The following is a 140623-nucleotide window of genomic DNA, read 5'->3' as shown; positions in this document are numbered from 1 at the left end:
TGTGTGTGTGTGTGTGTGTGTGTGTGTGTCTGGGGCTCTGAGCCCCTGTGAAATGTGTGCATGGGCTGAGGTGCAAGCCCAAATATAAAAAGGTTAGACTCTGAGGATGGTCCCCGTGCTCTTTGCTGGGGGGTAGAACGGGACCGTGGCCAGAGCCGGCCTAACGGGACCGTCCAGGCAGCCAGTGCGTCCCCGTTCCGGGAGCCTGGCGGGTGAGCGGGCAGGAGGAAGGGGGAGTCCCCCCTTGTTGCTGAGCTGGTGGGTGGATCCCTGTTGGCAGCAAAGGGACAGACGTGAGCAAATGGGCCGGAAAGACAAGTGACAGTGGATGGAGCTTCCTTTTCTCTCTAATCCTCCCCCCACCCTCCGGGCCACGTGCCCAGCATTGCCTGCCAAGTGGCACCTCTTCTCTCGCCCTGGAGATCTGTGGTGATCTGACGGGTGCTCCGTGGAGGGGCTGCCCACGGACGTGTCCAGCCCGGGTCGCTCAGGCACCACCTTCCCGCTGTGTTCAGGCCGATGCTTGGCTTTCTCGGAGTTTCCTGGCTGTGGCTCGCAGGAGGCGGGCTCTTCATCCAGGCGCGCGCCTCTCCCCCGGGGTCTCACGCTGCATTTGCTCCCGTCAGTCTCGTTCTGGGGCTTCCTCCCTCTGCACTCGGATGCCTGGTCTGCGCAGGAAGCCGGCTCTCAAGGCCTGGCTCCGACCAGCTGATCAACTCGCGCAGCACCGTGTCCTGCAGAGGCAGGAGCAGAGGGGACCGTGGGGAGTACCACTGGGGCCCGAGGAAGCGCCGTGCCAGGTCCGGACCCACCCGGGAGTCCGTGGAGAAGCCGAGCCCAGACCCAGGCGATCGGGGCCACTGTCCGGCTCTGCATTGGACTCTCTTGTCCCACTTCTGAAGTTGCTTCTTGATAAAATGTGATCGATCCACCCCCATGCCCTCGGGGAGAGGAGACCAAAGCATGCTGGCACCTCCGGGTGCTGGGAACCCCGGAGGCCTTCATCAGGCCGCTGGGTCACAGCGACCGTCATGGGAGATGCTGTGGCCCCAGGTGGCTCCTTCCACGGGACAGACGAGGACCTGAGCTGGGAAAGTTGGATGATGTGTGCAGAGCTGTACAGTTACGTGGTGGAGCTGGGGCCATCCTAACACCCGGGCAGCATGGAGGGGTGGCTATCCATGCACCCCCTCCCTCGCCTGTGCCCCCCTCTGGCCCCGTGCCCTAACCTTCCTCTTTCTTCCGCTGCCCAGCTCTCACCTGGATCGCTGACACCGGAGGATGCCCTGGGCCCGGGCGGTTCCGGACACCGCCTTCATGGGTCTTCTTGGTCTTTCAGGAACTTGGCCATTGGAATCGGGATCCAGAACTTCCCAGAGGGCCTGGCGGTCAGCCTCCCCTTGCGCGGGGCTGGCTTCTCCACCTGGAGGGCCTTCTGGTAAGTGCGTCCGAGCGCCCCATCCCAGGCCAGGGTCACAGCCGCTACGGCCAAGGCAGAGCTCAGGGCCGTCCCCTGTGCCGCTTCTTTCTGCCAGGCAACCCCTCTGACCTGGAAGTGAATCGGGCGCTTCTGGTAAAACCCGAATGACCTGGCGGAACCTCTGTGCATAGCCACGCCGTGCCCATGCGCGTGTCTGTTCTCCCTCAGGTACGGGCAGCTGAGCGGCATGGTGGAGCCCCTGGCGGGGCTCTTTGGGGCCTTTGCAGTGGTTCTGGCCGAGCCCCTCCTGCCTTACGCTCTGGCCTTCGCTGCTGGCGCCATGGTCTACGTGGTCATGGACGACATCATCCCCGAGGCGCAGATCAGGTGGGAGAGCTGCCCCCTCCCCCATTGGTCCCTGCTCCTGTCCCTGCTCCTGCTCCTGCTCCTGCCCCTGCTCCTGCTCTTGTCCCTGGCCCTGCCCCTGTCCCTGCCCCTGCCCCTGTCCCTGTCCCTGTCCCTTCCCCTGTCCCTGTCCCTGCCCCTGTCCCTGTCCCTGCTCTTGTCCCTGGCCCTGCCCCTGTCCCTGTCCCTGTCCCTGCTCCTGTCCCTGTCCCTGCCCCTGTCCCTGTCCCTGCTCCTGTCCCTGTCCCTGCTCCTGTCCCTGTCCCTGCCCCTGTCCCTGCTCCTGTCTCTGTCCCTGCTTCTGTCCCTGCCCCTGCTCCTGTCCCTGTCCCTGCTCCTGTCCCTGTCCCTGTCCCTGCTCCTGTCCCTGCTCCTGTCCCTGTCCCTGCTTCTGTCCCTGTCCCTGTCCCTGCTCCTGTCCCTGTCCCTGCCCCTGCCCCTGTCCCTGTCCCTGCTCCTGTCCCTGCCCCTGTCCCTGCTCCTGTCTCTGCTCCTGTCCCTGTCTCTGCTCCTGTCCCTGTCCCTGCTCCTGTCTCTCTGCTCCTGTCCCTGTCCCTATCCCTGCTCCTGTCCCTGCTCCTGTCCCTGTCCCTGTCCCTATCCCTGCTCCTGTCCCTGCTCCTGTCCCTGCTCCTGTCTCTGCTCCTGTCCCTGCTCCTGTCCCTGTCCCTGCCCCTGCCCCTGTTCCTATCCCTGCCCCTGCCCAGAATGGACCCAGCCTCCTTTCTTTATTCCCACCCCTTCCTGTCCCTTCGAAGATCCTCCTCAGCCCCTCGCAACCGCAACCGTGCTGACACTGAAAGAAAGAGGAGTGACGGGCAGGTGGGTGGAGAGAGACTAGGGAGTATGAGTATCAGGCAGTGGCATGCACACCCCCCCCCCCCCCCGCCACCAATGATACAGACTGTTATTTTTGAATTCTCCCTCCCTCTCTCCTTCCCACCCTCTCATTCTCTTCCCTTTTCCTCCTTCTCTTCCTCCCTCCTCCCTCCCTCCCTCCCACCTTCCCTGGATGTTCCCGGGCCTGGAACAAGGAGGGAGGTGGGCTTTGTCAGCTGAAGCAATGCATCCATGGCCTCACTGTCTGGCTGTGGACCAGGCGAGAGGGGGCTTCCTCTTTTTGTTTCATTTTGGTTTTCATGGCGGTGTGGTTCTCAGGCTAGTTTATGGTCGGATTGCGTAAGATCTCCAGGAGCTTCCTGCCACCACGCATTTCTCAAGCATGGATTCCAGGCGTTCTTTAACGTCCCCGTGCCTTGGTTTCCCCGCCAGTGACACGGAATGACGGCCCGTGGCTGTCCTTGTGCGGACAGGAGTTGCTCCGATCGCCTGGCTCGGTGCAAGCCCGGGGCAGTGGCAGCTGTCAGGGTGGTTCCCATCGCTAATGAGGGGAGGTGGGGGCGTTCTCTGCCAGAGCGGGACCCTGCAGCCTGTGCTCCAGGGGGATGGCGTCCTGGGGGCACCGAGGCCTCACGTTTCTCCTTTCCTCCCTCCTAGTGGGAACGGGAAGCTGGCGTCCTGGACCTCCATCCTGGGGTTTGTGGTGATGATGTCACTGGACGTGGGCCTGGGCTAGCGCTGAGCTGCTCCGACCCCAGGAGAGGCTGCGCGGGACCACGGCCCCCTCCTTCCCGCAGAACCTTCCGCTTTCTCTCCCTTTCACCTCCCCGCCCCGATTGATCCTGATCAGACGACGACAATTTGCGCTTTTCTTCCGAGGGCGGCACTGGTGTTATTTTTGGACTTTCAAGGGGTCAGTGGGACCACGGACTTCCGGTTGGCCTCTGAGTGGGACTGCAGCTCAGGGAAGTTGCTGCTCTCCACCTCCAGTCGCTCTCACCAGACTCCGGGCCAGTCCCCAAGGTCACCTGCGGGAGCCAGCTACCCGGAGAGAAGGCCCTAAGCATGCGGCTCGGAGCAGAACGGCCGGGGAATTGCGACAACTGTGGACACAGGGAGCCCCGCGAAGAGAAGAGGCTGTAGCTTTGGTCGGAGACCTGTGTTCCAAGTGCACGGTGGTTGCCGTGGTTTCCAGGCCCCATGACATTCATGTTGATCAGTTTATAGCCTTCGTTTTTCTAAGAGATTTGGGACACCCACCAACCGCTAGAACTCTAGCCCTTTACGTGTGGACAGGGCCACGTAAGCTAATTTGAGTGAAGGGAAGGCATGTGGCCTCTGCGATGAGTCCTTCTCTGCTGGCCATTTGGTCACTGACCCAGAACTCCTGAGCTCGGTAAGCTTTGCTGGAGTGCGGCCGGAGCGCTTAGAACGAGAAAGGAAGGACAGGGGGAAAAGGAGAGATTTTTTTTACATTTCCCTTTTAAAAGGAAGTGTTCAGCTAGTCATCACTCTGACATGACCCTAACCAATGACTTGAACTAGACTAGGAGCAGGTCTGTTCCTCCGTACGCACAGCTTCTCCAACGGGTGAGGACGTGGCTGCCTCAGGTGCAGCGAGGGCCGCCATCCTCATGGGTCACAGGAGCCCACAAGACCCTGGGGGGCCCCGCGGACACGGCAGGCGGCCCCGGAGCCCGGCGTCCAGGTGTCGTGTTGTCCACGCCTGCCCTGCCCTCTGCATTTACATGTCCGATTGCTTCTGAGGGTGAAGGAATGCCCAGAGGCCAGCCTTCCTGGTGGCCAATCAATGTCTGTTCTTCCGAAGCCCCGACGATCAAAACGGAAGGCACGTCCAGAGGTCTGAGGGGTCGCGAGGACGTGCTCTGGTGGTTGGGGTGTGTGTGTTTTGGTGTCTTTGTATGGAGTTTTCTACACGATGCTTCTTTCTGATGGACAAGACCTCATAACTGTGATTCATACCAATAAAGCGGATACTGTTGTGGACAACTGGCTGTGCTCAGTCCTTCTCAAAGCCGCCTCTTTCCAGGGTGGTTAGTGGAAGAGCCAACTAGAAAGTTAGTCCTGCCTGACCGATGTGGCTCAGTGGTTTAGCGTTGACCTATGAACCAGGAAGTCAGGGTTCGATTCCTGCAGGGCACATGCCCTTGTTGAGGGCTCGATCCCCAGTAAGGGGCATGCAGGAGGCAGCCAATCAATGATTCTCTCTCACCACTGATGTTTCTCTCTCTCTCTCTCTCTCTCTCTCTCTCTCTCTCTCTCTCTCTCTCTCTCTCCCTCCTCTCTGAAATCAACAAAAATATATTTTAAAAATAAAATAAAAAGTTAGTCCTGACATCTTCCCTGCCTGACACAAGCAAAAGCGAAGGAAAGCGCTCAGATGACCAAGGCGAGTTGGGTCCTGACTGTGTTACAGTATCCATCAGACGCCTGCAGACTCAGACAAGGGAGTCCGTGGAAGGCTAGGGGAGCTCCCAGGACCCACAGGGGAGCCAGGCTTGAAAATTGATTCATCCAAGAAAGCTAGAGGACTGGGGTCACCATGGCCCCATCACATCTCAAACTCAGCCTGGTTCGGTTGCCATGGCTTCCCCCTGCTACCCCCACCCCCCGCACCCCCCCGTGCTGGTCCCCAGATGCTAAAGACGGGCACCCCTCAAAGAAGGGCAGCCCTGAGCACCCCCTCCACCCCCATGTGAATGAACTCCACACTGACCACCTCTCACACCTCCTTCCACCCTCCTCCACTTCGATGCCATTAACCCCACTTGCCTGGGGAGGAAGGAGGGGGGCGGAAGTCTTACCTACCCAGGTGGCCATAGCCAGCGGCAGGGGCGGCTCTGCTTTGCCCAGGATGTAGGAACTGGCGTCCATCCTCTTCCCCAGAGCTTTCCCGGGCAGCGCCCTGCCACCCTGCCACCCCTCCACCCCCAAGAAATGTGGGTGGAGGTCGGGAGTACAGGGACCAGGGGCTGTCCCTTTCCCCTTTGGCATTGCCACCTGACCACGTGTAACAATCACATTCTAAGCGTGTAGAGTGCCACTCATTTTTGCCCACTCTCCCCTCTCATGTGGGTCTTCCCCCAACCCCCACCCCACCCCGCCCTGGCCACACACCCTGAGCCCAGCCACCTGGCCCGCAGGTGTGATCCACTGCCTGGCTGGAGGGGGGAGGGGGAGGGGGAACCTGGTACCTAGGCCAGGTGAGGTGGGACTGCCTGCGCCTGCTCGCATTCCTGGTGGAGGGAGCCTCTTAGAACCCAGGAGGGTCCTGGGCGGGGCGGGCCGGGCGGGACACGCAGCTGCACCCTGAGCTTTGCCCGCATCCTCCCCCCTCATCCTCCGTGACCCCCTTGGGTAAGGTCAGGCCCGCCCGCCGCCGCCAAAGGACCCTGGCTTTCCGGGGCTCCCAGCTGTCCTTCCGAGGCCGAGGCTGGCTTTGGGGGATGTGAAGTGAAGGATTTCAGGAGCGCTCTTTGGGGGAAAAACCCACAAAATTAGGCTCAGTGCTTTGGAAGGGGTGGGCATTCAGGTAAGTTCCAGAGGCGAGGCGGCTCCTCCACTGCTTCCCGCGTCCTCTGTGGTGAATGCACTTTGGTGAATGCACTTTGCGGTAGGTCATCCTCCTAACGGGCAGCCAGCGCTGCGAGAAGCGGGGAGGCGGGCAGGGTGGCTGGCCCCGCCCCCTCCACTTCCTTCACCCCTCCCCCCACCCCCTCGCCAATGAGAGCTGCGGCCAGCAATGCTAGTAATCTGTCCCACCCTCTTCCCTTCTATTTCCCACCTTTTTTTTTTTTTAATATTTTTTTATTGATTTCAGAGAGGAAGGAAGGAGAGAGAGATAGAAACATCAATGGTGAGAATCACTGATCAGCTGCCTCCTGCACGCCCCACACTGGGGATCGAGCCCGCCACCTGGACGTGTGCCCCGACCGGGAATCGAACCATGTCCTCCTGGTTTACAGGTTGATGCTCAACCACTGAGCCACACCGGCTGGACCCAAGAATTTTTTAAAAATATACCTCTGTATTCAAAAGTTGTATAATCGCCTTGTGTGTGAAAAACAACAGCACAAATCTCGTATGTCAAAGTCAAGGCTCACCTCTCTGGCTCTGGGACGGAACCTTGAATGTTAGGGAGGTGTTTCAGGCCGTGTGTCGGAGATGAGGACAGGTAACGCTCTGGAAAAAAAAGGTTCCTGAGCCATGTCGTCCCCCTTCCTGGGTGCTGGCTCCTCACCCAGTAAGTTTCGTCCATTTGGGAGGAGGGGTAAGGCAGGGGTGTGTGTGTGTTTAGTGTAGAATCCTTAGCAAATGTGAAATCTTGGCAAACCTGTCAGGTTGGCAGGTGCTGAAAGTAAAACCCTCTTTTCCCAAGCTGATGCCAGTTTCCCATCATCGCCCTCACAGCTCCCTCTGGCAGCCGCCTCTCTGAGCCCCCTGTGGGTCCAGGCCCCGGACACAGCGACAGTCTGGCTGGGTGACACAGCCATGGAGGTTACAGGGCAGGTCAGGGTTAGATCTTTGCCTCTGTGGGTTCTCTCCTCCTGAATATTCACCTCCCAGCCGTGAAAGATAAGGTGCCAGTGGGTGGAAGGTTTGGGTTGGGGTCAGAGGGGCAGCTGAGGGAGAAGGGGAGAAGGAAGTGAACGGGGATGCAGGCTGGCACTGTTGGCACCAGATGGCCAGATGGCACGGCTTTGGGAAAAGGCAGGATGAGATTAGGCCCGTCGATGCACGGCCCTGACTCCGTGTCTCTGTAGAGATGACAACGCCGATAGCAGGGAGGATTGCGATCAGCCTTGGCAGGGGAGCGCCGAGCAGGGCTTTGTGGTTTGGTAAAGTGCGGCAGACAAGTAGGGCACAGGCTCCCTGGGAAACACGCCCTTCCCTGCCAGGGCTGCCAACACCACCCATGCCCAGGCTCCTCCCAGCACCAGCTCAGATTCCATTTTCTCCTCCGTTTCCTGGTCTGGGAGGCTGGTCCCACCCGTTCGGCCCCTGTGTTTATCACCCACACACACCTGATGCTTTTTGCTGGGCTGTTGACTTCCTGGGTTGCCCATGTCCCATGCATTGGTCAGCACTGATCTTCACCGAGAGTCTGATCTTCACATAGGTACAGAGAGGGGTCGCGCCGGCCCAGGCCGGTAGGTGCTCACATGATTTGAGAAGGAACTCAGACCTTGCCAAGCAGACGGGAAGATAACACTCATGCACTCAGATGGGACTGTTAGGATTCAGGGATCGAACTGGTTATTGCTGATATCACCTCTCTAATCTCTAAGATCAAAAATAGTAAGAGCAGGCCTGCCTGGCGTGGCTCAGTGGTTGATCATTCGACCTATGAACTAGAGGTCATGGTTCGAGTCCCAGTCAGGGCGCGTTCCCAGGTTGTGGGCTCGATCCCCAGTAGGGGACGTGAAGGAGGCAGCCGATCAATGATTCTCTCCCATCATTGATGTTTCTATCTTTCTCTCCCTCTCTCTTCCACTCTGAAATCAATAAAAACAAATTTTAAAATATATATTTTTGAAATACCAAGAGGAAAAGCCTCAATGGATGGCATTCGCTTGAGCAACGCACCAGTTAATAATATTCTCCTGTGAGGAGAATGGAAGTGTCCTCGTTGGAAATGCTTCACCTGGGAGGACTGGGGATTCAGAGTGATGGATGCCAGCCAGCCTGCTCTGCTTCTGCTCCAGGGGCTTCTGGGACAGTCTTCTCTTGGACCATCCCTACAGCGTTGATCGCGGTGTGCCCCGAGTTTAGGAACTGGCTCCGGTCCCCGATGTCCATCGTGACAAACCCGGTACCACGGCACAAGTTCACGGGGAGTCAGTGTCACGCAAGCCACCCTGGAATCCTACCCAAGATGGTGAGTGGTTTACTCTCTGGCTCCTGCAGGCGCTTACTCACCTTTTTTACTGTCTGGTTTAAAAAAAAAAAAAAAAGCAAAACCACATCTATGTTAAAAGTAAGGCCAGATATGATCGCTGGCGTTATGATGCAGGCATTTTTTTCTGTTCCACTTTTTGTTATGGAGGATTTCGGACCCGCACTCACGTAAACAGAATGGAGGCGTGAACCCCCATGTGCGCATCACCCAGTTCCAACAGTCCCCAACCCCTGCCAACCTGGCCCTCTCACCTCCCTCTTCCTCATTATTTTTTTGGGGGGAAAAACCAACACATCATCTTATTCATAAACAGGCCAGTACGTATCTCAAAAAGGAAAAGACATTTTTACACCAAGAAAAAATAAAAGCGGCATTATGTAATTTACTTTAAATATTGCATGCAACTCATTCCTTCCCTTTAAAGTGAGCCATGGCCTTCGGTGAAAAAAAGATACCATCTTACCTGATATTCTTCAGCTCAAATATCCTGCATTACTAAGGGAATTTGTACTTTTCTCGAAGCTCATTCCTTAGCTCATTTCATTCCCACGAAGAAGCCTGTGGGGTGAGCACAGGGAGGGAGATCCAGGGAGTGAGATGGAATCGGCAGGAATCAGAGCTGTGAATGTGCTTGTACCCATGGCCGAGGCAGAGGGTGCCAGCGACCCCACCCCAGAGGGACAGCAGATCTGAACCTGCTCGTCTCTCCTGTCCCCTCCTCTGTGCTGAGTGCTGGGGCCCCTCTGGGAGTGTGTGGTCTGGAGGAAACGCTCGTCTGCTCCTGTCTGGGTGCCTGGCGGTCCTGTCAGTGGAGGCGGGAAGGGAGGGGGGTGACCGGACAGAACAGGGCAGCCAGGAATGGTTTGCAGGACTTGTTAAGAAATACACGTGATGTCCGGCTGGTGTGGCTCAGTGGTTGAGCATCAACCTATGAACCCAGAGGTCACAGTTCGATTCCCAGTCAGGGCACATGCCCAGGTTGCAGGCTTGATCCCCAGTGTGGGGTGTGCAGGAGGCAGCTGACCCATGATTCTCCCTCATCATTGATGTTTCTCTCTCTCCATCCCCCCACCTCACTTCCTCTCTGAAATCAGTAAAAATATATTTTTAAAAAACGCACATGATAACATGGCAGCATTCACAGAGACCACTTCTGATTCTCCTGGGACACACACTCCCCAAACTCCCGGGGAGCCTGCCGCCTCGCTGGCTGCAGAGGATGGTGTCACACCTCTGTGGTTGGTGCTGCATTTGTAGCAAATCTCCTTTGGGAGTTTCTGCTTCCAGCCCGCCTCTTCCCAGGCGGGGCTCCGGCCTCTGAGTGGCGGGCCCTGAACCGGGGCGCGCCCTGCACACGTGCGCATCGTGTTTGCCCAAGTAGCCGGAAGAGCCCAGTGCCGCCGTGAGAAATGATTTAAAAAAAAAAAAAAAGCAGCTCTCAGGCCGATTTGAAGCAAGTATGTGTCAGAGTTTCAGGGGCACCTTCTCTGGCTCAGGTTGGCTTTTCGGAATGAGAGCCCAGTGCCCCCCACCCCCCTCCCCGGGTCCCCACCCTGGGTTAGAGGAGGTTGACTGACACTTTGCGTGTCAGCGAGCGCTGCCTGCGCGGAGCCTGGGGCTGGGCTGGGGAATGTGGATCATGACTTGCATTGTGTGTATCAAGGGCCCTGACAAGTGCTGATGGATTTGGCTTCCCGGCTGATCCCCAGCTCTGGGCGGGGACAAGGGGAGCATTGTTTGGCGGGGCAGGCCCCTGCCTGTGAAGCCACTCATTTGCCTGATGGTGGAGACAGGTGTATCACACACTCGGCGTGCCGGAGCGGTGCCGGGCGATTAAGATCTTGGCTGTGTTCCCCAGGGCCTGGCGGAGAGAGGCAGATGTGCAGAGAGGGGCGGCCGTGGTCGCTCTTCTTCCCCCTGAGCCTGTGCCCTGACTTTGCTTGCTCTTCTGCAGGCGCTCTGCTCCTGAAAACAGCGTCGTGTTATGGATGGCTGGCTGGGTCCTGTCCTGACTACTTGCCCTTGTAAGCTTGGGGAGGGTGGGGCACTGGGCATCCTCACCAGGGAAGGCCAATTTGGACATTGTTGAGCCAAGGCTGAGAGAGCACCTCCTAGCTGAGCTCCACGCGGGCACCTGGGGGGACCATTTCACGTCTCCCAGCCTGACCCACCCAGCAGGGGGCATTTGGTGTTCCCCCAAAATTCAGGTCCTTTGAATGTGACATTATAGGGTCTTTGCAGATGTCCCTAAGGTAGGATCGAGATGAGGTCAGATTGGATTTGACTGGGCCCTGCTCCAATGAGCATGTCCATATAACAGACAGAATGGAGCACAGAGAGCCACAAGGCCGTGTGGATGAAGACGGAGGCTGAGATTGGGGTGATGTTGCCACAAGGCAAGAAACGTCAGGAGCCACCAGAAGCTGAAAGGGGCAAGGAAGGGTTCTTCCCTAGAGCCTTGGGGAGAAATGCATCCCTCCTGAGACCTTGCTTTTAGATTTCTGGCCTCCAGACTATGAAAGAATCAGTTTCTGTTGTTTTAACTCACCAAGTTTGTGGACATTTGTGGTGGTGGCCCTTGCAAACGAATACACTATCCAAGGAGGAAAGGTGAGGGGGTCAGGAGCATCCCTACCTTTTGTCAGGAAAGAGATTTCCTAGAAGCACCTCAGCCAACTTCCTGTAACATCTCATTGGTCAGGAATCTGTATATGACCAATCCTAGCTGCAAGGGAGTCTGGCAAGACTAGAGTGGAATTTTATTTTTCCAAATGTGGCAGTTCTGAGTTTTGATGACACACTGCATACTCTGGTTGTAAAAATGACCAGGACACACCAAGAATTCAGTTCCGTCTTCTCCTTTTCCTGTGACCTCCTTTCTCCTTGTTCTCCCTGACTCTCTAACTGCCTCCATCCTATGTGTAACTCAAAGGCATGTCATGAATGTTAAATAAGAAAATATGAATCAAACTCACCCAGCATATAGTTTGTGCTCAATACAGGTAAATAGCAAGGAGGCTTAGAAAGGTAAAATTGGATATATATTAAAAAAAAGAAAGTTGGAAAAGACTCACTGAGTCCTGAAAAATATGAGAACTATGCAGCCTTAGAGATGTTTAAGAATTGAATAAACAGTCACGTATCTCAGGTGAGTAAATGTTGCTCTCCCGGAGGCCGGGTCAAGACTTGGACCAATACTTCTCATACGTGAAGTGCATTTTTTAAAAAAAACACACCATAGAATTGACCAAATGCAGATTCCCACGCCCACCCCGGCTCACTGACTGGGCAGGGCCTGGGACTCTGCCCTTTCATAAGTCCCACCAAGGTGGTCCATCCCCTTCCCATTTGTGCCCAGATTCCTGACATTCTCCCTAGTCCCAAGATGTTGAGATCCACCTGGCTGGTGTGGCTCATCAGTTGAGCATCGACCCATGAACCTGGTTCGATTCCCGGTCAGGACACATGCCCAGGTCTCAGGCTCGATCCCCAGTAGGGGGCGTGCAGGAGGCAGCCGATCAATGATTTTCTATCATCATTGATGTTTCTCTCTCTCTCCCTCTCCCTTCCTCTCTCTTTCTAAAAATCAATAGAACATATTTTTTAAAAGAGATTCTGAGATCCTGCAAGAGCTGCCCGAATTGACTTCCAGATGCTTTTTGGAAGAATCAGGATAAAGCTCTCTATTCCCCGATTCTGGTTGGGATTCAGCATCACAGTCTCTGAGGAACTTCCCACACAGGGCGCGAGCTTCCTGTCGTGTTTCCAGGCTGCCGGGGGGCTGGCGGCAGAGTGTTGCTTGCTTATGGCAGGCTGGGCGGAAAGGACCGCGGCATCCCTGGTCCGTTATTACGGTCCCTGTAACCCCCGTGGGCGCGCCCACACACAGGCACAGCCACCTGCTGGAAGAGAAGGACTGGAAACTTCTGCCAGGGCATCCGTACCTGCCTTCCGAGCACACAGCCCCGGGGGGGCCTGGGGGATTGAGCTGGGTGGAGAGAGAGAGGGACGCCATCCCCTCTTCGCGTTCCGACAGTGATCATTTCCCCGCCTCGCCCTGTCCAGAGGTGAAAGTGTTCTCTGGTGACTGGATTCCTCCATCTCTCCACCGCCCTTCTGTTTCATCCAGTCTCTCTGTGTATCACACCACACATCCTCTCAGACGGCTGTCTCCCTCTCTGTGACCGTCTCTTAGATGTTCTCTAATGTAAATAAGACACCAACGATACAGCGCTTAGAACAGCGCCCGCACGGAGGAGGCGCCAGGTAAGTGCCGGCCATCACGCACTGTTTTACACCAGCGGGCACACCTCTCGCTGACCTCGCTCTCACAGGGCTCCGTCCTCCTGGCCTGGTCCGCCCACCGCCCCACCTCCCTCCCTCACTCCCACTCTCCGCCATTCCCAGCGCTGCAGGGTCTGGGCTGTTTTATTGCCAGCCCATTTCCCGGCTGCACAAAGGGGGCCTTTGTAACAGGTCCTTCCAGATGCCGCGTATTTGGAAAAACACTCCGATCAGAAGGTGTTTGTCCTCCCGATGCCCTCGGAAGAGGAAAGAACCCAGGACAGGGATTCGGGAGTGGCAGTCCCAGCCCTCAGAGCTGGGACTCTCCGAGGGCAGCGGGGAGATCATGGGTGCTTCGGAGTATCTTCTCCCCGTCATCACCGATCGGTCCCAGTCAGTTCACTCGCCAGTTAACTGAGGTGCCCGCCGGGGTCCCCATTCCCTGCCCCTCTCCCGTGTGTGTGTGTGTGTGTGTGTGTGTGTGTGTGTGTACCTTCCAGCTGACAGAGCTTGGTCGCAGTCCCCACTAATTTGACTCAGCAATCCTGTGAAAAGCGCCAAGTAACCAGTAATGCTGCGGTTCTCAACCTGTGGGTCGCGACCCCTTTGGCGGTAGAACGACCCTTTCACAGGGGTCGCCTAAGACCATCCTGCATATCAGATATTTACATGACGATTCATCACAGGAGCAACATGACAGTTATGAAGTAGCAACGAAAATAATTTTATGGTTGGGCCACCACATGAGGAGCTGTATTTAAAGGGCCAGAAGGTGGAGAACCACTGCTGTAATGCATCTGCTGGCTCTAGGGGGCTCCCTTGCTCACCTTCGCAGTGATCTCTGGGAAGTCAGGAATATTCCTAAACCGGGCAGTTGAGGCCCCGAGATGTCGGAGAGCTTGGCCCAGGTCATGCAGCGGGTGAGTCTGCGTCTGGCTCTCGGGTCTTCCCTGGAGGCCCAGAGTCACAGGAGGGCGGGCGGCTCGGGCCTGGGTGCAGGCCACCTCGGCTCCGGAAGCAGCGGGTGCCGTGCGTGGGCGTGTGGGTGGGCTCTGTCGGCGTGTGCGTCTCGGTTTGCCTCTCATTTAGGTCTTAACCTCCGTATGCCTTCGTTTCCTTCCTCGTCTATAACACGGAGGTGGATGGCACCCTCTGGGATTCTTAGGGGGAAGCGCTTAAAACAGCGCCTGACACCAGGTGTGATTCGTGGTGGTTACATGAAGGAGTCGCACGTGCCGGTTTGTGTACATCCGCGGTTACGCGGTCAGTTGGACTGAGTCGGAGCGGATGCTGGTCTGTGTTCAGTCCACCGATCAGGCACCTGCTCTGAGCCAGGCGCAGGGCTCACGCGGCTCCGTGGAAAGAAGCCGGTGAGTTATGTGGCCTGACGCCGTTTATTGGTTTACGACGAAGGCGGTGTCATGCAGCAGTGTTGTTATAAAGACACTTTCACTGAGTATCGCTGACGGATGGAAGGGTTGGGAGAGGCTCCCTGGGGGAGGAGTTTCACTCCGTGGCCCCGAGCCCCCCTCCGGGTGCGGGACTCAGTGTGGTCCCTCCGCCGGTCTGCTACAATGGCCATGGATTCTGCCTGGGCCTTGAGTGGGCGTGATCCTAGCGGGGAGGCGCTGGCCGTGGAGTTCAATAATTAATTTGCCACCATTAAGCCCGAGACTTCTGTCTCCAGCAGCAGATAAGCGAGCGGAGAGCCAACAATGGGAGCGGGAGGGCGGCTTTGACAAACCGGTGGTGAAGGGCAGGGAGGCTGATAGTGTTGATAGTGGCCCTCGCACAGTTTATTGGGGCAATAACCTTGTCATCAGGCACCTGGGGCATCGGGGAGGCTGGCGTCAGCTGCCGCAGGGGGAAGCCCCAGCCAGGTTTCTTCACAGTCTGCTGGGCGCCGGAGGGAAGGCCGCGGGTCCCGGAGGGGGCAGCGGGTGATGGCTCGCCTGCTCCTGCCCGGCTGGGCCAGATGGACTGGGGACAGCTGCAGTGTGAGGCCTGACCTCCGGGTGGTCAGCACAGAGGGACTGAGTCCCCTGGGGAGAAGGGGTGGGAGCAGGCAGTGCCAGGCTAGACTCCAGGAAGAACTGCCCCCTGTGCACCCAGCAGGGGTGCTCCCGTTGAGGTCACGCCTTCCTGTCACCACAGGGGGTGCTTTCACTGTCCCTTTGTAGAGAGGGGGACACCAGTCTGCAGAGGTTAAACACGTGCCCAAGGTCAGGGAGCTCCACAGTACAGAGACCGGAATTGAACTCAGCCTCTTCTTGGAGCCTTTACCAGTGGTTCTCAACCTGTGGGTCGCAACCCTTTGGGGGTCGAACGACCCTTTCACAGGGGTCGCCTAAGACCATTGGAAAACACATATATAATTACATATTGTTTTTGTGATGAATCACTATGCTTTCATTATGTTCAATTTGTAACAATGAAAATACATCCTGCATATCAGATATTTACATGACGATTCATAACAGTAGCAACATTACAGTGATGAAGTAGCAACAAAAATAATGTTATGGTTGGGGGTCACCACAACATAAGGAACTGTATTAAAGGGTCGCGGCATTAGGAAGGTTGAGAACCACTGCTCTCGGACCAGGTGTCCTGTCTCCCCAAAGTGCCCACCAATCAGAGATGTTTTAGCACAGTCTTAACTCTGGACTCTTCCTTGATCCTCTTGTTGTGGCATTAATCACTTAGTGTGGCCATATACATGTCACACACATGTACACACCACATGCATACATGTACTAGTATGCACAAACATCACACCTGCCACACACCTGCCACATGTACTCGCCATACACGTGCCACACACCTACACAATTGCACACACACACATACACACATGCATCATATATGCACCTACTACATGCATGCCACATGTACTTGTCATACACATATGTGCACAATCATATCCACACATGTACATGCAGACATCACACATGCACTTATACATCACACCTACTGCACACATGCACACACATCACCCTCTCCCACCCCACAGGCAGGACTGCAACAGAACCATGACCGGATGGTGGGGTCCCCTCCCCGCAGCTGCTGGCCTTCCTGGAACAGCCCCAGGCTGTGCAGAGCCACCAGCCCCGTGGGCCACAGCCGCTCAGGAAAGCGGAAAGCGAGCCTCACACTCACTGCACACATGGCCGCAGCCCCTGGGGCAGGCGCCGTCTCTGCAGGAGGTCCTTCTGGGAGCACAATCTTACACGCCTGAAAGCGCCCATTAAACTTCGCCGTGGTCTCGGGACGGTGACTGGGGACCGTGGCTGCATGCCCCCGGCCTGCCAGGGTTGGCAGAGATTCTAAGCCAGAGGGATAGGTGCCCACACCCCTTGGTACCAGAATTACTCGCTCAGCCTGCGAAGGATCAGGCCGTGACCAAGGAATGCGGGCTCGGTGGGCGCACCCCTCTGCTCCTTGGTGGGTGTCCTCCTGCTCTGGGGCTCTGTCCCAGAGTTAGTCAAAGGGAGGCCAGCGCAGTAGTGCCTGAGTGAGCTGGGATTTTCCTCCCTCCCTCACCATGGAAGGCTGGGGGCAGGGATGGAGCATGGACTGGTGTCATCTGCAGCATCAGCGGGGGCCTGGGTTCCGACACAGATCTTGGCTATGGCGGCGTTTGGGGCTGGATCACTCTGGCCTGGGGGGCCGTCTTGTACATCGTCACATGTTTAGCAGAATCCCGGCTTCTACCCACTACAGGCCAGCTCCACCCCCACCCCATGCGACAGCCCAAAACGTCTCCCGACCTTGCCCATTGCCCCTGGGGAGGGGAGAGCTCACCCCTGGTGGGAACCCCGCGTAGAGATATGTTTAAATTTGCGGATAGGCCTGTCTTCACCCCAGCAGTCGCCTAGCCTCCTAGTCCCTTGGCCTCCACATCCAGCTCTCCCTCTCCACCCGTCGGATGGGACTCGGGATGGCCGTGGGCTGAAGCGTTGGCTTGGAAGGTCAGAAGGGAGGCAACCTCCTGTCCTGTGTCACGGCGCCCCCACCACTGGCTGTGGATCCTTTCAAGGAGCAAGCCCTGCCTAGGAGGCCTGGGGCTGGGGGCTGGAGAAGTGAGACTCTCTCTCCCCATCAATGTCCGCCTTCTCTGCAGGGCCTGTGAGTGGCCGGCGGAGACCCGAGTCCACTCTGCAGGCAGAGGACAAGCCCGCAGCACAAACGCCCCTCTGTCCTCGCTCCAGAGGGAGTTCTCCTTCCTCCGTCCCCCGCCCCCTCCTCCTCCCCTTCTAGAAACTCTGTTTTTTTTCCCATCAGGCCGCTTGCACTGCCTCCCCTCCCCCACCTTCCTCCATCCCTGAGTGGAGTCCCCGTACACCTGACTTGTTTATTTATTTACGGCCGGAGCATTGGAGCTGGGGGTTAGTTCGGGTCTATTAAGTTTGCTCCTTTTCCTGCCTGGGGAGCGGGTAATGAGTAACCATTGCGTGCTGCAGGCAGCTGTCTCGGACAGACCTGGAGACGCTGGGGGAGCCGCATAAGGGAGCGTTTGTTCTGTTCCTTCTCAATAGTTCCTTGTGCAGGAGGCAGGGTGATGGGAGGGAGGGAGCGAGCGAGGGAGGGAGAGAGGAAGAAAGAGACAGACACTCAATCACTGAGCTAATGACAGGCCCTCCTCCCATCCTCTCTCCCCTTCCCCCCATTATCATGAACTTGGGACTTTCAGACTCTTCCCTCTGACTCCACGAACCTGGGGACCGGCTCCTCAGAACCTTGCGGGGTGCTTTTCCCCCGAGTGGTAGGTGCCAAGGAGCCTGAGGGCGGAGGGCTCACATTGGATGGTTTGAGGGCCCTGGGTCCCCCTCCCTGTGTAGAGTCGCACAGTGCTGCTGCTTCTCTGGTTCCTCTACGAATCCAGTAAACCTCAGCGACCCTTCCCAACCCGAGTGCCTGGGTTTACTGAGACGTCTGCCACCAAAACGTAGAGGATTTTAGCTGGAAGATGGTCGCTAAGCAACACTCTCTATTTTTTTTAAATCCTCACCTGAGAGGATTTTTTTTTTTTAATCCTCACCTAAAGGGAGGGAGGGAGGAAGGGTAGAGACTTTGATTGGCTGCCTCTCACACATGCCCAGACCAACGACTGAACCCCAAACCTTGATATGTGCCCTGACTTGGAATTGAACCTTCAGCCTTTCGGTGAACGGGATGATGCTCCAACCAGCTGAGCCACACCGGCCGGGGTGGTATCACTGACGACCTGTGCACACTGATTGCTGTTCTGTCTCAATAAACTTGCCATGGCTCGCTTGCGCTCTCTCTCTCTCTCTCTCTCTCTCTCTCTCTCTCTCTCTCTCTCTCATAAGAAGGTTCTTTTTTAAAAATAAATATTTTTATTGATTTCAGAGAGATCGGGAAAGAGAGAGATGGAAACATCAATGATGAGAGAGAATCATTGATCAGCTGCCTACTGGGGATTGAGCCCCCAACCCAGGCATGTGCCCTTAACTCAGTGGTTCTCAACCTTCCTAATGCCGTGATCCTTTAATACAGTTTCTCATGTTGTGGTGACCCCCAATTTCATTGTTACAAATTGAACATCATTAAAGCATAGTGATTAATCACAAAAACAACATGTAATTATATATGTGTTTTTCAATGGTCTTAGGCGACCCCTGTGAAAGGCTCGTTTGACCCCCCAAAGGGGTCGCGACCCACAGGTTGAGAACCGCTGTCTTAACTGGAATCAAACCGGGACCCTTCAGTCTGCAGGACACTCTATCCACTGAGCCAAACTGGCTAGGGCTGCAGGGTCTCTCTTTATCACGACCTCTACCACGTGGTTTGGGAGTTGAACTTCTAATTGCAAGTGATAGGCACCCAAATGGGCCTAGCATGGACCCAAAGGGGATTTGAGCTGAAGGATTCCAGGGCAACAAGGAAACCCCAAATGAAAGAATGAGACGTGTCCATCTTCCCAGCACCTGTAGAGCCTTTTCTCTGCCTGTTAGCTCTCTCCTCCCGCCTTCGATCTGCTTCCTCATGTGATGGGAAGAGCCGCTATTCTCAAAGGACGGAGGGCACCGGGCAAACTAATGTTCATGACAGGCGTTGTTAAACAGCACTTATTTAAAAAACCCCACAAGCTAATCACCACTGAGAGACTTTACCGGGCTCTCCAAGCACCATTGGGCATATTCACCATGTAATGGACAGAAGCTATCAGTTAAGCAAATACGTAAATTGGGTAATTTGGTATATTACTGTGGTTGATTTTCTTACGTTACATCAACTTTGCATTCCTGGGATAAATCCCAGTTGGTCATGGTGTCTGGTCTTTTCACCTGTTGCTGGATTTGTTTTGCTTGCCTTTTGCTGAGGATTTTTGCATCTGTATTCATAAGGGATATTGGTTTGTAATTTCCTTGTGTTGTGTTTGTCTTGTTTTGGTAGCAAGGTAATACTGGGCATTGCTGGGGACCAGAGTAATACTGGCCTCACAGAATGAGTCTGGAAGTGATCCCTCCTCTTCTATTTTTGGGGAAGAGTTTGAGAAAGATTAGTGTTAATGCTTTTAAATGTTTGGTAGCGTTCATCCGTGAAGCCATCTGGTCCCAGGGTTTTCTCTGTGGGAGGTTTTTATTATTTTTATTACTAATTCGATCTCTTTTCTTGCTATACGTCTAGTTGGATATTGCGGTTCTCCGGTAATTTTTGAAAACAGGTAGGTTAAGGGTCAATTTGTGACATAAAGTGGAGAGTTCTCTCCGGGTGAAGTGACGGCTGTGACCGTGTTGAGTTTCCGGTGGAGTTTCCAGCGGTGACGCGTGGAATGCGGCCCCTCCCTGCTCCTCTGGGGCTGCTCCTTCCTTGCCCCCGGGCTTTCAGCAGAGACCCGTCCCTTCCGTCCCTCCCGTCCCTCCCGTCCCTTCCGCTGGGCTGAGGTCTGGCCTGCCCAGAGCCAGGCGACGTCGAGGGAAAACCCACAGGTTGCGCCATCAGAATGACTGGACCAGATTCAAAGGCCGTTCGGGCTTCTACTCCCCACATGACCCCGTCAAGCCCTTCAGCCTCTCAGCCAGTGTTCTCACCTGTGAGGGAGGGAGGGAGGGAGGGTGAGAATGGCTCCGCCTCATGGGGCTGGGGGACAGGTTTGGATGTGCAGGGCGGCCTCGCTAAGCCTCCTCTCTGCCCCTCTCTGCCCACTCCCCTCCTGCCCTCCCATCTTCAGCGAAGGAGAAGGAGGAGAAGGCACTTCAGTGTCTGATGAGGTAAGCGAGGAGGCTGCACGCCCCGCAGACAAAGCCTCAGTGTTCCAGGGCAGCGCTGTGTGCCTCCTCCTTGCTGGGGGCGGGCGGAGGAGGCCGAGGGTGGGGCCCCGCATTTTCCCAGCCCTGCTCAACCCCACCGTCTTCCACCCTCCGACCTGCTCCCTGGAATGGAGGAAATGACCCAGTCGAGAAGGGAGGGCCTCTCAGGTGAGTGTGGGCCCACCTGGACCTGTGCTTTTGAGAATATTTGCGTTACAAAGCTTCTTGCAAAAGCTTCCGATGAGCCCTGCGCACATCCCAAACTCTGATCTCCCCATGCACCCCGGTGCCCCCCTCCAACGTGATGCCAACTTAAGGCTGGAAAAGACGGGCTGTTTATTCAGCGACTCCCTTCACCGCCTGAGGGCTGTCCTTGGAGGATTACACCCCTGGCCCTTCTGACATGCTCCTGTAAGGGGCTGAACAGGTCCCAGGAGCTTGAGAGACAGAGCAGGAGGCAGAGCTGCCCAAGAAAGGAGGCAGCACTTTCTAGAATGGCCCCCTGGGCCACAGGGGGACTCGGTGGCCAGGGAGTATTGGGCGAGGCAGCACCTGTGCAAGGGGAAGATGCTGGCTCCTAGACGGCCTGAGGTTGAGGTGATGTGGAAACATCCAGCAGGCAGGCAGGCAGGCAGGCAGGCAGGCAGGCAGGGGGCAGGCCTGGCTTCCAGCCAGCCTCACAGTGGGCAGGACTGGGTGTGAGAGCAGACAGGGGTCAAAGAAGGGAGACGAGGGGACAGCTCAGCACCGAGCCTGGGATGTGTCCCATGTCCCGGGGGCAGGGAAGGGGACAGAGTCAGCCCTCAGGGCAGATACGCCAGAAAAAGGACCTGCGGAGAGATGAAACCAGGAAGTCTGCTGCAGCTCCCTAGCCGAGGAGGCCGGTGGACTTGGTAAAGCCGGGGGGATGGGAGTAGGAAGAGGCGGCAGGGCTGTTCGGCCACGGGCACATTGCTCCATTTGTTAGCTCATCGGGAGGCAGCAGTGATCTTACTTCCCATCTCTCAGGATTCCCGTGAGCATCTGCTGCTTCTGTGCTTGGCACCGAGCCCAAGGAGTAGTAGGTGCTCAGTGAAATCTCGTTCTCATCTACCACTGAGAAGTGAGCCTGCTGGGAGAGGAAGCCCATAGTCTTGTGGTGTGAAGGGGAGAGAGACCCGGGCTCTGCTGAGTCCTCACCTGAGGCCGCTCGCTCACACTCAGGACGTGCCAGAAATGTAAAGGCCTGGCTGACCCTTTCTAAACTTTCTGGTGGCGGAGCCCTCACTTTCATTACGTGATAGCATTTAAAATAATATTTTTATTGATTTCAGAGAGGAAGGGAAAGGGAGAGAGAACTAGAAACATCAATGATGAGAGAGAATCATTGATCCATTGCCTCCTGCATGCCCCGTACTGGGGATCAAGCCCGCAACCCAGGCATGTGTCCTGACCAGGAATCGAACCATGACCTCCCAAGCCTAGGAAAACCAGCAACCTGGGTTTTATCACTAGTGAGAAGGTGTCCCCTTCTCACTTCTGGAACTGCCCTTCCTTGGGCAGACCTGTCTCTGAGACTCTTGGGCATCAGCAAGTTCGCCTGCGTGTTCCACCGGCCAGTACGCGCGTCCTGGGGCCTGAGAGAGTCTCCCCGCATGTGGCACTGCGTCAGTCTTGGACTAGTCTGCGTTTCCTCTGTGTCAGGCTGTGTCTGCACGCCATCCAGTGGTCCCCTCTCATTCCCTAGTTCTCTTCCCCTGGTTTCAGTTACCTGCGGTCAACCGTGGTCTGAAAATATTAAGTGGAAAATTCCAGAAATAAACAACTCATCAGTTTTCAGTTGCTGACCATTCTGAGTCCTGTGATAAAATCTCGCTCCGTGCCTCCCGGGATGTGAATCATCCCTTTTGTCCAGCGTCTCCGCGCTGTAGCCGCTCCCTGCCTGGCTAGGTGTTCAGATGGACTGTCCCGGTATCACAGTACCTATGTTTAAGGCACCCCTGTGTTACTCAATCACGGCTCAAAGCCATTCCCACTAATTCTATTGCCGTATGTTGTAATTGTTCTATTTTTAAAATATAGATTTTATTGATTTCAGAGAGGAAGGGAGAGGGAGAGAGAGAGAAACGTCACTTTGATGAGAGAGAATCATTGATTGGCTGCCTCCTGCACACCGCACACTGGGGATCAAGCCTGCAACCGGGGCATGTGCCCTGACTGAGAATCGAACCCTGACCTTCTGATTAATAGGTCGACGCTCAACCCTGAGCCACGCCTGCCAGGCCCCCTTCCTTCTTTTATACCCTCAGTGTTCCCTCCACACAGACGGCTCTCTGCCTTCCTTTGTTGGTGGTGGTGGTTTGGGTTTGTGTGTCTTTTAGGCTGTTATTCCCTGCCCACTCCAGACTCAGCGCAGACGCACCCTCAGGACGCCCTGACGGATGTCCCAGGCAGGGTTAGGTGTCCCAGGTCCCTACAGTCTCACACCCACACAGTGACCAGGTGCCCCTGCCCCCCTCACTGGACTCGGAGCTCCTTGAGGGAGGACTTCGGCCTTTCTGCTCCCATTGTGTGCCGGTGCTCAGGGGCTGAATGAAAGAGGAGGCGGCTGCAGAACCTGAAGCCTGCAATAGGGCAGTGGCAGCCCCAGAATGTTCCTGATTTTTTTTTTTTTTTTTGAGAGACAGGAAGGGAGAGGGAGAGAGAGAGAAACATCGATGATGGGGGATGGAGCTGGCAGCACCGGCATATGTCCTGACCGGGAATCGTACCTGCGACCTCCTGGTCCATGGAACAGTGCTCAATCCAAATTGCCACACAGGCCGGGCTTGCTTTTTATTTTTATTTCTTTTTATTGTTCAATATGTTTTTATTGATTTGTTTTTGAGGGAGAGGAAAAGAGAGGGAGAGAGTTAGCAACATCGATGATAGAGAAACATCGATCCAGAATTTTAATCCAGGAGGGCCTCTCGGTGGCGATTGGTTGGTGGAGCCTTGAAGCCAAGGGTGTTTAGCAAACGAGCGTAGGGGACACGTGTAAGGGAACCACAGTTGTTCATATTAGAGATGGGAGAGCAGGCCACCCCGTGCAGGCCAACAGTATCCTGACCCTCTGAAAGTCTACGGAGGCAGACACGACTGTCCTCTGTCTGTGTCCGAGGAAGAACGCGAGGCATCCCTGGTAGCTCCTCCATGGTCACACAGCAGGTAGTGGCAAGCTGGCTTCTCTGACTCGGGGCTAGAAGGTTTGTCATCCGGGGAGGCGTTTAGGGGCTTGGTGCTGCCCACCTTACGCACAAAGACCAGCCTAGACCCAACGGAGTTGGCGATCGCGCGGAGAAAGGGTTGCAAGGAAGGGTTGCAAGAGAGGACAGCTGTCACGAGTGGACCCGAACCATTCCTACAGCGGCTCTGTGTTCTGCCTAGGAAAACAGAACTACAACTCCCAGAAAGCAGTTCGGCCTCTCGCCGCCCCACCCCACGCTCCCCCCTCGCCCCGCCCCTCCTCGGGCGGCTATATAAGGGCGGAATGGCCAGGCCCGGCACAGAGCGCGGAGGCGGCGCTGCGCGCCTTGCGCCCTCGGAGCCGGCTGGATGCGGCCGCCGCAGCTGGCACCCGCCGCTCCGCACTCCTCCACCCCGAGGCCTCCTTTGCCCCGCGGGCGTCCACCCTAAGCTCCCTGGGCCCCGCAGACCTGCAGACCCGAGGCGGAGAGCGCATTTGCCTTTGGCTCTCTCCCGGACTTGGCAGAGGGGTTCCGGCGGGAATCTGGGCTGGCGCTGGCGATGCGCAGCCAAGGAGGGCGAGGCGCTGCGTCCATGCGGGGTGCTCCCCTAGAGCGAGGAGGCGGGATGCCCTCGCCGGGGCCCGCGGGGCCCTCTGCACCTGCCTGAACCGTGCGCCCACCCCCAGACCCGGGAACGCGGCCCTTGGGAACCCCAGCCAGTGACCTCCGCGCGACCTCCGCGGGTCCGAGCGCAGAGGCCGGCCGGCAGCTCTTCGACCTTGGATGGCAAGTGGGCAGTGGGGTGGGTGCTCCGGGCGCCTAATGTGGATTACTTGGTGTGTACCAGCCGGGCTCAGAAGACTCGCGACCCCGTCTCCGGACGTGGACTGATTCATTCTACCTAGCGGTCGGGTCGCTTCCCTGGAGGTAAGTTTTCTGGCACTTCCTGGGGGGAGGTTTGATTGGACTCCCCATCCGCACCACCGCGCGTCGCTCTCTGAAGGTCTGCAGTTCTGGGTTGAAATTTTTCCTCTGGTAATTGACATCTCGGAGGACATTTGAGCCATCCCGCTGTCTCCAGACAGAGCTGATGGCTCGGGTCACGGTGGTCAGCGCCCATCCCTGGCCTCTGACTGCCCCCTGGGACCGCGCTCAGCCTGGGGAAAGGCTCGGAGTCCTGGGCGCACTGCGGCTCTTGCATTTACCTTTTTGCCTTGTTGCCCTGGGGGTGGGGGGAGGGGGCGCCGTTATTTAGGGAGCGGAGCCACCTGGGGAAGCTCCTGGCGTCTGGCCACCAGCGACTCAGAATGCACAGCGCTTGGGGAAGGCGGCGGGGCCAGCCCCTCTCACCCTTGGGCATGGGTGGGCGGATGTGTTTCTGGATGTCCCTGTGGGCTGGCTTGACTGCAAGGACTGGGTCCCCCGTCAGGCCGATGCTGGAATGATGGGGGCAGGTCTTTGAATGGGTGGAAGGCGGCTGGAATTCGGTCCCCTGCGTCCCCCCCCCCCCCACAGTTCCCTGCACCCTTCACCCAACTTGTTCATGGAAGAGCTTTCCTCGCCAACGTGGGCAGGGGCTTGTCTTGAGTCCTGAACTGAAAGCAAACCGCTGGGTATCTCCCCCCCCTCCCCCCCTTCCCCCCTCCTTTTGTGTCCCCCTGTTTGGGGCAGCACGGTGCCTGTCCTTGGGGAGGGGAGGAAGAGGTGTTCACTGCATGGATGACCGAGCCAGTCCCCCGTGATGTACAGATAAACCAGGGTCCTCCTTGTCCTTCTCCCTCCTTGGCGCTTGTCCTCAGCCATCCCCTCCCCTTCTCCCAGCCCTCCTGGCAGCCTGTCTGTGACGATCCATTTCCTGCCCCAGAGTCCCTCCTGCAGAGGAAACTTCTGGAAGCTGCCAGGGGTCTCCTCGCTAGGTGCCCGGGGTGCTGTTGCCTCCAGTGAGCACCTGCTGGGGGGAGAAGGAGGGCCAGGCCCCCCAGAAGAGGAAACGGGAGGTGTGTGTACCGCCACTTCCCCCAGAGCCCTGCCTCTGGCCACCCCAGGTCCCTGGCGCTGCCCAGTTGCTGCAGCAATGGTCCCGGTGGCCGCCCCCACCCCGCGGCCTGACGACAGTTCCTGGGATGAACCGTGGAAACTGTCCCACTGATGGATGACCCCCTGCACCACCCGCGCACCCCGGCTGATCGTAACCTCTGTTATAGAAAACAACAAAAAAGTGCAAAAAGCAGGAAAACCCACCCAATTCCCACAGCAGTGCCGGCAATCGGACGCATTTCCTCCCCGCTGAACCCCTGCAGTATACACAACATCATTCCCGTTTCCCCTGCCCCCCTCGATTTCACTGGCACGGTCCCCCATGCCATGACTGTCTTCCGCCCCAGGTACTGAAGGTACCGAGTCGTAATTTGCTTGGCAATTCCCATGGCTGGACTCAGGTGCTTCCAGGTTTTTACCCTTAGAAGCAATGCATTGGGGAGCACTTTTGTACGTAAGGATCTGTCCACTTTTGGGAAATTCCCAGAAACCTCTGTCTTTGCTGTAAGTCGGAGTCATGTCTAAAGTCCGAGGCAGGTCACCCTGGGCAGGCGGTCCGAGGTGGGCTTTCTAGGGGAGAGCACCCCTGTCCATCAGGGAACCCACGTCCGGAGCCAGAACACTGGGGCTTTTTTGTCTTGTTTTTCCCACAGCAAAGCGTTGATCAGCATCGGCCTGAGGTGGGTAGAAATGTGCCAGTTATGTTCGTGAGGCCACAGATTAAAGTGTACGAGGCAGCTGCATTCCAAAGACGGTCGTTTAGAAAAGATGTTGATTTGGATAGAAACCTAGATTTGCAGGAATGTTGCACTAACAGTGCCTGGGTTTCCCCTGCACCCTGTACCCCGCTTCCCTAACTGCAAACATATGCACAGCCCCGTGCTCACGCCCAGGTGAACTCGGTTACTGATCGATTCCCAGGCCTTGCTCAGGGGCTCCCCATTGTCCCGCTACCTTGGTTTGTGAGTCAGGATCCTGCACCGAGGAAAGGCTGTCTTGTAAAAAAAGGGGGAGTTGAGAGGGGCTCAGCAGACCCCCTTTTTAAAAAGAAACCTCTTCGTTGAGGTCCGACCGACACCAAAAGCTGTCCGTACTGGAGGCAGGAACTGGATGAGTTTGTAAGACGCGCCAGCACCGCGAAGCCCTGCCGAATACGCCGTGAGCGTGTTCATCGCCCCCACAGGTTTCCGCCCGCCCACTGTGTTATTATTTTCATGTGTGTGCGATAAGAACGCTGCACAAGAGATCTACCCTCTTAGCAAACGGGTGCGTGTACAATGCAGTATTGTTAACTCCAGGCGCTACGCCATGGGGGAGGCTAGGGTTTACCCCAGAGAAGGGTCACAGTTGAGAAACCCCCTCACCTTCTTCTCCAGGTAAACTCCCCCCTCCTCCCTCTGCAGAGCCAGCAGGGCAGACGAGACCCCCCACCGCCCAGCGGGGAGGCGAGCAGAGCATCCCCGGGTACCCGCCTCCCTCCTCTCAACGCCGCCCTGGGAAGGAGTCGTGTAGTGAAAATCGGGTCAGAGCCGGATCTGTCCCGGCATGTCTCCCGTGGGGCAGACGGACGGATGACACCTGGTGTGCGTGAGAGCAGCGAGCCGCCGAGCCCGCCGCTGCCGAGCCCTGCGTGCCAGGCCTGTGCCGTGACTCACGCCGAGTGGCAGGTGTGTCCGGTGCTCGGCGTGCAAACCCAGCCAAGAGCATTTCCTGGTTACCTGGGCAGATTTAAAGCAACACGGGGTTCTGCTCTCACCTCGGAATGGAGGCGGGGGATTGTCAAGCCATCAGGGGCCAGGAGGTGGTCCCCTTTCTTTTGGGGGGGACTTCCTTCACCAAAGAGGGGTGAGGAGAGCCAGCCTGATGGGTTTGGGGAAGCAGCCGATGGGGATGGAGGCTGGCCTGGCCGAGTATCTTTGCAGGAGCGGCTTGTGAGAACTCGGGGGAGCCAGGAATGAGGCTCCTGTCCTGCCCGCCCCGCCGCCCCACCAGGACCCCATGAATCCCAACCTTCCCCCACATACACCTGTGAGCTCCGGCATCCCCGGCTGTGCCAGCTCGGAGTGGCCGCCACCGACTGCAGGCGATGTTTGCTGGGGAGGAGGAAGTTTTGAGGTTACTTAACTCTCAACAAAACAGACTTCTGTTGTCCAGATAGAGTTTCTCTGTTGCTGCGAGGGTCTGGTCACCGAGGCTGGGTTTTCCCTTTCCTCTGTAAAACGCTCTTAGTCTTCCTCTTCTGGCTTGTAACTTGAAAGGTATCCCTGCGTCCCCTCTGCCCTCCCAGCTCCCCAGCTCCCAGGCAGTTTCTGTAGTCAGCCGGCTCCAGCGAGGATCATGACAGGAAGTCTTGTTGGGAGAGGGGCTGGGGATGTTGTGACCGAGCGGCTCTGGAACAGCCTTCTGTCTCCACCTGCCTTGTCCCTCCGGGGGCCCTGCCTTCTGGGAGTGGCCATTCTTCCCAGATCAACGTGGGTGCAGACTGTATGCCCAGCGCTGCTCCCCAGGCCCCCTGGCCTGCAGACTGTTGTTTGTGTAAGAATAGATTGCTTGGAGAACTTGGTAAAAATGAGTATTCTCAGCAGCCATCCCTGCCCTCACCCCAATTTTAGGGGTTCTGTTTTGGTTTATGTGGGGGCAGGGAATGCTCAGAGATCTGCATGTTAAACAAGCTGCCCAGGGCATTTGAAGACACAGGGGGTTGACGGGCTTCTTGGCCAGCTAAAGCCCAAATGGAACCTTTTCCTGCTGAAGCTTCCCTTTTCTCCTCCTTCAGGAAGCCTTCCTGGCTTGCCTCCCCCTGGTCTCGCGCCCCCCCCCTCCCCCCACGTATGTGATTTGCTGGTGAAGGTTTTGACATAGAAGTCTTGAAAGCAGGTGCCCTTTGTACTTGGTTAAGACAGAAATGGCTGCATTGGGGCGAAAGATAAAGGACCTGCATTTCTGGGCTTGAGGAATAAATTTTATCTGCAGTCTCTCACCTGGGCGGTGCGGTCGTGAGTTCCCCGGGAGCCTGGAAAATGCCCTCTCATAGATACCTTCCTGGTGCATATGCCCATGTGCCCATGGAGACCATGGCTGCTTCTGGCCGACGTCACCCTAGGCCAGTGATGGCGAGCCTATGACACGCGTGTCAGAGGTGACGCGCGAACTCATTTTTTGGTTGATTTTTCTTTGTTAAATGGCATTTAAATACATAAAATAAGTATCAAAAATATAAGTCTTTGTTTTACTATGGTTGCAAATATCAAAAAATTTCTATATGTGACACGGCACCAGAGTTAAGTTAGGGTTTTTCAAAATGCTGACACGCCGAGCTCAAAAGGTTCGCCATCACTGCCCTAGGCGATGCCCACTGGCACCACGGGGCTGGTTCGGGTCCTCCCCACCAAGTTAGCACCCTCTCTTTCCCAGGATAGATGCACCCAGCTCTCTGCACACGAGGACGAGAACTTTCCTGCATGGATCCCTCCCTTTGAACCGTGCCATTGGCTCAAGACGCCCTGTGCAAAATCGCTTGGGTGCCCATGCTTCACAGACTCGGTTTGTGCCCAGAAAAATGTCCGTGTCAAACCGATCTTGGTCGATCAGAGGACTCGCGAAAGGCCCGGAGGAAGCGTGCCACCCAGAGGAGTGCTGGAGCGGCAGGTTTCTGTCACAGGCCTCTTTTCGGGCTGTGAGTCATCACCTCCTCCCGTGTTGGGTCTGTCGGTGCAGGTTCTTCCGTAGAAACCAGGTGCCTCTGTAGTTGGGTAAGGCCGACGTGGCCACATCTGGGCGCAGGACGAAGGAGCAGCAGTTCTGCAGGAATAAGTCAGACCGCAGTCTCTCCCCTGGGCTCGGGGAGCCCTCCCCCCGCCCCCCGGTGGTTTGGAAATGCCCGATTTTAATGGTTCTCAGACCCGCTTCCTTTGCCTGAAACGTGGGCCTTGGCCTCATGCTGCTGTAGCGATGTCCTCCCCTTCCCGTTCGCTTCCTTGGACTGAGAAGCCTGCGTGGGGCTGGGCGGGGAGCAGCTTCCCCGCCTGCCCAGCGACCCGTCAGATAATCCACTAGGGGTTTGGGCTGGACCGTGCTTTCAGGCCATCGTTGGCATATTCCCTCTCTCTCATTAGGGACGCCTTTCCAATCATTCGCCAATTCTGCAATTATCGAGCGCCTGCTGGCTGCTTCTCCAGACGTCGGTGACATCACTTCTGTTCTTTGTCACGTGGGCTCCTGTGGTCCCGGGGCCCGTGGGAAGCTGGCCGGACACAGCGGTCTTTGTGGGGAGGGTCCCGCTGTGTTCAGGCCTGAAAGGACGTGTCTGAGATGCTGGCCGCCTGGGACACATTCCTCAGGACGTGAGTGAAGCCCTGCGGAGCTCGGAGTAACGATGATCATTTCTGCCTTTGTGCCTCCTTCACTTTATTCTTCTTCTTAATTTTAACCTTTTTTTGGTGGCAAAAATGTACCTAACGTGGAGTTTACCACCTTAGCCATTTTTCAGTGTGCAGCCCGTGGCATGATGTCCATTCACATTGTTGTGTGACCATCACCACCATCTTCCTCGAGAACTTTTCATCATCGCACGCGGAACTCTGTCCCCACTGCTCCTCCCCGGCCCCTGGCCGCCTCTGTTCTGTGTCCCATCCGGTCTCCATGACTTTACTGCAGGGATTTCGTTGAAGGGGAGGCAGATGACATTCGTCCTCTGTATCTGTATCTGACCGATGTCACTTAGCATCATGGCCTCAAGGCTCACCCACGTTGGAACAGGTGTCAGAATATACGCCCCCCCATGTGAAGCCTGAATCATATTCCACCGCATGGACAGGCACATTTGTGTATCTGTGATCCAGGGATGGACACCTTTTGCCTCTTGTGAACGATGCTGCTGTGAACTTGGCTGTAGAGATACCCGTCCGAGTCCCTGCTTTTGGTTGTTCTGTGTGCGAACCAGACGTGGAATTGCTGGGTCAGATGGTCATTCTGTGTGTAACTTTCCGAGGAACCGCCATGCTGTTTCCATAGCTGCTGCACCGTTTTCCATTCTCACCCTCAGTGCACAGGGTTCCCGTTTCTCCATATCCTCGCTGACATTTTATTTTATTTTATTTTTTATTATTTTTTTTATACATAATAGCCATCCCAGTGGGTGAGAAGTGGCCCCTGACTAACTGTAAAGGCAGGTTGACCGGGACGGTTAGATTTTTTTCCAGGGACATTCCAGGAGCCCGTGGGAAGGATCTCCCCTCAGCGCCGAGAGCCCAGGGCCACGGGCAGCAGAGGGCACGGGGGCACCCGCTCCCAGTCTGCCGCCTCTGTACTTTCTGAGCGACAAGGCCTGGTGTTCCGGCGTGTCCTGTAGGTCCTCGCTGTTTGCTGGAGTTGTCCATGTGCTTTTGTGCCCCCATCCCACCTCTCACCCTCAACCGGGGGACATGGTCAGGTGTCACTCCCGTGCTCCGAAGGGGCGTTCCGGCCGGGGTGTGAAGTGGCGCAGGAAGATACTGACTCCTCACCCCGGCCTGGTGCGCTCTGGGAAGAGACTAACTATTTGGGGAGCGTGGGTGAAGCGAGGGCTGGGAGGAGGGCGATCGGAGCCGAGATCTGCGAGAACTCCGGGGGACGTCCTCTCAGCCCACTTGTCCTGCGTGGTCACATTTCATCCACGACATTTGCTGAGTGTGGGTTGTTTATAAAAAAAAAAAAAAAGGGAACATTATCTTTCTATAGAACTCATTTCTGCACTGTCGAGTGGCTTCAGAAATGCCCTGGGGCTCAGTGGTGACAGCCGTGGCCGTGGCCGCCGTGAGAGGGTCACCTCCTTTCTCACACTTTCTTCCCTGAGTTGTGTGTGAGCCCTGAGAGCTCAGCCTGCTCCCCTTTGACATCAGACGTCCCAAGTGTGTCTGGCCTCAAGGTGGGGGGTAGGCGTCGGCAGGAAGTGGTTTTATCAGCCTGGGGGTTGGGGGATCCAAGCTTTGCACCTCTTTGCCTCTCAGGGCCCCTGCGCCCTTCCCCACGGGGCGGGAGAATGACTGCGGGCCCCCGGAGCCACCACGAATGAGCCTCTTTTATTTTTATTTTGTCGTGATATCGGGCCTGTGGCTGGGGTGCCAGGACGGACGCCCCGAGCCCAGCGGCCTTCTCTCGGGGACGGGAGGGGAAGAGAGAGGGTGCCCCCGCGACCTTGCCCGTGACTTCACACCAGACTTGTCTCTGGCCCCAGGGTCACGTGGCCACTGGCAGGCCGGCTGGGAAACTGGGATGTTTGGGTTTTTAATTAAGTTTCTTAAGTGGAAAGCAGGACTGCGGTTAACCAGGATGGTCCCGTTCTCGCTCCACCCTGACCGCTGGGTGCTCCCGCCGTTCCTGGAATTGCCCTCCTCGCCCCTTCCCGCTGCCTGCTTTTTTTTTTTTTAAATCCTCACTCCAGGATATTTTTTCTATTGATTTCTAGAGAGTGGAAGGGAGGAAGGAGGGGGAGATAGAAACATCCACGTGAGAGAGACACATCGACTGTTTGCCTCCCGCACGTGCCCCGACTGAGGCTGGGGAACCTGCAACCGCCGTACGTGCCCTTGACCGGGAATCAAAGCTGGACCCTTCCACCCTGACCGGTTTGGCTCAGTGGATAGAGCATCAGCCTGCGTGTGGACTGAAGGGTCCCAGGTTTGATTCCGGGCAAGGGCATGTACCTTGGTTGCGGGCACATCCCCAGTAGGAGGTGTGCAGGAGGCAGCTGATTGATGTTTCTCTCTCATCGATGGTGCTCTCTATCCCTCTCCCTTCCTCTCTGTAAAAAATCAATAAAATATATTAAAAAAAAAAAAAAAGCTGGACCCTTCCGTCCACAGACCGGCGCTCTAACCACTGAGCAACCGGTGAGGGCTCTGCTGCCGTCTTATCCCGTTTCTCTCCCCTCACCTCCTGGGCTATAGTTGAACCTGGCTCCTCCTCCCTCTTCCAAACCCCTTCTCTCCACCCTGTCCCTGGGCGTGTGTCGGCAGGGCACCCACTTGGTGCTGATGGCTGTCTGCAGCGGCATTTAACATAACCTGCCCCTTACACTATACACCGGCCCTATTCCTTCCACATCCCGGGTCGGGGTTCAAGAAATAAGACGTGCCGAGCAGCGCCGGCTGCCTGAGCAGTGGAGTTATATTAGGAAGGAGCGGGGAGCCAGCCTCTCACTGGCCTGGGCAGGCTGTTCCAGAATTTTCCTCCATCCCTGCAGGGCCTGCATGCAGGCACGATCATTTCTGACGTCGGAGGCTGAGAGACTGTATACTCTTGGAGCCCCAAAGCTCTGAAGGATGGAGCCCTGGCCCACGTAAGCTCAGGTCTTGGCCCGTGCCCGTGTGTCTTTGTGCAAGTTGCTCAGCCTCTCTGGGCTCAATTCCTCATCCGCGAAAGGCGGGTATTTGTAGGTTGGTGGCGTTTAGTGGCAAGTGACAGAAAAGCCAATTCTAATCTTAAACGATTGAAGTTTTGGTTGTTCCTGTAACTGAAGTCGAGGGGTTGTGCTTTTGGAGGGCCTGTTGGCTCTCTGGTTTCCTCCAGTTCTTTTCACCGTCCGTTTGCTTTCCTGGTCGGAGCGGAGGGAGCAGGAGCCTTCGCAGGCCTCCTGCTTCTGCAGACCCAGGCGAGAGGCCGGCTTTGTGTTGGCGTTCCTGAGGGCGGACCCCGGGGCCTGCCCCGTGCCCAGCAGGTGGACACGTGGACGGCTCTCCTGCGGCCATAAGCCTCACACCTGGGCCTGTGGGGCCAGCTTCCCTCCCCGGAGCCCCTGGGGTTTCTGCCAAGGGAAACTGAGGCCCTTAGGAAGCCGGGATGGATGGAGGGAGATGGCACCACACGTTGACTCTGAGTGGATGGGGCTGCGTGCGGGACGAACACCACAGTGCGTGGTGGGGCAGGGAGGGCATTCTGTCCACCTTTGTGTACCCGGTACCTGGGAGAGTCGGTGCAGGGGCGCGTCAGTGCCCAGCGAACGTTGGTAAATGAATGAACCGCGATGGCGCTTTCCTGCTCTGCCCCTCTGAGCCCGAGAGGCCGTGCTGCACGGAGTAGGTAATTTGGCTCTTGCATCTCTCAGTCCAGCCTTGCAGTCGCTGGCCCATGACCGGCTTCTCGTTGACCTGCGCCAAACAGTTGTTACTGGAATAGCAATTTACGTTTTTTTTAAAAAAATTGTCTTTTCACTGATTTCAGCGAGAGGAAGGGAGAAGGGGCGGGGGGAGAAACATCAATGATGAGAGAGAATCATTGATCAGCTGCCGCCCTTTCAGGATGGAGCCCGAAATCCGGGCATGTGCCCCGACTGGGAATCCAACCGTGACCTCCTGGTTCATGGATTGATGCTCAACCACTGAGCCCCACTGGCCGGGCAGGAATAGCGATTTGATGCTTAGGATGGCACCTCTCACCTGAGATTTCTTCACAGCGAAGAAACGCCTTCCCTAATCCTGAGCTTCTCTCCACCAGTGGTGTTGCCCCTGGTCCGGCTGCAGAGGCAAATTGTGGTCCATTCCTGGCGTGACAAGTCCAGTCGGTGATGGGAGGGGCCGGTGGGTTTGTGCAGACTCCTCGCCTGGCTCCTGTGTTTGGCAGCCCAGGGAGAAGACGGAGCACAAGTGGGCTTGTTCAGATGGTTCCACCGTGTTCCTACATTCACGTGCCAACCAGCGCCCCTGCTTTTGGGGGCTCCCTGTCAGACAGGCGGCCGTGACCTCCAGGCCGTGGAAGTCACGTTACACAGGTGGGCTTTGTTTGAGGAGCGGTGAGCCATGCTGGTGGGTTGTGCGAGCTCTTGGAGGAAGCCAGCTGCCCTGGCAGGTGCCACCCGCTGTCCTCGATTGGCACGTGAGGAAAGGCTCGTGGTCATGGCGATAGATTATTTCTGTTTAGAAGCAGGAGTCTGAATGGGGGGTGGGGTGACGTGGGAGGAGAGGGGCGATCGTCACGTAGCAGAGACGATGTCCTGGGAAGCGCTGGCTGTGTAGCTGGTATTGCCCCATTTAACAGGCCAGGAAGCCGAGGCTCCCAGGGCTTAGTTACTGTGCTGGTCAGCGGCGGAGCCAGAACTTGACCTGCCTCCCGGTTGGCGCCTGACCCCGTCCATCTAGGGTCCAGCTGCAGGCTTGGATCCCTGTGCCTTGGAAAGCGCTAGAAACCACAAGTCAGAGGATCCGATCGAGTGTCTGTAGCTCTGTTCACCCTTCACTTCCTCCCCGGCAATGACCCGCCGGCAAGTTTAGGACAGTCTCCCGCTCCTGCCCCAACGGAGGCGGCCCCCTCCCTTCGGGAGCGGAGGTAGGAGAGAGCGACATGGCTGTCGGTCAGGGAGACACAGCGAAGTCCCGGTCACAGTCACCAACGCCAGCGCTCCTGGGGGGCTCATGGACAGGCGTTGTCCCCAGCAGGGCTCTCCTCACCGCTCCCCAGGTTCCACGCCACCCCCGCCTTCCTCTCCGCAGGTGGGAGGCTGGTTCCCAGCGCGGTGAGCCATGCCCACCCTCTCCACGGCCAGCGGGGAGTCCGGGTCCAGATGGGGGTGAGCCTGGCTCTCAGAGGAGCCATGCCCCGCAGTGTGTCCTGCCCCTGCTCCCCCAGGGGGTGCTCATGTCCAAACAGCACCAGCAGCGCCGCCCTCCTGTGGGAATTCCAGGGCCGATGCTGAGCGCAGGCACCTGGGCTGTATCTCATTTGCTTCCCGTCTCCTGCGATCGATCGCTGGCGTGTCGAGTGGGTCCCGGGAGTCCTAGCCTCCTCGCTGAAGGGGGCTGGGGCGGTCGGGGTGCACACGTATCAGGGGACGGGAGAGTGGACGGTCCGTTATCGCAGCATTTAATGCGAGTGCTGTGATGAGGGCTCGGACCGCCCACCAGGATGGGTCCCTGTGCTCTTTGCTCCATGAGCACCAAGCTTAGTGAGCCTCCAGGCCGACGGCCCCGCTCACCCCTCCCAGGTCACACTTGGAAATTGGAGAGCGCTGTCCGACGCCGAACCAGCGTCACCCCCAGTCGGGAGGAGGGCCGGGCGAGACCTCCTCGCCCACCTGAGCGGCACTCCCATCGGCCACCGTGCACCCCGTCCTGTGCACAAAGAACCTGTAAAGGGACGTGATTGGAGGGTGGGCACGGGAGCCTGGGTGGCCTTGAGGTTGGGGGAGGGGGACTGTGTCTCATTGATGGGACTGAACCCAGATTCTCCTCCCTCTGACTTCCTCTCCCCGTCAGCGCCGTGTCCCTCGTAGAGAAGTGGACTGTCCGCTTGCGCTGCGCTGCGTCTCGGCCCTGATGCGGCTGGACTTGCTGGGGACGAACATGTCCACGTCCCGCCCAGGAGGTCCAGCCCACGTCTGCTTTCTCCTCCGCAGTGACATCCGCCGGCTGGGTGACGCGACTTATTTCGAGGTGGCGTGTGCACTCCGTGTGCGGGGAAATGTGAGGGCAGCCCCAGGAGCCTCCGTGGACTTGAGTGGAAAGACGGGGTCGGGGTGGGGGGAGGCGGGCAGAGGAGGCAGCGGGGTCAGCTCTTCCTCTGGGGTCTGCACTGGGCTTGTCTCAGCGCGTTCTTCCCTGCGGCCTGCTCGCTGCTCCTTCCTCCCGGCCGTGTCCTTCTCCTCCCCTCCTCCTCCCAGAGCACACTCAGCGGCACTCCCACGGCACTCCCACGCGGAGGGGACGTAGGACGTAGCATCCAGCATCGCCCAGGTTGGACCTGAATAAACTAACCAATGGAGGGCCTCTGTTTCTGCAACATTTTCATTGTCAGCCAATTGCTTTCTTCCCTGAGCTTCTATAGGGGTAACAACCTATAGGGTTACATTTCGTTATTAAGAAAGACACCCAGCCGGGTGTGGCTCAGTGGTTGAGCATCGACCTATGAACCAGGAGGTCACGGTTCAATTCCCGGTCAGGGCACATGCCCGGGTTGCGGGCTCGATCCCCCGTGAGGGGTGTGCAGGGGGCAGCTGATCAATGATTCTCTCTCATCATTGATGTTTCTCTCCCTCTCTCTCTCTCCCTCTCTCTCTCTCTCTCTCTCTCTCTCTCTCCACCCCCCCCACCCCAAATCCCTCTCCCTGTCTTCCGCTCCCTCTCCCTCTCCTTCTCCCTCTCCCTCCCGTCCTCTCTGAAATCAATAAAAAATATATGTTAAAAAAGATTAGGTAACCACCATGACTATTTCCCATGCACACGCACGGATCTCTGTTCTTCAGTAAGAGCAGCGGGTGCATTTCTGGCGTCAGAGCACCTGGCCTGGTGCTGACCGGTAATGCCAACATACATATCGGGGGCCTGGCAGGGTGAGCCCGCGCCTTCCTGCTGCTTCCGGGCTGTGTGGCCGTGGACGCTGGCCCGCGGACCCTGCCGCACTGTCCCGGCGCGGTCCATCGGAAAAACAACTCCACATCCCGCTTCCGAAGGTGTCACTGGTCTTGGCTCCGAGGGGTCCCGAGCATCGCACGTTCCTCTCCCTTGTGCCCCCAAATGGGGGCTCAGCCCGAGCCCTGGTTTTCGTCCCGTTTCAGTCGCCTCATTTGCCTCGAGGCGCTGGGCACGTTCACCCCACATCTCGGGGCCTCCGTGTCGGCCTGCGCACCTTAGGCGCACATCGCTGACCCCTGGGTTCATTTCCGCGAGGAGGGACGTCTCCGGGTGCGTCCCCGCCGTCTGCGGGTGACCGACCGCGAGCAAGGCTGTTCCCGGGGCCGCGCCGCTCCCCGCTTTTCCTGCCGCGCCCTCCGTGCCGGAGAAGGACCAATTAGACACCAAGGGAGTCAAAACCCAGGCCAGTTCCTGGGGGCGTCATCTGGGATCGTCCGGGACGTCTTCAGAAATCTGCTCAGGCGACCTGGTACCAACATCCACAGCCACGGAGTCCATTACCCGCCCTGCCCGGTGCCTGGAGGGAACTTATTTATTTAAGGGCCCTGGGGTGCTCTGCCTCCCCCTTTTCCAGAATGAGATTTGGACTCAAACCGCCTTCAAAGGCTCGCTCTCCCCGGGCAGCGGAGGAGGGCCCTTCCTTGAGGTAAAAGTGAGATGGTTCTTTGCTGCTGCGGGTTCAGGGCCCGGGTTCAGGGTCCGGATCCGACGGCAGCTGCAGAGGGAGCAGCCGGGGAGTAGAGCTCTGCTCCGCGGGGCGCCCATCGCTGGCCTTTCGCTTGCTCTTGGGGCCCAGGTCCTCGTTTCCATCTAAATTCTGGGGAGCGAGAAGTCCTCCCTGCACCCCCTCCTCCTTCCTGCCCCCACGGCCCTCCCCCGCTCTTAGGGGAAAAAAAACCCCTGCCCCTGTCAGCCTCCGTGTCTTTAAGAATTCCCTCCATTGTCGCCCCAGGACAGAGACCCTTCTGTGCTGCCCGCTGGAGGCCTGTCCTCTGCGGCCCCCGCCCCACCCCCCTGCCCCCCGCCCCCTGCATTAAAAGACCATCGAACAAGCTGCCCATTCTCCTCAGCGGAGGGTCCCTCTGTCCCTGGCCAAGCCACTCTTAAGGGCGCGCCTGTCCCGGGACACTCAGTTTACAAAGAGGGCTGGAGTGTCAGATAAACTGCTCAGACCCGGGAGGAGGACAAAACCCCCTTTATCCTGCCCCTTCGGGGACACCAGCAGGGCTTGTGGGCTGAGCGGGGGTCTGAGCGGACGGGGAGGGGCTGGGGCCGGGCTGGTGCGGAGAGCGGTCAGGTCTTTATCTTATCATTTCGTTTCTCAGGGAGATCTCAGCGTGGGGGTGGACTGTGCCTCTTTCAGGACCCCCCTCACCCCTCCGCCACCGCTCTAGGCCTGAAGCCCCCAGGAACACTTATACCACAATGGCAGCACCTACCAGGCGGGGCCCCATGGCAGATGCGGGCGGAGTGGGTGCTCATCCACCCCATCCTTCCCCCGGACAGGTGTGCCCTGGTCATTCCTGGTCACTTTTTACACAAAAATTTTATTGATTTTTTACAGAGAGGAAGGGAGAGGGATAGAGAGTTAGAAACATCGATGAGAGAGAAACATCGATCAGCTGCCTCCTGCACATCTCCTACTGGGGATGTGCCCGCAACCAACGTACACGCCCTTGACTGGAATCGAACCTGGGACCTTTCAGTCCGCAGGCCGATGCTCTATCCACTGAGCCAAACCAGTTAGGGCTCTTTTTTTTTTTTTTTTTTTAAATATTGTTATTGATTTCAGAGAGGAAGGGAAAGGGAGAGGGGGAGAGAAACACCAATGATGAGAGAGAATCATTGATGGGCTGCCTCCTGCACGCCCCCTACTGGGGATCGCGGCTTTACCCCTGTGTCTGGGTGTGTGCAGGGCCGGGCTGGGCAGGCAGGTGGGGCTGAGATGGCGAACTCGCATTGCTGAGCGTGAGGTCAGGGCTTGGCGCAGCTGGGGGCAGAGGTAGGGTGGCTGTCGTCCCCTCGTGCCTCCTCCACACCGGAGGCAAGCGGGAGGCCCTGGGAACTGTGTCGTAGATTCTAGAGCAATCCACGTGTGAGTCTGTTCGGGCAGCACGCAGATGTGTCTCTTATTTCGGCTCCTTGCTCCTGCACACACGTGCTGCCCCCATTCAAGAGCCCGGGACCAGCCCTTGGTGGCCATCGCGGTCCCTTGGGCCCAACAGTCCCCGAGCGCCTGATCCAGCTCATTGATTAGACTGAGGCGTGGGGGAAAGGGCCGGTCTGGGCTTGACTAATCCCTTTCCTAGGAGGAGCCTTGTCGACGGAGGCTGTGTTTGGGAAAACTTACTGAACACCCCTCTCTCTCACCACCCGCAGGGTTAATGACCACCCTCCCGTGTCCCCACACTTCCCGGCCCTGCGGGGGGGGGGGGGCTGGGTCCCCACACTTCCAGGCCCTGCGGGGGGGGGGGGGGAGGGGGCTGGGTCCCCACACTTCCCGGCCCTGCTGGGGGGGGGGGAGGGGGTTGGGATGGAGCGTCCCACGATGTTGCCCATCTCTGGCCCGAATCTCCACCTGAGAACAGCGGGGGGCGGGGGGGGCGCGGCAGGTTCCCTCTCCCTGGACTTGAGCGGCCTGTTCTGTGGTTGGGGGAGGGCGACCCTCAGCGCAGGGAGGCTTTAGCGGGAGGGGGAGCGGCCGGCGGTGGGGTGAGCGGCGGGAGGTGGGGCGGCGCTGTCATTTATTAGGTCTATGGAAACAATACGGGGTTTGTCTCCAGGGTCCGGTGCCGCCGGGGGAGGCAAGCCAAGATGGGCCCGAGCAGTAGGCAAACAAGCGCAGGTCTGACGAACATGCGGCGGCTCCGGAGCCGGAGCCGAGCCGGAGAAAAGCACCTTTGTTTGGGGAGGTCAGAGCCGGCGAGGGCTGGGGGCAGGGAGGAGGCCGGGAGGACTCGGTGCCACGGAATGGCCGTCCCGTCCCGGGAGGGAACCTGGGCCCTGAAAGGGGCTGAAGAAGCCAGGCGACCGCGTTCTGCTCGGTTTGGGGGAACCACTTTCTGTCCTTATGGGCTCTGCTCCTTGGGGGGGGGGGGGTGAGAAGACGCCACCCTAGTGTCCCTGGTGTGGGAGGGAGGATGGGTTGAGGCTCTGCCTTGATTCGGGGGCTCCTGGTGGGCCACAGTTTGCTTCCCGCTCACATGGCTGGACGGTCTGGCTGGCCAGGGAAGGCCCCAGAGCCGGGGACAGGCAGCTGTGGGATCCGGGGAGAGGACACTCAGGGGCGCCCCTCAGCTGGCCATACTGTATCCGGAGGCTGCAGGAGGCGGCGGAGAGCCTCCCTGCCTGAGTGCTTCCCCCTTGAAGCCCTCCAGGACTACCCCTGAGCACCTCCCCACCATTTCACCTTTTCTGCAGACACCCAGCTGCCCCCAAACCCAGTGACTCACTTTAGCTTCTGAATAATGTTTGTTTGTTTGAAGCCAAAGGGTCTTGATTGGTTCCAGTCGTCCTTCCCTTGTCGGCACCAGCATCGCCCTCTCCTCTGTGACCCGTGGCCCTCGGTGAGCTGGGCCTTGCTCGCGCCGTGTGTGCGGGCGTGAGGACTCTGCCAGCCCAGAGCCCCAGGAGAGCCGGCATGGTGGCCGTCCCTCCGGCGAGGGGCCTCGTCCCCGGGGCCGCAGCCCCGACCGCCGTGAGAAGCTGCGCTGGGTGGACTTGCACGGCCGGCCACGGGGCCAGGGGAGCGGGGTGGGGACCCTGGTGCTGGCCCTGCACCCTCAGCTCGGACAGACTCACTCCGGGCGGCAGGTCCCATGGGGGCAGCCTCCCCCCGGGGGAACGCGCTCTGAGGACGCCGTCTGTCCGCCCTGTCGGGGTTGTGGCCTCCGCTGCGGTTAGGAGCTGACAGTATTAGCTCACATGGCCTGTGCTCACAGTGCAATTCTGTGTTCCACGTATCGATTGTTTTAAGACACCCCCCGCCCCCCAGCGCACATACACACAGTGGCCCTCCCCTTATCCATTTTACCTTTTGGCCAAACAGGTGTTTGGGTGAAAGGATGAGAGCGGCTGGCATTTTCCTGGCCTCTGGTTCCATCTCCTTCTGCCATCAAATTCTACATCCCGGAACCGGGGCGATCCCACAGTTTTGTCCTCAGACCTGCCAGGCACTCCTCTTTGTGGGTTCCAGGCGCAGGGTGGGGGGCGGCGTTCTCCATGGCGTCTCCGGCAGGCTGGTGTCCTGTGGGCTCTGCCCCCGTCCTTCCCCCCTCTCCCTCCTTCCCTCCCTGCCTGCCACCCTGGAGGACCGCGGGGCACAGACAGGAGTTGGGAGGGAGGGAACGGCCCATGTGGGGACCCCTTCCACGCGCTGAAAACTCTTCCTCTTTCGTCAGCCCTGCCTGGTGCCGGGGGCCTGGCCTCAGGGCCACCACAGGCCCTGGCTTGACAATCGCTAGGTGCCCCTGCAGAGTGTGCGTGTGCAGGTGTGTGCACAAGGGTGATACACACGGATGCATGCATGTTGGGGGCGGGGGCAGGCTTTTACTCCGGGAGAGTCTTCTCAGCGGTTACTTTCACACCAGGAGGGAGGCGGGGAGAACGGCAGGGAGGCGAGTGATGCCGAGTGGTTACGGTTCAGCCTCATGCCGGCGTGATGGTAAGACAGGGTCGGAAGCTCAGATTGCCACGTCCAGGACGGAGCATGTCTCCTTGAAGCCTCAACCAGACAGAACTCCGTGCCGGCCTGATGCTCCGTCCATTTTCCTACAGGACAGCGAACCTTGGTCACGCCGTCCTTGGCGTGAGGCCAGGCAATCAATGGACCATTGTTTCCCTAAGTCCCCACGGCTGGGCCCTTGGGTTTCGGTTTGTCACCACAGGCTGCTTTAAAGGCTTTGTTCTGTTGCATCTTGTTTTTTGTAATAATAGGAACATCTGAACTGACTGGAGTCTCTGATCGGCGCTTGTAACCCTTATCCACGTCCCTGAATCTCCGGGGAGGGTGGGGGAGAGGAGCAGAAATGTGCCCCCTTCCTGGTCGCCTGCCCCAGGGTGTGCAGGTGGGGCAGCACTGGCAGCCGTGGACTTGGCTTTGACTGTGGCCAGGGCCCTCTCAGGTCGTTCATCTTCACCTGGCTGCACACTCTTCCTCTGCTACCCTCCTTCCCTGCAAAGAAAAACTCTCGTTTTGGGCCCTCGCTAGTTTGGCTCAGTGTAGAGGGCGTCGGCCTGCGGGTCAAAGGGCCCGGGTTTGATTCCAGTCAAGGGTATGTACCTGGTTGCAGGCTCAATCCCCAGCTGGGAGGCAGCCAGTCGATGTGTCTGTCTCACATCGATGTTTCTCTCTCTCTGTCCCTCCCCCTCCCATTCACTCTATAAAAATCAATGGAAAAATGTCCTCGGGTGAGGATTAACCAAAATAATAATAACAATAATAAAAATAAAAGCTCTCCTTTGGGAGAAGGGCACCTCACTGCTGACTGCTTCCTGGGCCCCAGGTGGGCGTGTCCTCTGCCTTTTCCCATCCTTGCCATCTCCCACCTGTTGGTCCTTCCTCCACTCGGGTGAAACCCTCCCTCTTCTTCCCCCTCCTCCCCCTCCCTCTCCCCTTCCTGAGCTTGTTTTTCCTGGGACACTTGGCTCCTTCCTCCCCCCTCTTCATGGCTGAGGGCGGTCAGAGTCCGGCAGCCAGCGTTTGCCAGTCAGGTAGAGTGGGTTCGTGGCCAAGACGGGGCACCCAGCTTGTCTCTCTGCTTTTAGGACCCCTAATCCGAGTGCGGAATCAGGGACCTGCTCCCTCCGCCCAGGCTGCTCAGGGCTGCGTCCGGACTTTCATGGGCCCCAGGCATTTGTGCCTTCCCGGGCCCCTCCTCCTTAAAATAAAATAATAAAAAAATGCACACACATATACGTCTATATTTATGTTTACGGTTTCAGTCTGTCACAAGGCTGCTGTAACACCTGTGTACTGCTGCAAACATATATATTACAACGATGTCGGTATAAACATGCATGTATTAATTTCACATATTAAGACATTTCCTTCACTCTAAGGTTGGTGTTCATTTCCCTCGGATTTCAAACTAAAGCCCGTCATGGGCCCACGCGAGCCTCTCGCTCTGCGATGCAGGGCCCTGGGCTGCAGCCTCAGCCTGGGGCCCACCCCCAGCTCGGCCGGCAGCATCGCCCAGGCCCAGGTCCATTCCGCTCCGGTCCGGTCCAAGGTCAGGGCTCCTGACAGCGGGTCCCTGTTTGCCTTTGGGGAGTTTCTGCATGAAATGAAAACCTCCCCGGCAAGTTGGACTTACCACCCGGTCCCCACCGGGCCCACACTTCCGGGGTGGAAGTCCCTTTGCACTTTTGAGGCTCGCATTCCTCATCTGCAAGGTGGGGCGACCGAGGGCGCAGGTGGCCGTGTGCACGCCTGGGTCCGGTGTGGGAGAAAACGCCCTGCAGAGCCCCGTGCCCTGCGCATGTCCGGTGGCCCCATCCCTGGTACCCCGCGGGCTCTTGGCTTGAATTTCATACAGTTGCAGACCGAAGGGCCGGGTTGGCAGCTTCGTGTGCCCAGGTGCCTACCTACTGACTCCTCCCCCTCCCCCTCCCCGTGGGCGCACATGGGAACGCGGGGGCTCGAAGGTGCGGGGCTAAGAGGGTCTGGATCTCACAGCCTCTTGCAGCTCGGGGGGCCTTTGCTCTTTGGGGCGTTTCTGCGGGGGGGGGGGGGCAGGGGGAGCCTGCCCAGGTCCGGACCGGCCGGACTCGTGGGCTGCGGCGCCCTCTAGTGCTGAAGTCCGACGTTGCAGGCGCTAGTACAAATTCTCCCCCTTCAGGTCGGACTCAAACCCTGAAAATCGGGCGCCTTTCCCTCACCCCAGCGGGACAGACGCTGCTTTAAAGAAGTCACATGTCTTTGCAAACCATTAAGCATATTCATAGCGGGCCTTGCCGCCAAGAGGATTTAAGGCAGTTTAGTTAGAATTTCATTTTTATAAGAAAATAAAGGTAGGAAAACTATGCTGAAAGCATGGACAAAGTTAAAGTAAAATCGTCTTCTGTAATCCCTATGTAATGGCTAAGGATGACATTGATAGATGGTCTAGAGTCTTCTATGCTTTCTAGATCAGTTCTGTTCATCCTCGTTAGATCACATGGCCCGTGCGCTGTCATGGGTAGAGATATCTGGGGACTCGGGGCTCCCCGAGAATGCCAGGTGGCCGAGGGAGGCATCTTTTTCTCAAGAAATTCTAGGTTCGGCCCTGCTTTTTGCGCGGGCGGGAGCGCCTCTCCTTGCCATCGGTGGGGTCTGGCGCCACCTAGAGGTTCTTCTGCGTATCAGCTCCCAAAAGCACACACCTCACTCCAGTGGCTGAGGGTGGGAATGAGCCACCCACCTGATGGAGGACCCCTCCCGGGTCTCCCACAGGCACGGAGGGGCCTGGCAGGAAGAGCGGGGTGTGGGGGCGGGGGGCTTCAGGGCTCCAGGCGCGGAAGGGGCACTGGGGCTCGCGGAAGAGAACCTGTGCTTGGGGCCAGCCCTGGCCCAGATGCACCCCCGAATGCTGAGTGCCCTTGTCAAGGTTATGTCACATTCCGCACCCGCAGTTTTCCTGGGGGTGGAGGCTGGTTTGAGCCAGTTATACAAACACCTGCTATATCAAGTGCATTTTTAAAATCCTCACCTGAGGATTTTTTTCCATTGATCATTAGAGAGAGAGAGGAAGGGAGAGGGGGAGAGAAAGAGGGGGGGAGGGGGGAGATGGAAGGGGGAGAGAGAGAGAGAGAGAGAGAGAGAGAGAGAGAGAGAGAGACATTGATGTGAGAAACATGTGCCCCGACCGGGTAGGAAATTGAACCTGCAACGGAGTGGCATGTCCTTGACTGGGAATCAGACCTGCGCCCCTCAGTCTGTGGGCCGATGCTCTCCCCACTGAACAAAATTGGCCAGAGCTGTCAATTACACTTTTAAAAATAACCTTTTTGTTTTGGAATAATTCCAGATTTACCCCACCGTCGCAAAGTGGGTACAGAGTTCCTGCGTCCGCGTCTGCAGAGCTAGTTTCTCCAGTTGTTAGCAGCTTCCATAACCCCGGCGCCGTCACAGCTCACAAGCTAACGCTGGTGCAGTGCTTGGACCTGGAAGGCAGGCTTCGTGTTTCGCTCGTTTGCCACTAAGGGCACTTTTCCGTTCGAGGATCTCACCCCGAATCCCGTGCTGCGTTTAGTCCGGTCTGTGCGGCGTCCCTGAGTCTTCCTTGTTTTTAATGACCTTGACGACCTTGGAGGGTGCTGGTCATGTGTTTTGAAGAACGCCTTTTGGGTTCTCTGATGTTTTTTCTCATAATAGACTGGGGTTCGGGGAAGAGCACCGCAGGTGCGGTGTGTGCTCACTGCATCGAGTCAGGGGCATGTGGTACCAACACGGTTTATCCCTGGCGATGCTGACCTTGATCACCGGGTACTGGGGTGTCTGCCAGGGTCTCCACTGGACACCGGCTATGATTTCCTTCCCATAGTCTGTGCATTGGAGAGAGGCACGTGGTGCATCCTGGGGGAGAGGCGCTTTGGGAAGACACACCTGCCCCCTGTCTGTGAGGGTAGATGTGGGGGTGGGGGGTGGGGGGTAGTTCAGAGAGGTCGGTGTTTCTACAATTAGTCTGTGCCCTGCCTGAATCTGAGGGAGATTTGGAGTAGTCGGTCCTCCCCTGAGAATTTAACTTCCTTTTCCTTGACTTGCTTAGCAACTACTCGAGTGCCTAGCACGTGGCAGGCGCTGTTCTTGGTGCCCCTTGTTGTGCTGGGTGCCTGACGCGGCCTAACAGGCTGCCCCGGAAGGAGCAGCTCAAAGCAGCAACCCCTGTGAGCTCCTGTGTCTGTGGAGTGGGAGTGTGGGTGCGGTTCAGCAGTCAGGGTGGTGCCTGGGTGGGTGGGGTGGTCATTTGAAGATTTAAGAGGGGCGGGATCTACTTCCAACCTCACTCAATGGTGGTTGAGGGGCGGGACCCACTTCCAGCCTCGCCCAATGGTGGTTGAGGGGCGGGACCCACTTCCAGCCTCGCCCAATGGTTGCCGAGGGGTGGGATCCACTTCCAACCTCACCCAATGACTGTTGAGGGGCGGGACCCACTTCCAGCCTCACCCAATGGATGTTGGCGGGCGGGACCCTCTTTCAACCTCACCCAAAGGTGGTTGGTCAGACTGAGTTCGTTGCAGGCAGCTGGATTGAGGGCCCTGGGTCCTTGTCCGGGGCGCTTTAGGGCAGGTGGCAGTGGGGCGGCCGGATAACAGGGCGAGGGCGAGAGAGCGGCCAGCACGGTGCGGCCGCAGCCATCGTTGACGCGGCCTCGCCCAGATGCTGCTGATCTCGGTGCCCGCGCTCATGGAATGCTGCACAGCCAAGCTGGGCACCACACCTCACCTTTCGTTTGTTTACAAATCAGAGTCATGAGTGTTTGCCGTGGACTCACCGTGTTTGGGGCAGGATGTCCTGAGTGACCGTGGCAAATCATGAGTCATCGGTGACATGGAGCGAAAGGCAGCTGTGCCTTAGGGAGGGATTGATAAAACATTACCTTCTAAGGTCACCCCTCTTCATTGCTCGCCATGTCCTCGCAGGTGGCGGCCCTTCGGCTGGAGAGCGCACGCGTTCTTAACCCCCTCCCTGACGGCCGGCCGGCCTGGGAGGCCGAGATGAGCGCGACGGGCTCCTGTCTGACTCAGCCCAGATGTCTCAGGGGCTTGTGGGTCCAGGGGTGCGGGTGGAGGTCGGGCTCTGCCTGCGGACTGGGCAGTGCCCGGAGCCGGGAGGGGCCGGCCCGCTCTGCAGACCCTGCGGTCACGCTGTCCTCCTGGAAACCGCGGATGCAGGGAGGCCACCGGCCCCCTGGGGCCTCAGGAGGGGCTCGGGGACTCCCCATGTCGTCGTCTGATCGCGGCTGGGACTGAGTCCCGAGGAAGGAGGACAAGCGGAATGGCCAGGGGAAAGGGTGTGTGCGTGGCCTGGAGGCAGGACCCTCTCCCCCGGCAGCAGCCAGCAGCCACCCCGCCCGAGAGCAAGGCCCGCAGAGCTGGAGCCACCTGAGACTCCCGTAAAACACACAACGGGTTCCAAGGACTTCGTATGAAAAAACAGCATGAAATGGCTGCAGCATGATGCTCCAGAGACATGTCCTGTGGCAACGATAGGACTGGAGGTATGGTGGGTTAAGGCAGCAGTTCTCAACCTGTGGGTCGCGACCCCTTTGGGGGTCGAACAACCCTTTCTCAGGGGTCCCCTAAGACCATCGGAAAACACATATTGAATATATAATTACATATTGTTTTTGTGATTAATCGCTGTGCTTTAATTAGGTTCAATTTGTAACATAATGAAAATACATCCTGCATATCAGATATTTAAATGACGATTCATAACAGTAGCAAAATTACAGTTACGAAGTAGCAACGAAAATAATTTTATGGTTGGGGGTCACCACAACATGAGGAACTGTATTAAAGGGTCGCGGCATTAGGAAGGTTGAGAACCACTGGGTTAAGGCAACATTACTACAATTAATTTCAGCTGTTTTCTTTCACGCTCTCCAGCGTGGCTCCTAGTGCAGTGATGGCGAACCTTTTGAGCTCGGCGTGTCAGCATTTTGAAAAACCCTAACTTAACTCTGGTGCCGTGTCACATATAGAAATTTTTTGATATTTGCAACCATAGTAAAACAAAGACTTATATTTTTGATATTTATTTTATATATTTACATGCCATTTAACAAAGAAAAATCAACCAAAAAAATGAGTTCGCGTGTCACCTCTGACACGCGTGTCATAGGTTCGCCATCATTGCCCTAGAGCATTTCAGATTACTTACGGGGCTGGCGTCATCTCTTGGTTTGCGCTGGCCGAGGTGGTCGCGGTTCTGAGCTATTTCACCCACCCTACCCCTCTCAGGGTGATCCGATCCTTATCCCGTGATACAGATGAGAAGGTGGAGGGCCAGAGGGGATGGAAGTTCACCCAGCTGTGGGTGAAGAGATCCCTAGAACTGGGGTTGGTCCCCAGGGTGTTTGGTTCCAGAACCCGCCCTCCGGACCACTGCATTCTCTCGCCTTTCAAGTTGTTGCTCTCAAGGAACTCCTCACGCAGCCTGAGAAATAGGAAATAAAATGCTAATGTCTTAGGGTTGGAATAACGCCATGATCCGGGTATGCACAGAAAACTGGTCCTGAACTGCGAGAGGGCATCTTGGAGGACCTCCAAGAGGAAGTGACATTCGAACTGGGCGTTATAATCCTAATTGTACAGAAGAGAAACCGGGCTCAGAGAGGGTGACCTGTTTGCTGAGGGTCACGCAGCTCTTCGCCAGGGGTCGGGGGTGGAACCTCAGGTCTGAGTGTCTCTGACCACACTCACCTGGGCAGTTAAGGAGCAGGTGACAGACATTCCACTGATGAGGATCACAGAGAAAGAGAGGGCCAGGCAAGAAGAGGAAACCCCGGGAAATGAAGTATCCTGGAGGCTAGGAGAGTTTCCAGGAGGGAGATGCCAGGGGTGCAGGTTCCCCAGAGCACCCCTTGTACTGGGCAGTGGGGTGTCATCAGGTGACCTGGAGTCCAGGCAGTGTCAGGGACAAGCAGGGGCATGGCTGTCCATGGCAGAGGCCAGAGCTGGGAGGGGTAGTGACTGCAGCGCGCTTCAGGGAAGCCACCACAAGGGGGCGCCAGAGAGCACAGGTGATCTACCCTGGAGGTAATGCAGCAACAGCCCCCCCCCCCCCCCCACCTCGCCTGGGGTCTCCATGCTTTGTACCTAGCTGCATATTTATAACCTCATTATTTTTCTTAAAGAAGCTGCCGGTCCTCCAGAAAAAAAGTATGAGCTGTAGGTCCCACAAAGCCCAGATCCGCCTCTGGGGAAGGGGTTTAGCTGGAAGTGGGGATGGAGGAGGAGTCAGCAGGAAGCCACTGGCCAGCACCGACCTGGAGCAAGTCCTTTAACCTCTGGTGCACCCTCCCTTTCCTTTCTGTTAAAACAAAGTTTATATAAGCGCCCATCTCGTAAGGTGGCGGCTAAGATTCTGTGAGAGGATGTGCATGAAGGAGTCAGCACCAGGGTTCACACGTCGCAACATGCTGTCCTGGTGTGGAATATTCTTAGTAACAGGGATACTCCTGGTTGGCATCCTGAGGGTTTTCCCCCATCGGTTGAAATCACATTCAGTTACTTTGTTTCTGAGGTTCCCATTCTGTCCCGGGAAGCACATGGAGTCACGTGCCGTATCCCAGGAGAGAAGAGAGATGGTCCCAGGCATGTGGACCGGGCAGGGCTGTGGGTGGTGAGCCAAGCCCACGTACCCAACAGCCCATCCCACAGGCCTGGGGCCCTGTCTGTGACCCATGGCTGTGTGTGTGTGTGTGTGTGTGCACGCGCACGTGAGCCCCTGAGCACCCCCAGAGGGTGTGACCCCAGTCCTGCTGCCCATCAGACCTCCCTTCGCTGGCCCCACTCTGGTTGGGAAACAAGCCTTCTCCCTTGGAGCCGGTTGCCGGAGGAGGGTGGGTCCCGGGTTGCAGCAGCGGCCCCTGCACATCTTCTGGGGCAGCGGTTCCAGGCCGGCCTGGCTGTGTGCGCGCCCGGACAGCTGGTTTTCGTCTGCGCGCTTCTGCCCCGGGGCCTGGAGTGACAGCTTGGCGGGCCAGGCCCCGCTCCAGACCCTCCCTCAGGGCCATAGTGGCTTCCAGCCCTGGACCTCTTCCCTGCTCCCCGCGCCGCCCTTCCCTGAGCGGCCGCGTGATGGCGCTGTGGCTCCACCGCACGCGGGCGGCACCTTTGCCGGCAGCCGCTGGCCGGTCCTGCCAGGGGACTCCAGGCTCCTGGCTCTGTGGCTTGCGGGGTGCAGGCCCCCAGGAGCCCAGAGCTCCAGCCCAGCGCCTCCTCACGGACGACCCCGGGCGGATGGAAGAGGCCGGGGTCTTTGGCGTGTCTTCCCCTCCTTGGCCCAGAGTTCAGAGGATCCTGGCCACTGATTTTATTCTGAAAACACGTCTCTCTTCTCTCACTCATTTTGATTTATTTGTCTGAACCACGTTTCTGCAGTTCTGCCACCAAGAGCTATTTACCAGGTCAGTCACCCCGGGCCCCGGGGCCTGCCAAAGACCCACCGTTTAATTTAATTTCCACTCTGATTTCGGGGAGAAATGGCCGGGCTGGCCTGCTTCCTCTCCTCGGGCCTCCCCGCCACGGAGACTAACTTTGCTCCCGGCTTGTGCTGGGCGGGGTTGGGGGGTTTGGAGAGGTTGCGGGGGGCGGGGGTGGGGGTGTTAGGACACAGCGTTCAAGCAGGCTGGCTAGGTGGCATGCAAAACTAGAAAATAAACAGGACAAAAGGAGGCTTTCAAAAAGGAGCTTTTGCACTTTTCTAAACGCTGAGAACAGAGCAGGAAACAACCCAGAGATGACTTTGCGAGGTCCCTGTCTCAGTCCGAGAGGCGTCGTCATGGCCCAGACCTACCCGCCCGGTCCCCGCACCCCCAGTTGGCTCTGTTCATCCACCGGTGTGGTGGCCTGACTTTTAGGGTAACACACCGGCTCCGCTTTTCCGTGGCTTCTGAACGTGGGACTCAGGTGGGTCCACGTGAAGTGTAAGTGCCGATGGCTCTCAGCTGGGCTGCGTGGGGAAGGTCTCGCCGGAGCCGCGATTCAGACGTTGGGGAAAGGCCGATGGGGCCGAAGCAGCCGGAGGTCAGGACGGGGTGGCCAGGGCGCCTCCCAAAGCCCAGCGATGCCCGGTTTCCCTCGCAGAGTGAGTGGCCTCCTTTTAATTCAGCAGAACCCAGAGCCCCCAGAGCCCCTGGGGCGGGCCTCCAGCGCCTGCAGGCATCTGGGGCCTGGGCCCGGGGAGGCAGGGCTCAGGGTCACAGAACCAGGCCCTTTCCCTCTGGAGGCCCTGGGACAGATGCAGAGGCCCAGGTGTGTGTGTAGGTGGGGGGAGGGGGCGCGGGACGGGGGGCTGAGAGGGGTGAGAGTTCAGGCTTTGGCTTCTCCCTGGGCAGGCGCATTGGGCCAGCCTCACTGACCTCCCTGCGGCTCCCAGGTCCGGAGGCCTCATTCCAATGCAGGTCTGGAGCTGGTCCCACCTGGAGCTGCACGGGGCAGGGGCCCAGAGAAGGCCGGGCCTGCGTGGGGCACCCCCCCTCCCCCGGCCACCGCGGGGCGCCTCTCCTGGGAGGAGGAAAACGCTCTTCCCTTTCCCTTCTCCTTTCCCCTGCCGCTGCTGGTCTCCTGACACACGGCCTGGTGGCCTCCCTGGGGTCCTGTGGTCGCTCAGGACTCTGGGAAGAAACCTCAGGGAACAGGGACCAAGGAACCGGCACCGCGGTCGCCAGAGCCCCGGCGTCCCAGGCCGGGCGGCATGCAGGCCCCCAGGTCCGTGGCGGCCCTGGCATGGCGCTGGCAGCCACACCGACGGGTGTGCAGACCCGTCTCTCGGCTTCAGCTTCTTGCCCATCGAAGGGGGCGCAGGCCAGCCCTCCGTGGGGCGGAGCAGGGGAAGCTGAGATAAGGGAGGGCCAGTTCCTGAGGGCTGGTGGTCATTAAACCCTCCCCAGGAGCCAAGCGCTGTGCTGAGGGCTTTGCTCGGTTATCCCAGTCGGTCCTCACAGGACTCCGGCACGGGCTCTGCCCAGAGTCACCCAGATGTCAACCGCTGGACGGGGGGGGAGCTGGACGCTGACCCATTTTACTGACTGGCTGTCGTGCCCTCCCCTCCCCCTGAGTCTCCTGGGAGCATCCGGTCAGATGGCAGCCCACACCGCCCCCTGCCAAGGTCGTCCGGTCTAGAGCTGCGTGCATTTCTGCCTCCAGAAGTCGTGGGGTCCATGCCCCGTTTCAGACGCTGAACAGCCATCAACCCTGGGGCTTTGTCAATAACAGATGTGCACCGCTGTGGTCATTAGATGTGGAAAAAAATGTCTGCGCCATGGCCCGTTTCCGCTAACGCAGCACATGCCTTCCAGGGCTGCGTGTGTGTGGTGTACATGTGTTGTGTGCACACGTGTGTTGTGGGTGCACATATGTTGTGTGTCTGGAGAACCCCCTTGGAGCTGGAGAGCACATGGTGCTAGAAGATGTGACCTGGGCACCAGCTGGGCGATTTGGGGAGACGGGGAGGGGGGGCAGGGGTGCGTGGGGAGGGAGGGAGAGGGAGCCAGGGCAGGATGAGTCGGCTGGCTTCTGCCCCCTCCCCCCCCCAGGCTAAGGGTCTGCCTCTGAGCTGCTGTGGTTCTCAGGTTCCTTTAAGGAAGTGAAAGTCCTCTCTGCCCTGCACCTCCCACCCGTCCTGAGATCCTCCCAGACTCACTTTCTGAAAATTGTCAGCGGGAAGGAGCAGAAAGAAAAGCGGCGATGTGTTGGGTAAAGAGGACAGTGGAGGCATATTCTTAAGCAAACTGCAGGCTGGACACCCCCCCGCAGACGGCCCTGGGGTTGGGGTGTGGGTCTTACGCTCGTCAAGGTCGGCACCCCGAGTGCGTGTGGATGTGTTTTGTCTTTAAAAAATAAAAGCGTTGCCCTAGCTGGTTTGGCCCAGTAGGTTGAGCTTCGGCCCGTGGACTGAAGGATTCCGGGTTCGATTCCGGTCAAGGACATGTACCTTGGTTGCAGGCCCCTGGCCTTGGTCGGGGTGTGCGAAAGGAAGGCAACCAATCCATGTGTCTCTCTCACATTGATGTGTCTCTCTCTCCGTCTCCAGTCTCTCCCCCTCCCCTCCCCTCCCCTCCCCTCCCCTCCCCTCCCCTCCCCTCCCCTCCCCTCTTTCTAAAAATCAATGGAAAAATCTCCTATGATGAGGCTTATCAACAACAACAACAGCTTTTATCTGTAGATCCTCCTGGGAGAATTGCATTCATTTGTTCATTTTCCCCACAAGCACCTGTTAGGCAGGTAGTGTCGGCCTGGCTCTCTTCTGCCTGCTGGGGCTTAAAGGTTCGCATTGATGAATGCTCCCCGACAGCTCTTACGGAGGGGTACACACAGGATGGCGTGTGATAGGGGCTGAAGAGCAGGCTGGACTTCTAGGGGTGCACTCAGGATGTGGGACTCTGTGGCCACAAGGAAGACTTCATAAGGTTCATTCACTGTAGGGGTAGGAGGTGTTCAAAGAATGTTTCAGGGAGGAGGTGTGCGAGGAAGGGCGTCTCCAGCACAGGGAACAGCATGTACAGGAGCTCAGAGCCGTACAAGGGCGTGTTTAAGGAATGGTGGGACTAGAAGGTAGGTGTACGCCGGGGCTCAGGATTTGGGGAAGAGAACATGAGAGAGTTCATGTAAAACGCAGTGTAGGAAGTAGCGCTAAACACAAAACAAAACAGCCCGGCCTGCGTGGCTCAGTGGTTGAGCGTCGACCTATGAACCACAATGTCGTGGTTCGATTCCCAGTCAGGGCACCTGCCCGGGTTGTGGGCTCCATCCCCAGAGTGCGGCGTGCAGGAGGCAGCCGATCAATGATTCTGTCTCATCATTGATGATTCTCTCTCTCTCTCCCCCTCTCCCTTGCTCTCTGAAATTAATAAAATATATATTTAAAAAACAAAAACGAAAGAAACCCCACAAAACCCAGCTCTTACTATCTTTCTGATGATAAGGTAATGGCATCATTTCCTTCAGCCCCCTCATCCTTCCCCCCTTCATTTGTATCCTCAGTGTATTTCTTTGTGATAAGATGAGAAACTTTGTGACGACAGTCATGAAGGGAGACTTGACATAAATGTTATCTCTGTGAAATGCTGGCATTCCTCGGAGCGTATTCATTTACTCTGTTGCTTTGAACGGGTGAGTTATGCTTCCTTTGAGGAGCGAGTGCCATTGAATGTGGGTCGAGTGGATGGCTGGGATGTGGGTTTGGGACACAAAAATTATGGAAAACCGATGTGGCTGGATGGTAGAAGGGAAGGTGGCTTTTAAATCGCTTTTCACGCCTCCTGTGTTCTTAGGCCCACCGAGAGTTTGGGCCAACGACCCTGGCGATGGCACAGGACGGCATTCCTTGGAGTCCGTAGGGGATTTTATCGGGAGGATGCAGACTGGGGGGAAGGTCAGAGCGGATGAGTGCGAAGGAGGGCTGAAGGTGAGATACGGGGGTGAGCCAAAGTAGGTGTACAGTTGAAATACAAATAAATAATGCAATCATCCTATATAATAAAGAGCTAATATGCTAATTAGACCAAACAGCAGAACAACTGTCCGGATGACCTTCCGGATGAAGCCGGGGCTGCGAGGGCCAAGCCCCTTGTACGAATTTTCGCGCATCGGGCCTCTAGTTCATAAGAATACAAGGGTAAAATCTGGGTTTTTCGTACGCACAACTGTAAGCCTACTTTTGCCCACCCCTGTATATATAACCAAGGTGCCCAAGACAGTCTATTCCGTTCACTGCTTTTCAAGTTTTACCACGGAAAGCCGCCTGGGAGAGACACACAGAAGTGGGCGGATGCTCTCAGGAGGCCCAGGGGTGTGGCCTAGACATTTCTTCAAGGCCTGGCCTGGCAATTTCTTGCAAGTCACCTTTACAGATTCTCCGAAAATCCTGGGGGTTTTGCATCTTATTCCACCGTGATTATAGCAGGTCACAGACTACACGCGTGGGTTCCCACCCCCCTTGTCCCAGGCATTCCAGAGGTTACCAAGGGGACCCCCTTCCTGGCCTCCCGATGCAGTAAACCGTGCGTCCAGCCCCAGACCCTGGGAGCCTGAGAACTTTCCACTTGGCGATACAAATGTTCCCATGATTTGGGTCGCTCCGGGCTGCAACGTTGTTGCAGGTTCTGTTCTTACACCGTGTGCTCTAGCCGGGCTGTTTCTGGTAATGGGCCGAGGGGTGCGGGCAGGGGGGACTTCTGAGACCTCTGCAGGGAGCGATGGGGGCGAGAGGATGGACGGCCAGGGAGCCCATGTCCGGGGAGATAATAAAAGAGAAACGAACGTGCGGAGAGGCGGTTCCTTGAAGCATCCCGTAGCTGCAGGGTTTCTTTTTCCTGGGGAACCTTGCTAGTGGGGAGGCCCTCTTGTAAAGCACAGAGAATAACCTAACCGGCCATCTTGTGTTCTGCCACCTCTCGGTCCGCAGCAACCAGTGGGTCACCCCATTCGGATGGTTTCTCCCTGCCCCATCCCCACCCCTCCGGCGAGCCCAGCACGCTTCGGGACCTCGTGAGTAGCGACATGGTCTGGTGGCCGACTGTGTGGAGGAACCGATCCCTAAATAGCAAAGGGAGACAGTCTCCCACGGTCAGAGATGGGGGGCTTCGGGGGTCAGTTTTGGAGGCCAGGTGTTCTCTTTGGCTCCCCCTCTGTTTTCCAAATTCTTGGGTAGTTAAGAGCAAAGGGAGGAAGCCTGCCAGAATTCGGACTACCTGGACTGATGGGCGTAGCTTTGAAAGTTGATTAAATCGCCTTAGATGGCACCCGGCCAGTGTGGCTCAGTGGTTGAGCATAGACCTGTGAACCAGGAAGTCCCGGTTCGATTCCCGGTCAGGGCACAGGCCCAGGTTGCGGGCTCAATCCCCAGTGTGGGGCGTGCAGGAGGCAGCTGACCAGTGATTCTCTCTCATCATTGATGTTTCTCTCTCTCTCCCTCTCCCTTCCTCTCTGAAATCAATACAAATACATTTTAAAAAATTGCCTCAATGGTTATGTTTTAGGGTTGTCTCTGGGTGGAACTGAAAATGTGAAGAATAATAGGTTCTCATTTTCCAGAAACAGCGAATGGACTTACCTTGGATTGGGCCATGCGGATGTACAAATCCATCCTGTTGTTCCTGGAGTGTGTGTGTGTACGTGTGTGTGTGTGTACGTGTGTGTGTGTGTGTGTGTGTGGGGGGGGGACCTGGGCCCAAGCTTCCCGGCCGGCCTGTCTGTGCACAGATATATACAGGGCTATAAATGAAAACCACGCGTGGACGCCTTCGACCAACCACAAGGGCTGCTCTTCCTATTTTGTGTCATCAATGAGGCAGGCAGATCCCCTCAGGAGACCAGGTTGGGGGGCGGCAGCTGTGGGAGGGGGTCGTGGGGGAGGGGGTGGGCTCCGGGGGGTCTCTGGCCACCCACCGGGGCTGTTTTCCGCCTGCTGACTTTGAGGCTGCAGGTGATGCAGTGTCAGCCTCAAAGACAGACCGGGAACCCCCCCCCCATCTTCCGAAGGAGGACAGTGGCAGGGCTCCAAGGCCCCAGAGGCTTGTCAGAGAGGGTGGAGGGCCAGTGGCTGGGGAGCAGGTGTCCTAGGCCAGTGGTCGGCAAGCTCATTAGTCAGCAGAGCCAAATGTCAACAGTACAACGATTGAAATTTCTTTTGAGAGCCAAATTTTTTAAACTTAAACTATATAGGTAGGTACATTGTTATTAACCTAATGAGGGTACTCCTAAGCTGGCCTTTGCTAAAAACGTCCTCAATCTGATTGAGGTACGTTCCCTGAGGTCGACCCCTTCCAACTCTCCCATCCACACTCGTCTTGTGTACTTGTTTCGTCTGTCTCCTTTCCGAAAACCGACTTCTGCGCATGGGCCACGAAGTTTCAATCGCACTGTACGTGCGCGCCCGCACGAGGTATTTTGTGGAAGAGCCACACTCAAGGGGCCAAAGAGCCGCATGTGGCTTGCGAGTCGTGGTTTACCGACCATTGGACTAAGGGATGCTGGGCCTGGGCCAGGAACCTGTGAGGCAGGGTCCCAGCTTCCAACTAGGAGCTGCTTGTGGGAGGGCCAGCCAGTCACCGGTGCCATCCAGAGCGAAGCAGGCCCGGGGTGATCACTCGGGGGCCCCTCTGCAAGCCTGCATTCCCCCGGGGCTGTCTTCCTCCCGTGAAAGGGGTCACCTACGCAGAGGGACGTTGGGGCACCAGCCCACGGATGGACACACAGCACGCCAGGGTAGCTGGTTATCTCGGGTCCTGTGAGTTGGAGTGCTCTGTGTGGGAAAGACGGTGTAAAACCAGAAGCTTTTAAAACACGTTTCCCGTCAGTGTGCATGGAACTCCAGCCCGTCTCCATCTCTTGCTGTGGGAACAAAGTGTGTGCTTAACTGGTACGTTAGCTGCATCGATCCATCGCTTGGGTTTCTCTAAAAGGCGTCCCTCCCGGCGTCCTCCGTCGGGTCATCGCGTGGGCATGGGCTGCCTCCCTGTGCTAGGCGCCCCGTCAGGGTTCTGATGAGAAAGGGCAGAACAGCATTCAGACATTCAGTGCATGCTGGTCAAACTTTTGGGGGGACGAGGAGGGTTCTGTGAAATCGTACCACGGTTACCATCCTGACCAGAGGCCGGCTCCAACTTCGTTTCTAACCCGACTCCTCCCTCCCTCCATCTCCACCTCCACTAAAAACACAGTTGACTGTCGACAGCTATGCGTCCCTTTGGGGCGGGTGTTGCCTCAAGGTCTTAGGCACAAACGACGGTCTTTCTATGTCTCCATCGCTCCTCTGTCGAAGGGGAATGTCAGGAAGTGAGGGCACCCAGGGCTTGGTGACTCCAGGGGGCAGGAGGTGTGTGTGGGGGGCTTCCTGCTCTCTGAGGAACCCAGACATTCGCGCTTTATTTGGCAAATGGCGCCTTCGCCCAGCGCTGAACGGGGGACAGCCACAGGCATTCCCCTAACCCCCAGCCCGTCCCGTGCTAGGAAGACCCCCGTGACGAGTAACCAAGAGGCAGTCCTCAAAGACGCACATTTGCCCTGGCTGGCGAGCTCAGTGGTTAGAGCGTCGGCCTGTGCACCGGAGGGTCTTGTCTTGGGTTCGATTCCTGGTCAAGGGCATGTAACTGGGTTGCAGGTTCGATCTGCATCCCCAGTCGGTTGGGTGAATGTGGGCAACCAATGGATGTGTCTCTCTCACATCGATGTTTCTCTCTCTCTCTCTCTCATCTCCTTCTTTCTCTCTCTCCCATCTCCTTCTTTCTCTCTCTCCCATCTCCTTCTTTCTCTCTCTCCCCTTCTACTCTCTAAAAATCAATGGGAAAAATATCCTCAATCCTTGGGTGACGATTAAAAAAAAAGATGCACTTTTCTGAGCAGGGAAGGTGGCTGCATCCTGAGGATAAAGAGGCAGGGCCGTGCACTAGCTGGTTTGGCTCAGTGGATAGAGCGTCAGCCTGCGGACGGAAGGGTCCCAGGTTCGATTCCAGCCAAGGGCACATGCCTGGGTTGCGGGCTTTATCCCCAGTGGGGGATGTGCAGGAGACAGCCAATCAATGATCCTCTCTCATCATTGATGTTTCTATCTCTCTTTCCCTCTCCCTTCCTCTCTGAAATCAATAAAGAAATATTAAAAAAAAAAAAAAGAGGCAAGGTTGAGGTTCACGTGAAGGGACCCTTTCGCGGGAGATTGCTTGGCTGGAAGCAGCAGGGCCTGCTGCTCCTGGGAGGGCGGCTGTAGCCCCGGGTGAGGAGAGACGAAGGGCTCTCCTCGGTGACGCAGGTGTGGGATGGGGCCCGGGGAGACCTGCCTCCACCTCCCGGGGCCCCTGCCTCGCCACCGGTGACATGAGGGAGGTGGCCCAGATAGATGTCCCCGGGGCCCTTCGCAGGAGTTCCTGGCTCTGGCCCTGTGCGTCTGCCCGTGTTTGCCAGCTCAGCTCTTGGGCGTACCACCTCGGCCCTGGAGCCGGGTCTCAGGTACCCACCCCTGGGGCCCGTTCCGAGAGAGTGTTTAATACATAACCCTGCGCGCTCTCGCAAACCGTCCTCGGTAACACTTACTTCATTGCACCGTTAAAAACGAGAGCGAGCGAGCAGGCCGCTTAGCGCACTCACGGTAATCGGGGCTGACAGATGTCACTCAGGCTTTTATTATCTAAAGCCACAATGATTTTCCAAGTCACCTAAAAATATAGATGTAATCCAGCTTCGAAATCGTGTCCCGTAACAGAGGCCAGGGAAGCCGGGAGGAAATGAAGTCAGAACCTTGGCCCCATCTGCGCCGGTTCAAGGGCTTTGAACACGTTTACGTTCTGCGAGAAACCCAGGCGCGGGGCGCCGTCTCAGGTTGCTGCCCGCGGCTGCCAAGGTCTCAGGGAGCGGGCGGTGTCTTGGCGTCTCCCCCGTGGTGCCTGAGTCAGCGGGACACCCCCTTGGTCCCTGTAAGGAGCTTCATCCTGATTCCAGGGGAGCCTGGGTGGACGTGGGATGACCTTCACCCCTTGGAAAATGTAGCGCCTTCTGGTCTCCAAGTTCTGCTCTGTTCAGAAGATGGCGTTGTGAATCTGGGCGGGCCAGGGCAGAGGCGGGTATGAAAGGCAACTGGGAGGTATTAGGTGCCTGCTCTGATGGAGGCAGTGGGCTTCAGCGAACCCTCACATTACCGCTGCCCCCCCTTATTCATGGGGGATACACCCAAGGCCCCCAGCGGATGTCTGAAACCGCGGGTAGTACTGAAACTTGTGTGTACCATGTTTGTTCTTACACACACATACCTGTGCTGACGTTTAATTTATAGCTCAGACACAGTAAGAGATTAGCAACAGTAACTAATACTAAAACGGAACAGTTACAACCACATACTGCAATAAAAGTTAGGCGGGGGGCTTTGGGGCCGTGATCGAGTGAAACGGGGGTGACTTGGACACAAGCGCTGTGACCCCGAGACCATCTGTCTGAGCACCGAGGCGGCGGCTACAGCGCGGAGACGCCGGGCAGAGGGGTGGTTCGGGTCCCAGGCGGGACGCGGTGGGATAGCATGAAACGCCATCACGCTGCTCGGGTGGGCGCGCAGTGGGAAACGCACGAGTGGTTTATTTCTGTAATTTCCCGTGTCATATTTTGGGGCCGCGGTTGACCATGGGTAATGGAAACCACGGAAAGTGAAACCGTTGAATGGGGGGTGGGGAGACGACGACACTAGTGTATTTATTTATTTTATTTTTTTAAAAATATATTTTATTGATTTTTTACAGAGAGGAAGGGAGAGAGATAGAGAGTTAGAAACATCGATGAGAGAGAAACATGGATCAGCTGCCTCCTGCACATCTCCCACTGGGGAAGTGCCTGCAACCAAGGTACATGCCCTTGACCGGAATCGAACCCGGGACCTTTCAGTCCACAGGCCAACGCTCTATCCACTGAGCCAAACCGGTTTCGGCGTATTTATTTATTCCTCATCATTATTTGTTTGATATGAAGATTCATGTCAACTATATAAGACGTAAGTAAGGAGTGACGCAGGCGTTACACAGCCTGGGAGAAGCAGCGCCCCTTTACACACGAGGCAGTGAAGGCCCTGAGAGGTTGGTAGGAGACGGCGCGACGGGGGTCTGAGTGCGGGTGGGTCTGTGGGGTTTGGGTGCTGGCGTGGACGTCATTGCTGGCCAGCTCTCCTGAGGCCGCAGCCGTCGGAGGGGGGGGGGGCGTAGGGGACCAACTCGCTGTCTCTCTAGGACCAGGAACCGGGAACTGTCTGCCCCGAAGTACAGGGGCGAGGGGCCTGTTGCCCTGGTCACCTGCACCCCACCCTTTCCAAGGAGCTGTGTCCCCAGGAGGCAGCCCTTGCCACACGCCCCTCTGGACGCTCCCTCTACCGTGGGACTCTCGGTGGCTTCTGAGCGGGTGGCGGGGAAGGGGGTGGGGGAAATGGGGGGGGGGGCGGCAGGCTGGGCTGCCGGCATCTGCCCGGCTGGTATTTGGTTTTCTCTGACTGGATCTTTGTTCCTGTGTAACCCTTCGCGGCCGAGGCTCCTGCGCCTGATCGGTGCCGCATGGGGTGCTAGCCTGGTTAAGTCAACACCGTTGGAATATTACCTGTCTGTTAACCTGTCAAAATTGCTTTACGGCCCCCTTTTATCTTCCCCCCCACGGAATTTCCCCCGCAGTTCTCTGCCGGCTCTCCGGTTCCTTTCCTGGCCGGCCGCCTCCATCCTGCAGGGCTGCCCCGCCCCCAGTCATTAAATATTGTCAGAGTTCCGCCACTTACGGCTCCCTGTTTGCCCAGCGCAGATAAATTGTTGTTGACTCTGTGATGCAGACCAAGGACACTGGGCTCCCGGCCCCAAGAAGTAACCGCGGTGCCTGCCAGGTGGGCGGAGGGGGGAGGGGGGCCACGGGGGAGGGGGTGCTGGGGAGGTGGCCTCCCTCCCTTCCAGTCCCTCAGGTTGCTTCCTAACAAGCCAGCCCCCTGGCTGCCTGGGTTGCCTTGCACGCCTCCTTCCTCCCTCTCTGCCCAGCCATTCATTCTCTCTTTAAATATGTATTTTTCTTGATTTCAGAGAGGAAGGGAGAGGGAGAGAGAGAGAGAGAGAAACATCAACGAGGAGAGAAAACCATGGATCGGCTGCCTCCTGCAAGCCCCACACTGGGGATGGAGTCAGCAACCCAGGCATGTGCCCTCACCGGGAATCCAACCTCAACCTCCTGGTTCATAGGTCGATGCTCAACCACTGAGTCACCCTGGCCGGCCGGGCCATGCCACCCCCTCTTTAAGTTCCGAGTTTATAAATGCGATGGGTCTTAGGGGAGCATCCAGCTCTCAGCCTCATAGAGGGTAAGGCCTGGCTCTGTGGTTTGGTCCCATGTTTGATCGCATGAGGTCAAGGATTCTTTGGAGATTGGTTCCCCCCACCTCCACTTATGGTAAAACACGTGTAACATAAAACGTACCATCGAAACCACGTTAAAGTGGCGTGAAGTGCGTTCACAGTACGTGCAGCCTCCACTGCTCTTGGTTCCAGAGCTCTTTGGCCAGCCCCAAAGGAAGCCCCAGGCCAGGAGGTGGTTCTGCAGTCCTCCCTCCCCCGCTGCCCCCGGCGACCAGGAGTCTACTGTCTGTCTCTGCGGATTTGCCCGTTCTGGACCTTGCATGGGACCTGTTGCAGGCTCTAGCTGCTTCCCCTCACATCCTGCAGGTTCATGTCTGCCTTCTGCTCTGGGTGGGAACCGCTCCAGGGGACGGTGGGACGGTTGTGGGGACCTCTGGCGTGGCCGGCCCTCGTGCTGGCAGGGTTGAGCCCCTGCCCTCTCCATCCGGTGACCCACCACCTGGAGACGTTGCAGTGCTACTTGGGGAGGTCACTTTGACCTTCATGGAAGCCAGGAGGCCCTCCTTGTCCGCCAGGCTGGGCAGAGAGAAGTGGACGCCGGGGTCTGGTGTGGCTGAGGCCTGGGGAAGGCTGTGCGTGTTTGTGGGGAGGGACCCCACCTGAGCGCCCTCTGGTCTGTCCTTCCATCCTCTGGATCAGAGACCTGGCAAGTCAAGGGACCGGTTCCCCTCTGGGCAGTCGGCTCGGCACATTGTACAGAAGAGCACTCACTCTTCATCCCTCAGTGTTAGCAGCGTCCGGGGTGTGCGCGTGGGAGCCGGCAGGCATTTGCGTCTTCTCTCTGCCATCACTTAGCTGCCTGGCCTCCATTGTTCATCTGTAAAATGGGGATGGCAAGGCCCATCCCGCAGGGCTGTGATGCTTATGTGAGGATTGCATGCCGTGGTCGCCGTAAGTCACTGTTGGTGGTGCCTGGCATCTAGGATGTGTTCAGCAATTGGTTATTGTTTATACCATCTCAGATTTTAAAAAAATCAGTGCAGTACCCCCTCTCCCCCCAACCTTTGCCATCCTGGCGTCTGACAGCTTCTAGAAAGGGCACCAGGATGGAGTGGGTGTTTTACTTCAATGTGTTTGCTGATTATCAGGATTCTGGAAAGCTCCACCCACACCTTTGGTTTGGTCTGTGAGGAGGAGGAAACCTCTGCTTCTACCCAGTCAGCAGCCAAACAAAATGTCCCCTTTTCTTCTTCCTTCCTTTTGTCACTGCCCCACCATGTTTGGAGTGTCTCCCATTCGAAGGTTATTCTGACTCATTCATGTTTTCCTTCCCGGGGGCCGACCCCTGGGACAATGGTGGCAGGGCCCTCGTTGATCTCGTGACACAGACGGGCTCCAGGAACCGTGAAGGAGTCAGTATGCGCCCCAGTCCCCCCGCCGGGCTCCCCCCACCATGCCCAGTCCCTCACAGGGCCGGGGACAAGTGGCCTCATTTCATCTGTGGCCTGACACGGGTTCGGCGTAGCTCCACGGAGTTTATTGAACACCTACTGTGTGAGTGCACGGAGCAGGCCGTGGGGGTGCCGGTGGGCACCTGATTGGGGCTGATGTGCAGCCTCTTTGTTCCGTCCTGTCTGTGACTCACTAGCCCCGGCCTGTGTGAGTCCTGGGGGAACACAGGGGATGGAACGCTCCCCGCACAGCACTTGGGTCCCGCTCCGGCTGGCACTCCGTGGGCCTTTCGGGAGAGCGGGGCAGAACCGGTCCGGCGCCTTCCAGGGGCCGGCTCCACACCTTCCTGGGCGTTGGCACCGAACCCACTTTTGTTTTCTGGAGGGAGCTTTTAATGAAAAAAGTCAAAAATCAGTACCACGCTCCGGTCGAACAAAAAGATGCGAATTTCCTTCTTCTTTGCTCCCGGATATTGTGAGTGCGTATCTTTTCCTTTAGGAAGGACGGGCCTATGAATTTCCCCCTGAAGTCAGGTCTACTGTGATCTAATTGACGCGCAGTAAAACTACCCTTTTTTAGAGTTCGGTGGGTTTTGATTTTTTTTTTTTTAATCTTCATCTGAGGATATTTTTTCCCATTGATTTTTAGACTGAAAGTGAGGGCGGAGGGGGAGAGAGAGAGAGAAACGTCGATGTGAGAGAGACACATCAATTGGTTGCCTCCTGTACGTGCCCCGAGTGTGGCTGGGGATCGAACCTGCAAGTGAGGTACATGCCCTTGACCGGGAATCGAGACCCTTCAGTCTGAGGGCCGACACTCTAACCGCTGAGCCAAACCGGCCAGGGCTGGCTTTTAAAAAATCTTTTTAAAATACATTTTTATTGACTTCAGAGAAGAAGGGAGAGAGAAAGATAGAAACATCAATGATGAGAGAGAATCATTGATGGGCTGCCTCCTGCACGTCCCCTACTGGGGATCGAGCCTGCAACCCGGGCATGTGCCCTTAATCGGAATCGAACCTGGGACCCTCCGCCTGCAGGCCGACGCTCTATCCACTGAGCCACACCAGCCAGGGCGAGGGCTGGCTTTTGATTTGCAATGCAAGGCTTCCTTCCAGAAATACCCCAAGAATCTGGTTGGAGGATGGTAGACTCGGAGAGTACATGCAGACTTGAGCACCCGCGAGCACAGGCCTCCGTGTGCAGCCTGGGGATCAAGTGGTTTCAGACACAATTAGAAAGTGGGCCCGGGGAGACGATGGAAACAAGCGAAGGGCTCTGTTTGTTTGTCTTCTGTTGGGGGCGTGGAGTAACCGTTGCCCGGGCGTTTGGAGGAAGATACCAAGCAGGAGACAGCTGAGCTGGTAAATTCTGTGCCGGCCAAGAGGGTCCGGGCAGACTTGTCCTGACTTCCTGAGACCGACCCTGGCTGTGAGCGCCTACGTGGGAGGCCCCTACACTGTCCCCACCAGGTGGCCCCGGAAAGGGAGGGTGGACATGTGACTCTCCCTTGGGTGCACTGCCTGGCCTCAGCCCCTCGCGGGGTGACCTCGTCTTGCCTTCAAGAGACTGCGCCTCATTTTCTCCTTCGGCCGCTGAAGGCGATTCTTGGGGCCTTGGGCTCTGGGCCGAGACGAGACGGTGCCTCCTTCCCCGGGCGCCCGAGCCCCTCCACACTGTGGCGCAGGCTGCCGGGCAGAGAAATCCCCGGGGACTTCCAGGTCACTGGCTCGGCGATAACGTTCCGATGGATCCCGTGTCCCATTGCTTGGAAACGGGTGGAAAATAGGCCGGTGGCGGCCCGCGGGCGGCTCCTGAACTTGCTGGGGCCCCTGGACTTGGGCTGCACTTCCTACCCTCACTGTGGGGTTCCCTCCTCGGTCCCGGGTCCCCCCTACATGAGGAGACCACAGCAGCTCTGTCTGTGCTCAGATCAGCTGCCTTCAGCGAGAAGGGAAAAGAGGGGTGGAAACCCCTGCGTTTCCATCAGCCCCTTGACTTCCTCTGGGGTCAGGCGGGCTGTTGTCTTGCCTTCAGGCCCCCAAGGCTGCAGCCGGCCCTGAATGTCCACCTGGGGATGGGATGGCCTGTGCCTGCCCGGCAGAAGGGAGGGGGCTGGAGGAGGCTGGAGAGGAGAGGACCGCTTTGTCTCCGGCTCCCGGGCGCCCGGCCACATCCTGGCTGAGCGATAGTGCGTCCAGCTCCTTCGGGGCCAGGGCTGAGTCACCACGAATCCCCCGCAGTGTTGGCAGCGGCTGCTTAAAGGGACCCAGGACCGAAATAACACCAGTGGTGAGCGGTTCTCGCTGGAATCAGCCTGATGAGGACAGGCAGAGGGTCAGAATCCCCCGGGGTCTTCTGAGACTCGGGGGAAGCCCAGGCGTGTCTGCTGGGGCCGCGATGGGGGTGGGTCGCTGCGGCTTGGCTGAGCGAGCCTCGAGGGCTGGTTCTGGGGGCTCCCGCGTGATCCCCTTTATTCTGAGGGGCCCTCCGAAGGAAACCAAGGAGCATTTATTGGTCAAACAGAAAGATGCGAATTTCCTATCCTTTGCTCCCTAATATTATGCGTGTGTGTGTGTATATTGTTTCTTTCGGAAGAATGGCCCTGAGAATTTCATGTAGCAGAGTCCTTAACTGCATTCTCACTTCTAAGCCGGCTGGAGGTTGGCCCATTGGACAGATGGGGAAAGTGAGGCCTAGAAGTAGGAAGTAACTGGCTCAAAGTCAAGGGCAGATCAACAGTTTCTTCTTCAGGCCCCGTCTCTGCCCTGCTAGGCCAAGTTCATTTGTTAGCCATGGGGTTCCCAACCTTCTGACCCGAGGGCTCATCTCTGTTTGCAGCCATCGATTCATCGCTGTGTCTGTCCATCGAATGTCGGTCCCCTCCCCGGGCCTGGGGAGGTGGTTGGTCTTGGTCCACATTGTGTCTCCAGTACCTGGCACAGAACGGGCTCTGTAATTGTTGAACACGAATGAATGAATGACCCCAAAACTCCTGCAATCAACCTTCCTGCCATCTGGTAGACCCCAGCTTCGGTCCAGGCTGGGCACATGGTGGCATAAGGCCCTTTGAACGCGGGTGGCCAAATCCAGCTCTCTCTCTCGAGAAATTGGCACGGGCGCTGAGCAGTGCACTTCATAGCTCCCCACCAGCCCTGCCATCTGTCCTGGAGGCTTGGGTGGCCAGGCCAGGAATGCCACGGCTTCCCCTTGCCCGCCTCTCACTGTCCACCTCCTGGTAGGCACAGTAGGAGGGCTGGCGAGAGGGACCCAGGAGTTAAGTCACTCCTCTGGTCCTCTGGGGGGCGGGGGTGGGGGGCGTGGGGGGGCAGGGAGGAACTGTGACCCAGCCTTTGGGTTGGTTAGTGCCCACCCACTTCCGCTGGTCTCCCTGCTCCTCTCTGCCTGGCTGTTCAGGGGGTGCTGGGCACGTATGCCACTTTATGGGCCCTGACTGCCCTATATTTCTCTCCTCGGTACCCCACATTCCAAACCTGCCCTCTGCTCTCTCTTCTCTAGGGCGTGGGGAATGCGGTGGCCGCCCCAGGTCCCTGCAGCAGGGACACCTCAGAGTGGGGGAAGGGGGAAGGGGGAAGGGGTGGGATTTCTGGAAGCCGGTGTTCATGTGTGTGAGCCCCATGGACTTTTGTGAGCCCCGCTAGGAAGGTACAGTGGCCGGAACAACCACGCCAAGTTCCGAGGGGCTGAACGAACGCACACGAGGGTTCTTAGGGGCCTTCGCTTGAAAGGAAAGCACGTGACCATTGGAGGGGTTGCAGGAGGCAGCAGGCGCTGATGGTGTTTAAAGGCGCAGGCTCACGTCGCCCTTGGGTGACACCTGGGGGCTCTCTGACCGGGAGACGGGAGAGGAAGGGGACCCCTGAGGTCCTCCCAGCAGGTGCGCCAAGCCACCTCTGGGGCCTTCCGCCTCCCACCTGCCTTGGTTGGAAGCGAAACCCCTCCGAGAGGGAGTCACGCAGCTCTGTTTACCCTGTGACACAGCACTGGGCGGTGGGGTGGGGTGGTGGCTTCCGGACCCAGCTGCCCCAGTGAGAGGCCTGGCTGGAGCCTGTGTCACTGGCCTGGAGGGAATAGAGGGGGACCTCGGCTTCCCCGGCCCCCGAGGTGTCCTGTGAGTCACCCCTGAGAGCTTGTCTTGATGCTGGAGTTCTGTGTGGCGCAGCAACACCGGCCTTCCTAAACGCCAGGCTTCCTTCGCTGCGAGCTTTATTATAATCCCAGCAGCATGTCTTATTGACAGTGCAAAGGTCTGTCCGTGGGCCCTCCCACGTGCGCCCTCTGTGCTCCCAGAGCATGTGTATCCATTCACCGTAAAAGCAAATGGCACAACCCCACCGACGGGGATGGTGTGCAGCCCGGGGCTCGGGGAGTGTGGGCAGTCTTGGCGAATTCTGCATCACCATCCAGTACACGCCCCACACCCCACACCCTTCCCCCCGACACACACCACACATACATACACACCCACACCCCACACATACACCACACACACATACATATACACACACACCCCACACACACATACACACACCACACACCACACACACCACACACACACACAGAGTCCTGAGGTCTGGTCTTGTCATGATTTGGGTTTTATTTATTTATTTTTTTAAAATACATTTTTGTGGATTTCAGAGAGGAAGGGAGAAGGAGAGAGAGCGAGAGCAACATCAATGATGAGAGAAGCATTGATCAGCTGCCTTCTGCATGCCCCCCCCCGCCCCCCCAGGCATGGGCCCTGCTGGGAATGGAACCGGGGCCTCCTGGTTTAGGTCCGCACCGGGGTTTTCATGTGAGGGTGACAGGTGGAATCTCCTGCACATCACAGGCTCCCAAGAGGCCTCACCAGGCCCCATGAGCAGCAATGCGCTTGCCTCCCCCCGGGACACACCAGCTTCCCGAGGACGCGGCCCCTTTGCTCCAAAGCCTGTGTTCTCCTCCCTCCCCGTGAGCCTCAATGTCCTCCGTCCGCGGCACCCCCTCCCGCTGGCCAGCGCACCGGGGAGGGGAGGGGACGGGACTGTCCGCTGGGCAGACCCTGCGTCTCTGCAACCGCGTGGATTTTCCTCTTCGCTGGGTTTCTGGGACCCTCTGTGGTTTCGGGCAGAATTCAGAAATGTAGTGGGTTCTACCAGCCACCCAAGCCGACCCCAGCGGCCCCAGGAGGCAGCAGCCTGGGGTCCTGGCACCGCTGTTGGCCTCTGAGTGGTCCCTCCTGACCCGAAGGCGTGGCCTCGCCCAGCGCGACAGGATGGCAAACACTGGGGTGAAGGGAGCCCCTGGGGTGCAGCCCTTCTCCTCCAGAAGAGTCTCCGCCTCCCGCTGCTTCTCAGCTGTGGGAGGAGGGAGAGCAGAGACTCTTAGTTTAAAGCTGCGCCCCCTCCCAGAGGTGGTGTTGTGTAGGGACTCAAGCTGAGTTTGGCATGGGAGAGCGTTCCCTCCGACCAGTAGCTTGTTTTTCCTTTTCCTTTCTTTCCAGCCAGGATGGCCCGTAAGAATTCCCCAGCCTGGGGTTAAGTCTCGGCTTCTCTAAACGGGCCCGCGGCCTCTCTCCCCTCGGTCATCTCCAGTCGATGGCGTTTTACAGGGCTGAGCGTGGGGGCCAAAGGTTTGGTTGTTGAAGGACAGACCGTGGGCACCGTTAGCACCTGGGCAGGTGCCCGGGTCAAGGGCGATGTGAGGCATTTCTGGATGGGCCGGCAGCCTTGTCATCCCTACCCCCACCCCCACTACTTTCACCATAAAAATAAAAGGCATCTCGCTTTGCTGACTATCAAATCCTTTTCTGCCTCCTGCTACACAGTCTTCTCAGAGCCTCTCCTTCGGGGAGTTTCATAGACACTACAGAGACATGAGGGGGAAAGGAAACTCGGCGGGGGTTGCCCTGTACCCCGAAAGTAATTCCATGGTCAAAATGCCAAAGACCTGAGCTGTTGTTAATTGTTCTGAGACTCTTGTCTATCTGCCCATTAGACTTTGTGGATCTTCCAAGGGCTTAAGGCCGCCCTCCTGGGTACGCCAGGCAGGCAAGGTGGACTGTGACTAAGAGCATGACCTTGGACTTGGAGAGTCCTGGGTCTGAATCCATCGCTGACCCGCCCGCCGTGCGGCCTTGGCAGTCACTTACTAGAATCTGTACAATGGGTTTAACGACCCTGAGCTGCCCGGGCCCTTTGCAGAAGCGAATTAAAGCAGTCCAGCCGTATAACCGGCCTACTCCCCCTGGAGCACATCTTTCCTGAAAACGTTTACGCTCATCGTTACCACGTCCGCGATGGAGAGTGCGACTTCTGTTTATTTGTTAATTCACTTAATAAGGTTTTATGGGCTGTTACTCAAACATGAAGCATTTGAGAAACCATGATTATACGATTCCCATTCCCACTCGACCGTCCCGTGCCCTGTGGCCAAATACTCTTTGCGGCTGGTGTTTGTATATGCTGTGTCTAAATTAGGCCATTTGAGGGGAAAACGTCCTTCGTGGGTGCGACTTCTGTTCCTCCCGGCTCAGATTCTCTCAAAGGGGCATTGACTTGGTCTGTCCTCGCCCTACCTGACCTCCAGGTGCCGGAGAGGTCTCCATGGGTCCCACGGTCACCCTCCCTGGTGGCGACGGATAAAAGATGGTCCCATACGTTCCCGTGACCAAGAAGGGCGGCCCCGGGTGGTCAACTGTGAGCCAGACGCTGGTGCCGTCCTGGGGCCAGGGGGCCGTGGGCCTGGCCCTGGAGTCACACTGCCGGCACTCTGACCCCTGCTGGGCCCCGGCTTCCCTCTCGGGAAAGGTCCCTAGAGCCTGTCCGAGCCTCCATCCTCACATGCCATCCAGTGGACGTCCCGGGGCTCCTGCCCCGTGGTTTCCGAACATTTGGCAAGAAGAGGGCACTGTCCTCCCTCACCCTCCAGAACCCCCAGCGGAAAACATCCCGAACCGACATCAGAGGCTCCGGGGCTTTGAACATACCGTTAGGAAATGTTTATTTCATGTTGGATAAAAATATACCGCCTTACCTTTGGAAAAAAAAAAGAATGAAATAACTCGAAGGGCTTCAAAGCATTTCCTCCCCCCCCCCCCCGCCCCCCTGCTTTCCAGGAGGAGAAATATTTTTTAAAGTCATTTGCATAGTAAAGAGCTGGGCCCACCAGCCCTTGGTGCGGCTCAGCAAGTCCGTTGAACATTTTCAGAGCCCTGGTCTTGTGCACAGTTTGAAACTGAGACCCTTCCTCCACCCCATGGTGTCTCTCTCCCCTCCCCCCCCCCCTCCCTCTCCCTCCTCTCTCTCTCTCTCTCTCTCTCTCCCTCTCCCTCCTCTCTCTCTCTCTCTCTCTTCCCCCCATTCAGTCCTATGTGCTGAGAAACTTAATCCATTTGTTGCTGATTCATTTACACTTAACTCATCCAAATGCTATTCTGCGGGAGGCAGAGAGGTGCTCAATCCCCAGGAACAGGAAATTGCATCGTGTGCAGAGTCGCCGAAGGCAGACCCAGGCCTCTGGGACCCTGGTCTTCACCCAGACCCCAGGGTGGGTCTCCGCATCGGGTGGCGTGAAATCGCCTCCGAGTGTCTCCGAAGCCTGGCCCCGCTCCCCTCTTCCCAGCCCCCCGAGCCTGCGCTCCCCGGGTTTGTGTGAGCAGCTCTGAAAACTCCCCACATCAGTGTTCTTCTCACAGATGTTAGTGTGAACATTTGATAAATAGACGTACATGTGGAAGAATTTTACGGCGATCACCCGTGTACCCAGGCGTCTGGATCCGTTCAGAGTAGGTTGCAGACACGAGTATCCGTCCCTCCAAATCCCACAGCTTGCGTATCATTAGGGATAATACAGTTGCAGGGTTTTCTCATTGTGTTTTAAGGTAAAATGTGCATGGACTGTTCTGTGCATATCGTAAGGGTCCCGTGGGTGCAGATGCCCCCAGCCCCCAGCACTCTCCCGTGTGGCCTTTGCCTGTCCGCCCTCCCCGCCCCCCACTCCCCCGTCTTGCGTGGCAACCACTCTACTGCTCCTCTCTCTCCCTGGGTCGGTTTTGCCGATTCGAGGGGGAACTTCAGAAATGGAGCCGTGCAGCGTGCGTTTCATCGTTTAACCCCTTTCCCGCTCAGCACGATGTTTGCGCCGCCGCCCGTTCTTGCGTGTGTCAGAGGCCTGTGCCTTTCTCACCGCCGAACGCTGCTGCTTGGAGTGACGCCCCCGCAGTTTGCTCATCTGGTTCTCCCGTGGATGGGTGCCTGCCCTGTGCCCCGTGTTTGGCTATTTTGAATAAAGGTGCCCTGAACATTCTTGACCAAAACTTCTGGTGGACGCTCGTTTTCATTCTCTTGGGTAAATGACTAGGGGCGGGATGGCTGGGTTGCAGGGTGGGTATCTGTTTAGTTCTACAAGAAATCGTTAGAGCCCCGGCCAGTGTGGCTCAGTTGGTTGAGCATCGTCCAATGCCCAGGAAAGTTTCTGGTTCAATTCCCGGTCAGGGCACATGCGGGGTTGTGGGCATGGTCCTTGGTCGGGGGTGTGCAGGAGGCAGCCTATCGATGTTTCACTCTCATATCGATGTTTTTCTCTCTCTCTCCCTCTCCCTTTCTCTCTCTAAAAACCAACAAACTATTAAAAAAGTAGCTGACTTCCAAGCACAAAGTGGTAGGTGCTGTGAGAGCCGCGAGAAGGGGGGAGGATGTGCACCATCAACCTGACCTTGCCTGACCTTGCCTGTGGCTTATGCTGGAAGCCTCCATGTGCCCATCTGTGCAATGGGGAGATGGGGGAGGTGGTTGTGGGGATGAGAGCCCTGCTGAGAGGGTCCCTAGCATGATGCTTGATCCGATTTTTTGGACTCTCCTCTGTGACCACATACCAAATGGACACGCCATGTTAAAAGGGCGTTAATATGTAAGGGATTTTTTTATTTTTAATTTTGAAAAGGAAGCATAAACCCGACAGTGGGTGTGGCGTTGGCTCTGCCCCCAGCCCTGGATAACCTTGGACAGGCTCTGTTCAGACCAGCGTTTTTAAATCACGTTGCAGCAGATGCTTCATAAGGGTTTGGTGATATTCTTGGACCTGGGACCCAGACCTCTTCCTGCCCAGCCTCGGGCGATGGGGGCTCACCCGGCTGAGTCTGGTCTCTTCTTAGTAACGAGGACTGTAAGTAATCACCGAGAAATGCCTGCAGGGAGCGGGCCCGTCCAAAGGATCCAGTCACAGTCCTATTTCTTCTCTCTCTCTCTCTCTCTTTTTTTTTTTTTTTTTTAAAAAAAATAGGTTTTCATTGATTTCAGAAAAAGGAAGGGAGAGGGAGAGAGAGAGTTAGAAACTTCAGTGATGAGAGAGAATCATCGATTGGCTGCCTCCTGCCTGCCTCCCACTGGGGAGGGATCGAGCCCGCAACCCGGGCATGTGCCCTGACCAGGAATTGAACCGTGACCTCTTGGTTCATGGATTGATGCTCAACCCCTGAGCCACACCGTCTGGGCCCCCATCCTATTTCAAAGAACGCCAGGGAGGAGGGGGAGGGTGAGGGGATGTGCACCGGCAAGGTCACCCGCAGCTGGCCCGTCCTCCCTCCCAGGTCGCCTCCCAGGGCTCCATAGGTCAAGTCGAGGCTCACTGTTTCTTCACTCACCTCGCGCCCCACCCACCAGGCCCCGCTTCCCTCCGCAGCGCAGTTCTCACAGCTGGGCCTGATGTCACCGGCCGAGCACTGTCTGGAGTCCCCTCCCGCCTCCCTCCCCACCGCCCTTTTGGTCCAAGATTGAGTAAGAGACATTGGCAAGAACCGGGAAAGGCAACTCCATTGTTTCAACTTGCAGGGAGGGTGGGGGAGAGATGGGTCCTGCTCTGCAAATGATTCGTGCACCTCCCGTCCTCCCCCCCGCCCCCCGCCCCCTGCCCTTAGGAAGTGCAAAGCTGGATCCCAAACCAGCAACAAACCACAAGCAAGTTGCCCCCTTGTCTGTACACACACGGGGTTCAGAGACACCTGGCGAAGGGGGGCCCGGGGTGCGCTCCCGCCCCCGTGCTCTGTTCCGTGGAGCCTGTGTCCCGTTGAAGGGCGTGCTGTTCGGAAGCAGGGTGTGACGTTTGCAGGGCTTGGGGACGGGGCCACCTGGGAACAGCCAGGTTCATTGGACAAGCCTCCCTGCAGCTGGCTCCCCCACCCATCTTCCCCCCTCTGTCCCCCTCGATCCCTTCTCAGCGTTGCTCTAAGACCAGCTTTGACTGTTTCCTGGATTCTGGATGTGGAGCTGCCGTCCAGGCCTGCGGAGAGGATATCATGTAACCCCTCCCGGCTTCGTTCCTATGCAGGACAGGTAGGCTGCGGGCTCTAGCAGGCCGCCAACTGGGCTCCGCCGAGGCCTGGGCACCAGTGGAAATTAAAAAAAAAAGAAAAAGGAGAGAGAGCGGGAGGGAGAGAGAGGGATTATTTTGTTTCGACGTGTTTGAAAGCGGGATCTGTGGCCAGTGGGTTTTTTTTCCTCCCCCCTTATTTACACAGTCTGTTCGGAGACACACCGGGGCCTGTTTAGATTGGGTGTTTGCTCCGGAGGCCGGCCAAGTATTTCAGCACTGCGCCTTGGCACAGCCACCGCGGCGGCACCAGGAGGCCCCGTCCGTCACAAGACCTCACGGGGCCTCCTCGCTCTCCGCGTAGCCTCCTTTCACCTCGGCTCCTGTCCTTGCCCTGCGAGCGAGGATCCCGGGCACCCTTGGCAGCCTTGGCAGCTGGGGCGCGAGGCTGCTGGCGCGGTGGACTTCACCTTCGGGATGAGGGCTTTCTGGGGCCCCGGGCGGGATGAGGGCTGGGCTGCAGGCCCGGGGCCCATGCTGCTCTGGAAGCGTCTGGGCTCCCCGAGGGCCTGGGATGAAACTTGCAGCGTGCAGACCAGATCCAGGCCTGGGGAGGTCAGCCGTGGCCGGGGCCCCTGGAAATCTGCATACGGGCCGTCCCCTTGGGGACGATGAGCTGGACGATGGCTTGTCTGGGGAGGCGGAACCGAGCCGCGCCGGCCAGCGCTGTGCTCCAGGTCCCCGCCAGGCCACGGCCGAGGCAGCCCCAGCGTCGCGCGGAGCTGGCTAGCCATGCAGAGTCCCGGGCCCGCCCAGACGTAGCCAGTCAGGTCCTGCATTGGAACTAGTGCCCAGGGGTGGGGGCGGGGGGTGGTCTGTGGGTACATTCCAGTTTAGGAAACACTGCTCTGGGCCCATGGTTCCCAAAGGGCATCCCCTGACAGACAGCCTTGTGCCTTGAGTTGCTCTTGGGCTCAGGATTCTGTGCTCAGTGTGGAGAACGTTGCAGAAGGCACTCCTCCTGGGGGGGTCAACAGGCTTGTGTTTGCTGCGGGATGGGGGGGGGGGCATCCTCCCAGGAGCTCTGCAGGGGGAAGTGTGCGATTCGCTCTAACCCAGTGTTTCCCAAATTCCACTCAGGTCATCTCCTCCCTCTTCTTCCCCTGGGAACACGGGGTCACAGGTCATCCCCCGTGGCGCTCAGGTCCTCGAACTGGTCTGATCCTGGGTAATGCTTTAGTGCGCCTCCTGGCCCGCTCTCGTCTGTTCATTGCCCCTCTGTTCTGTGAAATCGCAGCCTTTGAGGTGATGCCGCCAACTTTAATAAAATAAAATAAAAATAAAATAAGGCATCCTCATAGCAAGAAATGCAGAGCTTTCCCATAGGGGATGCTTCGTAAATAGCTTCTCTCTGTTGGAGAGATGCCCTTCTTGTTCTAGACGGAGATCGGCTCGCTCCACGCTGAAGTGACTATAAGACATTGCCCACATGGCAGCAGCCGTCCCCCCAAGAAGCGGTCCGCGTGGCGTGGCGTGCGTGGCGTGCCTGGGCGGAACTGCAGGACGGAGCAGGAGCAGAGGCAGAGCTCGGAGACTCACTGGAGCATTTCCTGGGCCGAGCTGTGAGTCCTGCCGGCACCCTTCGTTCGAGCCCTCTAGGGCTGTTGGGAGAATCACACTAGCTCGGGACCTCGGTGTCGGGTCCGTGGCTCACGTTTATTGAGCACTTACTTAGGTTATTCATGCCTGAAATGACGGTCATGGCCGCCAGTTGCCACGCCGCCGCCCGGGAAGCAGGCCCGTGGAGGTTTCGGGGGCTTGCGATCGGAACAGGCTGTTTTTCCTCCCGTATCTCCGATGCCCGTCGCCCAGGTGGCTCCAGCACCTCTTTGTGCCTCCGTTTCCTTGTCTGGGGACACCTGTCTCCACCTGCCTGTGGGGTGTGGCCGGGTGGCACAGCCGTGGTCAGCGCACGTGGCTCCTTTTCCAGAGGCTCACGTGGGACTCGGGCAAATTTGTCTTGGGGATCACGGGACAGCTGACAGGCACTGACAGAGTGTCCACCAGGTGCCCGGCCGAGCTAGGAACTAGAAAGGGGGTGGTGAGGCCGGGACCAAATTGTGCAAACAGGGTCCCTTTCCTGCTTGCTGCTAGATTCACTCTTGGAATTGGTGAGTGTGTGTGTGTGTGTGTGTGTGTGTGTGTGTGTGTGTGTGAGAGAGAGAGAGAGAGAGAGAGAGAGAGAGAGAGAGAGAGAGAGGTGTGTGTTTTGGGTGGGGCAGTTGGATAGAGAGAATGAGGGCAGAGGCAGGGAGATGGCAGCAATGCCTACTGTTTGTGGGAGAAATAGAAAGGAAGATGGAAGTGACCTGCTTTCATAGCTGCAGTGGTCGGTTAGACATCGAAAATGGGGGCTTGGAGACGGGCCAATAGGAGCGCACGCCCGATTGGCCGGAGCGGGACTGACTGCTTTCCTGGATAAACCGTTTTTCAGGGAGTCGCGCCTCCCTTCCCCAGGTGTAGCCAGGTGGGAAGGAGAAGACAGAGGGGCTGTGATCCTCCAGGTGTGAGTCCCCTGGGCGAGGTGTGCGCAATGGGAGGGCTTCAGGCTCAGCGTTGACTTGGGGCAGCCAGAAGGGCCGTGAGGAGGAGGGAGCCCTCAGAGGAGGCATTTGGCGCCTGCCCACGCTCCCCGGAGTGGTCTCATCCAGGTCCGCCCTGTGCCGCCGCTGAAAGCTCCTACTGTGCGTGTGACGTGCTGGGTCCATGGAAACCGGAGACGGCCAGTCACCCAGTGGTCCCTGGGCGGGCTCTGACCCTTCACTGTTTCTCTTCAAGTTACTTGCCAACATTACAAATTGCAATCTCTCCTAAAAATCTCGTTTTCCAGCTTTCCTTGAAAAGTTAGAAAATCTGGCAGCCGTGGGCTCCTCATTCCCATATGGCGAAAATCAACACGCCGAGTAACAATGTCCTGAGGCTGGACATTCGCTCTCAATTTAGTGGAATCCCCACCGCTCCTGGCCCGCTGGGCCTGATTTTAGTTACTGTTGGCCCCGCGGGCGTTCAGGCTCGGGATCCCAACCCAAATGCAGGACGACTCCCCTCAGATGATCCCGCGTCAGGGACGGAGACGCGGCCCTGGTTTCCAGGAATCCGAGTCTCTGCAGCAAGGTCAGGAGGCCGAGAGTTCAAAAGGCTGGTTCCAGCTGTGCCCTTGACCTTCCCGATGGCCTGTCAGCAATCGTTTAGCCCGGGTCGCGCAGGGAGGCAAATACTAGGGCTTCTTACTCCAGCTGCTGTGGAACCATTTCAGAAGCGGGAAAACGCCCCCACCGTCCTCCGTACTCTTCTCAGACTTCTCCAGCACCGTATATCTTTTGGGCAACCATTGCCTGGGAGTTCAATTCCCAGTCATTCTCATGGATATGACCGCTTTGGAAAACTGGCGGAAACTACTAAAATTGAACGTCTATGTGTTTCATGAACATCACTGTATACCCAACAAAAATGTGTTCCCATCTTACCAAAAGGTCTGTCCGAGAACGTGTATAGGTAGCAACCCTTCTGGAAATAGCCCCAGATGAGGAAGCACCCAGATGCCTGCCCGCAGTAGAATGGATAAATAAACTGTGGCATATTCAGTGGAGTACTATGCAGCGGTGAAAAAGGAATGCGCTCCAGCTCTATACAGCAGTGTAGCTGAATCTCGCCAGCAAAACATTGAATGAAATGTAAATAGATAAAGATAATACCGAGACCAGGTATTAATACACACAAAGCTCAAAAGCCGGCAACGCTCATCTCTGGTGTCACAGGTTAGGATAGTGGCTGCCCTTGGTGGAAGGTGATGACAGCAAAGGCTTCTGGGAGTACTGGTAATGGTCCCGTTTCTTGATGAGAATCCTGACTACAGAGATGTGTTTACCTTGAGAAAGCGCATGAGCTGTACTCTCGGGAAAGGTACATTTTTCTGTTCTATATCGGATTGCAAAAAAAAGTTAAAATTAATAAAGGCACCCCCCCATCCCCCCCCCCCCCACGCGCAAACCCAACCCAGGAGGCACAGCATATCACTTCCGAGAACCAGAGCTAGGGCTTTTGTACGGAATCCTAGATCCCTCAGAGTTCTTTCTGCAAGCAACAGAAATCCGCCCTGGATCCCTTAAAGCCGAAAAGGGGCTGATTGAAAGCAGATTGCATTAGGTCAGCATCTGCGTGAGGGTGGGGGAGGCAGGTCTGGAGACGCTGCGGCCAGGAACACGTCCCGGGTTCTGCAGAGCTGGTCTGAGTTCGGCACCAGACGCCGGGCACGTCCATCCCCACTACGCCACTGGCGCTGGACGCGGGAGGTGGCGCGCGAACCCGCCTCTCGGAGCAGAGCGTCCGGCCTCCCTCCACCCCACGCCCCCCAGAGCGGATCTCTTAGGACCTTTGCGACTTCGTGTTACTGCTTCAGGCTCGCAGTCAGGCACAGGTGTGACAGATGAGGGGGACCCCCGGCCCGTTGCTCTTGTTCTAAATACAAGGGAGGCCGTGGCTTTTACAGGCGTCGGGCGTTGCTTCACGGAGTGGCGTGTACCCCGCACTCAGGAGAGTGACGGATGTTTGCGTGCCAGATGGATGGACTGCCTGGGAGCAGCCAGCGGGCTCCTTGGCTGTTGGTGGGAGAAGCTGAGAGTGTGTGGACCCGAATTCGCTGGACCTTCCCAGACCAGAGGGCAAGAGTGCTGACCAAGCAAAATCCAATGGTCCGTGTTTATTTGCTCACGTCTCATTGTGCCCACATTTTCTTGTTGATTTAAAAATAGGTTTGTCTCCCGACCTTATGCATTGAGGGGGGAAAAAAAGAATATTTATTCAGTGGTCATAATTGATCCCCCCTGTATTTGAAATATATGCGCTCCGTTTCGTTAAAGGTTGACGGGGTTGCTTCTTGTACTGGTGCGCAGTACCCCTGGCCGGGCTGTCCCCGGACAGAGCCAGCTTATGTTATAGATTCCTTGGGCCAAATAACCTGCTCTCTCTAAGCATCAGTGTCCTCGGTTGTAAACGGAGGAGCACACAGTGGACGGCAGGAACAGGATAAAGCATGGCTGGCTGTTCACATTTGTGGTAGTGATCAATGGGTTAGGAGTCTGGCGGTAGCCCTGGCCGGGTAGCTCAGTTGATGAAAGCATCCTCCCAATTTACCAAGGTTGCACGTTCGACCTCCGGTCAGGGCACATGCAAGAATCAACCAACAGATGCATAAATAAGTGGAATAACAAATCGATATATATTTTTCTCTCTCTCTTTTTCTCTCTCCTCCCCCCCCCTTTGTAAAAATCAATTTAAAAAAAGAGTCTGGAGATAAAATGAGATCATACATTAAAGCACTTAAACTATAGTTTGTAGCAAGCAGCCAGTACCTTATACTCACAATAGCTGCGTTGTTACACATGGAGAAGATACCTTCTGCTCTCAGCCTCTGGGTAATAGGGTAAGAGGTAGAATGACCACCCCTTTGGGTTTGTGGGAGAACACCCCTCCATTATAGGACGGTCCTTCCCCCGCCTAGCCCACCCCAGGCGAAGGTAGATTATACAGAAGAAAAAAAACTTTGGTCTTAAGAAGTCTGGTCGTAGCCACGCAACTTAAAGAGGGGATACGGGGTAAATGAGCCCTGAGCCTCCTGCATGGGCCAGGCCAGGGCAGCCCAAACCTCTGGTTTTGGAGTGTCACTTTGCACTTATTAAAAGGGACCAGAGCCACAGGAGACAAGCAGTTCCAACAGATGCCTTCACCACATGCTGGTTTGCATGCTCATCCTTTAAGGTCCCAAGTGTGACCCCCACCCCACCCCCTTGAGCTCTCTAGGAGCTGTCCTGCCTCTTGGACTTCAGGCAAAGCGGGAGGAACACCTGGCCGGGCTGTCCATGGGCTGAGCCAGCTCCTCCGGCTGGAAGACCCGTGGAGCGCCCTGGCCGGCTTCTGAGGCGCCCGCTGTGCCGGAGCCTGCGGTTCTTAGGGCCGCAGGATAAACAGGATGGAAGGGAGGCAGGGTGCGTGGGGAGCACCACATGGGGCTGGGCTCCCTCTCCGTCCTGTCCCCTCCCTCGGTTGTCTCCTGCCCCCTTTGCTGAGGCCACACTCCAGATGGCCTGATGGGAGGAGGCAGCCTGTTTCCAGGGACGGGCGGCTCCAGGGCGAGGAGATGCGCGCAGAAGGAGAGCGTTCCTTGCCAGCAGCCCGGGCACCTGAGCGGGCCCCGCGGGGAACGCTCGCTCGCTCGCTCGCTCGCTCGGGACTGCAAGAGGTTAAAACTTGCCCCTGTGTTTACTTTCGTTGGCGGCCACGCTGCATAATCATCTGTCAGCACGTCAGGTGCGGATTTATTTGTGCATTAAAAACCGCCCGGAGCGGACGGATGCAGACGCTCCGCAGCGCGCTGGAAAATGTGCCTGCAGCACCAAACGCCGCCTCTCCAAGTATTGCGCCCTTTTAATAAGTGCATTTAATTAAAGTCATATAACTTCTTTTATTATATTTAAAAAAATCCGCCTGCTCGCTCGCCGAAGCTGCGCGTCAGCTCTGGGACACAAAGAAAGGGTGCGCCTCCCCGTCCCTGCTCTTGAAGATGGAAATCCACTCGTCCGCTGGCTTGAAGGGGGCATCACCCTGGCTGGGGTGGGGGACAGGGTGTCCGTGTGGCCCAGGGGGGTGTCCCTCGTTGGCATGGAGACAGTTCCAGGTAGCGTTTGGGTGTGTGTTTCATGTGACCTGTCCATTGCACGGGTGTGAGCTGGACCGCCCGCCCAGGATGCGCGTGTTAAAGACGGTGGTCTCAGCCCTTTCCCACGGCGGTTTTTTCACTTTTATTTTGAGGGCAGCCCCGCTCCAAGGCAGGGGGATAGACGGAATGACCCCTTAAGAGCTCACCTTCCTTCCACTGGTAGACTTGCTGATCGGTGGGGAGAAGGACGGAGCAGGTGGAGAGGATGGGATTAGGACTTAGGACGAGAGACCCTCTCGCTCTGCAAGTCTCTAAACGGGCCGGGACGAAGCCGGGCTCGAGGTGGTGACAGCAGGGCTTTGTGGACCCGCTCTGCCTTTCCAGCGGATTAGGGAACGTGTCAGTGTGAGGGCAGCGGCCCCGGCGCTGCTGTGTGGGGACCCACAGTTGGTGGAGCGGGGCCGGGAAGGAAGGGTGGGGACATGTGTGGCGTGGCGGCAGCAGAGCAGTGGCGCCTGCGAGGAGGGGGCCGCGGGCGGTGTGGGAGCTGGAACCGCGGCAGCCCAGGCACGCGGCCTGCAGCCCCTCGTTATGCAGCCCAGGGGAGCCACGGGCCCTGCCAGGCCACCCACGAGGTGGCACGGGAAACCTCCGGGGGGTCTGTGTGCCTTGGGTCTGACCGGCCTGCGGGAAGCAGGGCTGGAGGCTCCGGCCGCCCGCCTGCCAACAGGAATGGCTTTCAACCCCGGTCCCCTGGGAGCTGCCCTGGCAGGAGGGAATGCAGCTGGGAGTCCCTCCTCCTCCGTGCCAGTCCTCGGAGGATGCCCGTTCCAGAAATTCTCCCGAACCCACCGCCCGGCCTTGGGCTCTGGTTCTCGCTGCTCCTCTGTGGATGGATGCTCATCCGCTTCTTTTCGTGGCTGCGGGCGCCAAGGGCTCAGACTCGGTGACGCAGGCCACCCAGAAGGAGCCAGGTGACCCAGGGCCGGGCGTGCTGGTTCCTTCGTAAGTGACTCTTTTCTTAGCCTCTTCGAGTGGGACGGGCCATTGGTCGTCATGGTCATTTATTTTCCGTTTTCCGAAGGTCCGCACATCCAGGCGTCAGTTCTCACCCATCTTTCTGAGGTTGCCATCCTCACCCCCTGCCTGGGTTTGATTTTATGGCTTTCCCACTTTCTCCCACGGCTTTTTTTTTTTTTTTTAAGTTTTCATAGAAATGATCATGTGTTTTTGTTGTTGATGTTTTGAGAAATTAATCACTCTGCTGCTGTCCAGAAAAAATAAAATAGATTTCATTTTATCCTAGCAATTGTTATTTTGGACTTTAGCCAAAGGTATACTTGAAAGAGGATTCCTTGCATTAAAAAATATACGTATATATGTCTGCAGGGGAGGGCAGACGTAGGTTTACAGAGTTTACTCTTGTATTACTATGAATTATCGTATCATTTAGATTACCGCAGTGAGCCTACTTTTGCCCACCTCCGTGTCTGTTTTAAGGAGCAGGTTCCTAGTTAAGCAGACAACCTCCCTACACTTCCTGTAGAGCAGCGTTTGGGATGCCACTTCCTGTGCTTGGTCGAGTTTTCCATGGAGACGCCGTGAGATGGCGGATCTGGTGTATGAAGGACTGTTCCAGCGTGAAGCAGAGGCGTGACCCCGACCTCCACTGAAGGTGGCCCTCCCCCGAGGAGAGAGGCTCATTGTGTCCCTCTCTGTCCTTCGAGGGCTGAGTTCCTTTCTGAGCACGGCTCTTGGACCAGAGTAACACCAAGGCGGGCAGGCGATCCCGATGCAACGCGTAGTAGGACCAGAGCACCATCATGTATATATCCTTTATTGATTTCAGAGACGAAGGGAGAGGGAGATAGACACATCAGTGATGAGAGAGAATCGGTGATCGGCTGCCTCCTGCTCGCCCCACCCTGGGGATCGAACCCACAACCCCGGGCATGTGCCCTGATTGGGAATCGAGCCGTGACCTCCTGGTTCATAGGTCAACGCTCCACCACTGAGCCACACCGGCTGGGCAACAGCCACTCTCTTAATTGGTTTTCGAAGCATTCCAAGTGAATGCAGACTGAAGTGCAAATACTGTTTTTGGCTTTCTTTGAAAGGACAGAGTTTCTTTAAATTTTTCAAGTTCTCCTGTTACTCCAAGTTTTCCTCCCATGAATGTCCCCTGCATCCAAACCCTCAGGACCCCGGCTTACATATTACCCCGCTCTGAAAACCTCAGATCTGACGTCTGGACCAAGAGCGAAGAGGGAGGGTCCCCTGATGCCTGCCAGAGCCCAGAGTCTGCCCCGTGGCCAGGTGGCGGGGTCCCGGGGCACTCACCTGGGCTGTGCTAGACCTGAGGCGGCCTGTTGACCAAAGGCCGTCACTCCTTTGCTGGGAGTAAAGTTCCTGAAGGAAAGGTCAGCTGGACCTTCCCTTTGTGAAGTCCGAGTCCTGAGTGCTCGCAGGCGTGCGGGGACCTTGCCAGCCTGGGTGTCAGCCACTGATCGGCGGCCCAGGGGGCGCTGGTCTGCTACTCACCCTGACCTCTCCTTGCTGAGGCTCCAGCTGCCACCCACCCCCACTCCCGCCCCAGTCCTCGCGCACTGTGCGTCTCAACTTGTGTTTCTTAAAGAAAGTGCTGGATGTGGGAGATGTGAGAAAGGGGCCACTTGTTAAAAATTTAGGGGCATTTTAGGCAATGCGTTTCAGCCACCAGGAACGCAGGAATTTCCCTCAGAGAAAATTCCCAGTTTTTCCAAAGGCGAATTATGATGTCCTTCTAACCCACGGAGCCAGTGTGTTATGTATAAAAGTCCTTGGTGCCTGAAGGTAGGGGGCAGGAAGACGCTTGCAAAAATGCTGTAGAATGAACATAGAGCGCAGTATAGACATTTTTTTTTTTTTTTTTTTTTTTTGCTTTTGAAGAGAAGGACTATGACTTTATTCAGCCAACCGATTATTTTTCAGAACCTACTTAATGTGCTAGGCCAGTGATGGCGAACCTTTTGAGCTCGGCGTGCCAGCATTTTGAAAAACCCTAACTTAACTCTGGTGCCGTGTCACATATAGAAATTTTTTGATATTTGCAACCATAGTAAAACAAAGACTTATAGTTTTGATATTTATTTTATACATTTAAATGCCATTTAACAAAGAAAAATCAACCAAAAAAATGACTTCGCATGTCACCTCTGACACGCGTGTCATAGGTTCGCCATCACTGTGCTAGGCATTCTGCTTGCTGCAGCTTTAGCCATAAATGAGCAGAGCGAGGCCCTGACCTTAGGCAACATATGTTCAAAGGCGGGAGACAGATAATATCCGAGTGTGCAAACAAGTCCTCAACGCTGGGAGTGGCAAGGGATACGGAGAGAAAAGAAACAGGGCAAGAGGCTACAGGGGACTGTGTGGGGGTTTAGGACCATCTTTTTAACTTCTTTTTTTAAAATTTTATTTTTCAATGACAGCTTACATTCAAAATTATTTTGTACTAGAGGCCAGGTACACGAATTCGTGCATGAGTGGTGTCCCTCTCCTGGTTGTGGGGGGCAGGGGAGGGACCGCGGGAGGTTGGCTGTGGGAGCACACTGACCCCCAGGGGGGAGCTCCTGTGTTGAGCGTCTGCCCCCTGGTGATCAGTGCGCATCATAGCAACTGGTCATTCGGTCATTTGGTCGTTCAGTTGCTTAGGCTTTTATACATATAAGAGTCTCATGCTCTACCGACTGAGCTAGCCGGGCACTTCCAGGCTTTTATACATATAGATTGGTTTCAGGTGTACAGCACAGTGGCTAGATAATCATACTTTACGAAGTGTCCCCCCGTCCCCCCGATAATTTTCAGTATCCAGCTGGCACCGTTCGTCGTTATTACACTATTGTTGACTATTTATTTCAATGCTGCAATGTACATCCCTGCGACTGTTTTGTAACTACCAATCGGTACTTCTCACTCCCTTCACCTTTTGCATCCAGTCTTCCAACCTCCCCCTCTTCTGTGTCTTGCAAGGACACCTGCCATGAGATTTGGCACCTTCCTGGGTAATCCAGGGTGAATTTCATCTCCAGATCTTTCACTTCATTTCATCTACAAAGACCCTTTCGCCCAAATAAGGGCACACTCATGGTTCTGAAGATGAGGATGTGGACGTCTCTCTCGGGTCACCATTCCAGCCAGTGAGTGTAGTGTGCCATCTGGTAAAATCGCTGTCACAGCAACTTTTGAAGAAAGGTGAGATGTGGCTCCCAGCAGAGCCCTGGGCTCCTTCCGTGCAGCCCCGTGGCTGTGATGCGGTTGTACGGCCGTGGGGATGGGGCGGGAGCAGCCAGGGGCGCCGGGAGATGAATGACACAGTAGTGTCCGGCCGCCGCATGGCTGAGACACGGAGCCACTGGGGGGCCTGGTGAGTCCACCAGCTCAGCGGGCTGCTAGCGAGCCTTTACTCCCCTGGGGGGAGCCACAGCCGTGGACACAGGGCTTTGGGTCTTGGTGGGAGAGCCTCAGAGGACTAGTAGCCGGCTTCCAGATCAAGAAACAGAAAGAATACTCTTAGGCCCTGAGGAACTGAGTAGGGAGGCAGTTAGCACAGAGGCCTGGACAGGGGCGTCGGCACCCTGACCGGACATTTCCCAACCATAGGTGAGTGCTGCTCTCAGACGCAGGAGCCTGAGTAAGTTGCAAAAGTCAGCAGGTGGGGAAGCTGGAACCTCAGCCTAAGAGGTTTTGCTGCCTGCAGCAACCATCTCTTCTGGGAATATATGCCCTTGAGGGTGTGTGTGTGTGTGTATATGTGTGTGTGCGCTCGCGCAGGTGCGCCAGGGGTGGCCGGGGCATTGGGGCCACCTCCAGGGGGCGGCTCCTCGGCTCCATGATTTACGGCTCCGTGTTTTCTCCGTCGGGTCCTTGCCAGAGGAAGGCGGGAGGAGCAGGTCCGTCTGCCCAGAGCCCGCCCGAGTTGGGATGATGTTTGTTCGGTTTTGTGCAACCCCAGCTGTTGCTCCAGGTGCTGCGTTAGACGCTCGGTAATTAGCGGGGCTAATTTATGTAATCGTGTTTGTCCTGTGTTTCTTCTCCCAGTGGTTCGTCTTGCCCGGATCCCTCAGCTTTTCCTGGACCCACTCCCGGGAAGGTGTTGGAAGGTGTTTGTTGGAAGATGTTGAGGAATGATGGGTGCTCCTTGATGCCAGAGATTAGCGCGAGCTCTGGCTCAGTGGTGGTGGTGGTGGGAGGCGGGGGCGGGGGGGGGGGTGCTGGTCTCCTCCGTGTCCTAAAGTTTCGCAGCCCCGGGACGATGGGCATTGTGGCTGGAGGGTTCTCTTTGGAGGGGGGCTGTCCCGTGGGTTGAAGGATGTTTAGCAGCACCCTTTGGCCTCTCCATGCACTTCATGCCGTAGCGTCGCCTCCCCAGTTCTGAAGACGAAAAACGTCTCCAGATGTCGCCAAATCGCCCCCGAAAGGGTCGGAATGGCTCCCAGGTGGGAACCCTGACCTAGTCACGGTGCTGACCGCGATGTCCTTAACTCGGAGGAAAACGACGGTTCCGAGTCCACGCGGAAGTTGGGGCGATGCATGCCCTTCCTCAGGCGTCTCCCACGCCCCCTCTCTGCGGACCTGCCCCGACTGGACAGACCGGAGCCCTGGGCCCGGGAAGGGCGGGCGTGGCGGCAGGAGCTGCAGCCGCTTCTCCCCTACGCAGGGTCTTCTCTTGCAGACGTGCCAGCCTCCTCTTATCCAGGGAGGGAAGAAGGAGGCTGGATATAGAGGGACAACGGGGCGGGGTTAGCGTCACCAGGAAGAGAAGCCGGAGCCGGAAAGCCGCTTCTGTTCGGAAGGGGAAAGCAGGCGTCGGGAAAGCAGGCATCGGGACTGCTTGAAGGACCCGGGAAGCATGGTGGCCGAGCCCGGGAGGGCAGGGCACGGCGCTCACAGCCGCCCTGTGGGTGGGTCTCCAGGGGCCAGCTCTCTTGACCTCACTTCTTTTTCCCTTGAGTTTTATTTTCCTTTTTTTTATTGATTTCAGAGAGGAAGGGAGAGGAAGAGAGTGATAGAAATATCAATGATGAGAGAGAGTCATCGATCGGCTGCCTCCTGCACGCCCCCTACTGGGGATCGTCGAGTCTGCAACCCAGGCATGTGCCCTGACCTGGAATTGAACCAGTGGCCTCACTTCTTAAGGAGCCGTTCTGGTCCTTCAGCGCCTTAGCCTCTTACCCATGAGTCTGGTTCATTTTGGGGTCCCCGCAGATGCCAGCCTCGTGCTGAATGTGCAGAAGGTACCTTGAATGCCTTTGGCAAACGGACAAAGATTGACTTGCTCTTTAAAAGGGTCAGATAATCGGAGGTATATCTGTCAGGAAGGGGGAGGAGGCAGGGGAGGAGGGAGAGAGAAGCCACGGAGAACAATTAGCCTAGGGCAGTACTGTCCCGTGGAAATAAAACACAAGCCACAGAGGCAATTTAAAACTTCCTAGGAGCCACATTTCAGAGGGGACAAAGGGAACGGGTGAAATCAATTTTAGGATAGATTTTACACAGCCCGGCACGCCCCCAATCTTCTCATTTCCACATGCCATCACTATAAGAAAGTGTAGCGAGATGTCTGCCTGGTTTTACACCACGTCCAGGGAATCCGGTGCGTGTTTAAACTCACAGGACACCTACCCTCAGACGGGTCCCATCCCAGTGCTCACGGACCGGCCGCTTCTGTGCCGGACGGTGCGGGGATAGAGAGGGCGTTTAAGTGATTAAATTTGGGGGATAAACTCTTCATCGTAAACAGGAATTAAACAATGATCTTGAGGACTCCTGTGAGCAGATCTCATCCACAAATGCCCGTGACAGCCTTGCTAAGCGTCCCCAACCCCTGTCCGTTCCCAGGAGCCCATTGGCTGCCGCCCTCCCCTCCCCCGGCCCCTTTGTGGTCCACTCCACTCGCTTTTGTTTCAAACGAATGAGCACACAAAACAGGGCCCTGCATTCCGCAGTGCAGCCTTATTCAGACGGGGCTGCGTCTTCTCAGTTAATCAGGAGTCCGCCCCCGCCCCTGCCGCTCCTCTCCTGTGTTCTCAGAATCTTAATCGGGGTCCTAGCCCCGCTCCAGCTCCCAGGAGAACCTCAGGGGCCAAACTCACACCTGCCCAGGTGAATAAAAACCACCTTAGCCCGAACTGGTTTGGCTCCGTGGATAGAGCGTCAGCCTGCGGACTGAAGGGTCCCTGGTTCAATTCCTGGTCAAAGACACATGCCCGGGTTGCAGGCTCGATCCCCAGCAGGGGGTGTGCAGGAGGCAGCCGATCCATGATTCTCTCTCATCATTGATGTTTCTCTCTCTCCCCCCCTCTCCCTTCCTCTCTGAAATCAATAAAAAACAAAAAGCAGAAAACCACCTTTTATCCAACCGAGAATGTCAGTCATGCCAGGTTGAGAATCCCTGTCGGAGCACTCTTCCTTTGAATTTTAAAGACTTTTTTCCCTTAAAAAGAGCCTTCTTTGAACCTGCAGAGCCCCTGGGAGGAGTTGGCTGCACTCAGACGTAGAATGATTCCATTACTACCTTGCTCATCCGCTAACACCTTCCAGGGCTTTGCAGGCAGCCAGCTGGTGCCTGGGAGAGTGGGTGGCAGCCCCCAGGGAGGGAGGGAGGGAGGAAGGGAGGGAGGGAGAGAGGGAATGGGAGCCAAGTCGCCACCTAAATGTCCCAACTTTCTAATTTTTAAGGGAAGTCCTGTGCTTTGCTGGTAAGGGCCCCATTTCCTTCTCTGGCCCCTGATTGGCAGAACCCTGGCAAAATCACTTTAGGACCCGTTACTTGACTCTGTAGAGCTAGAAGAACGGACCAGCCTTTCCTGAGGTCGCATGGGTTAGGCGGAGGGGAACACTCACACTCCCCCTTGCTCTTACTGGGGTCCAAGTCAGTGAGCAACACATATATGGAACCTTCTGTAGGCAAAGAGAAAAGATCAGCCTGCTGGTCTACCAGGCCGAAGGCGTGGGCTGGCTCGCAGTCCTTTCCTCAGGGTGGGTGGAGCCTCGGCCTGGATTCTGTCTTTCTGCAGACCTACCCTGCTTCTGTGGGATTCTCACAGCTCGCCCAGACCTGGGCTCTGCCGAAATCCCAGTGTCGCTTCCAGGTGACGCGCAGTCCAGTGGCCCCCGGGGTGTCTGTCCACCGGGGTGGGTCCAGGTGCGGAAGCACGAGGATTGTGTCCACGGACACCCTTCTTTCTGAGCATCTGGGGGGGGCGTTGGAACCTGAGACCGCAACACACCCTGACTTTCTTGGGCCCCACCCAGAGAAAGCTCCCCGCAGAGGAGCCGTGTGGGTTGCTTGGCCGAGAGGGAGTCTGTGCAGAGGTTTCTGACGAAGTTCTGGGGGATCTGGACTCCGTCACGCCTGACAGTCCTCCGCCCCACGCCTCTCCTCGCAGAGCCCGGGTGCAGATTAAAAGGCACGTGGGACCTGCAGGGAGGAGAGCACCTCCTTCTGTGATGAGGAGGGAAGCCCCCTCTGCTGCACAGAGGGAAGAATGTGGCGGAGCCGGATGCCACGGCTGCTGCCGCCCTGAGCTCTCGGACATGGCTCTCCAGACTTGGAGCTGACCCCCAGGTCTTCTGTCTTAACCATGAGTATCTGCATTTCTCTCTCTCTCTTTTTTTTTCTGCCTGCCCCGAACAACTCCATTTGGTATACTTAATTGGGCTCATTCTAGGCTCGGGCCAGGAGAAGGAGGTCTGTCACCAGCGAGCTGTGCTACCCGGGGAAAGTCACTCAACCTTTCTGGGCCTCACAGTTCCTTGTTCGTGGACCAGAGTCACACTGACCTGACGGGGTGCCGACGAAGGAGCGTTATAAAGCATGACGACCAAGTGACTTTTATTACAAGTACCGAGGAATTTTTTAAAGTTGTTTTTTTACTTTCCCCCAGAGGGGCCCTCTCTGTAGTCTAAAGGAGGACCCTTCATCGGCAGGTGCGGCTTCTCAGACATTCCCTCACTGGCTGACCTCCGGCCTCCCTGGTTCAGAGCCGTCCCTTATTGGAAAAGACAAGAGCTCGGCGGGAGCAAGAAAGGGTAGGAATGGGGAGTAGTGGCCGTGGTTGTCTCACCCTAGAATCTATGCTGCTCCCCATCAGTCCCCGAGCTGTGTGCACACATCATCGGGGTCCCCCGTTCAGCGGGTCGGTGCTCCCTGCCACCACTGTGGGCTCCATTCCGGTTTTTCGCTGAAAGGGGGATTATGAACTTTAACAAGCTTCTCTCCCCAATAAAATCCAGGTGGGAGCCCAGGAACCCACATCTGCCAGCCCGGCCCCCTCCGTCTGAGCCCGCTCCCTCCCCCTCTGCCAGCTGAGCGCGTGCCTTTAGTCCTTTAACCAGTTTTCCAGGCGGTAGCATTTGGCCACCTTGCCACACGGACGGACGGACGGACGCGGACCATCCCTTGGAGAAGGGGAGGGTGAGCCAACAGGAGAGGAAGCGATTAGAAGGAAGTGGGGAGGCATGGCAGCCCATTAAAGAGGAATAAATTCTGGAGAGGGGAAGCGAGAGGTCCCTCCCGGTGTCTCCGTAAATCAAATTGTTTTATGGGCGGGATGCGGACGGACGTGGGAGATGGGCCGGCCCCGATAGCCAGGGTCACGTCTCCCCCTGACGTCTTGTCTGCCTTCCGGGACCTTCCGCGAGCGAGCAACCTCGAGCTGGGAGCCGCTGGGGCGTCTCTCTTTAATTTATTGTCGTCATTATTCCTCTCAAATCAGGACCAGTTACTTAAGGAGAGCATTGGAGGAGTTTTATTACAGAGACGCGGCTGGTACCGTTCTCCTGTCCGATTTCCCCAGCGTGGGCGGGAGGGCTGCGAGAAGGGGGGACGTTTTGACGTTTGAAATCGCCCCGTTGTTAGAAGTTGTGTTTTATACTGGAAAACTTTTCAGACCCAAGTTCTTGATGGGCCCAGGATCTCGGGACCTGGCTTCTCTTTGTCCTGTGAGCGGATCTTTCACCCAGAAAGTCATTCCCAAGAGGCGAATTCACCAACGGAGGGCCCCTGGGCCTGGGTATGGGTGGGTGTTGGTTTTGCACTAGTACCTTGTGCTAACGTTAGTTGCCCATATTTATTTAAATTTTTAAAACATATTTTTATTGATTTCAGAGAGGAAGGGAGAGGGAGAGAGAGAGAGAAACATCAATGATGAGAGAGAATCATTGATCGGCTGCCTCCTGCACGCCCCCCATCACTGGGGATCGAGCCCACAACCTGGGCATGTGCACTGACCGGGAATCGAACTGTGACCTCCTGGTTCATGGGTCGACCCTCCACCACTAATCCATGCCGGTTGGGCTAGTTGCCCATATTTAAATGGTGGGTATTTCATGTGAAATTCTGGGTCCCCAGCTTTCCTTGAAGGTGTGGGATGACTGAGGATGGAGCCGAGGGTCTTCCGCCACCACCCGGGGTCTGTCTGTGCCTCTCACCTCCCGATTCCTTCTTCGCTCCAGCCAGCTCCACTCACTCTGTTCTCTGCCTGGTCCCTGAAGGCGACTGGGTTGGAGACCCCCTCCGCCTTAGAGGAGGCCTTGAATGACCCGCTGAAGGTCACGAGCTGAATGAGGGAACCAGGCGCGGAGTTGGGGTGACCACGGGGTGTGTGCGTGTTCTTTCCTTCAGGGGGCTGCGAACCCCTCTCTGGAAGGTGGAGGTGCAGGTGCGGTGGCCAGTTTTGAGGTAGATTCTACTACCTCGCTCCCCGCCCCCAAAAGAGCTGTGTGACTTTGGACAAAACACCTGCCCTCTCTGGGCCTCACTCTTCTCATGTGGAAGGTGAATTGGCTTGAAAGAGATTGTAGTTGCCCTGGCCGGGTAGCTCAGTTGGTTAAAGCGTCGTCCCCGTACGCTAAGGTTGCAGGTTCGATCCTGGTCAGGGCACATACAGGAATCAACCAATGAATGCATACCTAAGTAGAACAACAAATCCATGTCTCTCTTTCCCCCTTCCTCTCTCTCTAAAAATCAGACTCCCTGTGCCATTGACCATGGAACCCCGGGGGTGCGCATCTACTCCCAGGAAAGAAGTGGCCTGGGGGTGGGCCCATAGGGGGAGAGCTGGGAGATGGAGGAGAGGAGAGGGTGAGACCAGACCCTGAGGGCACAGCCGTGACAAGGGGGGTGGAGGCTGATGAGCCATGGGGGACACAGGTGAATTTAGGGGTACACAGGCTGGTGGAAGAAGGACAGGGTTTTATAACAGGGATGGGGATGGAGAATAAATCTATTCATAAGCACAGGTCCAGTTTGGAGAGCAAGCCACACGGTCTTCTAAATGTATCCCATGCATCGCTTAAGTCAGTTCATCGAACAACAATATGGGAGGCTCCGTTTTGACCCCATTTTACAGATTGAGGCTCAGAGAGTGGAGAGAAGGTGGCTGGCTCCTAGGATGACTATCTGGCATTTTGAGCGCTTGGATCCCAAAGAGTCATTTTCTGATCTGAACGCCCCCCCCCCCCCCCGTCACCCCCCGGCCCGGGTTGTCACGAATGGAACCAAGTGAGCTAGAGCCTCTTCCAGGAACCTGGACCTCAGTTGCACCTCGCTTTTTTCCTCCCGGCCTCCCTTGACCTCGCCACAGAAAAGCCAGCATGAAAGGGGAGGCCGGGAGGGGGCCGTCCGTGTGGTGAGAGGACTCGGCTGCCCCAACAAGCCCCGGGAGCCGCAGGTTCTCACCGCAGGAACGCTGCCTGGTCTTTGTGCCTCTGGTCCCAGTGGGACGGGGCAGGGCGGTGGCACCTGGCAGGCGGGGTCGCAGGCCCAGGTTTTATACGTTTCGCCGCCCAGTTCAGGGCTAATGACAGGGCGCCGGCAGGTAGGGGCACGGCCGAGCCCTGGGGCCTGCACATGTGTGGCTGGGCCAAAGGTAGTCGCAGATGTTCCTGGAATCCCCACACCGGATGCGAAATTGCTAGCAGGCTGCAGAGCCGGAGGAAGCCGCGTGTTTTACGTAATGAGAGCTTGCCTCCTGCCCCATGGCCTCTTGGAGCCCCTGGTGGTTCGGGCCTCCTTTTCCCGGGGGGTTAGGAACCCCGCGTACGTGTCTGCAGGGCAGAGCCCTGCTCCAGCAGCCAGCTCGCTCTCGCTCTGCTCAGTTTAGATCCAGGATCCGTGGCTTCCCGCCGGGTGTGGTGGGCCCAGTGGCGGCCAAGGAGTGCTCTTCCACCAGATGTGCCCTGGTGCCTGGGATGGAAAAGAAATCGGGCAGCGGGCCTGAACGGCACTGAGAGCAGCCACCCAGCTCTCTTCCCTGGGCACCCTCTCCCCCTCCCCTGTGTGGAATGGAATTCTGTCTGGGTGGCGGCAGAAGGGAGTTCAGTGCTGAGGGCCTTTGCAGGCGGTCTGGATGGTGGAGGCTGGCAGTGGGGAGGGCTGAGCTGGAGAAAGACAGAGACGGTGGTTTCAGGAGATCAGAGAGGCTGGAGGCAGAGGCCTGGGAGTTGTGAGTGAGGCAGGGCCCTAGTTCTGGGTGTCCTGGGGGAGGACGTTAGGGCTGGGGGGCAGTGAACTGGCTCCTGCCCCTGCAACCTGCCCGTCCCTTCTGCTGTGACCCACACACAAGGGGCCGCTTTGTAAAATGCACCGTCCTCCTCCTTCGCCTGGTGCCCGATGGTTCTTGGAGTCTCACTTCGGGGAACATTTGGGAAGGAGTTGTCCCTCCTCCAGGCTGGCCCCGATGTGTGGTTTTTCTGAAGGAATCAGACCAACCCCGAGGCTTGTCAAACCTTCCTCCCATCACCTCCTTCTTAATGCACAGTCTGTGGTTGAAGGGTGCTGAGCTCAGGTCTCTGTCCGGGTTCAGAGCCTCGCTCCATGAGCTCATGGTACGCTCACCAGCCTCAGTTTCCCCATCTGCAAACACAGGTGGTCTCTCCCTACCTCCTGTGTGCCTACAGGCGCAAACAAAAAGAAGTCTTCCACGTCCAGCCCTGTCACGTCATGAATACTCCGTAAATGTTCGCTGTTATTATCACTATTAATATATTTCTTTCAAAACACAGTGACCTCACGGAGGGTTTCCTTTTAAATATTTGATTATAGACCGGGGTTGGCAAAGGGTGGCCCTCGGCACCGTCCACGGGCTGAGAATCGGTTTCACACTAAACGTTGCTTTTTAAAAAAATGTTTTTATTGATTTTTTTTTAGAGAGAGAGAGAGAGAGAAACATTGATGAGAGAGGAACATCATTGATCGCCTGCCTCCTGCATGCCCCCTACTGGGGATGGAGCCCACAACCCTGGCATGTGCCCTGACCAGGGATCAAACTGGTGACCTCTTGGTTCCTGGGCCGGGCCTAAACGTTGATTTTAAAGGTATTATTTTGTGACATGTGCAAGATGATGTGACATTGACATTTCGGTGGCGTCCACCAATAAAGTTTTTTTGGAGCCTAGCCAAGCCCATCTGCCCGCAGATCGCCCGTGGCTGCTCCCCCGTGGCCCGGGTGTGGCAGACCGGTGGCGATGGGGACCCTACGGCCCACAGGGTTGAAAATAGGCACCATCTGGTCCTTTGCAGGGAAAGTGTGCCATCCGGGTTCTAGATGACTGAGTATTAGCCAGGGAGGGTGGGTGTCGGGACCTAGACAAGAACCACAGGGCGGAGTGCTGCCTGGAATAAAGCCCGCCAACAGTCAGAAAAGACGATAGAGCTTTCTGCTTTAACATAAGAGAAGGGGAAGCCAGGTCTGCGTTCTGGAAACCCTACAGGGATGTCCGTGCCATTTTTTCAGAAACAAACTGAGTTTCAGGACAGCCAGCTGCAGGCGTGAGCAGGGGTCGCCTGTTCCTTTAAAGAACAACCCCCCCCCTTATCAAATGGGGTCCCAAGGGGTGGGGGTGGGAGGGGCAGGGGGCCCACAGCACCCTGCCACCTCCCACCCCCTCCTCCTTACAAGCGGGGTCCCTGTAGAAGCAGCATTGCTCGGGGAGCCTGTTTGACTTTGCCTGTCGGGTGCGTCTCTCTCTGTGCTCTGCCTCCTCCCACCTGGTTCTGGAAAAGATGAGGCAGCCAGGACCCTTGAATGTGCAAAGTCGCCAAGCGCTGAGGGCACAGCGCCTGGGGCTGAGGTTGAGCAGGGGAAGCTGACGGCAGCGTTGCTGGTGGGTGACCTGGAGCTCAGCTTTGACCTTGTCAACGGAGGGAACTCTTTTCCTGCCTTTGTCCCTTGCCCACCTTGCCCCCCTCCATCTCTGCGCCCACTCCCTGCGTGTGCCCGGGAGGGCGAAGGAGAGACGGCCAACGCCCACCTGGCACGGTGGCAGCAGCCAGCAGGCCTGCATCAGCCGTGGGGACGGGCCCGGGGAGGAGACTGAGTCATGGACAGAAACCGCTAATCCACGGGTGACCTGGCTGAGCACGCCGGTGAATCACCCCTCAGTGGCTCCCTGCTCCGCAGACCGCTCACATTCCCAGGGGACCCAGAGTCTGGGAGACGGGACGCGGTCCCATGGGTAACACCCAGCCCCGTGAGAAACGTCCCCGGCAAAGGAGACGGGCTCCGAACCTCCCTGTGAATGTCTGTGCCTGTGTGAGCGTGCACACGTGTGCATGCATGTACATGTGTGTATGTTACGTGTGTGCATGCATGGGTGCGTGTGTTTTAGAGGATGTGTCTCATCCATTCCGGGACCTCGTCTTAGCTCCTGCCTCCATGTCCATTGAGGGTGGTGGGCGCTCGTCTGCAGGAGGAGAGGGAGGAGGGCGCGCTGATGGACGGCCCGCCTGTCTGTAGCCGTCCTGGCATTTTCCTCAAAGACTCTCTCCCCACAAAGTCCTGCTCCAAACCCACGGTTTGCACGAAACAGTCCCTCTTCAACCGCGACGTCTCCTCACTTGGCGCGCAGGCCCCCACCGTGTGGGTAGAGGGCGGCCCCTGTCAGTGATCTCAGAGAGGCAGGGCCAGCCCTGTGCCGTCGCCTCACTCTCCCTGGCCTCAGCCTTTGGGTCCTGGCAACGTTTTCCAGATGAATTGGCCCATCAGGCCTCCCTACCGCGTGGATGGCTCCTCAGAGGAGGAACAGGCCTCGCGGCAGCCTCTCGCCACTGCCTGTCACTTGCAGACCCGATGCGCACACAGAGCACATCGAGCTGCCTGCCACCAGTGGGGCTTTCCCCTTCGTACTGTCACCAGCCACAATCAAACCTTTCTTGTATCATTTACTTATCTATTATCTATCTATCTATCTATCTATCTATCTATCTATCTATCTATCTATCTATCCCTTACCCAGTGATGTGTTTTTATTCCTTTTTAGAGAGAGAGAGAGAGAGAAAGAGAGAGAGAGAGAGAGAGAGAAAGGGAAATATTGACCGGTTGCTTCTCATACTCGCTCTAACCAGGGCTCGAACCCGCAACCTCGGTATGTGCCCTGACCGGAACTCGAACTCGCAACCTTTCAGTGTACGGGATGACGCTCCTACTAACTGAGCCACACTGGCCAGGGCAATCCGTTCCTTCATATTTTTATAAAATCCTTTTCTCTTACCGGTGATGCTCTCCCACTGAACGGCCCTTGGCTTGTCCCTGCCTTTCTGGGCCGTAAGAACAAGAGAGCCTTTGAAACAGAATCTCCTCTGGAGAATCCAGCCGAGATGGGGGATCGGTGCAGGCCTCCTCAGCAACGAAGTGAGAGCACAGGGCGCTGAGGGAGGCTCCAGGGCGGCTGGTGGCACGCGGGCGGGGATGTGATGTGGGTGGGGGTGCCCACGGGCCCCTCAGGTTTGCCGTGTAGCTGGGCCCAGTGCTTGCTAGTCCACAAAGCAAAACAAAGTTCCTCGAAACAGTGAAGCACAGTTACAGGTTCATAGCTAGGAACTCGATTCACTGCGGCCGACCGTGCCTCGTGGAGGCGTGGACAGTCCCTGTGGGCACCTCCGGGGAGGCTCACGGTAGCCTGGGCGCTGGGCGTTTCTAACGAACCCCTCCCTTCCCCGTGTTCTTGGTGGATGCGTGCAGCTTTGGGGGCCTTCGAGTTCTGCAGAGGCAGAGAGGAGGCTGGTGGACGGGGTGCCAAGCTCCTGCCCAGACCCTGGGTTTTGTGTCCTCCACCCCCCCCACCCACCCACTCCGGGTAGGGCGCAGATAGAATGGCCACATCGCTGCCCGGGTGGGAGGCGCTCTGGCGTGGTGATCCTGGGATCATGGGGGGTTATCAGAATCACATTTGCAAACCACTTTTCTTTTCCCCCCAATCACAGACGTGGCTTCCTGCTTCCTTCCTGCCATACTCTTTCTGTAAACGTAACCATGTTGCACTGGCTGCTTGTGTGGGGCGGTTTGCGGGGTCGCTGCCCGGGACCGCTGGACCCGAGGCCTTTCCTTCCAGGAGAGCCGCCTGCTGGCCCCGGCTCGGCTGTTTCCCAGTGTTTTCTGTATTGCGATTGGTTCGAAGCACTAGGTACGGAGTGCTAGGTACGGAGCGCTAGGTACGGAGTGCTAGGTACGGAGTGCTAGGTACGGAGCCCGGGGCAGGCTCTCATCTCCGGAGGCTTTCCCACAAGCTCTGAGGGATTAAGGGCTGAATGCAGGTGGGTTTCTTCCCCCTCCTGTCCTGGTCACCTGGCCATCACCATGGCGATAATCCTCCCAGAAACAAAAATAAAGGGCAGAACCGGTTGGACGGAAAGTGTGGCCGCAGACTCTTACATGGAGCCCGAGCGCTGGCTGGGGGCCGGGCTGCCTGGATCCTGGGGCCGCGTCCAGGGGAGCGGGAGGCGGAAAAGGAGAGGGCGGCCTCGGGGAGCACCGGGACCGGAGTCCCCCCGCCCCCCCCCCCCAGGCCCCGCAGGCAGAGCCGCCGTGCGTGCGGGTCCTGCGTGGGTGAGGCGGGAGTCTCTTCCTTCGTGGCCGGCAGTGGTGTCTGGTCTCCCTGTGGCCTGGGAGGAGGGAACAGCAGGCCCGTGGACTGTCAGTGGAGAGAGCCTGGCTGTGAGTCACGGGGAGGGGGCGGCCGGGGGGTTACTATCCGCTTTGGCTGCGATGGCGCAGGCTTCTGGCTTCGTGAACAGCCCGGGGGTCAGGAAGGCTGGTTTCACTGTGTCAGCGCCGAGAAACCGGTTTGGAGCGTAGGAAGCAGACTCCGCCCACCACGGCGGGACGGAGAGGGGTGAGAGGGGTGGATGTTCCTCGCCGTTGAAAGGTGCATTGGCTGCTGCTATTTTTTTTTCTTCCCCTCTCCAAGTCCTCCGGAATGTTCTGAAGGGGCTGGCATATCCCAGGAGAAAGGGCTGTTGGCTCAGGGGACCTGCTCTGCCGCAGCACAGAGCGCTGACCTGGGGCTGGTACTGGGGAGCGTGTCACTGTCCAGACGCCCTGGACATTCTAGAAAGAAAGGGGAAAAAAAAAAAACACCAAACACAAAACCAACCCCGAGTGCGAGGTGGTTTTGCACGCAGGCTCCCTGGCCGGGCGGTGGCCTGGTAACCTGGCGGACCCTCTGCCATCTCCCTGGCCCTGAAGTTGAGAGGCCTGCATTGCTGGGTGACAGGCCCAGACAGATGAGGCAGCTGCTCGCCCCTCCACCCCAGGCATTCACTGAGCGCCTACTACGTGCCGGAGGCCAGTCGTGGACAGCCCAGGAGAAAAGGACCTTTGCCCTCCGTCGCCGGAGAGAAGGCAGGCTATCACCAGATAAGAAATATCCAGAAGGGACAAGTGCTAGGAAAAACACAGAGAGGGATGGACGTGCGGTGAAGCGCGTGGCCAGCACAGACTTTCTCAGGAGCTAACGTTCAGACGGAGACCAGGCAGGTGCACCCGGGGGAAGAATGTTCCAGGCCAGCGATCACCAGGCGATGGTCCTGGTCGAGCGGCCCCTCGTTTTTGTAAATAGACTTTGATTGGCGCTCGGACACGCCCCTGCGTTTCCGTGTTGTCATTGGCTGCTCCCTCACCCGTGCGGCCGGAGGAAATAGCTGGGACAGTGATCGCAGGGCCCACAAACCTAAGAGGTATCTGGCCTTTGTCAGGGAAAGTTTGCCTGCTCCTGCTCTAGGCAGGGGCAAAGGGCAAAGAGCATGCAGTGGCCTCCATGTGTCCACTCTCCTGGTGACGGACACCCGAGCTGTCCCCACGCATCTGGCACGAGAGACAAACTCTTCCATAAGCATCCTTCCGTGTCATCGGGTTTACCTACCTGAGCGCCCAGGAGCAGAGCTATTTTTTATATTAGGGTGAGCAAGGGAGCATAAAACTGCCAACCAGCAATTTTTATCAGATGATAAAACCCGCCTCATCCTCCCGCCACCAGGGCTGCTGCTCCTCTCAGGGACAGATGTGGTTTTTGGGGGCTTCGTGTGGGGCCTGCATCACCTTGGTCCATTCTTGGGAATTTGTGTCCATCATCAAAGGAGACCATGTCCATGTAGGTCCTTAGAAACCCGTAAAGGCCTCGTAAACACGGGGAGTGGGTCAGGGGGATGTTCTTACCCACATCTTTGCTGTGAGTACAGCCATCCTTGCTTCCCAGGCCTGCACCCTCTGCAGCCCAGGGAGCCAGGTTCTGGTTCTGTCGGTTCTCTCGGATCCTGTCTGCCAATGGCCCAAAGAGGCTCCTTTGGTGGGTTGTGACTTCGTTAGCAATGCCCGGTGCTGGTCTCTGGGACAGAGGAGTGTTTCCGGCAGAGCGGACACCAAGCCTCCAAATCAGACGATTCCCCCCCCCCCCCCCCCCCGTGTCTCTGTAATTGACAGCATTAACTTTGCATGAACCAGGAAGTTTGGCCGTGTAACTTCCTTGTGATCTCAGGACAAGGAGGTGAGGAATGAAATGCCAGGAGGGGGGGGGGGGGGAGGACATCCCGGGAAAGCCAGGTCTGGTGGGGGGAGCCGTGCCAAGGAGCCTTGATGGCACCTGGTGGGTGCTGGGCTGGCCTTGGCGATGGGACCGGCTTTCCTCCTGCCTGCTGGGTGGCTGCCAGGGCAGGTATTCATTATTTTGTTTAAATAGTTTTGCTGCTGCTGATTTTTGAATGTTCAAAGCAGCCCCTTTATAAGCCTTCACCTCCTGTGTTGGGTCTCGGTCACATTTTCTGTCGGCGTGTTGCCAGGCACAGTGCAGTGCGTGCTGGAGACGTTCATCGTGAAGGAGGCCGCGCTGGGCCTGCCTGCTGCAGACCGAGTCTGTCCCGCACTCACCGCCGCTCCGTGCGTCCTGGGCCCCGCGTCTCCACTGGAAGAGAGAACTGGGAGGTCTGGGAAGCACTTCCCAAAGCACTTCTGAACGGGCCCCACCCACACTCCCCGATGCCTGTCCCAACCTCATTCTTTTCCTGGCTCCCAGGCAGGCACGCCGATCTTGACAAGCAGGTATCCCCTGAGTTCTGGAGATCTGATACGCGGGGCATGACCCCCGGGGAAAGGCCTGAAATAGAAATGGTTTTTGACATTCTTGTTGGTGACTCAGACATGGTGAAATTCTTGTCCATCCGTCAGCGCCAGGCAGAGCCTTCTGGAATGATGGTATTTGGGTGCGAGGGGCCCAGGACCAAGGCCTGCCTACCCTGGGGACCTTACATGGGAGCTGGAGCAGACGTGGGCAAGAATGCTTCTCTTCTCTGTTCCAGCTTTTCCCAAGCTAGAGCCATTTCAGTACAACGTTTACTATTTAAATCTATTTAAGCTTTTTAAAATATATATTGTTATTGATATCAGAGAGGAAGGGAGAGGGAGAGAGAGAGAGAAACATCAATGATGAGAGAGAATCATTGACCAGCTGCCTCCTGCACGCCCCACACTGGGGATCGAGCCTACAACCTGGGCATGTGCCCTGACCTGGAATCGAACCGTGACCTCCTGGTTCATAGGCCGAGGCTCAACCACTGAGCCTTGCTGTCCGGGCTTAAGGGTTTTTTTTTTTGGTCTTTTTTTTTTTTTTTAAATGTATTGATTTAAAAGCAATCGTTCTCAACAAAAGAGGGGGGTTGCCCTCTGGAGACCTTGGATAATTTCTGGGGACATTTTTGGTTGTCACCACTGGGGTGAGAGGAGTGTCACCTGCATCTCGTGGGTGGGTGGGGCCAGGGATGCGGCCGAACATCCTACGACACAGGCCAGCCCCTGCCGCGGTGAATCGCCCAGCCCCCAAATGCCACTGGGGCCGAGGTGGACAGACTCTTGCTTAAAGAATCCCTATTTTAAAATGAAATGGAGTGAACCGGGGCCACTGCCCGTGCAAAGTGAATATAAAAATACTAAGCACACGGACTCAAAACCATGTTTATAAATTCTGGGTCGATGCTTCTGTCCTCTGGGCTTGAGGTTCTCTTCCTCTTTACACCGAAGGGCGGTCAGCACCTGGAGAGATGTCGGGGCCACGGCTCCGCCCCGCTCCCCACGGAGCCTCCCCCCTCCCGTGTCATCGGCAGGATGAAAGGGAGCTGCTCCCGCCCTCTGGGATTTGACGCTAGTTTGCGCCGCTCCCTGAGATAAAGCCGGGCACCCCTGTGCCTCAGCCCAAACTCGGGAACCGCTGCCTCGCTGCTGCCATGGGCGTGAGTCCGAGCCTCGGAGAGGAAGTGCCCGCGAGGACCGGCGGCCTGCCTCTGGCTCCGGCTGCTCCCAGTGCTCATTAGGCGGAGATGGGAATCTCTGTCTCTCCTTTTCACAGGCAGTTATACTAATGACAGCCCCTGCGAGGCATGGGCTTTTTCATCTTCAAAGCACAGCATAAGCATGAGCTAACCTCCCTGCGCCCCTGGGAGGGAGGTCAGGAGCCCCACATTGGACTGGTCGGTGCCACCAAGCAAGAGGGGTGAAGTGAGTCACCGGCTGTCCCGTCCGGGTGGGGAGCGAGGCGAGGTTAGGGTGGAGACTCAGGTTCACGGTTGCTGGACTCAGCTGGCCAGGTCCTCCGTCGGGGCGCACCTTTCTCCCGGCCACCCCGGTCTTGGTGTCCGGAGCCAAACCTCAAGTTCAGGCGCGTCTGGGAGAGAGGGAAGGTGACGGTTCTTTTCTCTTACTCTCCATAGGCAGCGCTTCCAGGGCAACGAATGCTTTTCTTTGAATAATAATGATCATCCCCCCCCCCCCCCCCCCCGGCCAATCCAGGGAGTCCCCTTCAGCAAATATTTCCCTTGTGGACCCGCTTCCCCTGCCGGGGGGTGTGGAGCTGCACCAATGCTTCTTCTCACGGGCCCTGCTTGCAGACGCCTGTGGTTGGCAGGGCCAGAGCCACACGGAGCAGGGGTGTCTGGCCGCGGGCCGTGACCGCCTCGGCGGGGACCACCATGGTGCGAGCAGCCTGGGGTGCCTGTGGCCGCTGGGGTATTTCCTTTGCGCTCACCCCAGACACTCCTGGCCCTGGCCCGGAGCCAGCCGAGGTGTCAGGAAGAAGAATGAGGAGGGCGGGCTTGGGAGGCAGAAGCTGCAGGGCGCCAGCACCCGTTTTTAATCATTTTCCAAGGGTTAAACCAAAAAAGTAAAATCTTCAGGTCAAGAGACCTTTCAACCTGCCGTGGATCACGGTGGGTGGGACTTTGGGGTCCTGCCTCCTGGGGACGTGATCCAATCGGAGATGTGGTGGGGAGGGCAGTGCCCTGTGTTGCTGGCCCTTAAATGCTGTCTACCACCATGCCCGGCCGGCGTGGCTCAGTGCTTGAACATTGACCTATGAACCAGGAGGTCACGGTTCAATTCCCGGTCAGGGCACAAGCCCAGGTTGTGGGTTTGATCCCCAGTAGGGGGCGTGCAGAAGGCAGCCAATCAATGATTCTCTCTCCTCATTGATGTTTCTATGTCTCTCCCTCTTTCTTCCTCTCTAAAATCAGTACAAATATATTTTTTAAAAAATACTCTCTACCACAGATCAAGTAAATCATGTCAGAAAACATACCTCGGGACTGGAGGGGCGGGAGTGAGTGTGTGTTTTCATGCTGACAGTGCACCAGGTTTGGGTTGAATGGACTTTGGGTGGCGCGAGACCCTTGTGTGGCACTCCTGAGGCATGGGACTTTGTGGGTTGCCTTGAGTTTTGTTTGCGTGCCTGTCTAAAGCCTTTACCTTCTGTGTTTGTTTGCTCGGGCTCCTATAGGAAAAATACCATAGACGGGGAGAGGGCTTAAACAGCCAACATTTAGGTCTTGAGTTCCACAGGCTGGGAAGTTTAAAGTCAGGGTGCTGGCATGGTCATGCTCTTGGCGAAGACTCTTAGAGGTTTGTAGATGGCTCTCTTCTCGTTGTATTCTCGAGTGGTTGGCGGGCTGGAGGGTGGGGAAGCAAGCTCTCCCCTGTTTCTTGTTATAAGGGCACTAATCTCATGATGAGGGCCCCACCCTCATGACCTCGTTCCTGCCCAAGACCCCATCTCCAATACCAACATACAAATTTTTTTGGAGGAGGGACACGCAACATTCACTGCATACCACCTCTCTACGTGATCTTGAAGCACCAAGTGTGGATGGGAGAGCAAACAGCCACTCAAACAACATCTAGACCAGGTTTCTCCTGGATCCTTTGAGGAAGTTGATCACTTGTTGCTTATGGGATGTGAAGAAGGAGCATGAGGACAGGGCTGGGGTGGGCGTGAGCTGGCCGGAGGGAGAGGGTGCTCCCAGCATCCACAGAGCTGTTGTGACTTTGGGAACCTGGCCATGGCTGCAGCCAGCTCGTTTGTCCCATAAAGGTCAAATCCGGCTGTCAGAACAGCCAGCCCAGGCCTGCTTGTCATCTCACCCTTTGTTGCTAAAGGATCCGGTTCCCCAGAAAACAGAAATGTGGCCCCATGTGGCATGGTGTCCTCCTAGCTTTTCAATCATTTCTCCAGGCTTCCTGCGACCACGGTTTCTAACTAAACCAGGTAAACGATATGCGCATAGAATGGGATGCAGACAAGGGCGGGGGCTCCCCCTGGGATCAGACTATCGCTGTCCCATGTCGCCTCCCCGTCCTTCACTTTTCTATGCGGCCTCTCTGCCCAGCCACGTCCCACAGCCCACTTAACTCCTTCCATCCCCAAGGCGCACATGTGGATGAGAGAGCCCAGACGCATAACCGCTCTGCCTTGTTCATACCTCATCCTCACCTGGACCCTTTTCAGTCCATTTAAAAATATATATTTTTATTAATTTCAGAGAGGAAGGGAGAGGGAGAGATGGAAACATCAATGATGAGAGAGAATCATTGATCGGCTGCCTCCTGCACGCCCCACACTGGGGATCAAGCCCACAACCCGGGCATGTGCCCTGACCCAGAATCGAGCCGAGTGCCCTCCTGGTTCATAGGTTGACACTCAACCACTGAGCCACGCCGGCCAGGCTGTGGTTTGGTTTGTTTTTTTCTAAGGCACTTGAGGGTAACTTACATGGGCCTTTACCTCTAAACACATCAGTGTGTGTTTCCTAAGAAGAAGTGTATATTCTTCCATAATTAGCTGTCAGTGTCCAATACAAATTGTGTGGACGTCCAAGGAGAGTTCACCGAGCACCTTCGTGAACTGACATTGATAGGATGTCATCTCCATCCACGCCTGGGTTTGTCTGTTGATCCGGTAACGTCCTCAGTGCCACCTTCCCTCCAGGGAAGAATCCCGTTGAGAGTCAGCTGGTGCATGGAGCTGTCGTGTCTCTTTAGCCTCCTTTCACCAGGAACATGTCCGTGGCCTTCCTGCTTCTTACGACGTGGACACTTAGAGAATCCATTCTCTCGCCTCCTCCGTTTGGTCCATGGAGAATTTCTCATCCTGTGTTGGAGGTTTCCCGGTGACGAGATTGAGGTTATGTGTCCGGACAGTAGGACAGGTGAGGGGGTGTCTGTCATAGCGGGTCGCATCTGGAGACAGCCAGTGTCTGCCTGTCTGCCATCGGTCATGTTCACGTTGGCCGCCTGTACAAGGTGCGGTCTGGCTTCTCTGATGTAGGATTAGTTCGTGTTTTTTCTCCATTGGAACTCATGAGCAGTCTCTCGGGAACACTTTAAGGTCAGGCACAGATCCTCACCAACATTTCCTCCTGGAATCGGCACCGAGTGATGATTTTTGCCTGATCCAATCTGTACTCTGATGGTTGTAAGTGATTTTCCAACTGTGATGCTCTCTCAGCATATATCACTTGGTTCTTGGCATTCTGCTGTTAGCAAGAGACCCCCCTCTTCCCGGTTCATGTATAAATCTGTTCATTCACTGTTGGCACGGGCCCTTGAATGCCTAGTTACTCATTGGTCTGTAACTCACGAATTACTTAATTATGCTGATGCTCGTCACATCCCAGATTTGGCCAATGGGAGCTCCTTCAAACGGACTCCTGTGCCCGACACAAACACGCGTGGACTGTGTTGTGAGCCTCTGGAAAGCTTGGAAGCCACTTGAGAATGCGTGAATGTTGTGATCCACGCGTGACAGTGACTCAGCGGCAGAGGAGAGAGATGGCTTGGTGTATGGGATGCTGTCCTGGGTCCCTTCACGCCACCTGCTAGGCCACACCTGTAATGCAAAGATCTAAGGAACACGGGAGTGTTGCCAGGTCACCTGAAGCTCTACAGGTTCGCACTGGGAAAATCTTCACGCACCAGGCATATTGATGTTAAGCCCTCTCTTATCTTTGAGCCTCTTTTTACCAAACCACGTGTAAAGGTTGGAGGGGCTTAGTAGATCGACACCTACCCATAACATTCACAGGAGAGGGATCAGATAGCAACCAGGTGGTGGAGACGAGTTTTTACCAGGATAATAAGTCTAGTGCTTTGGCTACTTGTTCCTGTGTAGGAATACAGGTGTGGGGTTACTCGATCTTCTCATTTTTTTTTCAGGACCATCCAGAAATCCAGATTGTTATGTAAAACCTTAACATCTCCCGTCATTAATCTTATCATCTGATTCCAAAAAAAAATATGTGGAAGAATACACTTGAGGCTCCTGACGCACACACTAGGTCTACAAGATGAGCCAGCCAGCTGTATGCCTTGTGGCAACTGTGACATAAAGGGCAGAGGCGGGGAACCGATCACGGCCTTTCATGATGTACTTGGATGAGTCTGTGACTTCTTCTACAGGAGGAAATCTTTAGGGTTTGTCTTAAAGTTTCATTAAAAAACAGAACAAAACAAGAGCCGGCCCAGTGTGGCTCAGTGGTTGAGCATCCACCTCTGAACCAGAAGGTCATGGTTCAGTTCCCGGTCAGGGCAGATGCCCGGGTTGCGGGCTCAAGCCCCAGTCGGGGGCATGCAGGAGGCGGCCGAATGATGATTCTCTCTCATCATTGATGTTACTATCTCCCTCTCCCTTCCTCTCTGAAATCAATAAAAACATATTTAAAAAAAAATACACAAAAAAACAAGATATAAAATCCAAGTCGTTTTCTTCCCATGGACGTCCCGAGAGTGTGCGAGTGCCCTTCCCCGAGCAGCCCTTCCCCAGGGCTCACCCGGCCCAGTTTCCAGGCAGATGTGGATCTGGGACGCGGTGTGGGGCGGTGATTTATGGTGTCTCTCCGGGACCGAACAGAGCCGGATTGTAGTGACCACTGCCCCCTCGTTAACACACATGCCCAGCCCGGCGGCCTACCCCCCCCCCCGCACCCCCAAGCCATTTCCAGGGGAAACATCTTCAGTTTGTGCACTTGGTCACGACTTCACAAATATTTCCACTGCGTTGCTCCCAAGAAAGCCGCTGCCTTATGAATTTTTGTTTTATGGCTTTGCTAAAGCAAATACACTCTCCCAACAGACAGGCGGTATTCCACTTGGGGCAGATCTGCCTAGCGCTGTCTCCTCTGCGCCCCCCCCCCAGCCCCCTCTTTTTCCTGCTAAAGGAAAAGCCCAAGAAATGCCAACTTCTAACACGTCGCATTTTTCCGACGTGCGTGGGTCGTTTTCTGTGCTGCTTCTCACTACGGGCAGGTGAGCGGGACTTCGGGTTTGAAAGGCGCCCAAGCCCCACCCGTCTGTTGGCCTACGAAACCCAGGAAAACCGATCGGGTTGAGTTTGGAAGAGACAGACCTATCCGTCCACACTGGATTCTTTGCCTCCATTCGGATCATCTCCCTGCCTAACTTCTTTCTGGATAAATGAGGCCAAAGAAGTCGATCTCATGATGGGCACGTTTTCAGTTCTTCTGACCCAGAGACGTTCTTCCCTCCCATAGGGCTGTCGTCAGAGGGCTCCTGTGACCCCGTAGGTCAGAGGGGTTTCCACAGCGAAGCTCTCTGAACAGGGGTCCTCGTCTCTGCCTTCTAATCCTCACCCTGAATTTCCCAGGGGTCCTTGGTGTCTCTTTCCAGGTCTGAACAGCACCCCTGCCTTTAGGAAAGCCATCTCCTGGGGTCCCAACGAGTCTCCGTCGGCCCCGGTGTCTGCAGATTCAGCCTCAGGGGGCACAGGCCTGAAGTGCAGTCACTCAGGCCCCGTGTTTACTTTTATTCCCAGCCGCATCTGGAGGCCAGAAAGCATAAGTGCGTCGCCAAGCCTGACAACGGTGTCCCGAGTTCGTACCTTAAGGAAAGGGGGCGGGGGGTGGGCGGGGAAGGAAGCCAGTGATCTCGCCTGGTCGGGTGGATGGTGGATGGAGAAATGGATGGGCAGCCCGTAAGCCCTGCTGTGGTTCTTACCATCTGCGCGGCCCGCCTGCCGACGGCGGAGGCGTGAGCGGCCCTGTTTGTCTTGGAGGGCTCGCCCGCCCAGCGCGGTGGACTGTCCGTGGACGGACAGCCAGGCATCTTGTTAACCCGGCCGAGCCCGGGGGAGGGAACAAGGGCCGTTCAGAGGGGAGGACCACCGCCCGGGGTGGGGAGGGCGGAGCGGGCGCCCGGCCGTGTTTACCATGGGGGCCGTGCCGTGGGTGGGCCCGTCCTCATGACGTCCTTGAGGCTTTAAAACGCGGTCATAAATCTGCCGCCGGTGGAACAGGGCTGGCATTTTCTTTCCCTTCCACAGCCAGGTTCTGTGTGACCCCCCCCCCCAAAAGGTTTTTTTTTTCAACACCAGAAACCCCCTGCACTTGTTTGAAGAGTGTCCCTCTGTCCCCCTTGGGGTGCAGCCCCTGGAAGGTGTTGGAGGATTTGGTAGAGGCTGTTGTCTCCCCACGCACTGGGGAGGGACGTTGCTACTACTTCTTTGTGTTGTTAAAGAGATCTGCAGCGGTATGGCAGCCCCCAGGGGCCAACACCTGGAGCTCTGTGTTCCACAGCTGGGCGGTCACCACAGATGTGCCGGCCCAGCCCGGGGCGCCCCGAGTGAGCACCAGCTCTGGCTGCCTACTTCTCTGCCCTAGACCCAGCAGGAGCCAGGGGGGCCCTTCTGGAGCCCGGGGGGCGGGCGGGGACGTGCCGCCCGTGGCCACCTGCCAGGGCCCCTCTGACGGCAGAGAAATGTGCTGGGATGTCCTTTTCGCAGGCGGTTTGGCTCCCGGGCCCCTCACGTCTGAGGTGAGCCCGCCAAAGAAAAGGGCACTTTTTGTGGTCAGAGCCTGGGGCTTGGCCGGAGCCCTTGGACGGAGGGAATCTGCGTCTGGGGCAGGCGTGGCCCCCACGGAGGAGAAAAACCCCCTGTCTGTGAGCAGCCGGCTGCCAGGCCTCCCGGCTCGGGGAACAGTGGACAACTGTTGGAGCGCTTGGCCTGCCCCGCGCCCAGGTGTGCCCCGGCCAGGCAGGTGTGTCCTCTTATGGAAAGAGGCACGAGGGTCCCTGTGTGCCCCCTCTGCGCCCTCCTCTCCCGTCCCACGGAGAGCGTTCTGCACACTTGGGAGACACCCGCTTTGGGATCACGGTGTGTCCCGTGGACCTGACCCTCCGCCGTCACGCAGGCGGCGGGTGTGGGGGCTCCTCCCTCCCCTCCCCCTCCTCCCTCCACCTTCACACTCGTTTTGCACACTGGGCAGTGACCCAGCCGGGCCGCCAGCCATCGCATCTGAAGGGCTCCCTGCTTTTCAGGGCAAATTTCCTGGCCCCTGGCCACCCTCGGCTTCTTGGTTATTTGGGCGGCGGCGTTCAAGGGTGTGAAACCAACCGGGCCAGAGAGGGAGGTTGGGGCTCAACCCAGGGAGGTGGGAGTCCCCCATGGGGTGTGGGTGGGGAACACAGACAGGTCCCCAGCAGGGACCCCGAGAAGCAACCCCGCCACGGAGATGCCAGTACTTTTCCATTGGCGGGCGGGGCCGGCAAGGGGAGAACTTGGAGCTCCAGTGACCTAGCAGCCCAGGGATTTTCCAGGTTTGCCCAAGGAAGGACCAGGAATCAGGAAGCTCCCATTTAATTTTTTCTTTTTTTTAACATTGTAACCAGGCTCCACTCGGGGTGAGACAGTGTTGAGTGGTCATGCTTGAGGCCCTCATCAGTGCCTGCCCAGAGCCTAGTGGGCCAGGAGGGTAAAGTCTCCTGATGCGGCTGCCTGCCTTCTCCTGTAGCCTTGCTGGTTCTGGTTTATCCTTGGCTGCTTTCAGAGAAGGGAAACTAAGGGTTGCCCTTTAGCATTCAGGCCTCATCATGGGTCTCTCAGGCGTAAAGCTCTGACCAGAGGTGCAGGATTCTGGTGCATTTATGTTAGACTGGAGGCCTGGTGCACGAATTTGTGCACAGGTAGAGTCCAGCCGGCCCACCCCAATCGGGCTGATCGGGGCCGGGAGGAGGGGCCGCGGGCGGTTGGCTGGCTGGCCCTGCCCCCTGGTCGAACTCCTGGTTGAACTCCCAGTCAAGGGGACAATTTGCATATTAGCCTTTTATTATATAGGGTGGGAAAGAAGACGTCAGCGGGGTCATGGGTTCTGTTGATTGGCTACTGTTCCTGCGGAGATGGGTGATTACGGGGGCATTTCTTTTAACCAGACACATGGAGTTGCAGTCCCCTGGCCCCTTGGCAGGACCCTCCGAGTCCTGGGCTGTGACTTGGTGCTTCACAAGGTACATCTCTAGTTCCACCCCCCGTGGGCTACGCGAGAGGTGCCCCTGGTCGCCTCCAAGGCTGCTCGGCGTTGGCTGGTAGGGGCCTCTTTCCTCAGGAGGCTCCCAGGGCTTCTGTGTTTTGTCACTCACCAAGGCATGCCTTGAACTTGAGAGTTTGCTTTTGGTCATGAGTTCTGAGATGGCCACACGGTGGGAACTTTGGGGTTCCCTCCAGAGCCTTCTGGCTGAAAAGCCCAGTGGGTGTGAATGTCTGCACAGGAGGCCCAGGACCATTTTGGGGGAGGTCGGTGTTTCCCCAAATAGGTGCAGTGTGTATCCCCTAGAGCAGTGGTTCTCCACCTTCCTAATGCCGCGGCCCTTTCATACGGTTCCTCATGTTGTGGTGACCCCCAACCATAAAATTATTTTCGTTGCTACTTCATCACTGTAATGTTGCTACTGTTATGAATTGTCATGTAAATATCTGGTATGCAGGATGTATTTAGGCGACCCCTGTGAAAGGGTCGTTTGACCCCCAAAGGAGTCGCGACCCACAGGTTGAGAACCGCTGACCTAGAGGGACCTGAGACAGTAGCCGGCCGCACCCAGACATGGCAGTAGGTAACACTGAGTCACCCGGAAATGTGTTTCCCTTTTTATAGCTCTTTCCCTTCTGATCAAAGCAGGAAGAATATCTCCGCTCGGCGCTTTAAGAGAGAAAACAAGCCATTTGCAGGCTCAGAGCCTTGGGAAAGCCACAAAGACAAATCTTTGATGATCTTTTTTTCTCCTTGTATCTTCTATTCATGTCTAGTGACCCTGGATTCCATTTAAGATAAGGACACAGAGTTTCCTTTTAAAGTATGTTTACTTAAATAAAACATGGAACCATGTCGAAAAATACTAAAAAAGCACACAATAGTCCAGGTAGCAGTGTGTCAGACTTCACCAAAGCCTCAGGAAGCACTGGAAAGGCGAACTCTGCCCCGGAGCCTGAGGTCTGAGCTGACTGTAGCCCAGGGGGGATTTTGCAACCCCCTCCCTCCTGGGGACACTTAACAGTGACCTTTTGTTGTTGTTGTTAATCCGCATCCGAAGATATTTTGCCATTGATTTTTAGAGACCTGTGGAAGAGAGAGGGAAAGAGAGAGAGAAACATCCATGTGAGAGAAACACATCCATTGGTTGCCTCCTGCACGAGCCCCGGACCAGGTCCCGGGCTGGGAAGGAGCCTGCAACCAAGGCACGTGCCCTTGACCGGCATCGAACCCGGGACCCTTTGGTCTGCACGCTGATGCTCTATCCACTGAGCCAAACCGGCTGGGGCGACAGTGACGTTTTTGACTGCCACGGCTGGGGGATGCTGCTGGCATCTCGTCAGTAGAGAGAGATCAGGGGAGCTGCTCAGTGCACCCCCAGCCCCCTCCACGAAGACTAGTCCAGCCCCAGAGGCCTGTAGTGCTGAAGCTGGGGACCTGCTCTGGACAGGGGCTCCGGGGCTCCTGTCTCCCACTCGTCCCCGCGCCTCTGACTTCAGCTCACACCAGGCGAGGGTGGGAAGGTGCTCACTGAGGAGGCTTCTAAGCCCTTTCGCGGTAGAAGTTACAGCCTCTCGTTCTCTCACTAAGCTCTGGACCATGTTGAGTTCAACCTTGCCCGTTAGTCATTCGGCGCAGCCTGGAGCCTGACGGTGGCAAAACCGGACCCCTTGCTCCCCTCCCCTCCCGTCTTCCCACACACAGGACAGGAGACGAATCTCCATTCCCACCCGCAACGGAGGAAGCTCGGGGGAGGTGTGATTTCTTAAGGTAAAATGCTGAGGGGTTTTCCGTGAAATCCAACAGCAGGAAAAGATGAGTCGGTTATGGGACCATGCCTTCCAGGGGTGTCCAGGCCAATAGGGGCAGTAAGACAGCCCTACACATTCTTATTCTATAGACCCAGCGAGAAATTCACGGGGGCCACGAGAGTGTTGGGGGCTCCGCCAGCCGGGCGGGAGGAGGTGCATGCCAGGTGTACTGGAAACCTTTGGGGCTCATCACATCCTCCAGCCCTCCTTCTGGGCTCATTGCACCCCTAGTCTGCCTCCTGGGCTCATCGCACCCCCAGCCCTCCTCCTGGGCTCATTGCACCCCCAGCCCTCCTCCTGGGCTCATTGCACCCCCAGCCCTCCTCCTGGGCTCATTGCACCCCCAGCCCTCCTCCTGGGCTCATTGCACCCCCAGCCCTCCTCCTAGGTTAATCGCATCTGTCTACAGTTGGCGGGTGCAGAGCCCAAGTCCCAACAGGCCCCAGGTCTCATCAGGAGCCTGGAATGTGATGACTGAAGCTCGTCACTGTCTTGCCTCGGACTTTTCGTTTAAGGAAATGGCTCTGAAAATCACACTCCAAACACAGCCCAGACAGCAGTGGTATCTCCTCGTGTGAGGAGCCAGGCTGGGTCCCCCTGGCTGCCCGGTCCTGAGAGGGGCCCGTCAGGTGAGACCAGGAGAGCCAAGTTCAACAACCTTCATATATATATATATATATATATATATATATATATATATATATATATATATATATATATTAATTAGAGGCCTGATGCACGAAAATTTCTGCAAGAGTAGGCCTTCCTTCCCCTGGCTGCTAGCACCAGCTTTCCTCTGGCACCCGGGCCCAGGTGGCTTTGCTCAGGCCCTGACTTCGTCCGGGAGGACGTCCAGAATGACATCTGGTCTCATTAGCATATTAACCTTTTATTATTATAGATCAGGCCCTGGTCACAGCTCGCTCTCACATCAGCCACGCCTGGGAAGGCAGGCGTCATATTATGGGGCTTTAGCTGTTCCATTTACTATTTTAGCGTATCTGCACATTCTTTCCCGGTCTCGGTTAAATAACCTCTTCTCTGTTAGGGTTTTCTGATAAACTCAGAGAAACCCACAGCCATTGCCCACACATGGCCTCCACAAGTAAAATAATCAACCTTTCAGCTCACGGCTTGCCTTTCTTCTGAAATCACAGATCTCCGCCCCCACCCTCACCCCCACCCCCGCCCCCGCCCCAGCCTGGTTCTCATGTGTCCCCAGACATCCCAGGGAGACAGGAAGGAGGAGGAACGATGGTCCAGATTTTGCCGATGGCCATGATAACGGGTGTAAATGCAAGGCCGGGCCGTGCTGCCACCGGGCTCCCAGGAGGGCCTCTCGCCTGCCTGTCTGACTGCGAGCTCAGCCAAGCCCCTCCCGGCGGCCTCATTCTTACATGGCTTCTGCCAGGCTTTCTCACTGTCTCTCCTGGGCAATTCATCGATCACCTACTGCCTGCCTTCCCTGGGGTGCCTGTGCCTGATGCTCTTTTTACTGATGCTGTGAAAAGGGTTAAAAACCCTGGTGCCCGAGATGGTACAGCTGCAAAGTGCCACTGTTGTTATTCATGCCCAGATAGGCCCGGCACCCTTTTTTCCATGAAACCAAGTTAATCCCCTGGCAAGTGACCCTGCAGCCATGTCCCTCCTCACCTGCCCAGACACCCCCACCCCAGCACCAGGGAGGTGGGGCCGCCTTCTCCCCAGCCTCACTGTACACGTTGGACATAGTACATACATATACTATATAACATATAGCACATGAATTAGAAATACATATATGACACAGCATTTAAATGCACATATTTAATCTGTAACCTATCATCTATAGCACATAACATTATTTAATCTATGATGTGCACATATAACCCACTGTAATGCATACCACAGAATAGGAGCTGCTGTTATCTTCATCATCGGTCCTACTAGGTTTTTGACCCTGGGGATCTAGGACCTGCCTTCTCGGCTCTGTATTTCCCGCACCTGGTGTAATGACTAGCACACAGTAGGTGCTCAATCCTCTCTGAAACATCCAGGGGGTGTGCAGGGATTTTAGGTGAGGTCTGTGCGCCCCTGCTTCTTGTATTTTGTTGTGATAAGTCTTCTGGGAGGCGCTGGGGTGGTTTTTCCCTAAGAAACCCCTCCCTCCCTTCTGGGGTGCGTGGTGGCTGCTGTTGGTGTCCACGAGGTGGTGGGTGGTGTGTGTGCACGTCCATGCAAACCTCAGGCCTCACCCACTGCCATCTGTCGTCATCCCTACGTGGTGGCGGTGGCCGCCGGGAGCCTGGAGAGGGAGCCGCCGTCCCCGGGGAAGCCCTCCCGAGGGAGCTCAGTTGTCTCTCCACAAAATGCTCTGGGACAGGGGCAGGCTCGTGGTGTCAGACGGAGAGTCGACTGAACTCCGTCCTCAGATGAGCAGTGGCTGTGGAGCCGTGTGCCCTGTGACCCTGCTGAGCCATGGAGGGACCTGGGTGTCTCCCTGGGAAGCAGGGCACAGGACTGGGCAAGGCCCGGCCGTCCACGCTCTGGGAAGGCAGGGTCCTGCGTGAAAGTTGGCTAGGGAGAAGAAAGGGCTTTTAAACGAACACATGTATAGCATTTATTATGCTTCACTCTTGTAAGGGCTTTCCCGATAGGAACTTATTTAACCCTCCCACAACCTTACATGCAAGCTCCACTGTTGCACAAGTTGTTGACAGATGAGGGAACTGAGGCACAGAGAAGGCCAAGGCTTAGAAATGGTGGAGGCGAGACTCACACTCTCAGGGCCCAGGCTGATTCTGGTTCTGCTGCTTTTACGGAACAAGTTTGAGAACCATTGAGACTTTAGTCCCCACTGCCCCCTGACTCCTAAGTTTGCTGAAATAGTCCCTCCCCCAGTGGGTATTGGTTCCGGAAGCAGCCCTTCTCTGGGAGAGTGGGGCACCGGGCAGGGATGGGGAGGTAGACTGGTTAGGGCCTGGAAGGTTCTGCTGTGTGGCTCAGGGTGGAAGCTGGGAGCTGGGTGTAGGGAGAGGGGAGAAGGAAGGCAGAGCGGTCGTGCCAATGTCCTGGGGCCACTTCCCTCCTCCCCAGCCCAGGAGGCGGGAGCCTTGCTCCCCCAGCCTCACTCGCTGCACAGCCATTAAGTGAGGGTTTGCCAATCACTAAATCAAAGCCCCTGAAAAATGAACCGGGCACCACACTGGCTCTTTCCGCCCTTTCTTGATTAAAACAAACAACATTGTGAAATGTCAACCTGTCAGTCGTGTGGAAAGTTTGCGGCATGGAAAGGCAATTACTCAAATGACTTTTTAAAAGTATGAGAATTTGCCTGGCTGAACGGTTTTTAATTAGTGCCCCGAGTTAACGTGAATACCTATTCATAGCTGCGCGCGCCGGGCGCGGGTGGGTTTAGGAAACATTTGGTATCTCTGGCAGAGGCAGCGTGTTGACCTGGCTGGTAAGGGGGCAGCCGGCCGCTTTCGAAAACAGAAGGGACATTGGGGTCCACGTGTCCCTCGGAGAGGGGAGGCGGTTTGCAGGGAGAGCGTGGGCCTGTGTAGCATCCTAGAGCTTTTCAAGTGTCACTGCTGCCCAGGTGGTCTCTAGGGCTAAGGTCTCCCCAGATGGGTTCCCCCCCCGCCCCTCTCCAATCTGGTGAACAAGCCTTTCAGGGAATTCTTTGAAAAAAAAGTTGCTTGGGGTCACACCATTTAAATTTACCTCCCTGGTTTTCTGTGATCTCATTTTTCCTTAAAATATCACTGGAAAAGTGTGTTTTGAGTTGAATAGTCCAGTTTCCATTGAAACATGGTGAAACGAACTCACGGGGGCCAAGGCTCGGTGTGAGGGTGGGGGACCCGGGCCCAGGGCACCTTCTGGGGGTCAGCCCTCTGCAGGTCGCAGGTCGGGGGCAGCCTGCCCAGGGGTGCTCCCCCTCTCTCTGTTGCTGATGGCAAGGGCGCTGCATTCGGAAGGTGTCCTTGGAGGCAAAGATGTGGTTTTCAAGAGAAACCCTGATGGGCTTGTAAACCTTTGATTTTTTTTTTTTTTAAGCACGGTGGGCGGGGCTCTATCTTTAAGCTTAGGTTCGAGAGAGGAAGATCGAGGGGTGAGCTCAAGGTTGGACCAAGGTCAGCAGCTCCACGTGGAGATGGGCAAGACTTTTGAGAGGTCAGAGAGCACCAGGAGCTCCAGCTCTTCTGGCTTCGCGAGCTGGAGAGAGCCTGGCCACCGTCAAGGTCTGCCACCTGCATTTCTGGAGGGCCTTGGGCCAGAGAGCCTGCCAGAGTAGCTGGGCACCTCTGATTAGTGATTTGTACGCTGTATGAGGCTCTAGGAATCCAAACACATGGGGTATATTGTCCACCCTAAGAGATGGTAAGCTCTCCCGGGGGAGAAAGGATAGCTAACCTATCCTCTCCGTCACCTTACGTTTCGTGCAAATGTGGGGTGCGGGCAGTAATACAGGTACGAACCACTGCTGCAGGCTGGGAAGTCAAGTGACTTCTCATGGGACGTGGGACTTGGGCTTCAAGGGCAGGTGCTGGGGAGAGGCAGCGCCAGGGCGGGTGTTGCAGCCATGGGGAGCACCAGTGAGATCGCTCTGCAAGGCTGGAGAGAGAAAGGAGGGGTCCCGAATGCAGGGGGTCTGGGGTTTCCGGCAGGAAACTCTGCACAGAAGGCAGTAGGGAGCCATCGCAGCTGTTGAGCAGCGAGGGACAGAGCTGACGGACATTTCAGCACCATAAGCCGGGCGGGCGATGCAGAGTGGACTGGGACAGGCGAGTCGGACGTCGAGGAGCCTGGGTGGGGAGTGACTGCAGCCGTGGGAGTTGGGGTCCCTTTCAGCTTTTCCCCCTGGAGCCAGAGGAGCTTGGTGCCAATGAGGACTCCACTGCTTCCCAGCCCCATGACCTTGAGGAAGCTGTAAATCCTGCCGTGTGCCAATTACCGTATCTTTCACGCAGGGATACTGACATTCATTCATTCCATTCAACCGTGAGGGCTGCATCATGCAACACATTCTGTCCATACGATGGAGAACAAGACAGACACGCTCTCTGCACTCAGGGGTCTTGCTGTTATCACGGCTGTGGGGACATACGAGGAGACCGGTCATGAGCTGTGTTAGCAGAGGAGCTGACAGAGGGAGGACTGCTCCTCTGGGTGACCGAGAGAGTGACGTTACATTCATGGACAGCCCGCCTGGCGTGGCTCAGTGGTTGAGCATCGACCTATGAACCAGGAGGTGACAGTTCGATTCCCGGTCAGGGCACATGTCCAGGTTGCTGGCTCAGTCCCCAGTGGGGGCGTGCAGGAGGCAGCTGATTAATGATTCCCTCTCATCGATGTTTCTCTCTTCCCTTTCCCTTCCTCTCTGAAATAAAATTATATTTTTTAAAAATTCACGAATTAGGGAGGTTCCGGGGAGCCATGTGGAGGGGGATAGATGGGGTTCCATTTGCGTGGGACAGTTTGAGGTTGTTGGGAACCACTGATCAGCCTGCCCCGCAGCCCGCTGGCTTAGGACAAAGGTCGGAGGCTGGGTCCGGGGAGTCTTCAAGGACAAGGGGAAAGGGTGGGAATTCTGCTGGGCTGAGGACTGAGCCTCGGGGCCTCGTTCTGTGCTGGGCTCAGGAGGAAGGAGAGGAACCAAGGAGGGGTGGGGGGTGGGGGATGGGGGGGGAGTGGCTGAGACCTGGCACTGGATCTCAGGCTCCAGCCCACTCTTCTCGGAGCCCAGAGGGCACCGTGGGCCCTTCTTTCCGGCGTGGCCTCCGCAGGCTGGGGCGTGGAGTCTGGCCTCTTTTTCCAGCCTGGCCTGGTGGAACCGGCTCCGGGGACAGCTCAGGCCCTCGGTCCTGACCCGAAACGCGAATGCCACCACAGCCGGCTGCCGAGAATGGCACAGGTATTTGGAAAATGCCACGGAGCAGGTCTGTTCAACCCTGCGGCCTGCGGCCTGTCAGCTGGGTTGGGATTCTCGGTTAAGTTCACGGTTCAAGCCAATATTGACGGAATCCTTCCGTGGGAGTGGCTACTCTCCCGCCAGTGGGAGCTCCGGCCGCCTTTGGGTGTCTCTCTCCCGGGCTCACTCTGGGTCCCAGACACAGGGAGGTCCCCAGGGCACCCTGGCCGGATCTCACCTTGCACCCCAACTTTGGGTCAAACTGGCAGCTCTCTAATCCTGGCTCCCAAACTGTTTCTGATTTCATAATCTTGCAACTCCTGTTTTAACCGTGTGGTTTGTGTGTGTGTGTGTGTGTGTGTGTGTGTGTGTGTGTGTGTGTTTTAATGAAAATGGCATTTATAGTTTTATTTCTAGTTCAAGATGATGAATGTCCATTTTATTTTTTACTACTTTTTAAATACCGGGGCATTTTTGAACAACGCCCGTGCACGGTCGTCATGCAAAAAATAAGAAAACAGATCACCCCTGAATTCACTACCCAGGGAGGACAACTTGTTAATAACCTTTTGCTTTCTCCTTCTGGGTTTGTTTTTAGAACATATTTTTTAAAAATAATGATTTCCTGGGTGGATCACCCTGGCATTGCATGCAGACAAGGCTGCCCGGCCTCTGCACGCCGCACGGCCTCCTTTCTCAGCCTGCCCTTCATTGGCAGGGGCCTGCTGAGGCGTCTGCGCCAAATACCTCTGCCTGGGCCGGGGCCCTGTCCTCAGGCCCAGGACACGAGCGCCCGGGCGGGGCTGACCCAGGAGGCTGGTCGGAAACTGTCTTTCCCAGGAAGAAAGAGGGGAAGAGCTTGCTGCCCTTTCTAGTGTTTGCTCTGGTTGATGCAGGATCCTGCTTCATATCAGCTTGTCCTGGCACCACCGTCTCTGCCCTTGGGTGATCTCACTGTTTAATGAGCAGAGGAGATGGGCACCAGTTCCTGTAAATAGCTTTGGGGGTGGGGAGTTAGAGAGAGACAGACAGACAGAGACAGGGGGGCGGGGAGGGAGAGAGAGAGAGAGAGAGAGAAGAGAGAGAGGTGTTTACAGAAATGTATATATGTGAGTGTTCTCCGAGTAAACATTTCAGAGTTGAGCCAGAATCATTAGGAGATAAATTGCCATCTGGGCATGTCAGTTTTTGCTTTTTTAAAAAATCCTCACCCGAGGATGTATTTATTGTTTTGTGTGTGTCGGGGGGGGGGGGGGGCAGGGGTTGATTCCAGAGAGAAAGAGAAATATCGATGCGAGAGAGGCACTTTCATTGGTTGCACCCTAACTGGGACCCTAGCTGGCATGGGAGCCATCTGGCTGGGGCTGGCATGTCCGCCTTTTTGTTTGCTCTGTAGTGAGTTCATGCCAACCGATGAAGCCCTGGGTTTGGGGTTGGGATGCCCCAAGTTTTCTGTGGTGGAAAGTTATTTATTTCTCTATCTCGCTCTCCGTCGCCTCTCCTCGTTGGTGCTTTATTTAATCTTAGTCGAGGTTGAGTGCTTTATGGGCAAGCACACTGGGCGATTGGTTTGTCTACACAGCAAACCGGGGTCGGGTGGGATGGAGAGGGGTGAGGAGAGGGAGAGGCGGGTCTCCCATCTCTCAGCAAGAAAATAAAAAAGATAAATAAACCCTAATCCTGACCCGGGGGCAAATGGCAATAAAGATCCAGGGCCATTTCCCCTGCTGATCCAGCCCTCCAGTTCACTGTAGGAATCAGACAGTTCTATGGCTCTAATTTGCCAGATCAGATTGTATAATTACCTTTTATGGGCTTGGGTGTGATGTGTGCTCCTGTTGATGCTGCAGGGGGCTGAGGGGTGTGTCTGGCCTCAGAGGTCCTGCCCAGCTGGGCTGTGCATGGCTTCCACATGGGGAAGGCGGGGCGGGGGCGGGGGTGGGGGCGGGGGCGGGGGTGGGGGCGAGCGCCTGCCTGGAGGCAGCACAGAAGCTGGTGGCAGAGCCAGGGTCAAAGGGCAGAGCGGTGGGGGAGGGCAGGCCTTCGGGCTGGGGCAGGGGTCTCCCAGAAGGAACACGGGTGGGTATAGGGGGTCAGCCGGGACATTCACCAAAGTCTGAATGAAGGCTGGTGAGGTCAGAGACAGGAAGTCGTTGGCAAGTTCAGGGATGAATGGTCATGCCTTTGACCTTGGATGGCTTTGTCTTCACGAGCCCCCGCCCCCATAACACATGATGTTAAAGGTATATTTTATGGCTACAGGGGTAGAAGGGTGAATCTCATCCAGGCTGCATTCATCGCTATACAGGCACTTCTGTGACAGTCACTTTATTCCTTCTGATTATGGAAGAAATGAGAACATTCTTTTTTTTTTTTTTTAATCGTTATTGTTGAAAGTATTACGTAGGTCCTCCTTTTCCCCCCATTAACCTCCTCCAGCCCGCTCCCGTCCCCCCTCCCCCCAGGCCCTCACCACCCCACCGTCTGTGTCCATGGGTTATGCATATGTGCATACAAGTTCACTGGTTGATCTCTTCCCACCCACCCTCCCCTGCCTTCACTCTGAGGTTCGACAATGAGAACATTCTTGCCCTGGCCGTTGGCTCAGGGGCTAGAGCGTCAGCCCAGAGCTCAGAACCCTTGGGGCTGGGACCCAGGCTTCAGGAGGACTTTCCATCTGCCTGGGGGAAGGGGATGGCGACTTCAGTGAGTAGCCAAGTCTGAACCCTGGCTCCCCTCCTGTCTTCCCCCCATCATAGGATTGACAGAAGCCCCTGCCAGTCCCCACCCATCCCATCCCCAGGGTCTGCTACCGATTGGTGGGTTGGGAAGTCCTGGTGGCTGGGTGAGTTTAGATGGACTTGTGTTAAATTTCCTATCGCCCCCGGGAGGGTAAGGCTGCAATCACAGAGTTTATCGAATGCTTTGCACCTAGTACACGGGATGTGGGTTGGGTCTGGGAGTGGCAGCAGGAATGGGACTCCATCCTGGTGTCGGTGCTGTTGGACTCGGAGAGTATCTTGTGGTTTTCCTTGCTTCTTTTGGAGGCGTTTTCTAGCATTTGCAAGTGGTCTAGGTAGGTCCCAAGTGTTGCACGGTTCATCGGAGCTAAAATTGTGGAGGCCCGGCCGGCATGGCTCAGTAGTTGAGCATCGACCTATGAACCAGGAGGTCACGGTTTGATTCCCGGTCAGGGTGTATGCCCAGGTTGTGGGTTCGATCCCCAGTGTGGGGTGTGCAGGAGGCAGCCAATCCATGATTCTCATCATTGATGTTTCTATCTCTCTCTCCCTCTCCCTTCCTCTCTGAAATCAATAAAATATATTTAAATAAAATACAATATAATTGTTGAGATCTTTGCCCTGCAGTCCAGAACCCTGCGTGGCATTTGAGGTCGGTTCTGGGGTCAGTCCGTGGGTGTGGCAGAGGAAACTGACCCAGCCGACATGTGTCCCTGGGATTGGCGGAGAGGGGGCCGGAGTTGATGGATGGGGTGGCCCAGAGTGCCAGCCGGCCCTGTCCTCAGGAACTCTAGAAACCCGGGGCGGGTGATCCCCGCCCCGGGTGATGTGTGTGCACCCAGTGAAAGAACAAAACGCCACCCAAACAATCCTTCCTCTTGTGAGTGAAGGTTACGCGTTTTCTGTTTCAAATCTGATGGTGTTGTCTTTCCCCGTTCTCTTTCTTCTCTCTGTCTTCATTTGCCAAACGAAGGGTCCAGAGTGATTTCTTTGAGCCTAATGATGGGGAAGCTGAGACGGGGGCCATTATCTTTAAACACCTTTTGAAATGCGACCCTTCCTGGTGTCTGAATTGGGTTGGGGAGAGGTCGGATTTAAAGATTAAATATTTTAGCAGGAACAGCAACTACGCTGATCGCTCCCCGCATCTTCTCGGGAGTCACGCGGATGGCGTGGCGTAGCCTTGCTCTCGAGAAACCCGTGTAAAGGAGCAGCGTTAACAAAAGCATAGCCGATATGTGCTGGGTGCAGGGTAGGGGTCAGGCACAGAGCTCGACGCCCTCCAGGTGTTACCCCATTTAATGAATTTAGGCGCCATAAGATCAGAACATAGAGAAAATCAGAATCGTATCACAGTAGCTGCCTCGGAATAAAAGACTCCATAAAAACAGAACAACTCAGAACTGTGGCCAGAGATGATTTTGTAGCCAAGGTCCCTCGTGAATTTAAGTTTTGTTATAACTTGAAAGAAATCACTATCCAGTGTAATACCCATTTACACCTTAGTTATTCTGGGTCTAGTTTATTAGGGTTGTTCTAGGTCTAGTTCATTCGGGTGGAAACCCTGTATTTCTTGAAAGCAGCCTTCGGTGGCCATGTCCACAGCTGACATGGGAACTGGACTTCTCCTTTATTCTCAATCAGTGGTGTTTGTGTGTTTTCTGTACCAGAGAATCGGCAGCTGTAACCTCCTGCGTCCGTGGGAGGCCGTGTGACCCTCAGAGTCCACTCCTCCGATGCTTTAAGTTGGAACATGACTTTCATGATCCCTGTTCCCTGAGGTCACGCTTTCCTTCTCTTTCCAGGTGACATCAGAGGTTGGTGGCCAACCGGGGCAGGTGCTCCGAACCAAGAAAGGACGGGGATGAAGGTGGCCCAGAGCACACCAGGTAACGAGAGCAGCGCCGCTGCCCTGCTGCCGTCCTCGCTTCGGGGGTTATGTTCTTTCTGCAGCAGAATCCCCCGCCCTGACATCCCCACCCTACCTGCGTGCAGCCCGGGGCAGAGTCCGGCAGGCAGGAGATGTCGGAGAAGGTCGAGGCTCAGCTTAAGTCAGCGTGATCCATCCTAGCCAGGCTGTGTTCTCGGGGCTCTTACATAGAGGAACTTGTCACCTCTCACAGGTCGCTCACGTTGTACCCAGTCTACAGATGAGAAAACCAAGGTACAGTCCATGGCCCAAGGTCGTGGAGTTATTTAATGAGGGAGCCAGGGTTCACGCTGTGTTCTCTGTCCATTCCGAGTGATGATGCGTGTTCTGGCTGCCCTGGTCTTTGTACGCGGGGTCTGAAGCAGGGCGTGGAGGTCTCGCGTTATGCAGGGAGAGCCATCAGGTGGGTGGCTTGAAGCCTGCAGGTCTAGGAAACAGAGAAAGGTGGATTGCGCCTGCTGACCTTGAAGAGCTCAGAGACCAACTATGGGATTAGAGGGGACCTCAGTGCTTTTGGAGCTCGGCGGACTGAGGTCTGGTCCTAATAAGCGTGGTTTGGGCACAGGGCCACTCCCTGACAGCAAGGGCTGGACCTGCCCACAGCTGTCGAGGCCCCACCATCCCCAGCAGTCACCCTTCTGGCTGGGAGTCTGGCTCCTGGGTACACGTCAGTCCAGCCACGTACGTGGGCATGTTTGGAGGCAGCAAAGCGTCTGTTTCTCCTACGGAGCCTGGGCGAGGGGGTGCTATGTGCTGCAAAGCAGGGCTCTAGAACTGGGCAGGGTATGTGGCCAGTTTTCCAGTGTTGACCCAGCACATGGGCAAAGAGGGTGAACCTCGAAGACCTGGGTTCAAATCCTACTTCCACTGTTTCCTCCCTGGGTGGCTACAGACTGGTGACCTTGACTTCTCTGGACTTTGGGGTCCACATATGTAAAATGGGGATAATAATGAAAACCCTGCCGTGTTGTGACTTGAGAAGAGCCTGGCACAGTGCCTGGGACATAGTAGGCGTGCAGCAGATGTCGGGGTGGTGGTGTTTTTCTTATTCGTCTGGATATGACGTTGGTAAATTCCTAAGCCTCGGTTTTCTCATCTGTAAGATGGGGTGTTAGTTCCCTGTGGTCAGGGGAGGCTGTGAGTTGAATGTGGTAACACAACTTGTCTAGATCGGAACAGACGCCGTGTCTCTCTCTGATTCCCTCCCTTGTTTGCCTGATTCCACGTGGATCGTTTGAAGGAAGGTGGCTGGTGGTGTTCAGTCCTCCATCCACAAGAACACAGAGTCCTGGCAGTTACTCCACAGCTGTTTTCTGATTCGATCCCCCTCTTCTCCCAGCGACAACCCCTGCCCCCACCCCCACCCCCGCCTTGGTCTTGACTCTTGCAGCACCAGCTGGGATGCCCACCAAGGCTCCCCCCATGCAGTTCAGTCTTTCTTAACCAAAGTACTGGTAGCTGTGTGCTCACAGCCTCTGTCTCAAACTCATGTCACTTTCTGCTTAGAAACAACGCCCCCCCGAAACCTACCACCTCTCTCTGCTGTCTCAGTGACCGAGTCTCACTGGGCGCTCTGTCCTGTCGCCACCTCTTCCCACGCCAGTGTGAGTCCCTTCGGCCCAGCTCACCTGCTGTGCATCCCACTCCCGAGCCTGGAACACTTCTGCGCCTGCCTCTGTGCTCTCCCCTCCCCCCATGTTACCATCTGTGCGCCTCAGCGTCTCAGAAATCCCCACAACCACAGGACCCGTGGCACCGGCCGCTCCTGCACCCCGCACACCTCACCTGTGGGCCTCCGCCTGCCCTGTGGGGTTCGCTGCCCCAGCCGGTGCCTGGAGAGCGGGCGGGGAGGGGGACGGGCCTTGTTGTCTGTTGCTTGGGTTTCTGTGACCCCGTCCTTTCTCACTGCTCGTTTTAGGGTCTTGGACAGACTCGGTGCTCAGACACCGCGTGGGTTACCTGGTGGGAGGATGGGCCCGCCGAGGAGAGGCGGTTGCTGACACGAGTCTGACCCTGCTGTCTGGGCTGGGTGACTGACAGGCCCTGTGCGGGGGAGGGGAGTTAATGAGTGACTCCCAGGGGATTTCCAGGCAACGGTGCGGGCACCGTCAGGGAGCACCCAGTGCCCAAGTTTGGGGGATTTCTCCGTCTCTCACGCATATGCCCACGCGCTAGCGGAGGACTGTGGCCAGGGCCGCCTTCTGCCCATGACCTGCTCGGTAGGAAACGCTCGGAGAAAGACAGCGGGCAGAGCGGAGTCCCTTCCTGGTGCTTCTCCCACATTTGAGTGTATTTCCCAATAACTGGGCCGAGCTCCTGGCCATGGGCTCCACTGGGGACACTTCCCTACCCAGCGCCTTGCTCTCTTTTACCTCCCGACCCACGGCCCCGGGAGAGGGAGCCCAAAGGTGGCCTGACGGCCGGGTCCACCTAGCAGTGGTCGTCATCAGTGCTATTAACACAACCAGCTTGCGTTGATTTCACATCCTTCCATCCAAAGGTCAGTCACGGTCTCGGCCTTGCGCCCGGGGCGCCTGCATGAGGTCATGGGGAGGAAGAGCTGTCTTTACGGAAACACGCTTTCCCCGGGCCCATCCGTCATGTGTCGTGGCGGGAGGGAGAGGGGCTGTGGCTAAAATGATGACTGCGGCCATAGCCATAGTTGGGAGTGAAGCGGCCGCCGGGGCCCTGGGAGGAGACAGTGGCGAGTCCCAGTTCTGAGCAGCGGGGGCGATGACCTCACCCGGGAATGGGAGCAGAGCTGTCCAGAGGCCTCGCAGACGGAACGTCCCCTCGGATGCAGGTGTGAGTCACCGGGCTCATGTCCCTGCAGCGGCGCTGTCCCCAGCCTCCCACTGCACCCTGGGACATCGTGGCCACTGGTCAGGCCTGGTGACTCATTGGGTTTCTTGAGCCGGCCCCTGGGGGTGGGCTCTCCCTTCTGGCATCTGCACCCCGGGTGCCATCGATGCCGTTGGGCTGGCCGCACGCTCAGAGGCGATGTGCAAAGATGTGCGTGGCAGGAAGGGCCCTGGCACTCCGCGAGGGTCCAGCCAGAGCCCCGGCCACCGCGAGCGGACATCAACCTTCAGCTCGGAACGTCCGGGGGCTCCATGGAGCTCATCCAGCCCAAGCCCTGGCTTCCTGAGCCCCAGGGGTGATACACACCCGAGAGATGGGGGAGTAGACAAAGGCAGCCTGGGCGGGGTGCGGGGGCGAGGCGCGGGGGCGAGGCGCTCCCATCACCCCATCTAGACAAGCCGAGTTCACCCAAAGGGCCAACGGCTGGCAGCGTGTCAGGTTTCCCGCCACGCCCAGCGCCAGCCTCTGCTGACATCTGTCCTCCTCGGTTTTCATCTTCCGAGGGTGGAAACAGTGTCATCTCTTCTCCACCTGTCAGTCTCGGCCCGGCGGGAGACCGCGGTGCCGGCCCCCGTGATGTCATCCCTGTTTATCGTCTGGCTTAGACACCGGGGAGCGGGAGACACTTGCTGAGGATGAAAAAGAAGAGTAAACCCCCACACCGTTTCAGCGAGGATTCCTCCTCCTGGTGTTGAGGGCCCTGTGTCCTTTCTCTCTCTCTTCATCTCTCTTTGGAATGAGAACAGTGTGTAAAGGAGATCAGGAGTGAGTGGGGAAGAAGGGTCCCCCAGGGGGCCAGGAGCCTCTGTTCCCAGGTGATGTTCACCTGTCGGAGGGACTCATCCTGAGAGCTGTGCCCCAGGGCTACCATGGGCGTCCTCTGGCCTGGTGGCAGTCCTGCCTCTCACCTGACACCGGGAGTAGGGAAGCATGGGACTCAGTTTACCCACTGTCGGCCTCCGTCCTTCCCCGGAGTGATGAAGTGGACTATTGCCCCACAGTTGTGTCCTTTGGCTCATCAGATCTGGAACTTTCCACTTCTAGTCTTTGTGTCCAAACAGGGGGTTGTGAAGGTGTGAGAGCTCTGTTTCTTTAGGGTAAATTTAAAAGGTGACACAGTCTCTCTCTCTGTCTCTCTCTGTCTCTGTCTCTCTGTCTCTCTGTCTCTCTCTCTCTTTCCACCTCCCTCTCCCCTTTTCTCCCCTCGCACATCTCTCCAGATTCCTCTTGGGACAGTGACTCACTGTCTCAGTTGAAGGAGGGGGTGGTTAGGGGGAGAGGCAGAGGCTGGGTCACGGGGGTACCGGGGGTGCCGTTGGGTCTACACCGTGAGGGTCGGTTCCTCTGGGCCCAGCTGACCTGGAAACTGGGTGGTCGGAGGCAGGGATGTGAATGTCATCTGTGCGAACCAGCGGGTGTGAGAGGGCCAGCCTCCCCGTGGGTGACTCAGCCTGCAGCAAACTGTAACAGGGAAGTGACTCACTTTCAACCCTAAGCAAGAACTCCGAGGCCGGGCCGCCAGCACCTGTCTGGGCCGCGGTTAGTTATTAACGCCGCCAGTGAGCATGTCATGGGAACCGGACGCTGGCCTAGATCGCTGCGGGCAGCCCGGCTCTCCGCCGCCTGCACACCCTCCACCGCCGGCCGTGGCTCCTCTCGGGCCTGACCCAGACGCAGCGGAGCCCACGGTGCTCCTGGCGGTACAGTGTCTCCCGGGTGCCCCTGGAGGGTGCAGGGCATGCGGAAGGGGACAGAAAAACGGCTTGGGGAGGGGAAACCCGAGCTGCCAGATCAGCCGAACCTGGGCATTCCAGGAGTGGGCCGAGGATGAGCTGGCCCTGCCCGCCCCGCCCCACACGCCCCCTCCAGGTGCTGGTTCCTGGGGCTCAATCAGGTCTGCAGGGAATGCCTTGGGGCCCTGTCGGTCCGCCTCCCACGGAGCCCTCTGACCTGGGCAACGTGAACTCCTGCCCCACTGACCTGGGGCTGGAGGAGGGGAGAGTTGCTCCATCTTCCCTGGCACTCACCACCCACTCCCGAGGCCGCTGCGGGCAGCTGAGAGCCGCGGGCCCAGCGCCGAGGGCCTCTGTGGGCTCGCTGGGAAGCCTGGGGCCGGCTGGGGTGAGCTGTGTATTCCCATCAGCTCTGCTCTGCCCTCTTCCTTGGGAAACACCCAGGGGTGGCTTCCCCCCCAGACCCCAGAAGGCAAGCTTCGCCGCTTTGGGGGGAAGGCCCAGCCTGGGCACAAGCCCTGTCCACCCAGCCCATGCCCTTCCACTCCCAGCTGCCGAGCAGGGGAGGGAGGCTGACTGGACAGGAAGAGGTGGGTGATTTAGCAGGTCAGGCTCCCCAGTGGCCACAAGGATGCCCAGCGCCCAGCGGGGGCGCTACCCCCTGGTCCTTGCTTACACCTAGGAAAAGCCCTGAAGTGCTCGCGGGCACAGAGCGGGCGGGGCAGCGTGTGCCGGCTGGTCTGCGGGAGGAGCACTGGACTGGCCACTGGGACGCCTACTCCCTGGGTGGCCCTCAGCAAGTCCTCGAGCCGCCCGCGTCTCCCGTCTGTGAAGTGGGAGTGAGGACACTGGCCCCGCTTACTCGGCAGGGTTTGTGGGAGGCCAGCTGAGATCACGGGGCACGTGAGGAGGCTCCGGGAGTGGGAAGGGCCACCCAGATCGGGGTTGAAACCCCGGGGTGCTTAGGGTGATTAGCAGCAAGCGGGGCCTGAGGTCTGTGCTCCTCCCGGAGGTGGCTTTACGGGCGCCCACCTGTGGCTTAAGAGCTTCTCGGGCCTCCCACAGCCGATAAGTCACCGCCCGGTGGGTGTGCTTTGTCTGGGCCCCAGCCTGCACAGGCAGCCGCCTCGGCTGCGGCCCAGAATGGCTGCTCTGCCTTCTCTCTCTGCCTTTCCCGGTGGGCCGGGCAGGAGCCAAAATAGATCCCAGGGCCTCATCGCTTGGGTTTTCCCCGAGGGACCCTCGGCTGCCCATGCAGACATGCTGGCGGCTCCGAGTCCCTCTCTCAGTCGACATCATCGTGGGGCACTGAGTTAGGCGTCTCCTGTCATGTGATTTGTTCTGGAGGGTCACCTTCTTGCCATCCAAGGAGGGAGGGGCCCGTAGGTGTGTCAGATCATCTCCCGTGGCTCAGGATGCGAAGAAGGTTCTGGACACACCATCACTGAGCGTACCACGCGTCCGAGCCCTGGCTTATTTTTTCCTTGTAGTGTTCTGTGCATTCATCGAAGGGAGGCATGTTGAGATGTAAGGGGTGTCCCGATGGGGCAGTGAGCATGCGTGTGGTGCCTCTTCTATGCCCAGGCCTCGCTAAGTCGACTGGGCGTAGTCCTTGCTCATAGTCGTAAAACCAAACTCTTTTTGACGAGCCAATCCCATCTCCCACCTAGACCCAGGGCCTCCCCCCAGTCTTTCCAGATGGGTGTCTCCTGCTCCCACCCTTCAGTGATGGAGACTTGATCTCTCCAGAGGTCACCCAGTCTAACACGTTGGCAACTCTTAATGGTTGGGAAGTTCATTCTTGTAGGGAGACTCTGTCTGCCTCTGGAAACTTCCAGAAGGGATTGCTCTCTGGGACCTAGAAAGATCAAAGGAGACTTTGTGAAGTTGCTGGAACTTGGAGGGGCGGGGGGAGCCACCTTTCATGGACTGAATTCTAGTGGCACCCCAGAACCTGTGTCCACCTGGAACCTCAGGTGTGGCCTCCTTTAGGAAAAGCGTCCTTGCAGATGGAGTTAGTTCAGGATCCCATGGCAAGTCCTCAGAAGCGGAGAGGAGGGGAAGCAGACGCAGAGGAGAGGCCTTGTGAAGGCAGAGGCCGAGGCTAGTGCTGCCCGGCTGAGGTGTGGACAGAGGAGAGAGGACCCTTTGGCCGGGAAACGCGACATCTTCGGAGCCCAGAAAGGTGCCAACCCTGGCTTCTCTGTCCGTTTGATCTGTCTCCACTAAACTGTCTGCAGTGTCTGCTTCTCTGTTTCTAGAAAGGGATCAGAAGTCCTTACCCCGCTCACCACCCTGCAAATACTTATGCGACATATGATGACAGAAGTCGTTACAAGAGGCGTACCATCAGAAAAATATCAAAAAAGGCAAGGGAAATAGTCAGGACCCATGCTCAGTTGTAGGACAAGTCATCTTTTTTTAAAATTAATTTTTTTTCAGTATTTCTGTGGTTGCTTAGTATTTCCTTATGGTTCTGTGACATAGTTCTTTTTTTTAGCAGTTCTTTGATTTTTTTCCCCAATTTTTGTTGTTGTCGTTGTGAACTAAGGCTCTGATGACAGTCAGTACTAGCGTATGGGGCTGCTATCACAAACGATCACCGTTCGGTTTACAGTAACACAGGCTCACTGTCATGAAGTTCTGGAAGCCTGGAATCGGAATGAAACCTGGTTTTAGCCCCTAAAATGACCTGGGGGCTAAGATCCATTGTGGACAGAGCGGGTTCCTTCTGGAGGTCCGGGGAGGGTCATTCCCGGCCGCTCCGGCTTCCGGAGGCTGTGGGCCTGCCTTGTTGCAGCTGCTGCACTCGAGGTCACACCACGATCTTCTCTGTGGGCGAATCTCCCTCCTCCGCCCTCTTATAGGGACACTTGTGATTATATTTAGGGCCCATCTGGATAATCCAGGACACTCTCCCCATGTTGAGAGCCTTAGTTTAGCCTGGCCAGGGTGGCTCAGCTGATTGAACATCATTCCATGCACCAAAAGGTCACCGGTTCAATTCCCGGTCAGGACACTTGCCTCGGTTTTGGTCTCAATTCCCAGTCGGGGACATGCAGGATGTAGCCAGTCAATGTTTTTATCTCTCACCCCCTCTCCCTTCCTTTCTCTCTAAAAATCAATAAAAAAATTATTATTTTTGAACGATCCTTCATTTAATCCCACCCATCAAGTCCCTTTTGCCACATAAGGTAACATTTACTGACTCTCTTTTCTCTTCCTTTTTTTTTTTTTGGATGGGATTGTGATTGAACCTGTCGCCACGTGCATGCCGATTTTCTCCCAGTAAGTTCCCATCAGTGGAAATAAAGGGTGAAAGGGCGATACCACAGTGGTGTGAAATGTTAAGTAGATGGAACTGGCATCTTTTTGCTACTGTCCCTTTAAGAGCCCTGCGTAGTCACATGGGATGGGGGCGGGAGGGGGGCAGGCAATGGATCGAGATCCCCATTACAGGAATCATTTAAAGTCAGCCTCGAGGAAGCTCGGGGCTAATGAGATAATTCCCATTAGGGGAGGAAGGAAGTGAAGGTGGCCTGACATCCTTTCTGTCTTTAATTTATGTGATTCCCTGAAACCTCCCCCCGCCCCACCCCCCCCGGCTGCCCCTGTGAATTCTGGGCCCATTGTCCACCCCGTCTGCCAGCCAGGGCTCTGGTTCCCAGCAAGTCCCAGCACGCCCAGGCACCTGGGAAGGCTGCCTTCCGCCCAGGCCAGGCGCTCGGGCTCTTGTCTTGGCAGCTGTGCCGGAGAATCTGGTCTTGGCCTCTTTCTTCTCAATTCCCAGAGCCTCACCCAGCTCCCCTCCACCCCCACCCCTGCCCCGACCGACCAGGGCGGACGGGGACCGGTGTCCATGGGACCAGAGAAAAGAGAAAAGCTTTCAACAGAACACAGGCCGGCTCTGGGGCCCTGGAGGCCAAGGCAGCCAGGATTTTGTTTGCAACACAGCACCCCCCCCCCCCCCCCCCGCTTTTATACTTTTAGAGGGAAGGAGAGTGAGAAGCCGGGGTGTGTGGGGTGGAGGGGAGAAGGAGAGAGAACAACAGAGATCCCTTCTCTTCCTCTCTGGCTGCCTACACGTTGGTCAGAGCTCTCCCTGCAAACGTGAAAATCCGGTTGGGGCCTTTAATTAGAAGAGTGTGAAGTAACCCAAGGTCCAGCGTATTTGAAGTGCAGATCAAAAACCCTGGGAACATCTGGGGGCCGCAGAGAGGGAGACCTGACCTCATCTGGGACCGTGGCTGTCGGAGTCGCCCATGTCTTTTACTGACACCTGCCGGGGACAGTGCCAGCCGCCCTCCCGCGAGTCCGGGAAGGGTCCCTGGCACCCGGAGGGAGGCCAGGCTCCTGCCGGTCCCGGCTTATTTCTTTTCCTCCTCGCATCCTCCCCGAGGGAGGCCATATGGTGGAGTGTTCCGAGTCAGGGCCAAGGGCCAGCGCCGCGCTGGCCCCGGGGACGGTCCAGCCGTCCTGATGATCCTGATGTGCCGTGTGGGTGGCCTGTCCCGTGAACTCACTGCCTGACCTCCCGGGGCCTCCCAGAGCCCAGCTGCAGCCTTGAGTAACAGCCTGGCCCCGTCGTGACCGGAGGGTGCTGAGGCCCAGCTTCCCTCGTCCCCTTGGCACCCGCGCCACGTGCAGGCCGACCGGGCCGGGGCTGGGGCTGGGGCTGGGCCCGGGGCCGGGCAGTCCAGGCCGAGCCCTGCAAGCATCCCTTCCTCTTGGGATGGCCTCGCCTGGCTCTTCAGGCTATAGGGCCTGTAACGGGAGTGAGACAGACAGGAGAGCCAGGGGTTCGAGGCAGAGGGGACACAGTTAGAAGGATGAGAAGCAAGGGAACGACAATGGAGTTGAAGGCAAAGGGTATCTGTGCATTTCAGCGTTAAATGCCAACAAAGCCAGACGCCAGCTTCTGGGCGCGGTCCCCGGGGAACTGCCTTGCTCATGGTGGGGCTCCTTTAGCGGCCGGTGGTAGGTGGTGAGACTCCGGGCCTCATCGCCTCCTCCCCACGCGGGGAGTTCTCAGACTTTGTAGGAGTGGTTGAGGGAATGTGGAGGGAATCGAGTTAAGGTTCATCTAAATACTAGGAACAACCTTATTGATTAAAAAAGGGGAAAAAAAGCATCAGTGGAAGGTGGACCCGGGGGGTGTTTTACTCCGTAGGCGTGGTCTGTCGGTGCCAGGAGAGTAACCAAGGCAGTGGCTCCATGTCCGTCCTTCCTCGGAAGTGGGCCCTGGATCTGTTAATAGAGCGGTGCTCTAGGGAAACGCAGTGATGATGACAAATACCACTTAGGAGCCTTTAGTATTTAGCGCAGGCCTCACGACGGCCCTACGATGGAGTCTGCATCCCTGTTTTGCCTGTTTTACAGAGGGGTGAGAGAGGCAGCTTGCCCAGGTTCCGGGATTTGAACCTTGATCTGACTGCATATCATTAAGCTAAGGTGTTTTCCCATCAGTAAGAATGAGTATCTATGTCCCGCCTCCCTCCCACACTTGTGAGATAACCAGCCTATGCTGGTTCATTTACTCGTTTGTCCATCCAGCTGTCCATCCATCCATCTATTCATCCATCCACCCATCTATCCATCCATCCATCCATCCATCCATGTGCCTCCTCAGGACCAGACACTACACTAGGTACTCTGAACACAGAGAAGAAAACCGCGGCAGCCATAGCACGCCTCCACGGGCCCCGACAGACCTTGGTGGAGCGGAGGAACCCTCAGGAGGCCCCCGAAGCCTGCGGCACCCACAGTCCTTGAGTGCATGTGCTCTTCTCCCCGGTATTTATGGGCAGGCTTTCTGGGTGCCCCAGATCCAGGCAACTCGGGCCTGCTCTGTCCTCACTGTGGGCTGACAGGCCCTTAGGCATCTGGGTAGACAGTAGACAGGACTGCAGGGATCAGGCAGAGATCTGTCTGTTCATCCCTCCTGAGAAAAAAGTGTAGTAGATGCCCTCCTCTCTGGAGTCCCCTCGCCGGCACTGGTCTCCGAGTTGGTGTCTCTCGGTCCCCCTGGTCCACCCGTGGTTGCTGGGAGCAGGCCTGGCACGCTCTCTGGCCAGCCCCCCATTTCCAGTGTTAAACAGAAACTTAACATCTTCTCTTCACCCGGAGAAAGAGAAGAGAAGGGCCTTGTGAATGGCCATTGGGTGGCCTCTGAGGGACGCGTTGCGTGGTAAGGAGAGGGCAGAGGGAGTCTGGGACTAGGGTCCCTATTATCTTGAAAGTCCATCGGTAGGAACAGTCTCCTGCAGATACAAACAAGGGATCCAGGCCGGCCGATGCGGAAGGGGCTTTGATCCGCCTAGAAGTGAATGCTTTTCAGTGGAGAACCGCAAAGCAGCCCCACCCAGGGCCCCGGAGATAACAGGCCGGGCAATCGCAAACCACCGGCCTCTTGATGGTGCCGGGCTTTATTGAGGTCTGGTTCTCACCCAATGGGAGCACATCCGGCGAGCATCAAAGGGGCCGGGCGTCACCTTGTGCAAAGAGTCCTGGGCCCTCAGGTGGGTGCGCGCTGGGCAGGGTGCGTGTGTGGCTGTGTGTGCACAAGGCTGCCCGTTGGCAGTTACCTCTCTGTGGGCCAGAGGCCACCAGCCCCGGGGGGTAGGGGCGGGCTTGGCAAGTCACAGACTCTATTCCCTCGCTCTGGCTGGTCCAGCTCCTGACATGGTCACTCAACGTCGTACGTCGAAGGGGCGCTCTGTGTCATCTTGTCCCTGACTTTGTGTCACAAAGGCCGTTTGTCCACGGAGTTTAAGGGAGGGCTCAGAGAAGGCACAGCCTGGAGGGTTCCCCTTTGGGAATCTCAGACTCACTTCTTTGCAGCCTTTCGGAGGTCTTTTGCTTGACGTGGTACACATGCCAAGGATGTGTATCGGACCTATAAGAGGGGAAGAAACAGGGTGTGGGGGATGGTGGGAGAACCCAGGGGAAGAAGAAGGTCGCATCTTTGCAGGGGGGAGTCGATGGGCGGGTGGGTGAGTGTGGTCCTGGAGGAAGGGCCCCTTTCCCGTCGACCCCAGGCAATGCCCCTTGGCCGCCTCCTGTCCCATCTGGGCCGTCAGGATGCTGGACATCACACATGGGCCTCTGGAGACAGGAGCCGAGAAACAACGCCGTGCATACAGCACATCTGGAAGCTTCATGAGGTTTATTTTTTAACACATCTGCCAGAGTCAGGACATCTACGCAGGAGGGTTGCAGGCTGGAGGGAGCCAGGGGTTTCAGTCAAGTGGGAGCTGTATTTGGACCCAGGGGGAGGGGCGGTGGGGTGGGGAGAGGAAGGTGGAAGCTTGGAGCTGGCCGATGCCAGAAGCCAAGTCTTCCCTTGTTTGGTCTAATTTGTGGCCGGGAACAGAAGTCCCCAGGAACAGAACTGGGACCTGCTTCCTTGTCTCTTGGGTACCACTGATAGAGAGCAATGGGGTCACTCCTACCTGCTCCAGTCCGCTGCCTTCAGTGGGAAGATGCCGGTGGGTTCCATCCCACAGGGCCTTAGCCTCCCAGAGGTCCCTGGGACCTGGCCTTTTCCATGTGGGTTACGGACTCATACCTGTTCCCCATCTCCCCAGTTGGAGCTGAGAGAGGGAGGGGTGCTGCGAGGACTCGGTTTACCCTGCAGGCTTCTCTCTCCTCTGTCCTCCAGCCCCTCTGCCTTCCTCTCCTCCTGCCCTCCATCTCTTCTTTCTCTCCTCTTTCTTTCTCACCTTCCCTTCCTCCTCTTTTTCTTCCTCTCCCTCCTCTTCTTCGCCTCTTTTCCTCCCCCTCCCCCTGCCTCCCCCCAGTGACAGCCTTGACTTAATGGTTTGGGTCACAGGGGGCCAGGAGAAGCTTGGCTCAGCCTTTCAGCAGGGCAGGCTGGGAATGCAATGGCGAAGGCAAGAGCGGGTCCCAGCAGGAGAGAGAATTCACAGGTGACTTCATCTGCCTTTTCCCGGAGCCAGAGCAACACCCTGCTCAGCTCTCCTTCTCTCCTCATTCCCAGGTTCTCGCTTCATTTATTCCTCCCTTCATGCTCCGGCCCAGCTACGAACGCCGCGCAGAGCTGACTTCCAGGCTCCGTTAAAAGTATGGGAAGCCTGTCTTTGCTCAGGGCGCAGCCCTGTGGGTGGATTCTGGTTTCAGCGCCTGGGGAGTTTACCGACTGGAGGGAGAGTTGGTGCTCCCGTTTCTAAACAGGCCGCTGCCGTGTCCCCGCCTTCACGAAGGCAGAGCTCTGGCTTGCATGAGCTCATGTGTGCAGCAGCTCGTGGGAGCCGGCTCCCGGTGCTCTCGGTTTACGAGGGCAGGAAACAGAGGCTCTGTGTGGTTATTCATGGGAGGCAGGGAAGTGTCCACCCTGTTCTGATGGGAAGTAAGGTGACACAGCCACCAGGAATCCTGCTCCATCCAGTCACCCCACCTGGCAGCTACCTGTCCATTCCCAAGCCTGCCCCAGCCGTGCTGGTGACAGTTTCTGCTTGGGAGCACCTGTGTCCTCCCCAGAGTCAGGTTCAGGTATGTTCCTGCTTCCCCCGCTGGGAGCAGTGTCTGCCATGCGCAGCGGCTCTCCGCGTGTCCGAGGCAGTGAGTCTGGGGCGGGGCCTGAGAACTTGCATCTCTAACGCGTTCCCAGGTGCTGCTGAAGGTGGACTACACTTGGAGAAGCATTCCTCTAGATGGATTCCCTTTTCTAGATCTGTGATATAGGGCATCCACCGTGGTTACTAGAAAACTCTACAGTAATTGTGACTTCACTATTAGGACACAAGAGCATTCTTGCTCACATAGCAGAAATCCAGGGAAAGGCCATCCAAGGCTGGTGTAGCAGTTCAGCTTTTTGGGACCCGGCTTCCCTCTTCCTATTAAATTACCTTCCCACAGGACTCCCATGTTCAGCGTCCCTCGTAGTCCAAGACGGCTGCTGGGGCACCAGCCATCACGTCCTCGCTGAAGGCGGAAGGCAGGACAGGCAGAGAGGTAACCATCGGGCTCTTTCCAAACACCTTTTGAACAGCCTTCCCAGAAGTCCCACAGCACTTGCTTACGTCTCCTTGACCAGATCTTAGTCACGTGGCCATAGCTAGCTGCAAGGGAGGCTGGGAAACATAGTCTTTTGACTCTGGGCCTCAGTGTGTCCGCCAGAAATCAGAAAACAGAAATCTGTTCCTAAGTAGAAAGGGGAGAACAAATATTGGCGTAAGTAACCACCGACAGAATCCTCCTCAGAGTGGTAATTTATTGGGCATCTGCCCTGTGCCATGCGCTTTTCATACGGCATCTCCCTTAATCCTAAAAGCTCTGCAAGGCAGATATTATCTCCATTTTGCAGATGATGAAACAGAAGCTTTCAGAGATGGAGCCAAGTTACAGTCACACATGAAAACAATTTCAAAACCCCTTGAGAGCCTGGGCCGCTTCTTGCCTCAGTTGGTCTCAGAGACCCGCCCTTTGCCCTCGTAGGGTGTCTGTCGGACCTTCCTAAGCCGCGTTCTGGACCTCGCCCCTCCTGGCCAGCCTCAGCCCATTGCTGCCTCTGTGCTTGCGGTGACACCCTCTTCCACAGACCTGTGGGGCACAGCGGCCCCGTGAGCCCTGATGCACAGCAGTAGAGTCCCATGGCTGCTGTAGAATTACCATGAATTTAGGGGTGTAAAGCGACTCATATCTATTCTTCTATGGTTCTGGGCGCCAGTTCCACGGGGCTAAGGTCAAGGCATCCGCAGGGCTGGCTCCTTCCAGTGTCTCCCGGGAAGAGTTCACTTCCTTGCCTTTTCCCGCTCTGGAGCCTCCTGGTCACCTTGCCTCGTGATTCCTGCCCTGGGTCCCACTAGCTCTGGGTCAGGTCTTGCTCTGCCTCCCTCCCTCCCTCTTTCTTTTTTTTAAAAAATAGGAAATGTATATTTATTTATTTTTTTTTGTTAATCCTCACCCGAGGATATTTTTCCATTGATTTTTAGAGAGAGTGGAAGGAAGGGGGAGAGGCATATCTACTGGTTGCAGGGCCTGGTCCCGGTTCCGGGGATTGACAATGCCTGCAACCGAGGTATATGCCCTTGACCAGAATCGAACTTGGGACCCTTCAGTCCATAGGTCGACGCTCCATCCACTGAGCCAAACCAGCTAGGACTGCCTCCCTCTTTCTTATGAAGGTTTGTGATTACATGTGGGCCCCCCGGGTAATCCAGGGTAATCCCTGCAGCCCCTGAGCCCTCGCTCACACCCGCACAGTCCCTTTTGCTGTCAGAGGTAGCCTACGTTCAAGGTCGCAGGGATCAAGGCCTGGTTGTCTTTGGGGGGCTAATATTCAGCCTACCGCAGTGGCCCCCTTGCCACTGGCCTCCCTCTCCTTGTCCCCAGCCCTTGTTCCGTGGGCTGTCCCCAGCACAGAACATGCATACATTTCACATCTGTCCCGGGGTTTTCAGAGAGGCCAGAGACAGGGTCTGAAGGGCACAGCTCCCAGTGGCCATAGCAACAGACACAAACACATTTGAGGGGAAAAGGATTGGGAGAAGGCGTTCCTGCCCTAGAGGTGGCAGAGTGACTTAGCCTGGGCAGTGGTGCCCAGCGGAGACGCGAAAACAGCAGATACGTGCCCTCAGCCAGCCTCGTAAACCCTCTGGGCTGCGTGTTTCTAGGTAATCTTCCAACTCCCTCGGCGTCTGTTAATCCGTGGGCCCCCCGTTGCCTTTCTCCAGGCTAACAGAGGCGTGTCTTTGGCCACATATAAACATGCACCCAGAGGGTTTGGGTGGGGGGGGGTGGGGGAGGGAGAGTTGGGCTCTGCTTAGACTGGTCATGTTCTAACCTCATTTTCCTCTGCTGGGCCGATTCCCTCGTCTCCACCCCACTCCCCAATGCCGCTCCCCCGCCCCCCACCCCCCCGGGCTGGGTTGGCCATGCCGGGATGAGTCTGGGGTGTTGTATGTTTTGCTTTTCATTTTATTTTGCAAGTCCCTCCCAACATTCCCCTCTGTGTTTAACGTCCCACTGCCAAGTGCATGCGGTTGCCGGGCAACAAGAAGGAAGTCCCTGTGTGATTCACCTGGCGGCTGCCAATTAATTGGCGAGCTGTGAGCTGTGTGCGTCTCCCGGGGCAAGAAGGGCTTCTCCCGGCCCTGGGCCCCGTGGGAGCCAGGGGAGAGGGCCGCTGCCCGGGAGGGAAGGGGACCAGAGGAACGTTAGCACCACTTTGGGGGTGTTGGGGGTGCTTTCGGGCCCAAATGAAAGAGAGCGTCTGGAAGGCCCAGGCAACATCTGGGCGAAGACGTGCGATGTCCCCCTGGCCACCAATCAGAGAGCCACCTGGAGCGCCCAGACACCTCTGCATGGGCATGTTGGCTGGCTTTCTTTGGGTAGGTGACTCTAATATGCAGACTCTTGCTCCTTCCAGGGGTGTCCATCCTAATAGGGACCGTAAGACAGCCCCACAATTCTTTTTTTTAAAATATAATTTTATTGATTTCAGAGAGGGAGAGGGAGAGAGAGAAACATCAATGATGAGAGAGAATCATTGATTGGTTGTTTCCTGCACACTCTCTACTGGGGATTGAGCCTGCAACCCAGGCATGTGCCCTGACCGGGATGGAAACTCTGGTCTCCTGGTTCTTAGGTTGATGCTCAGCCACCGAGCCAGGCCGGCCGGGCCATCTCTGTGTATCTGCCATTGGCATTAGGGAAGTAGAAACGTGTTAAACCATGCCTTCACATTTCCTCAGAGGGACCCCTTACCCACTCTGGGTGGTTTCCTAATTAATTGTTAAGGGGCTTGCGAGAGCAGAGAGGTGCCTGCTGAAGGGAACATTAGGATTAGGGACCAGACCCTTGTCATCCTCTACTGAGAACATTGGCACCCTCGGTGCCTCAGTTTCCCCGTTTGTAAAGTGGGTGATCTAATATCTCCACACGCCCACATCTCGCAGACATATCACAGTGACCTGCTGAAAACAGAATTTTCCACTTCCTCTGGGCTGGCTGGGTTCAGTGGTGTTTAACTTATTTTTTAAAATAAATCAGCTATGGGTGTAGTGGTGGGATTTGTGTGCAAGGCTCCCAGTGGTGGCTCAGTGTACAGGGAGTTGCTTGAGATGGATAAATAGCCCCCCCCCCCCCTTAACGAAAATCCTGCTTTTAGAAGCAGCGTCTCCTCTTCTCAGCAGCTAGACTGTTAGGGAGGAAAGTAGGAAAGTGACGCTCACTGTTGAAAGCCATCTGTAGGAGGGGCTAACGCCAGATTCTCACTCCAATGTGTTTTGCTCCACAGGCCTGGGAAGCAGGGCTGGCAAAGGGCCGCCCTTCCTCACCCTCACCGCCCACCAGGGAGCCTCCTGGAGGTCCCGACTCAGCTGCAACCAGCTCTGAAGAGGCAGGCACTCTGCATTGGATGGAGAAGTCTTATTTTGGAGAATACATACAGAAGGTTCTGGATTTGAGAAGACATTTGAGGAGAAAGCAAAGACCCTCGCTCTGAGGAATAGGGGATGTGATGACCTGCATGCGCTGGGGGACGCATCGTTGCTGGGGCAACCTACGGAGAAGACACCAGTATCCCAGACCTTGCTTCTCCTTCTTATGGAAAACCCTTCCTCTGCGGCCGCGGCTCTGAAGGCTGCCCACCCCCCCCCCCAGGAACCCCAGGGCTTTCTGCCACCCCCTTTCTGCCCCCCCCCCCCCCACGCCTGCTGTGCAGCGATTCTTGTTTGCTCCATCATCTTCTAGCGGATACAGAGTGAATCGTTAACTACACTTAGGTCAAACAGGATCTGCGTTTTTTGTTCCGGCTCCTTCTCAAGACACGTGTGTGCCGCTATGCGCCCAGCCTTGGAGGAGTCTTCCTTCTCGTCTGTTCGGGCCTGGCCGCACGGGTTCCGGAGGGATGCTCATCCATGCAGGGACGTTCCTCGGGCTCTCGGGGACGTTGGCAGGGACTCCGGCGGGGGAGCTGGATTGTGAAGGCTGCCGTTCTCCATGCCCAACCGTCTTGGCTGGGATCACACACGATCGGACATCTGGAGGAGCAGAAAATGAGCCCTGTTGTTTACTCCAGCTGTCTTCTGTTGAGCCAGAGGAACAGTCAGCTGCGAGACCCTCTCCTCTCAGGTGGCCGTTGGGGTCCACACCGGAGCTGGGGACTTCTTTATGGACCGTCCAGCTACCAGCGCTGATGGAATTTATGGCGGACCCTCTTCCTCCGGGGCGTGCCGATGACACACACACCCGGCCATGGGCTGGGCCCCATGCGGCACGAGTCCTGTTCGTTTCGTTCACTCTGTAACCGCCATACGCATGGACGGAAATACTTCCTAGATGCCTATCCCTGTCAGCCTTGGCCCAAGTGCAGGGCCAAGCAGGTCTGTACTCTCCGTGTCCACAGTGAATGGATGGCTTGCCTTTGCAAGAAGGAATTAAAGCTAGACCTGTCTACCTTCCCTGTGGTGCAGATGATGTGTTTGTGTGAGCATTTAGTGATTTGGGTGTCTTCTCAGTGGAGCAAGGGGGTCCTTCTCGGCGTCTCAGGTTCAACACAGAACGACGGAGGGGAGCCTCTGGAGGAGGTTTCCTGCAGTTGGAACACGAGGCTTGTCTGTGGGCTTTCGCCGTCCTTCCTCGACAGGCAGACAGGCTCGTTGTAGCAGTTCAATTCCCTTGGGTGTCAAGGGACAGAGACCCACTTGTCTTACCTCCATACCTGCTGGCTTAGTGCAAGCTGCTGGGGAAGTAGGCAGGAAGCAGTCTGGCAATAGCTGCCCAGCTAGGCCTTCCCGAGAAGCCCAAGTCATTCATGAGTTCGCATTGCTGCCTAGCCGGTGGTGCTCAGTGGTTAGAACGTCGGTGCAGACTAAAGGGTCTTGGGTTCGATTCCAGTCAAAGGCATGTACCCCAGTTGAGCATGTGGACAGCAGCCAATTGATGTGTCTTTCCCACATCGATGTTTCTCTTTGTCTCTCCTCTTCCACACTCTCTAAAAACCAATTAAATAATATCCTTGGGTGAGCATTAACTAAAGGGTTCCCATTGCTAGATATTATTTCCAGGGACAACAGAAACTGTCATACCACAGTCCCCTCGATCTCCTGCTCTGCAGCGGGATCCACTGCTCCTGATTCTAGAATTCGGCTCGTGGTGATGGGCTGAGGGTGCCCAGGACTGGGGGCTTTCCCAGGATGCAGGACTTTCAGTGCTAACCCTACCATAGTCCTGGGCAAAATGGGACAACTGGTCACCCTGCTGGGTGACTCGACGATCCTGGCTCTGCTTCTGCTTTACTTTCTGTAGCTGGCTGGTAGTCTTGACCGGTTTGGCCAGTCACCATTCAGGACATATCATTGGCCACTAGCAGCCTATGAATGCATGCCATTGGATCAACCACCAATCTTCACCACGTCAGTTGTTTCCAGAATGGTAGGGTTGCGTGATATTGAATGAAAACCTGGGTATAAGGAACCAATAGAGACCACTTCCTTCAGTAGAGTGCCGTGGACAGTGGTGTGTGCATGCGTGCGTGTGAGTGGTGTGTGTGTGTGTGTGTGTGTGTGTGTGATACATGTACATACTATGTAGAATAATGAGCCCAGAAGAAAATTCTGCAAGCTAGCTAGACAGAGACTAAGAGCTAAAATCTTTGGGATGGTGGTGTCTGGAGAGCAAAGGGGTTGGCGCGAAGACTTCCTGAAATTCCTTTGAACGCTAGGATCCTTTAAGCTATCAAGGGCATGTAAATTGGGCCTAAGTGTGTACTTTCTCTCTAAAATCTCCTAGATAACCTTTGAGTTCCAACTCGGGGAGTGGGGCCTGGGACCACCCAGGCTCCTTCTTCCCTCTGCAGACACTGCCTCGGTCTGGGCGAGAGGAGCCGACGGTGGTCCTGGCAGCGGAGGGTGGAGGAGAGGAAGGTCGTGCCAGCCCAGTCGTTGGTGTTCATGACAAGTAAGAACAATCCAAAGAAGGCAAATTACAGGTTCTTCTCAGGTTCGTCAAAGCCAGGCTCTCGGGATGCGTGCCATCCCGAAGTTGTTG

At 56.8% G+C, this 140623-nt stretch overlaps 1 long non-coding RNA gene across 1 annotated transcript; it reads left to right on the top strand.

Annotated features, from left to right (window-relative positions):
* Window positions 1-23669: 23669 nt before the first annotated feature.
* Window positions 23670-139035, top strand: LOC132219038 (uncharacterized). Its single transcript, XR_009449357.1, has 3 exons — window positions 23670-24279; window positions 120892-120975; window positions 137871-139035. It is a non-coding gene; the product is annotated as an uncharacterized LOC132219038 (long non-coding RNA).
* Window positions 139036-140623: the final 1588 nt, after the last annotated feature.

The sequence above is a fragment of the Myotis daubentonii genome, chromosome 16 (assembly GCF_963259705.1).
Source record: "Myotis daubentonii chromosome 16, mMyoDau2.1, whole genome shotgun sequence".
NCBI classification, from domain to species: domain Eukaryota; kingdom Metazoa; phylum Chordata; class Mammalia; order Chiroptera; family Vespertilionidae; genus Myotis; species Myotis daubentonii.
The sequence above is the reverse complement of the archived record's forward strand: the minus strand, read 5'-3'. Positions and strand labels throughout refer to the sequence as shown.